Below are 144,179 nucleotides of genomic sequence, written 5' to 3' on the forward strand. Positions count from 1 at the left end.
CTTCAGATCCTGAGTCTCCCTTTCTCTCTGCCCCTTCCCCACTCAGGCTCTGTCTCTATCTTTCAAAAATAAATAAGCATCAAAATAAAATAAAAAATAAAATAAGCATAAAATTAAGTTTCTAATAGGGCACCTGCGTGGCTCAATTGGTTTTGGCTCTTGGTTTGGCTCAGGTAGTGATCTCATGGTTGGTGAGTTTGAGGCCTTCATTGCATTAGAGCCTGATTGGGAGACTCTGTCTCCCTCTCTCTCTGCCCCTCCCCCTCTGTCTCTCTGTCTGTCAAAATAAATAAACACTTAAAAAATTCAATTTCCAGATCATAGGAAAACAATACATCACAGTTATATGTAATCTTATTTCTTGGGATCCATACAATAATGCTACATCTTACCATTTATGGAATCTGAAATTTAATAAAATACATATATATAGAGTCACATACATATAATATAAAAAGAACAATAGTCTCAATCTTTTTGTAAGGTAAGGGAATTAGGACACTGAGAAGTTTCCTGAAGTCCCATAGATAGTGAATCAAAAAGCTGGGATTTGTTCCTAAGGAGTGGATATGACTGTTGTATCTGTAGCCTTTTTTTTTTTTTTAATAAGGATGTCTTCTTTCTTCTTCTTCTTTTTTTAATATTTATTTATTTATTTTGAGAGAAAGAGAACAGGAGCAGGGGCAGAGCAGAGAGAGAGAGAAGTAGAGAGAAATGGGGGGGAGAGAGAGAGAGAGAGAGAGAGTGAGAGAGAGAAAGGAGAATCCTAAGCAGGCTCTGCACTGCCAGCCCAGAGCCCAATGAAGGACTTGAATTCACAAACCATGAGATCATGACCTGAGCCAAAATCAAGAGTCAGATGCTTAGCAGACTGAGCCACCCAGTCAGTCTGTGTCTGTACTCTTAAAATACCACTTATACTCTCTCCTATTGTATCAGTTAAAATGAAAAATAAAATATTAATGCAGCAAATTGCAGAACTGTATGCATAATACAAACCCACAGACTGACATATATTTATTATACAAAAAGTAGTCATGAGGATATATAGCAGTGCTTGCTGTGAGGGAAAGTAGTGTAGAGATGTGTAGTTACAAGGTTTGTTTGACGTCCTTGGTGGGAGAACACAGTTGGAAACAGGTGATGAGTAAGGGGGGTTACTTATTTCAGTATTTCTTTCTTTCTCTCTCTCTACCCACGCCCTCCCTCTGTCTGTGTCCTCCCTCCCCTCTTCTCTCTCTCTCTCTCTCTCTCTCTCTCTCTCTCTCCCCCCAGGGAATGTAACCTCTTTCCTAGAATTTCAATGTTACCTCATCCCTCTTGTAATTTTCCAGACCTTAAAATTTTTTTATTCTCTCTGTATTCATACCTATGTAAGTTTGCTTTTAAGCATTTTCAATTTTATTTGGTGGAAACTACAAGGGTGATGAATTCCCTATTCAGTCTATATATAGAAAAGATTTAGAAAGAGACAGTATTGAGAGGAAACCTCACATTATCATTTCTGCTACTTTTCTTTTACTGATACGATTCTTGTTTCTTTTACCTATGAAGATAATTGCAAAGTTTAAAATAGCTTATGTAGGCATGCCTGGGTAACTCTGTTGGTTTAGCATCTGACTTTTGATTTCAGCTCAAGTCACGATCCCAGGGTCTTGGGGTCTAGCCCTGAGTTCAAACTCCACATCCCACTTGAAGCATACTTAAGATCCTCTTTCTCCCTCATTTGCATGTGCTCTCTTTCTCTCTCTCTTTCTCTCAAATAAAATTTAAAAAAAATCTTATCCGGATGATACGGTTAGCATTTATGATTAAAAGTGGCACTTGAGAGAATTTTATTTTTATTTATAATTTATTGTTTTTTACCACCACAACAATTGCTGTTTTTACATTTGTGTGATCAAATTTTCTCTTTTATTTATTTTTTAGTATTTTTGTATGGCTTTATTGAGTTATAGTTGACATGTAATAAACTGAAATTTTAGTACATACTCTATGGAATTTAGTTTAATTTTACAAATTAATGAACATAGAGTTTTGTCAAAAAAGAGAGAGGAAATTTTCATTTCTGCCAAGGCCAACTTTTTCTTTAATGTAAGTATAGTTAGATATAAAAGTAGCATTTGCAGTTTTGCATCCTATTTACATTGTTTAGACCATAGGCTTGGCTGGTATAACACAATAACAAATGCCTAAGGGCAGAAATTGGGGTGCATGGGTGGCTCAGTTGGTTGGGCGTTACTCTTTAGTTCAGGTCATCATCTCCTGGTCTGTGAGTTCAAGCCTCACATCAGCTCTGTGCTGACAGCTCAGAGCCTGGAACCAACCTGCTTCAGATTCGGTGTCTCCCTCTCTCTGTTCCCCTCCCCTGATTGTGCTTGTGCTCATTCTCTCTCTCTCTCTCTCTCTCTCTCTCTCTCTCTCTCTCTCNCCATAGGCTTGGCTGGTATAACACAATAACAAATGCCTAAGGGCAGAAATTGGGGTGCATGGGTGGCTCAGTTGGTTGGGCGTTACTCTTTAGTTCAGGTCATCATCTCCTGGTCTGTGAGTTCAAGCCTCACATCAGCTCTGTGCTGACAGCTCAGAGCCTGGAACCAACCTGCTTCAGATTCGGTGTCTCTCTCTCTCTGTTCCCCTCCCCTGATTGTGCTCGTGCTCATTCTCTCTCTCTCTCTCTCTCTCTCTCTCTCTCCCTCCCTCTCTCTCTCTCTCCCTCTCTCTCAAAAATAAACATTTAAAAATTTTAAAAAAGAAAGACCCAGAAATTAACTTTGCTTTACATAATAATTTGTAGTGATGTGGTTCTGGGTTTATATGATGGCCCTGCTCCATAAAGTCATCACAGCATGTAGTAGCTGCTGTCCTGAGGCCACCATCTCTAGAGTGTGGCCCTGGTCTCCTAGTTTAAGAGGATCTGGTATCATGATCATGTTTCTTACAACAGGATGGAGGAATTCCTTTAAGGATGCTATCTGGTATTTACTCCAGCAATGATGTTTATAACTCTCTTCCCTCATGTAGCTCTAAAGGGAAGCTGGGAAATGTGGCCTTTATTATAGATTATTATGCATCCAGCTAAAAACCAGGAAATCTACAGTTATGAGAGGAAAAGGCAAAATTGGCATTCAGGGACAATAGCAGTTTTTGACAAATTCTTATATTTTACTCATTTTTCGTACATGTACTGCTTTTGATAATCAGTGTTTCAGAGTATCATGTGTACCAGGAAGAGACACGGGCCCAAAATTTGTGGATCCACAGTAAATCGTTGTTGATTTAAATGGACCTAACACCAGTCCTGTGCCATAGAAGGTACTTGTGGCACTAACAGTTGTATACCCTCTCTTTCAATCATGAGTCTACCTAATCAGGACATTAGTGTCCCAGAAAATCATGTGAGTAACATGCTGGATACATTAGCAACCCAACATTTATCAGGTGCCCAAGGAAAGTTAAAGCTTAACAAGGTGTGGTTCACATCTCAGTTGTTCAAAGCTTGCTTCTGTTCCGTGACATGGTTTTCCCGGTTTTGTTCAACCTGTTCACTAATATGGTCCATTTTGTTCCGATATAATTACTTCTTTATGCCCTTAAAAAAGCATCCCTTGGATTGCGGCAAGGCTGTTTGTGGGTTTTGTTATTTAACTGGGTGTTCAAACAGACTCTTTGGGGTCACGCTCGGTCTTTCAGCTTACTTTTCAATTCTGAAAGGCACTGCTGGGCAAATTCCCTGTTTACCTGTAATGCCCCCATTACAGCAAATGCATCATTGATGGAAGATTTTGGTTGGTTGGTAGATCGGTTGGTTTACAGTATGTTCCATTCACACAAAGTTAAAAACAGGCAAAGCCATTAAAAAATTAGCAAGAGTGTGAATAATTAGCATGCGGCGTAATGGCCACCACTTGAAAGAGTAAGTGAGCTATGATAGAGAAAGGCACAAGGGAGGCTCTAAGGTAGTAGCAATGTGCTCTTCCAATTCTGGATTGTGGTCATTTATTTGAAGTGTTCATACATGTTTTATGGATCTCTGAAGATTTTGAAAATTTATCGTACATGGAGATTTCAGTGGTCCCCACTACCACAGCTGGGAATAGATGAACTCGTCACTGTTACGAAATCACATAGCTTCAACAACCCAGCAACTTAATGTGAAACATGTCTCTGTGGTAGTCTATTCTCACCTAGACCCTTCTTTTCTCCATGGAGAACAATACTAAACTGTTTCTCAAGTCTCATTAAAACACCTGCAATATTTTCAAATGCTCTGTGAAATAGTCTAGCCATCCTTGAAACTTTCAGTACTGGTACAACTCCCTCAAACTATCTCAAAGCTTACTGTATACTGTGTGCTGTTTTATGGACACCTTAGTATTCAGTCAGGAGTGAATACATGACTGCATCTTTTCAGGATCTCAGTGGATCATTGTGTAATTGATTTTACCGAGGCAAATCTTGTCAATCAGAGAATGCCTACAATGAACAAAAGAACTGATATGTCTTGTCATTTCCCTGTTGCAAATATTTATAACCTGAATTTGGTATAGAAAAATCATTTGACTGGGAATTTATGTCATGCAGGGAGCAACTTCAGGTAATTTATTCTGGAGCTCTCGCTGGAGGCTAATCTTTCTCTTATGTAAATGAATAATTAAGCTTCTTTGTTTTATTGTCCGGTTGTAAACTAACCATTCAATATGTATGGATTTCTTACAGCAACACTTTGGAGAATGAGGCTTTTTTCATTAGCAATATTTGCACGAGGATTACTGTCCAAAGCTAAGGTTGTGTATTGATAAGCTATCATTCACTGCAGCTCTGATAACCTGCTAATGTGCCATTGCTTTTTTTAAAGTTTATTTTATTTTGAGAAAGGGAGGGAGAAAGAGAGAGAGAGCATGTACTAGTGCATGATCGGGGTAGAGACAAAGAGAGAGAGAGAGAGAGAGAGAGGGAAAGAATTTTAAACAGGTTCCACGCTGTCTATACAGAGCCAGATGCAGGGGCTCAATCCCAACAACTGTGAGATCATGACCCGCGATGAAATCAAGAGTCAGAGGCTGAAATGACTGTGCCACCCAGATGCCCCATTGTGTGCCATTCTTTGAAATGAAGCAATGATTGTCACTATTGGCTGTTCAACCTTGCAGTGATTTCTGTTACTTTTTCTTGTGGGTAAATAGGGACATTTGCCTGAATTAAATCAGATCTAACTTAATGCATGGTCCTAAGACACTCAGTTTCATTTTCACATTTTAATGCTCTTCATTTGAGATCTATCTCACAGCAATTGCTGTCAACTTTAGAAGTCATGGTCAAAGTGTGTGAAACATCTTCTGGTGAGAGAAGCAGGAGCAAGCCACAAGCCATCCTAGAATATGTAAAATATAGTACTTACATTCTTCTTAAGTTCTTATTAATAAAGGCATATGGTTTAAAAATCAAACAGGATAAGAGACCATAATATGAAAAACATTATTTTTGGCTTTATACCTGTATCTTTAAAAATACATTTACCTTGCTGTTTCTTGATTTATGAACTTATTAAATTATCTATATACTCCCAGATGGAAGTGAGAGTTTGGTTGTTTGTGATGTCATCGTCTTTCCAGTTTAGTGCCCCACCTTTCCTCTGTACCTCAGCTTCTAGTTTCTTTCAATTCTACGTGAGCTTTTACATTGTGAGGGTTGAAATCATTTACATTCTTTCTGTTATATAACTTTAATGGAGGAACCAGATTCTTCACTCTAGATCAATTCTTCTCCCTACCAAAACCAAAAAACAAAACAAAACAAAACAAAACAAAACAAAAAAAAACCCAAAATCATCAAACATAAAACCTCTAAAAATATGTTGACCTAACGATGGTAAAGTGAATATTACTGGAGATCCTAAGTAGAACACTATCATGATATCTTATTTTCCTTTTTCACAAGTAAGATTTTTGTCCATTCAAAAAGCAATATTAATTTCAATTCCTTTTTTTTTCACTGTGATTTACTCCAAACTATGTACTTTACCATGTTACTCCAAACCATGTCAAATTATACTTTGCCTTTCATGCACAGTGTTAATTTGTTAGCAGATCTGATGGCTATTCTTTATTCTTCATGGGAGAATGCATCCTTCCCGACATCCCCAATAGCTTCTAGCTTCTTGCCCATTCAGAGTGTGCTCAGAATAGGGGCACCTGGGTGGCTAAGTCGGCTGAGTGTCCAACTTGGGCTCAGGTCATGATCTCATGGGTGGTTCTGAGTTCAAGTCCCGTGTTGGGGTCCGTGCCGACAGCTCTGAGCCTGGAGCCTGCTTTAGATTCTGTCTCCATCTCTCTGCCCCTCCCCTGCTCGTGCTCTCTCTTTCTCTCAAATATAAAAAAAATAAAAACATCAAAAAAATTTTTAAACAAACTATGCTCTAAATTCATTCCATTTGTCTTGAGTCATTATTTCAATTTGGCCCATTTGATCTCTATCCTGATTTTCTGTCTCAACATTTAAACATTTTTTTCTTGCAATTTTTGAAAGTCTTTATTATTCTTACTTTTAATTGCATTATGCATCTTTATTATAAGCACAGGTTTTTATAAACTAATAATAATTCACTTTTGTCTATAAAACTTCCCCTGTCCACATAGCCTCCCTTCCATTTTGTATGGACCTTTCTCTTTGAAATTCTCTGTTCCTTCTCCTTTTTGAATTAAATGTTTACTAATTCTTTTGCATACTTGTGGCTTACATTCACCTGTTTTCTGGAGTATATGTCTCCATTTATTGTCTTTGTTTTATTCAACGCATCTNACATTCTTCTTAAGTTCTTATTAATAAAGGCATATGGTTTAAAAATCAAACAGGATAAGAGACCATAATATGAAAAACATTATTTTTGGCTTTATACCTGTATCTTTAAAAATACATTTACCTTGCTGTTTCTTGATTTATGAACTTATTAAATTATCTATATACTCCCAGATGGAAGTGAGAGTTTGGTTGTTTGTGATGTCATCGTCTTTCCAGTTTAGTGCCCCACCTTTCCTCTGTACCTCAGCTTCTAGTTTCTTTCAATTCTACGTGAGCTTTTACATTGTGAGGGTTGAAATCATTTACATTCTTTCTGTTATATAACTTTAATGGAGGAACCAGATTCTTCACTCTAGATCAATTCTTCTCCCTACCAAAACCAAAAAAACAAAACAAAACAAAACAAAAAAACCCAAAATCATCAAACATAAAACCTCTAAAAATATGTTGACCTAACGATGGTAAAGTGAATATTACTGGAGATCCTAAGTAGAACACTATCATGATATCTTATTTTCCTTTTTCACAAGTAAGATTTTTGTCCATTCAAAAAGCAATATTAATTTCAATTCCTTTTTTTTTTACTGTGATTTACTCCAAACTATGTACTTTACCATGTTACTCCAAACCATGTCAAATTATACTTTGCCTTTCATGCACAGTGTTAATTTGTTAGCAGATCTGATGGCTATTCTTTATTCTTCATGGGAGAATGCATCCTTCCCGACATCCCCAATAGCTTCTAGCTTCTTGCCCATTCAGAGTGTGCTCAGAATAGGGGCACCTGGGTGGCTAAGTCGGCTGAGTGTCCAACTTGGGCTCAGGTCATGATCTCATGGGTGGTTCTGAGTTCAAGTCCCGTGTTGGGGTCCGTGCCGACAGCTCTGAGCCTGGAGCCTGCTTTAGATTCTGTCTCCATCTCTCTGCCCCTCCCCTGCTCGTGCTCTCTCTTTCTCTCAAATATAAAAAAAATAAAAACATCAAAAAAATTTTTAAACAAACTATGCTCTAAATTCATTCCATTTGTCTTGAGTCATTATTTCAATTTGGCCCATTTGATCTCTATCCTGATTTTCTGTCTCAACATTTAAACATTTTTTTCTTGCAATTTTTGAAAGTCTTTATTATTCTTACTTTTAATTGCATTATGCATCTTTATTATAAGCACAGGTTTTTATAAACTAATAATAATTCACTTTTGTCTATAAAACTTCCCCTGTCCACATAGCCTCCCTTCCATTTTGTATGGACCTTTCTCTTTGAAATTCTCTGTTCCTTCTCCTTTTTGAATTAAATGTTTACTAATTCATTTGCATACTTGTGGCTTACATTCACCTGTTTTCTGGAGTATATGTCTCCATTTATTGTCTTTGTTTTATTCAATGCATCTTCAAATAATTTGGCAAGAGAAGATGTGTTGGAAGTTAAACTTTCTGATTTCTTCATGTCCAAAAAAACCCCTAAATTTACCTTTCCTCAATGGCAAGGGTAAGTAAAGAACTTGAAGAATTTTTTCAAGGATCTTTGAATGTATTTCTTCATTGCCTTCTAGCAAATAACACTGCTACTGCGAAGTATATTGCTGGTTTGACTCTTTTTTGTATGTGACCATTTTTTCTCCTTCTCTGTAGATTTTATTACCTTGTTTTTTTCTTTATGTTCAGGGATTTCACACTGAGGTTTTTAAGTATGTTGATGTTCACTTTGCGTGTTAGTTACTGTGGGTAATTTTACGTAGAAGACGACTATTCTCCTTCAGCTTTGGGTCATAGTTCTTATTACTGTTATTATTTTTAAAAAGATTAATTTTTAAATTTTTAAATATTTATTTTAAAATATATATATTTTTTTAAATATATATTTTTAAATATATATTTTTGATAGACACACACACACACACACACACATACACACACACGAGTACGAGGGAGGAGAAGCAGAGAGAGAGAGGGAGACACAGAATCCAAAGCAGGTTCTAGGCTCTGAGCTGTCAGCATAGAGCCTGACACGGGGCTTGAACCCACATACCACGAGATCATGACCTGAGCTGAAGTTGGAAGCCTAACCTACTGGGCCATCCAGGTGACCCCCCAAAAGATTAATTCTTTATCTGTATTCTCTTTTTTTAGAATTTAAAATATCAGTTATGGGACCCATTGGGTTACATTAAAAAATAATTTTATCTATATTTTTATTCTGCATCCTGGGAGATTTTTATTTTCTGACTCGATCATTGAACAATTCCTATGAACATTATTTTTGTAACTATAGTTACTTAGAGTTCTTTCTCAATTTTTCTTTGCTGTCTTTCTGTTAAATTATGGGTGCATTAACTAATCAATTTTCTTAAAAATACTAATATTTTAAAGTTATTTTTACCCAAAAATTTTTACACATTTTCCTCCTTCTCATCTATGATCTCTCACTTTTTCTTCTAACTTTGAACGTGCCCTGCCATGCTCAAGATTTAATCAAATGCAGTTTTTTTTATTTTATTCACACTCAGAGATGAGTCAATAACCCTGAGATTTATGTATGTAAATCCTTGTTGACTAGCTGATTTGTTTGAGGTATGTGGGTACTTGGATGGCCCCCAAATAGTTTGGATACCAAACTCCCTGACCTAATTCTCCCCTAGATTTGTTTGGAGGAGAATATTTTATTTGGAGAAGAATCTTTTTTCTTTTTTTCTTTTTAAACCGCAGTGTAAACACCAAGCTGTAGTTTGTTTTTCTCTTGGTGGCAGAAAGTAAAGGGTCCACAGAAGACCATCAGTGAAGCCTCCTGTTTTCCTCACTACCTCTGCTGCCTATTTTCCATGTACATGGATTTTTAAGTTCCACATCTTTCCAAGATATGACTAGTGAAATCTGCACATGCCTGGCTATTTCTTCTCTGTGGGAGTCCTGGAAGTTGCTTTTCTACTCTGCTTTATTTGATCAATATTTTATTCATCTACTTTTTTTAATTTCTAGGGAAAAAATTGAGCTCTCTTGTCTCAACTGGCCTTCTTCCATTGTTCACATTATTCTGAGTAATGCCTTTCTATTCCTTTTTTATCATTGCCATAAGTCCTGAGAGGAAAAGAAGATAATACTATTTTAAGTAAGAATGCCAATTTGTTTTTAAATTTTAGATAGAGACAGGGTGCATGAGTGCAGGAGAGGGGCAGAGGGCCAGAGGGAGAAAGAAAGAATCTTAAGCAGGCTCCATGCTCAGTGTGGACCCAGCGTGGGGCTTGATCCCACGAACCTGGGATCATAACCTCAGCCAAAAATCAAGAATTGGATGCTCAACTGTCTGAGCCACTCAAGTGCCCCCAAGAAGACCAATCTTTTAATTTAAAATACCTAGATTAATGAGTGCCTGGATGGCTCCACTGGATAAGTGTCTGACTTTGGCTCAGGTCATGATCTGACAGTTTGTGGGTTTGAGCCCCTCATTGGGTTCTGTGCTGACAGCTCAGAGCCTAGAGACTGCTTTGGATTCTCTGTCTCTCTCTGTCTCTGCCCCTCTCTCATTCATGCTCTTTCTCTCTCAAAAGGTAATAAACATGTACCATATATTGTTAAATGGGTTTTATTTTCCTTAATACATACAATATCAATAAGAACAATAAATCAAAGGCAGCCTAGAGTGATGGGTAAGGGCATAACCTCTGTAAAGAAGACCTGGAGGTGAATCCAACTCAGCCACTTTAGTGATGTGTGGCCTGGAAATATATCTCACTTCCCCAAATTTTGTTTATTACCTGTCAATGACATACATAGTAAATTTACCTCATAAGGTTCTTATGAAATTCAAATGAATTATGAAAAATGTAAAGAACTTAGTGTGGGATTTTGTGCATGGTATGCATGAAGTAAATGGTAGCTTTTAGTAAAGAAAAAATGCTACTACTGTATCGAGTTTATCACTTTTATATTTGTTTGCAGTTTTAAAGAGCTTATCTATATACAACTTTTTTTCAGAGTCTGTTCTGTCCTCAAAGTGATAAAAAGAAAAAAATAGGATTAAGTATATAGTTAGGAGCTGTGTACCAATAAGAAAATAAACCCATAAACCTATCCTTACAGACCCGTGTGGTAAGTGCTGTAGTACCTACATAAGCAGAGTGTTCTCCATCTCTGGGCAGAAGAGAAGAAGGTTAAGTCTTCTGAGAGGAGAGACCAGGTGGAAAGGTTTCAGCTTAGAAAATAGACAGTAGCCAGGGTTGAGATACTCAAACAGGGAGAAAAGTATGTATAAAGGCTTCAAATATTAAAAAATCACTAATGAACTTATTCAAAGCATCTTACATTGAATGATATTAAATGGACAAGATTAAAGTGGATATAAGAGGGATACCTGGGTGGCTCAGTTGATTGGGTGACTGACTCTTGATTTCAGCTCAGGTCATGATTTCATGATGTGAGATCAAGCCCTGTGTGGGGCTCCATGCTGAGCCCAGAACCTGCTTGGGAGTCTGTCTGGCTGTCTCTCCCTCCCCCTCTCCCAACCCCCCTCTCTCATTCTGCCCCTCTGCTGCTCGTGTGTGCTTTCTCTGTCTTTCACAAAATAAATAAATAGACATTTAAAAATAAATAAAGTGGACAGAATAGAGTTGGGATGTTAAAGGTGGAATATGAAGATGACTATACTTTCAAATGAAATTTGAAAGAATTCAAGGGGAACACTGTATTCTATAGAGACATTAGCATCGATAGCATCACCATTTGCCAATATTTACATCTTCCTTTAGTACCTCTCACTTTCTAATCTTCCTCCTCCATGATCTCCTCTTTATTTCCCTTGTTATCCCTTGGCCATTACTGCATATTACTGCTCAGCCAGACCCTCAGGGGAAGTATGTTGCTAATCGATCCCTATGCTAGACCAGCTGCCTAGGAGTAAAGTCCATCATCTCATCCTGCTCACATTCTTCAAATGTATTCAGCAATTTTGCAGCCTGAGAGGCAAATGCTCTGGCAAAAAGTCAGATCCTGACACTAACCACGTTAGGTGACATGAGTATGCACAAAAAGTAAAATAATTCCATTCTCAACTGGAATTGGGCACCCACACACACAGCAACAAGTTGTTGTCATGTTGGCATTGTTAATATGTCTAAACCTGTCATAGCACTGAAGAATTGGCAGCCATGATCCTCTTTGAAGTCTTTGCTTCAAATAAAAAAAAATTAGAGTCAGTAATCCCTGTCTTAGGCTGGTCCAAAACAAAAACAAAGTTAAGTGGACTTCAAAGGAAAAAGCCAAATGTCCACCCATTGGAAAAAGAGATAGAAGAGAACAATCATGTGGCATATATAAGAGTGAGGATGAGAGTTAAAAAATGTTCAGATCAATTCAACTCACTTAATCAGTCATGGGTGAAAAAAATCATTAAATTTACTCAACTGGAATAATTTGGATCAAAGACTGAAAATGACCAAACAGATCTTCTTTTAGCATGCTCCCAGAGTCAACTGATCACTGATCTGAACAACAATAAAATCCATCAGACAGATATTGCCAAAAGATTCAAATATCTTAGAATATAAGGAAGAGAACTTTACCTGTAGAATTTTCTGTATCAGGGCTGTTGAAGAACTTGCGAAGTTGGGAGCTAGAGAGTCTACAACTCTATTTGTAAAGGCATCAAGACCAGCCATGTTCCTATACATAATATTCCTCTGTTCAGAGTATTTGCCTGCCTCTATTCTCCTCCTTCTAAAAAACTTTCCATTCAGTTGGCCAAGACATTGCATTTAAATGAACAAAATGGGGGTGGGGTGAACTTCCCAGCATGCAAGAGGACCAATGTGGGTGTTTCAGATGATATCAAAGGGATTCATGTCAAGCTTAACTGTTAAATATTTTGCTTACTGATCAGAGAGAGAGAGAGAGGGAGAGAAAGAGCAAAACAGTGTTATAAATTCCTCAGTGTTCCTAGATTGTAAGGTGTTAAACCACATAGGAAAGTAGAAGAATAATAAAAGTAAATATAGGCAAGTGGGGAAAAAAGAAAGAAATTTAATATTGAAGAAAAACTCACAAATTTTTGCTCAGTTGAAATACCGACCCCCAAATCCTGTGGCAGCCCTTGGTCATATAAAATGGTGGAGAGATGGTAGAAGTCAGTAATTAAGCAAGGTTCTGACTTTTGGTCGGAGGCTCTTTTGGTAATTTAAGTAGCTCTATACTCAAGTATCTGTTATTTGCACTTATGTTATTCTAAAATATGTTGCTTTAGATGGGCCTTTTATATATTTTTAGTATCCTAATGATGAACTAATCCCACTGTTTCAGGAATTTCCTAAAATGCTGTACAATTCTGAAAGAGCTCTTGTAGCTTTCCAAAATGTGGTACAAGTTCGAATGTGAATGAAGCATGGTAGATGGAATACATTATTGTGTATGTTAAAAAAAAATAACGCCATTTTGGCTTTGAAAACTTATTTGTTAAATACTTTTATTTTTATGTAAGGTGATCTGGAAACAGGAAGCTGTTGGCAAATTGGACATTTATTTTCATTGGATGATGTATGGTTGAATAAGTGGGAAGAGACCTACAAGCAAATTAGGTTCAGATACCAAGGTTCAAGGGAGGGGTGTTTTGAACTGTGGTTGATAGTACCCATATTCAAAACATTTTGATGTAGGAGAGTAAAAAATTTGCCTTTTCAATATGTTAGTACAAACTTGGAAACTTAAAAGGTCACTTGTGTTTGAGAGAAGCTCTGGGGGATGAGAAGAGTTCCTTGTGAAGCATAATCTACAAGAGCAAAGATGAAGACAGTGTGTTCTAAAGCATGAAATATAGGAAGGCTTTCATCAAGAATACAAGAAATGGGCAAAATATATAGCCAGTGTTCATTGTCCAATTTAGGGATGTCGGGCTATTGCTTATTTATGACAATGCTGATAGAATAAAGAATAAAAGTGTTTAAGCAACAAAATATGTGCAAATGGTTAATGAAGATATTGTGATATTAGTGAAGTAGAATGACACGATTTTTCTGTAAGGAAAAACAAGAACTGTACTGAAAAAGGTAGCTGAATTGGGAATATTATCAATCATAAAAGTAAATATTTTATAGTGATAAGTGAGAACAAATAGGATCCTCAGAAGTGAATGGCCAAGGCTCAAATACAAGTTTTGCCTGCTATTCAAACATAGGGTTCCTATAAAAACTTTCCTAAGCCAAAATGGCATAAGTGAAGAAGCAGTTGCCACTGATTTATGTGAAAAGTTTTTTGAGTGCTTCATACCACCCAAAACAACCTCCCTTAAGCTTTTCTGATACCTTAGGATACATCTTTCTAATACACAAAATACATGCACAGAATACATCCTGATAAAACATGAAGGAGATATATATATATGTGTATATATATATATCCTTTCTGCAGTTCTTTCAGTTATTGAAAACAGGTACTAATGTAGGTCTTTCCTAAAAGTGAATTGGCTTAATGCAAACTTTCAAAAAACATATAATACTTGTATACTTCTAAGAAAGACGCTTTAATACATGCATGTTTATAAAAGAGATAAGACCTTGTGTGAGAGCCAGGAGGACCTAGGACTTTCTCATGGCTGTGATGCTTCGGAACCAAATTCCAATGGTAAACACAGAAATGAATTGTGTCCCCTGGAAAGAGCTTACAGCATCACAGAAATCACACATTAGGGTGTGTTAGTTCACACCACTCTCAACTGCCTTCCAAGTCTTGTCACTCAGAGTTCAATGGTTACCGTTACTAAGGGATTAGTGCAAAATGAATAAATGGATTTCAGTAGAAAAATAGAAAGAATATTCAAACACATGTTAATATATTTGAATTCTTGGAAAACTTTATTTTATTTTCTTGTTTCACAGTGGAGTCAAACAGCTAAGAAAGATTTATTTCTGGTTCCTTTGGCAAGAACTCTAGAAAGTGAATTAATAGCAACTCTTCCACTTTAAAGAAAAAGTTCAATGTGTGTGTGTGTGTGTGTGTGTCTGTCTGTCTGTCTGTCTGTATTTAAGATGAGGGATTTGAAAGGCAATAGATGTAATAACACATGATGAATCAGAGGTGAAGTGGTCGCTCATTCTTATAAATCTGTTTAACCAATCAACATGTATATTTATGGAAGTTTTCAGAAATGGAAATACGGAAGTCAGAATGATACAAGGATAGTTTGTTTCAGAGTTTTTGGGAAGGAGAAGGTATACTCTTGATTAAAATATGCTTAAAAAGTCAGTTGTATTATCAATTTGATTATTTTTTTTATCAGAAACAAGCAGAAACTGTGCAACTGTTACCACATCTGTCCTTCTCCATTCCCTTAGTTATGGTGTGCATGGGATTAATTTTTTATACAAATTAATTTTCTCAACTGAATTGGATACAAAATTGAAACTCTCCTCTTGACTATTAAAAATTGAAGGCCTTACTCCCCTTCTGTACATCATCATCTTGAAACTGTCTTTTTAAAATTTACCTGTTTGAATTTAAATATATGCCCTTCATTCATTTGGTAAATATTTAATAAGCAACTACTCTTTACAAAGCACTCTTTCAAGTAAAATCAAGGAGTGGCAACTATGCATGTTCATGCATTATGTAGTTGAGATTTCTTTTTCTCCGTTTAAAAAAATGTTTTTAGAGAGCGCACCGGGGAGAGAGGTAGAAGGGGAGAGAGAGAGAGACAGAGAGAGAATCACAAGCAGACTCCGAGTTCTGTGTGGATCCTGACGTGGGGCTCTATCTCATGATCCTGGGATCATGACCTGAGCCAAACCCAACAGTCAGATACTCAAGTGACTCACCCAAGTGCCCCCAGATTTCTTTACTTATAACAGTCTTTCACAAGTCATTGAATAATTTTCTAGGGGCACCTTTATTCAAATTACATTTATTCAGTGCATTTATTTTCACTAAGAAAATATCAAAACATAATCTAATGGATTCATGACACTTTAAGCTTAGAATTATGTTGTGTTGTTTTGTTTTTTAAGACTTTCACTCGAGTGATTTTCTAAATAGTTGTGGATTCTGGCTACACAGACTTTAAAGTTATTCATATAGGAAAATATCTCTCCCTCATGAACAATCACCATGACTTTGTAAGGAACTCTTTTTGTGTTATTATTGCCTTTCCTAACAATCGTGTGGCCTTTGACTGTGACTAGGCAGTTTTTCTAGTTTTTACATGCGTGGAATTTTGGGACACTCTGTGGAAGTCTGCTGACTTCTTTAAGAAGGCTAAACAAAGAACATTCACATGATCAATGGAGGGAAAGTTTTCACTTGGAAAAAGTGGCTGGATCTCATTATCTCATCTCCTAAAGAATTCCTTCTTTTTGAAAATCCCTCATACACTTCATTGTTATCACCAGTTTAAAAAAATCTACTGGTTTTGTTACTACACAAAAGATCCCAGATATAAGATTAGCAGGGGTGAGGATGGGAGTAGGAAGCTGAGGTTAAAGTTTGCCTTCTGTTACTAATGTTTAAAAATCTGTGCTCAATTTTATTAATGAGCCAGTGAATTTCTGCACATAGTTTCTCTTTAATTGGAAGTCAAATACTGAGTTTCAGGCAGGACTTAGTCGAATGATCTAAATTGAGAAGCTAGAATAAGGAATCAAATAGAAGAGCCTCTGTCCTTTGGCATTGACAAGCTTCTTAATTTTAGTCACTCTAGTGAGTGTGAAGTGGTCTCTCTTCGTGGTTTTAATTTGCATTTCTCTGATGATTAATGAAGTTGAGCATCTACGCATATGGTTATAGGCTGTTTGTATGTCTTCTGTAGTCAAGTATCTGTTCAAGTCTTTTGCCAAGTTTAATTGGGTCTTTTGTCTTTTATTATTGGAATGTGGAATTTATATATTTTGGATAAAAGTCCTTTGTCTGATGTATGCATTGAGAGTTTATTCTCCAAATCTGTGATTTACCTTTCCATTATCTTAACAGTGCCTTATAAAAGGCAAAGTTTCCATTTTGGTGAAGACCAATTTGTGAGCCATAGTAGCATGTGGATTTTCTCCTACATTTCTTTGTGAAAGTTTTACTTTAGCTTTTACATTTTGAATTATGACCCTACTCTGAAAGCTTGGAAGGTGGAGAAAATGCTTCTACTATCAACAGGTTATCTCCTAGCCTTACTTTTCAATTATGCAGCTCATTAGTTTTTCTTTCATTGTTTCTATTTTTACAGTTATTTTTAAGCAAATTAGAAGAGATTATTTTATATCTTTGCTATTTGCCACTCTAAATGGAAAATCTGATACTGTTAATCAAGTTTATTTTTAGAATTAGAGCGTCTTAATTTTTATTGAATTTCGGTTAATTTAAATTTTTTTTATTTCTATAGAAATGATCCATTTCATTGCTTATGTCTGATTCATTAGTATATTCTTGCACAAAATACCTTATATTTTATTCTGTTAAGTATATATTAATATATGTACTTCATCTTTGCTAAATTTCTATGCTTGTAATTCTTTTCAGATTTGAGTACTTTTTCTCTTTTATATGTCTACAGGAGCACTCAATCCTGTACTCATTTACCACTTCAACTGTTCATCACTTACAACCAAAATAGAAAAATAGCGTAGTTTTTAGAGATCATTTAAAAAATTTTTTTAATGTTTATTTTTGAGAGAGAGAACACATGCAAGCAGGGGAGGGGCAGAGATGGGGCGGACAGATTATCTGAAGCAGGATCTGTGATGACAGCAGAGAGCCCATCTTCGGGCTTGAACTCATGAACATGAGATCATAACCTGAGCCAAAGTACAACACTTAACCAACTGAGCCACCCAGATGCCCCAGTCATTTTTTATTTGAATAAACTATGAATAAATTGTATGCCATCTTATGTATCTAAGACATATTGATATACATGCAAAAATACCTTGTTTTTCAATTTAAGCAACATTCATGTTGCAAATGAATACCACTATTTTCAGGGAATAGAATTTTATCATTCTATCAATTCAAGTGTTCTCATTCAACTATATCTCACCAAATAAATAGAGTGAAATTGGCATAATTAAACATAATGTAGGGTAAATAGAAGTTAAGAATCAATAAGTGGTTCAGTTTGAGATCTCATCACTAAGTGATTTGTGATACACTTCTCCTTCAGTTACATCAAACTCTATTAACAGGTAATGGAATTTTATAGATTCTTGAGAAAATAATAAGGATGTCCTAAGATATTTGAATGTATTTATTTTCAATACATTGAAAATAAAGTCAGGACATGACTTGATGGTTGGAGAATGATTGGCCATTTTTAATTTTGTAGATAGAACCTTACTAGTGAAAAAGAATAACACGTGTTTTTATGACGAGTATTAAGGCAAAATAACATGCCTACAAAAATTAGGTAATCCAAAGAGTTAGTTTATTTATTTATTAATTATTTGTACATAGGCTTCACCCTAGCATGGAGCCCAATGTGGGATTTGAACTCACAACCTGAGCAGAGCTCAAGTCAGGTGCTCAACCAACTGAACCACCCAGGCAACCCCCAAAAACTGATTGTTAATCCACAAAATTTATCTACTGCTTCAATGATAATTTCTCAGAATTGCTTTGAATATCTCTCCGTAAAATTATTTTTGACATATATTTCCCATCTTTACATGATTGTTATTTCTTGGTATTATTTTTTTTAATCTTTAATGTTTTATTTATTTCTGAGAGAGAGAGAGACAGCATGAGCAGAGGAGGGTCAGAGAGAGTGGGAGATACAGAATCTGAAACAGGCTCCAGGCTCTGAGCTGGCAGCACAGAGCACAATGCGGGGCTCGAACCCACGAACTGTGAGATCATGACCTGAGCCGAAGTTGGACACTTAACCGACTGAGCCACCCAGGCACCCCTCTTGATATTATTTTTAAGAATCCATTAAAATATAAAATATAGTAATTTTAAAATATGCAATATAGTAAAATTTGTTTTAAATTGTTGTAAAAAGGAGATATTTTCTTTTTCTGAGTTTTCATAGTCTGATAATATATTTAATTTAAATATAACTAGAAGAGCTTCCTATTAAGAAGGTGGAAGAATTAGTAAAATTTTTAAATGTCCCTGATTTCTCCCTTGAACCTCAAAAACATAGCATTCGAGTTCATAAAACAACATAGTCAAGATCAACAGTAATCAAAATACTAATTTGCATGGATAACATTCAAAGCAAAACTAGGTGACAAGATAAAGTACCAAATAATAGTGTTTAGGACTAAGCCACTAATATAGCAATGTTAGACCCAGTTATTGTATAACCACCTGGGCAGAAGGAAATGCAAAAAGGGAACTTCTATGACCTTCAGAGACAGACAATCTAAAAACAAGTTATAACAATTTATTTTCCCCCAAATGAGGCTTTCCTTGCTAATGTAAAAAGCATGACAGAATCCACATGACAATGGCGAACTCTGTGTAGACAGTGCAGGCTCCAATTCACAGGCGAGTTCAAAGACTAGGAAAAGATTGGACGAAGCCAGGTAGTATAGTTACAGTTGATTTTTTTTGAAACTAATGATGTAAGATTACTTCTAGGACAAAGCCACATATTTGCAGAGAAATTGCTGGGGATAGAATCTAAATTGAATAAAAAATAATATTATGGACAGACAAAAAGAAGCGCCAGATAAAAAGAAGGTATAAGAAAAAAATGAGAAAATTTCAAAAGGTAAAAACCCTATTGTTGAGTACTTTATGATAACAGCAGAAGAATAATCCAAGAGGTAAGAATGTAACAAAGATAACCTAAATCGCCCACTCTGATAGGAGCGCAAAAAAAATCTCATCTCAAATCAAGCAACATAAAAAGATTGTGGTTGAATTCAACAGAAGTACCTTATTAAAAACAGTAATAATAATGAGAAAAAGATGGGTTTATAGACAATGGAAGTATGAAAGAACAACATTCCTCACAAGAGATAAAAATTTTAACATGGTAATTTGAAAAATGATATACTATTTAAAATAATGATAAAAGAGCATAATTCCTGATTAGTCAAATTCTGAAATGATATGGTAGCATATAAAAAGACTTCTAAAGAGAGCTGATAGAGTTCTCAAGAGAATAAAAAAATCAAAGAAAAATAATTTTGGAAATAATAACTGCAGAAACAATAGAACAAGCATAATGTCAAAGATAATAGAAGATTATATGGAGGAAATGTGTTTTTATTTAATCAAAAAGAATTATATAAATAGATAAAATTATTTTAGAGAAAGTAGAAAAGATAGTATGTGTGTATGTAAACAACATATGTGTAATAGAAGTCTCTGAATAGGAAATCAAAACCCAGGAAACAAACAAAAAGTATTAAAATTATATTTCAATAAATAAACTTACATAAAGGAGACTAAAACTTACTTTTTGAAAAATCACATTGAATCGACATGTTCAGAACAGCCAACACCTGACAAACTGTCTTACAAAAAAAAAAAAAAGAAAAAATATATACACACAAAATGGACAAGTCACCTCTAAAGAAAAGGACAGATTTATATCAGATTTTTCAAGAGCAGAAATTTCACCAGAAGACAATGGAATAACATATGGGGATATCTACATATGGATGTATATGATATATTTGAAAGATCTTCAAATATAAAGACATGCAAGACATGCAATGCACAGGCAAGAAGTTAGGGAATATTTTCCTCATGAGCCCATATGGAGGGATTTACTTCTGGTAAATAGATTGGGACAACCAAAGACTGCAGAAGTATTAACCTAAGGATAGCTAGTAAATAGTCAGTATATACTTTTCCTTACAAATAAAATGATGGATATGAGAAGATAGTGTGCAATGATACCTACGCTGGAAATGTATATACTGTAGAGTTTATGTTGTATAATATATACTGTAGATATACTGCAATCAAAATTTCTCTGGTAATGTACATACAACATAAGCTTTTTATTTTTTATTTTTTTTATTTTTTAATGTTTGTTTTTGGAGAGAGAACATGAGCGCATCTGTGGGGGAGGGGCAGAGAGAAAGGGGGACACAGAATCTGAAACAGCCTCTAGGCTCTGATCTGTCAGCACAGAACCCAACACGAGGCTGGAAACCATGAACCTGAGGGATCATGACCTGAGCTGAAGTCAATGCTTAACTGACTGAGCCACCCAGGTGCCTCAGCAACATGACTTTTTTAAATGAGAGAAAATTGTAGAAACTATACGGAGAGTCGATTAAGCTCACTAACTGCATAAGATTAAGTGTTGAATGAGAGGGAAGGGAAAGGAAAGATGAGATAATGAGCTAATTTCAATATTGTTCATAGTAGGGGACCAAGACAGAACGGGCAAAAAGAACAAACTAATGACGTTATAATAAAGATATTACAGTAAATGTGACATTTTGTACAAAAATGTCGTATTTAAAAACATGTTTTTTAACATAATGTTTTTTAAATTTAAACATTTAAATATGTTTAAAAATGTTTAAATAACCCTTTATCTGATATGTCATTTGCAACTATCTTTTCCCATTCCGTTGGTTGCCTATTAATTTTCTGGGTTGTTTCCTTGGCTGTGCAGAAGCTTTTAATCTTGATGAGGTCCCAACAGTTTATTTTTGCTCTTGATTCCCTTGCTTTTGGGGATGTGTCAAGTAAGAAGTTGCTGCGGTGGAGGTCAAGGAGGTTGTTTCCTGCTTTCTCCTCTAGGGTGTTGATAGTTTCCTGTCTCACGTTCAGGTCCTTTATCCATTTTGAGTTTATTTTTGTGCATGGTGTGAGAAAATGATCTAGTTTCATTCTTCTGCATGTTGCTGTCCAATTCTCCCAACACCATCTGTTAAAAAGGCTGTCTTTTTTCCATTGGATATTCTTTCCTGCTTTGTCAAAGATCAGTTGGCTGTATACTTTTGGTTAATATCCAGAATCTATAAGGAACTCACCAAACTACACGCGTCTGTTTTTGTGCCAATACCATACTGTCTTGATGATGACAGCTTTGTAGTAGAGGCTAAAGTCTGGGATGGTGATACCTCCCGTTTTGGTTTTATTTTTCAGTATTACTTTGGCTNAAATAAAATAAAATTTTTAGCCAAGGGAAAAAAAAATGTTTAAATAACCTAGTAAAATAACAATAAATCTGCCAACATAAACAGAAAAATAGGGGCTCCTAGGTGGCTCAGTCAGTTAGGGGTCTGACTGTCTCAGGTCATGATCTCTCGGTTCGTGGGCTCCAGCCCCGCGTCAGGCTCTGTGCTGACAGCCAGCTCAGAGCCTGGAGCCTGTTTCCGATTCTGTGTCTCCCTCTCTCTCTGACCCTCCCCTGCTCACCCTGTCTCTCTCTCTCTCTCTCAGAAATAAGTAAAACATTAAAAAATTGTTTAAAAAAAGAAAAAGAGGGTGATACATAGAAAATAGAAAAAGGACAATATCTAGGTGTATTATGCAAATATGACAAAACTGAGATTAAATACATCAGTCATACCCATCCATTCAAGTAAGCTTAACACGGAGTTGCCGGGTAGCTCAGTTGGTTAAGCGTTGAGCCCCCTCATTGGTCTCTGTGTCTCTCAAAAATAAATAAACATTAAAAAATTTTAAAACAAATAAGCATAACATGACTATAAAATGAGACACACCTAAGGGTGCCTGGGGGCTAATATGGTTAAACAGCTGACTCTTGATTTCAGCTCAGGTCCTGATGTCACCGCTGATGAGTTTGAGCCCCAGAGCCTACGTTAGACTCTCTTATCTTTCATGTTCTCTGCCCCTCCCCAACTCATGCTTACTCTCCCTGACAGTGTGGAGCCTGCTTGGATTCTCTCTCTCTATCCTCCACCTACTCCTGCTCTCTGTCTCTCTGTCTCTCTCTTTCTCAAAATTATGATAAGTAAACTTAAAAAACTAACACATCATGACCTAGTAGGGTTGAGTCTAGTAATGCAAAGGTAGTTTAATACTAGGAAACCCATTAAGGTATTTTATTGTATTTATTATAGTAATAACATAAGGAGGAAATTTTTCAAGAAACTTTTTAGATGTAAGTAAATATGACAAATTTTCAAACCCCATTATTTTGAAAAATGTAAATTAATAGGTACTTTAATAATGTAATAAAATGCATAAACTGTGATCTTAAAGCCAACATCTTACTTACTGGAAGAACACTAGAGGCTTTGCTGAGCAAGTATGAATATAATACTGATGAAGAGTATTTTGTGTCTAATACTGTGAAGGGAGGATTACCAAATATTGTATTGGAAATATTATATTAGAAAATAGAAAACAATTAGAGTTATACGTTGGAAAGGAAGAAGAAAAGGCCTTTTTTTGCAACTGATATGATTATGTTTTAACAAAACCTAGAAGAGTCAATGGAAAACTGCTGCAACCAGGGAAGGAATTAGCAAAATTAGCAAGTTATAGACTTGACACATAAAGATCAATAACTTTCAAAAATAAAAGCAAAGGCCAACTAGAATTCATGTGAAAGTTAAGACCTCATGTAAGATAATAAAACAAAACAAATCAACAAGCCATTGAACAAACAAAACATGTAGCCTAAACTTAACAGGATATAATCTATATGAAATAACCATAAAAGACTCCAGAAAGACTCAAAAGTAGACTTGAACAAATGAAAAGACAAACCATGTTTTTGGATAGGAAGAATTGACCTTATAAAATGATAATTCCCCTGATTGGCAACTTCAATGCAAAAACAATAGAAATATCCTTAGATTATTTTCTTTTTCTGGAGCAAGACAAATTGATTGCAAGTATGTTTGTAAGAACAAGCAAATATCATTAAGCTGGAAAACCTTCCAGAAGAAAAGTAATGGAGGGAGTTAGCCTTGTTCTACTAGATGTTAAAATGTATATAGAACTTCTTTTTTTTTTAATTTTTAAAAATGTTTTATTTATTTCTGAGAGAGAGAGAGAGACAGCGTGAGCAGGGGGAGGGTCAGAGAGGGAGGAAGACACAGAATCTGAAACAAGCTCCAGACTCTGAGCTGGCTGTCAGCACAGAGCCCGACGCGGGGCTCGAACCCATGAACTGTGAGATCATGACATGAGCTGAAGTTGAATGCTTAACCAACTGAGTCACCCAGGCGCCCCAAGAACTTCTTTAAGTTAAAATATGTTACTGTCACATAAACAGACCTACACACAAAGGAAGTAGAATGGAAATTCTAGACATAGACCTATTTTCAAAGAGTCATTCATATACTCCAAAAGTGGCAACATAAATTATCAGGAGAAAATGAATTTTTATTCACAGATGTTGTAATAGATAAATGATGCAATGAACTGAATATTTATGCCCTACCTCCCAACCCCCATTCATACATTGAAATACTAATTCCGAAGGAGATAGTTTTAGAAGGTGGTTAGGTATTGAAGGTAGACCCCTCATGAATGAGATTAGTGCCCTTACCAAAGAGAACCAGTGAGATCCTCTCTCTTCCTCTATGTGAGGCTAAAGTAAGAAGGTGTCCCTTAACAAGGAAGTGGGCCCTCAGCAGACACAGAATTTGCCAGGACCATGATCTTGGACTTCCTCGCCCTTAGAACTATGGGAAATAAATGTTTAAATGCACTTAGTTCATGGTATTTTTTTTAATAGTAGACTGAATGAACTAAGACAGATGGGTACATATAGTTGCAAAACATAAAATATTTACTTTTTGGCCCTTTACAGAGAAAGTTTGCTTGCCAATTCCTGTTCTAGAAAAAGGGACAATATGCTTCATATATAAAGAGTTTTTAAAAATAAAGAATTAAAAAACTCTTAAAATGGAATAGAAAATTGGGAAAAGACTGACCCACTCAGATTCCTTATATGTTTTCACTCATATATTAAGAAACTTAACAGAAGACCATGGGGGAAGGGAAGGGAGAAAATAGTTATAAACAGAGAGGGAGAGAGGCAAACCACAAGAGACTCTTAAATACAGAAAACAAACTGAGGGTGGATGGAGATAGGGGAGAGGGAAAATAGGTGATGGGCACTGAGGATGCCACTTGTTGGGATGAGCACTGGGTGTTGTATATAAGCCAATTTGACAAATAATATTTTAAAAAAGAAAAAGAAAACTGGGAAAAGAGAATTCACAGAAAAATAAAAGCAAATGGCACTTAAAATATATAAAGATGCTCAAACCTCATTTATAATAAAAGAAGTGCAAGTTAAAATTAACCTGAGAAGACTATCCTGTTGGTAATAATCCAAAGGTTTAGTAATATACCCTGTTGGTGTAGTAGTAGGGAAGTAAGTACCTGGATACATTGCTTAAGTGTGTACAAAATGTTGCAATCCAATCCCTAAAAGAGAATTTGGCATCTGATGAAGGTGGGTAAATATGTGTGTGTTTTTGTATTAAAAAATAAAAATGAATAAAAAACAAATAAAGTATAAAGGAAAATAGAGAATATGGTACAGGGGAAAGCAATAGAAGCTGGGTTTCCTTGAAGGTAACTTCTTTTGTGGATTCTATTCTTGAAAATTGCACATATTTTACATTATTATTATTATAAAACAAAATTTGGGTATGATAATTCCTAAGAAATGTTAAAACTAACAGCTGACTCTAACTTGTATCAAGGAATTATTTTAAACTACTACATGACAGGCAGCAGTATACACTTGCAGACAAAAGAAACAAAACCATTAAAACGTCTTTTTCAATGATTTTGTTAGTATAATGTTGGCATCATGGTTATGAGACTGTTACATTTATAGCCTGCAATGAAGTGAGACAGTTAAGAATTTCAAAATAGAAGATTAAAAAATTAAGTTAAAATTCCAAACTCTCTGAGTTTAAATTAGAAATGCCAGTGTGAACTCAAGAAACATTTTTCAAAAACTATACATTTCGTTGTCTTTTTAACTGAAAAAGTCTAGAAACAATGACCAATCATTATGCTCGGATGTGGTCTCTAAATATTATATCTCACTAAAAGAAACCAGGACCCTTTGGAGAAATCACTAACTCCAGATCTAGGAATATCCCAAATGCAGTTGGAGAATTTTATTATTACCTGGAAAGAGGAAACAACTGTCAAAGAGTTCTGAATCTGGATCAAAGAAAGAACCTAGGAGCCTACTTATTAAGGATCCACTTACCAATTTCAGGTCAATTTCAATATGAATACAATGATAGAAATTTATTTATAACTTTTCAAATACATTTTATTCCAAACAAAAAACAAATATATTTTAATCCATGAGTTCATATTGACATTTTCAAATGTCTTTGAAAGCTCATTAAGACATTGGAAAGATGCCAGGAAACTAATTCATTGTCTTTGAAATTCTAGAAATAAAGAGAAAGCATCAAGCTTTGGATAACCAACATAGCTGATATGGGGAAGTTTATCTTTGCAGAAGCATTTCAGATAACTGGGCAGTTTGGATCAACCTGTTGCCCAACACCATGAAATGCATTCTGCAAAATCCAGCCTGTGTGAAATTCTACAGGGCAATGACCCACCTTCTTCAAAGAGCAAATTGCAAGGAAAAAGGGGAACAAAAATTTGGAAATTGCCATGGTGGCAGAAGGATGGTTTCTGAATATTCTTGTTCCACTCTATGCATTGCCAAGGAGTGCACATGAATGTTCTTGGCATACTGGGTTTGGAAGTAAATATTGAAGGTTTTTGATCCAAATTATAGAACATATTGGGAGGTAGCACTTCCTCAACTGTGCTCTGATGTAACTGGAGTAGTTACGTAAACTGACATCTGCTTTATGGATACCTTGGGAGTTCTGGCAACCAGTTTTCAGATGGACAGCACATCAAGAATGAAAAGTGTGGCATAGTCTCCCAAAGCAAAATATTTTAATTAGAAGTAGAAATCATGGAACAAAGATTTTTGATTTTTTAAAAAATTTTAGCTTCTTTGCTAGAGTATTTGGTTGAATAGCTGGCCCAATTTAAATACAATAAGATATTTATCAAGCAGTATGTACAAGCAGATATTACTTTGTAGGTATATAGCATACAACCTCTTTGCTTTTAAATTATATTTATTTTTAATGCAAATGTAGAACATTTTTATAGAACTTCAAAATCCATGGCTGTCTCATAACTTAAAACACCACATTATAAATGGCAAAGATGCTCTTCTGGAATGAGAGGGGTGATGCACAGTCCATTTCCTATGGCGGTCTGAATTTAACCTACTGTTGTTATACTACTCCAGCCTCATATCTAAGATGTTAATTTGGAACATATTGAGAAACTGATAACAATTGAAGTTCATTGATTACTGGAAGACAATTAAGGAAGCAAGACCTGGGGTGCCTGTAGGCCCAAATGATTAAGCATCTGAGTTCAGCTCAAGTCATGATCTCACAGTTGTGAGTTCAAGCCCTGTGTTGGGCTCTGTGTTGACAGCTCAGAGCCTGGAGCCTGCTTCATATTTTATGTTTCTGTCTCTCTTTCTCCCTCTGCCTCTCCCCTGTTCATGTTCTGTCTCTCTCTCAAAAATAAGTAAGTATTAAAACAAATATTTTAAAGGAGGCAAGACAATGGCAATTCCTGTATCTCTTTCTCCTAAAAATGTGGAACTGAAACGATAAAGAATTCAAAACATACACACAAGCAAGTATGCACACACACGCGCCCGCGCGCACACACACACACACACCAAAAAATGTAAACACAGAGCAACAGAAAAAAATTTCTCTTCTTATAATAACCTTTTTTATTTCTGGATGCTTCATCCAGTTTTCCCCATTATTAACATCTAATATTACTGCACTTCCCTTTTCATAATGAACAGTGATGTGGATATATTAGTGTTAGCTACATTCTAGACTTTATTGTGATTCACCAGTTTTCCTATTAGTGCCCTCTCCTAGTGTGCTCATTGTATCATTAGAAATTACTACATGACATTTGGTTATCACATCTCCCCAGTTACTTCAAGTCCTTGATCTTTTCTCAATATTTGCTTGTTTTCATGATCTTGACAGTCTTGAGGAGTACTGGCTAGGTGTCACGTAGAATGTCCCCATATCTTGGCTTTCCTATTATTTTTCTCATGATAAGATGGTGTTATAGGTATTTGGGAATAATGTAACATAGGTCAAAGGCCCTTCCTGTCATCTGATATGGGAGGTATCTGATATCCACACAACATTGCTGGTGATGTTAACTTTTATCACTCCATCACTAAGATAGGGCTTGTCAGGTTTCTGTTTTGTGAGGTTATTTATTTTTTCCATTCTCTCCTCTAGTCTTTGGAAGTGAATTACTAAGTCTAGCCAATCCTTAAGGCAGTAGGATGTGGAGATTAATTTTTACTGAGGCGATCTCTTTTACCTAATAGGTGTATTTTTACTTAATTCAATTACTATTGGATAGTTTTTCAATGAATATGCAATAATACATAGTTCTTCCTATGTCATCTCCTATTCCTCTTCCAGTAAAAAACAGGGGTAGCATGTTCACCCATGATTGTTACTTTCTCCCATTTTAACTTGCAGGTCTGTACTACACTGAACACTCTTCCTCGGCATACCCCTGTGCACCAGTATTTTAAAGCTGTAAACATTTATGGATATCATCATTATTTGCAAATTATTGTCTCATCCTTCTAATTTGGGGTACAGGAAAGAAACCTTGGTTTCTTTTGTGAAATTGATAAGGAATTGAATTTTAGTACCATTTGATCAAAGACTTTAACATTTGCAAGTTTGGAGAGCATGCAGGTTTCATGCTAAACCTTTGGGAGAATTTTCTAATGATGCACTTGGATAAAAAGTGTTCCTGCTATCACGCCTACTATTTAATATAGTATATGAGATCTAGTCAATGCAGTAAGAGGAAGAAAGTTGATAAGCTAAAATGACTGAAGCTAAAGTAGCATTATTTGCAGACAGTATTATAATCTTCATGAAAAAATTAAAAGAATCAATGTGTAGATTATTAAAGGACATAACAAGTTAACTGATTCCAGGACGAACATCTAAAAACATGTTGATTTTCTTTTATATCAGTATTAATAAATTAGAAAATGTAACAAGGAAAACATTGATCGCAAAAGTGAAAGAATATAAATGGAAAATACTAGAAATATGTTCAAATACTTTTTGAAATAAATCTCAAAGCTTTAATGGAGAGCATTTTAAAAGACTTGAATAGATGCAGACATAAAAAATAGTCATGAACAGATGATTCATCAGTATGAAGTCATTAGCTCTTTAAAATTTTAATAATCTATTAATGCAGTTACACTCAAAGTCAGATCCTTTGTTTTTTAAATTTTGAATGGTAGAGTATTGGCTGATTCCACAATCAAATAATGGACAATACACAAAAATTAAAATAACTTTAAAAATAAGGCCAAAATGAGGGGGTTCCATCCCATCAGATATTAAAAGATATTACAGAGCTTTGATGAATAAAATAGTGCTAGGCAAAATACTGACCTTGATTGATATTGCAACATAAATCAGTGGCTGAACAGGCTATTTGAAAAATGTCAACAATATGGAAAAAAAATAATGTGTTACATCATTAAAAAATGAATTCTAATTGTAGTAAACATCAAATGATGGGAAATTCAGATAATATTAGAAAAAAGAAAGTACGTTTAAAATTTTCTGATATTATACTATAAAAGCCTTTTACCAAAAATGAAAGACTAAAATCTTACAACCAAAGAACAAACTAGGAGATATCCTTAATGTCTATAAAAGATCATGTTTTTGAATTCAAAAAATATTAATATTTCTTACAAACTTAACAAGATAATATAAATAGTTCAGTAAAAAATTAACAAAGTGGGCACCTGGATGGCTCAGGTCATGATCTCACAGTCTGCGAGATGGAGCCCTCTACTGAGCTCCACGTCGGGCTCTGTGCTGACAGTATAGACTCGGCTCAGGATTCTCTTTCACCTCTCTCTCTACCCCTCTTGCACTCCCTCTCTCTCTTTCAAAAATAATTAAATAAACTTTACTTAATTAAACTTTAGTAAATAAAAAATTAACAAAGTAAAAGGATACATATTTCCTAAAATTAGAGTATACCTTAAAGAGCTTATAGTAGTATTTAGTAAATACTAAAATTGTTCTTTCATGGCCCAATAATTCCACTTCCATTTATATATCCAAGATACATTCCCATTCCCTAGACCAGGGGACTTGTATAAGAATGTTTAATGATGCATTATTTGTAAAACTGATATGCTGAAAATATTTAAACCCCCCTGAGTGAATAGTAAATTGTAGTATCTTCAGACCATAAAGTATTATAAAGAGTCACAGCTATGAACTATATCTATGTTAACACTGATTGAGCTAAATACCATATTGAAGTTAAAAATAGTTACAAAGAGAGATGTAATAACATTTATTTGTGCATGTATTTAAAAACACACAACACCGCACTCCATAGTCTTTATGAAGATATATATTTTTAAGTTATCTTTGAATGTTATGCGTGTAAATCAAGATAATGAAAACAGTGAATGCCTTAACAATTGGAGGACTTAAGAGCAAAACACAATTTTTTGTCTAGAATAATTTTACTGAGAAATAGATTTTATCCAAATAGTCTGGTTCAGTGCTTTGAGGTTCATCCCATTGAACAAAAAACATATTTTTCAGTGCTTTCTGGATAATGTGTACCATATGCCATGTTGTTTACCAATACTACTGAAGAAAGAATTTCATTTTACTTATCTATGTGTGCTCAGAATTTTATTACAGTGCTTGGCATATAAAATTCATAATTTGTGTGTGTTGAATGTAATGAAAGAATAACTAAAGAATCCGCAATCCCCCACTAATGCTTTTAAGAAGAATTCATATAATAGATTAGCTATCCAAGTACCCGTGGAGAATGAGACAAGAACAGGTAAGTTTTGCAGGTAGACAGATCTGAACACAGATGCAGTGAAAGACATTTTATAAAGAGCTTTTAAAATCCTTGGTATGGCAAGAGATATTCNGGAGACAAGAACAGGTAAGTTTTGATAGACTTCAGGTAGACAGATCTGAACACAGATGCAGTGAAAGACATTTTATAAAGAGCTTTTAAAATCCTTGGTATGGCAAGAGATATTCAGAACTGGATAGTGGTTAAGAGAGTCAAAAAATGGATAATATTTTGGAGCTATTTTAAAATTCTGAGGTCTTGTTTTTACTAGGAATTTGTAAGTCCAGAGGCTAAAATATTGAAATATTTCCCCTTAATTAAACTTCTTTTGGTAGTTCAGAAAATATCTACCAACAATAGACTCCAAAGAGAATAATCTGTATTGATAATTCCAGTTTCAGGCCATTAACAAAGTCAAAATAGGGCATAGGAAAAAAACAGAAATGGGAGATTTCCTTAAGTACAGTGTGAATTTGACTTTGATTTTCTTTCATTTCTTTTAGTCTTCTGTTTTGTTGTCATTGTTGGTTTACAAAAGGGGGCACATGATATGTCACCTCATCTTTCCAAATCACGAACCCAATTAAGAATTATTTGCATGTTGCATGATTATTTTAACAAAAAGTTATTTAAGACATTTGGATTCTTTTCCCTTGTCAGATGTTGGAAGTGTTGTTACTATGAATAATCGTTAATTATTTAACAGTGTGTATGCTTGATATATCATTAAAACAATTTGTTAATTAATGTGCTGAGTGAAAGGAGGTTCCTCTTAAGTCTGTGTGGGCTAACATACAAAATGAAAGAATCTCATTTCTCTAAAAATAATGTACTCTTATAAGTCTGTTTTGTTTATTTAAGTGTGGCAATGTCATTTCAGTGTCAGAGATTTGTACTTTTGATAATGATCCATTTACTTTCTCTAAAAATTAGTCTTAGGCAAGAAAATACATGTGTGTGCTTTTGAAATTCTTTGGAAAATTATTCTTTTGCAAGTGAGAATGGAATGTCTTTAGTCACCAGTTATAATTTTGACACTGAAAACTCAAAAAGTATACATTATTGTGTTGAAAAAAACTAATATTGATGTTTTAAAAATATCTTGGATGTTTCCCCTAACTAGTATCTCCACATTTTTGTTGTAAAAATAATGTGTATACTTTGAAGGGATACTTTTAAAAATTACAAAACAGAGAGTAAAGTTTTACAGCTTTAGGATATTCATCTCTGGCTGTATCCTATAGTGCTTAAAGACATGTAAATTGGGGTCAACTTGCTAGAAGATAATTTATCCTTTATTTTTGAAAGCTCTGTGCTTTTTGACCCAATTGTACGTATGGCTCTCTATGTAACGAGGAATCAAAAGAACTTTTTAATTCATTTGCTAGTAAGTTCAGAGTAGTTAAAAAATGTCAAGGGATCAATAACTCATCGTGTTACAAATACAGTCTCTTTTTCATTACCAACCTTTACAAGAGTGCTCAGTATTTTCTGCTTAGGCCCCTACTTGGTCCTAGCAATATACTGTCTTTACCCATTTTTTCACTGAAACTTCTCACCAAAGAATTCTTAATTATCTGAACTAGGGACCCATTCATTTTCTTTGTTGTACTTAATATCTTTGTGATTTGGGGACTTAGGATCCTTATGCCCTTCTGGAAAATATCTTCTCTCTTGGCCTTCAGGATAATATATGACATTGTTCTTCCATCTCCCTGAACTTCCATACTTGATTTTCCTTCTCTTGTAAGGCTCTCCTGTAGGACTTTAGATGCATTATGCCATTTAATTCTTCAAGTAACCCTCTCAGGAGTTCTGAAGCTCAAATGTTTGTTTCCTTGTTACAATGATACCGCTCAAAACTCTGCTAAGACTGTCATCTCTTAGAAACTCTTTTCCATGCTTTCTTGGCCTCTTCCCCAACACATGTGCAGTTAGAAATCAGCAAATGCTCTGAACAAGTAAAGTGGCAAATGTATGACTCACTTTATTGTGTTTCCTTTCTCTTCGGAATCTTTTAAGTTCTTAGTTGTACTCTGATGTATGCAATTGTTGTTGTCGTTGCTACAAAGCTTTTTTAAAACTAAGTTTTATTTAGTTTTATGGTAGTTTCTGAGCAGATTTTGTCTAAACCAAGCTGCCCATCATGCCTGGAAAGAAAAGTTCTCAGCAGTGTTGTTCAAATGGCAATATGATAACTCTATTTTACTGGTCCAAGATGAGATAAAAAGATTGCGCTGGAATATATACAAACACTGCTCCTTCATCTAAAATGTCTTATATACTTCTTACCCTCCGAATGCCAGCTAAGCCAAACAGTTGATTTATATTCCTTACATGCCTTAGTTGATTTACATTCTGGCACAACCTCCTTATCTCATCACAGATAGTGAAGAGCAGTTCACTGACCAGCTGTCTAAAGACTTCAAATTCACTAGTTTCAGGACCAAAGAATGAAGCACAGTACAGCCTAGAGTAAATTTAGCTGTGTGCTAGCAGCTTACAACATAATTTGAGGCTTCCCTTCTGTTGAATGCCTATACTGAGACAGGGATTTATTAATTCAGCAAAGCCCTGATGTCATAATCACTCTTAAAATTCTTGGTAATTTTGACATTATTTCAGATTGAAATTTTTGTAATGGAAGAGACCTTCCTTTCTCCTGTCACAGGCTAATTCTTGTTCCTCCACTCTGAACCTGATCTCCATCTTGAAGTGTTGATGTTACCCAGGACTTAACCTTCGTTCTCACTGTGCATCTTATGGTTCAAGTAGCCCATATTCTGATGGCACTACCTACCCCACTCTCTCCCTCTTTATCACTAGCCCCAACCTCTCTCCTGAACATTGACTACTTGTATCTCTCCTGCTGGCACCTTGCTCTCTATGTATCTATGTTAAAGTCTTTATTTCCCTAATTCTTCAAACTTATTTTCTTGCTGAAAATAACATCATTATCCTCCTTGTTAGCCAAGTCAGAACAGGGATAATAGGGCCATCATAATGACAGTCCCTCAAATCCTGCTACATCTAATGCATTCCAAATTCCATGTGAATCTACTTCCTAAATACTTTATTATTTTACTTTAGTAAACATACATCACCCTGAGCTTGTGAGGACAAGTGCATTTCTTAATCCCCATCACCTATTTAACCCATCCTTCCACCCATGTCCCCTCTGGTAACCATCAATTTGTTCTCTATAATTAACAGTCTTTCTTGGTTTGCCTCCCTCTCTCTCTTTTTTCCCTTTTATCATTTGTTTTGTTTCTTAAGATGCATATATGAATGAAATTATATGGTATTTTTTTTTCTCTGTCCTATTTCACTTAGCATACTCTCTAACTCCCTCCATGTTGTTGCAAATGGCAAAATTTCATTCTTTTTTATGGCTAAATAACATTTCTCTCTCTCTCTGAATATAGATATAGATACAGATATAGATCACATCTTGATCCATTCATCTATTGGGCTGCTTCCATATTTGACTATTATAGATAATGCTCCTATAAACATAGGTGTACATGTATCCCTTTGAATTAGTGCTTTTGTATTTTTTGGGATAAATGCCCAGTAATGTGATTACTGGAACATAGGGTACTTCTATTTTTAACTTTTTGAGTAACCTCTGTACTATTTTCTAGAGTGGTTGCACCAGTTTGCATTCCCACCAAGAGGATTGGTAGAAGGGTGTTTGTTTTTCTCTGCATCCTTGCCAACACTTGTTTCTAGTGTTGCTGATTTTAGCCAATCTGATAGGTGTGATCTACTTCCTAAATATTTATTGATTTATTTAACTAATCTTAGTCCTGGTTGCCACTAGAGCAATTCAGACTGTATTCTCTTGCTTATATTGCTAAAAGAGTCTTAAAATTGGTATCCTTTTTAAGGATACATATCCTTAAAAATGTATAAAAATTACATTTTTCTATACACTTTCATCAATAGTATGGTAAGAGTGATATTTTAAATATTTAAATATTATTATATTAATTGCTCAAAGTTCTTCAATGCATTCTCATTGAGTGTAAAATCAAGTCATTGTCACATGTCTTCCACAGTGTCCCATGGCCCTCAATTACCTCATGACCTCACTACTTCCCATTCTCTTTACATTTTTTCTTCTCATCACACTGATTTTCAGTACATTTGAAGATCAAATTCTATTGCATCCAAGCCTTTCATTTCCCCCCCTCTTTTTTCTAGGGCTTCTTATAAAGCCTACACTTTAGTGGATGAGACAGAAAATGAACAGGAAATGAGAATTATTATCCTGGCTTCAGATGTTTTTGTCCTCCCTCATTCTTGCCTCTTTTTGCAATTCTAGGCACTAAAAATTGGAGAGAAGAGTGGCATGGGTCATTTTTTTCTCGTTTATATCATATAGTCTGAGGAAAATGAGTATTTTTGCAACAGCATGTAAGACATTATATGCTTTAAGTCCTCCATGCTTTTAAAAAATCTCCCCTCCCCCCACTTCACTCTCTCTCTCCCCCCACCCCCCGTCACACACAACTGTGCATACAAGTGGCAGAATATATATATGAATGGTCTCTTTATATTCCTGCTCTAACAATCCTAATCTCACCTTCTATCTCCCCTAGACTTAACTGGCAGACAGGTGTCTAAGTCTGGTTAGTGAGAAAGGAATGTAATATTAACATATATTACTCCACTTTGTCAATGAAAACACTGTGTGCAAGAACAACTTCAAGATAATTGTTCTAGTTTTCATCCAGATTTTCACTTTAAATTTCCTTGCATATGGAATTCCTGGAGCTGCTTTTTTATAATTAAAATTGTGATAAATGTCATGAAGGAAAATGTCAGAGTGCATGACATATTAAAAGGGCAATGTATTTAGATGGAAGAAATGGTCAGGAAAGACTTTTTGAGATAAGTAATGAAAGTGAACCTAAAAGATGAATGGGATCTGGGTGAACGGGATGTGCATACATGTGTGGAGAGGCCAGTTAACGGTGTGTAAGATATTATTGACATGCAAGTAGTCAATAATAGTATAAAAATTGAACCGAATATCATGTAGCTTGATTATGGTAAACCAGAAGGAAAGTGATATAACATAAACCTGGACAGTTAAGCAGGAGGCAGAACAAATAAGGATTTTAGAACCTATAAAAATCTGGAGAGTGCTTGCTGAAAAAGAAAAAGATAAGAAAAGAGAGAGACAAAAAAAAAAAGAGAGAGAGAGAGCCATAGAGTGGTTTCATTACTCCATGTCATCTTTCCTGACTTTAGGTTATTTAAATATTCTTTAGTATTCCATTTCAACGTATCTATTATCTTTTGATGATCTTTTGCCTCATATTTTTAGTGGTTGCTCTAGGGATATATAATATCTAATATAGTGTATTATATATAATATACTTTCACAGACTCCTTAGTTAATATTTTACCACTTCATGTAAAATGAGGAAGACTTCTAACCATATAGATCCCTTTACTTTCTCAACTTTATATTATTTTTGCCATATGTATTACATTTACATATATTGAAATCACATCAATTATACATACAACTATAATATCTTTTATTATATATTATATTATAAATAATGTATTAATTTTTATTATTTAATATATAATATGTTATTATAATATATATCTATTAAATAACTTGGAGAAGAAAAGTTTATTGTATTTAACCAGATACTTACTATCTTCTTTTATTCCTGAAGTTCCAAGATACCTTTTTAAATGCTTCCCTCTAAACCTGAAGAATTTTCTTTAGCAGTTCTTTTAATGCAGGTCATCTCACAACAAATTCTCTTAGTCTTTTTCACCTGACATTCTCCTTATTATATTATTATTCCTGAAGTATGTATTTGTTGAGTCTAGAATTGTGGGTTGGCAATTCTTTTCCTTTAGCAATTTAACAATATTGTTCTGTTTTCTGGACTCTGTGGATTATGATGAGAAATTGACAGACATTAGATATTTTTTCCCAATATATAATTACGTAATATGTCTTCTTCCTCAGGATGTCATAATATAAATGACATAAATATACATACAGCCTTTAACAGTTTGATATGATTATGCCTAGGCCTGGTTTTATGAGTATATCCTGTTGTTTGGGAGTTTGCTGAGCTTCTTGAATGTAAAATTTATATCCTTCACCAAATTTGGAAAGTTCAGCCATTATTTTTATTTGTCTGTTTTTGCACCAATCTATCTTCTCATTTGAAACTCTCATTACATGGATGTTAGATATTATAGTGTCCAACAGGTTTCTGATATCCTGTTTACTTGAACTTTCATTATTTTTTCCTTTCTACTTTTCAGGTTGGATCATTTCTGTTGCTCTTTTTTCAAGGTTACAAAGTCCCTTCTCTGTCCTCTACATTCTGCTATTTAGTCTATTCATTAAAAATTTAATGTTAGTCACTGTATTTTTTAATTCTTATATTGCTACTTTTAACTTTTTATATTTTCTCTTTTTTTCTGCTGATAGCTTCCATTAATTTCAAGAGTGTTTACCTTTGCCTCATGGAGCACAGTTAGTTTAGCTGCTTTAAAGAATGATAATTCCAATGTGTTTTTCCATGAAAATTAGATTTTCTTGGTTATTTGTATGTTGACATCATGATTTATTTCTTGGAAACTTTTAGCATTAAGTGGCTCAGGGTCCTATTAAAGTCATTAACTTGAGGTATATATTTTTTAAGTAGGCAATTCAACCAAATTGTAAGTTCTATGTCACTTGCTATCCCAGTGTCCATTCCACTTTCACATTGGAAAATGTTTAAGCCTGTCCTATGCATGTGACACTCAGAAGTTGTCTGAGATTTTTTCCAGTTGTTTATATATTAGACAATTCTCAAGCCCTTTACTCTGCTTCTTTGTATTTATTCCACACATTTCCAGCTAGTGAGTCAGCCAGGGCCTTTGTGAGGCCTTTCACAGACAGAACATTCTCCTTCTCCAGTTCTCCCCTCCTTGAGATTTCTGCCATCCTCTCTGGTAACCAGCAGCCCTTTTACCCAGTTCTAGACAGAAACATGTTTTATCCCAAGAATTTCAGCTCTCTATATGTAATGTTGTTCTTGTAATTAGGGTCACCCTCGAGGTAATCAGGAAATAAAAAGATATTTTAAAAATGGTGGGAATTTTCTCCACATTCTCTGGACTTTCGTGACTGATTTTCCAGGTTCTTCTCTCCAGCAAGATGGGTTTTATCTTGGAATTTTAGATTTTGCTCCTACAGCAGTGTACCCTGTGACTGAGACTGAAGTTAGGGCAGGATTAGAATAGAGAAAAGAGAATTTTATTCACACTCTTCAGCTCACAGAGTCCCCTTTTACTGATCATTTAGAGAAACAGGGAGTTTCTCTCAGAGTTAGTTCTCTCTGCACTCTGCAACTGACTGACTTTGGGTCAAAGCCAAGATGTAAAAGAGGGAAAATATACTCTTACTACAGAACAGGACATTCTCCAAGTTGACCCTCTTCCTCAATGCAGTGTGTTTGTGTTTGCTTTGCAGGGACCCTGTTTTTTTGTATTCTGGTTAAAGTTTTAATTATACTGAGTGGATAAGATAGGCATTAGTAGTTTTACAGCAGCATAAAATCATCTGATTTCTCTTTTAGAGAGGATACTAGTTAGAGACACAAAGTAAGCAATGAGATGTGTATTTCTGAAGCCCAGGGTTGAAGAATGAATTGGAGATAATAGCCGCTGGTCATCAGACTTCCAACTCTTACTTCCTTTCACAAGAGAAAGCAAACATAATCTTGTCCATATAGTTTTTGGGCAATGTATACATAGAGGAATATCTTAGAAATAAGTAATTAAAGAAAACTTTGAAGGAAATTTATACTAACCTAAATTTCCTTCACCCAGTTAAATATTTCATTAAGATTTCTATGTATAGCACGGGAAACTGGAGAAAACTAGGGAGAAGTGCCTTTAAAGTTGGATAATTTCATGTAATTGTTGAGTTCTGCCAGTAAAGCAATAAAAACAAAAGCTATTTACGACTACTTTACAAACAGCTCCCCAAACAGCATTATATCACACAGATGTAAATAAAATGTTGTCTTTTATACTTTGCCTTAAGGAAAGCAATATGAGTGGTTAAATCAAATAGCTCTCTGTAATTTTGTCTGTCCTGCCATATTACAATGCTGGTGGGTTTACTGGTACTGACCACACTAATTTTTCTTTACTAGTCTTTGCCCAGTAGATTCCTCCATTGAAGCATGTGTTTGATTTCTTGAATGCCATACACTCAAGAACACTTTTAAAAAATGAGATTTTAAGATTCAAGTTATGTGTGCATGTTTTCAGTAATACATTCCTAGTCTTCTTCTGCATTGAATGAGAAAGAAGATGTAAAAACTCATTGAGTAAACACTACTAGAAATCAAAATAATCTTGGGTAAGATAAAGAAAAATATGACATTATCATACAGATAGTTTATCACCTTCAACATTAGTTTGTATGGGTTTTCTTTATTTCCATTAAGTATATTCCGAAGAGGAGAAGACATTACATATAGATTTGAAAAAGCTCCATGCGAAGACAGCTGCCAATTATTCTGAATTCTCATTCTTATTATGTAGCTTTCTATTCAAAGAACATTAGTTGCTTCTAATATCTTAATTTAGCCAAAAATATATTTTACCATGTTCCAACAACCTCCTATGGGGATTTAAAAAGTGACTACAAGTTCCTTATTCACTTATTCCAGCAAGGGCAATACTTGTATTTAATTCACCTAACATAGTAGACAATGAATACTGTGCTTTTCTGCCTTTTCTCCATCTTAGAAAACCTTTCAGGTCAAGTTCAAATATGATATACATCAAGATAGTTTCATCTCATTCTTACTATTTGTGTATTCACCTTAAGATGTCGTTTATTCTCATATTTTCTCTAATTTATGTGCAGTTTACCTTGTATCATTGGGAAAATTGCAAACATCTTCTTGATGAGAACTCCATCATTTGCTTTCTGTACCTCTCTGAATGTAGAGTCTAGTGCAGTGTATCTAGTAAGTATTAAGCAAACACTTGGCAACTTTAAATTGAACAAAAAGTAAATATTTCCTTTATAGTCAGCAGACCTAGAAATATAACCATTTCAGTTGCATGATTAAATGCAACTCAGTATCTTAACTCTGCTATTCTCTCTAATTAGATGTATTCTCTTTGAAGAGACTAAGTAACTCTAAATGGATTTTGAGATCTATTCAAAATTGCCATTCCTAAGGTAGAATTTGGTAGTAATCAGAATACCAGATAATAATCTTATCCTTACTATGTGACAGGGTTGTTGAAGTTGAAATTAAATGGCATGAATGGAGGGGCACCTGGGTGGCTCAGTTGGTTGAGCATCTGACTCTTGATTTCAGCTCAAGTCATGATCTCACAGCTCATGAGATTGAGCCCTGTGTTGGGGTCCATGCTGACAGTGTGGAGCCTACTTGGAATTCTCTCTCCCTGCTCTCTCTGCTCTTTCCCTGCTCTCTCTTTCTCAAAATAAATAAATAAAATAAAAAAAAATCAATGACGCGACTGGTTTAACGGACTGAACCCAGGCACCCTATTCAATGATGCAACTGGAAATGAATCCTAAACTCTAAAGTGACATTTAAATATCCAGTATTATGAATGGTATAACCAACCTCCTCCTTTCACAGTGGCCTATCAATCATTGACCTGCCCTCAAACTGGAGCCACATAAGGAGTGAAATAAGGTGTCACAGCCCTTGTGAATGTGGGCAGGATGTTATTTCTTATTTCCTACCATGCAGTGTTGATCAGTAACAAACTAATAAGCAGAAGCAGAAAAATGAGATTATTTTTCTCAATTACCATTCACTGCCCTTTAAAACAAAGAAATATAATTGATTTTGTCTGGTTTCTCAGCAGTAGCTGGCAGAAAGAGAAGTGATATTCCTGACCTTCATGATGTTCTACAATCGGGGAGATTAAATCAGGATGATGGAAAAGGGGAAGAAAACAAAGTGCTTGCATTATTCTATAGAAATCAAGTAAATTAGGTAAATATTTGTCAGTGTGGTGACATGGCAGAATAAAGAATATATTAGGTTATACCATATTCTAGTCAAATACTGGCTATGAATCACTGAATTAAAAAAGAATCTAGACAAATGGGTTAAAATAAACAGGAATATCTTTCCCATTGATAAGAATATGTTTAAAATCACCAACTAGATGAAAATATTTTCAATAGCAGCAGACACCTGTTTGCCTAAAACTCCATCTGTCATTTGGGGATGGGGTCAATTATGCACTGATGAATATTGAGTCAATATTAATGCAACTTTATGATCTTGAAACCCATTAAGTGTACACATTTACCTTAGTGCTTCTTGTTAATATTGAAGAATAATTAGAGGTAACAGTCATCTGAAAAGATGACTCAAAAGTGGTAACTGCAAAGCTGATACTCTAAAAAAGCAGCCACCCCACATATCCATCCTAATGAAAACTTGCACACACACATACAAAATACCACGTAGTTCATGGGTTCTCATGAAGGATTTGTAGTTGATTAAGCCTGTGTGAACAATGTTCTGCTTTTTAAATCAATTCCAAATTTCTCTTCTTATACACCTTATCTGTTTTTGTTTAATTTATTTTTTTTCAGGCTGTGGGTGTGTCATGCCCTCTTCTTCAGAGCAGCTTCATTTCCAGTTTCACTTAATGATTGATCACTTAATGATCTTTGACCCAGTGTTTATTTCAAAGTATATTCTTTCATTTTAAAAAAAAATTCAGAGTTTTTCTGGTCATTTGACTCACTGACTGTTATTTGAATTCCATTTTGATCCGAAAGTACAATCTGTTTGCATTCAACATTTTAAGATTTATTAAAGCTTGTTTTACCATGAAGAATTGTCTATCCTGCTGACTATTTCATGTCCACTTGAAAAGAATATGTATGTTGTCTTTCTTGGGTATAGGGTTCTGTAAATATCAGTTAATTCAATGTGGTGTGATTGTATAATTGTTGCCCCCTTTAATTCTGTCACTTTTTACATTATGTACATCAAAACTCTATTATTTAGATGTACACAGTTTTTATGTTTCTCTGATGAATAGGAACTTTTATTATTATCAACTGTCCATCAATGGCCCTGAAATTTTGAAAGCTATCCTAATATTCAAATAATCACCGCAGTCCCCTTATACTTGCTGCTTGCATGTCATTTGTTTTTATGTCCACTTATTTATGGTTAGCCGACTAGTATGTTTATGGTTTAAGGGTGTCTTTTGTTGTCAGCAAAATATTTAATCTTTTTTTGTTGCTGTTGTTCTTTTGCTTTTTACAAAATATCTTCTGTTAATCCATATCTTTATCTTATATTGATTAGTTTATTAACTTTTAACAAAATTATTAATGTGATTTTTAGGGTCTACCTTGTTATTTCTTCCACTCTATTTCTGTTTCTGTTCTTTTTTTCCAAACCTTTTGAGAATTATTAAAATATTCTTTAGAATCTCATGTTCATTTTCCTTTTGCTATGGTTCTTTGCCTTTTCTTACAGTTGCCTTAAAAATTTCATATGCAGGGGTGCCTGGGTGGCTCAGTCTGTGGACCATCGGACTCTTGATTTTGACTCAGATCATGAATCCAGGGTTGTAGAATCAAGCTTTGGGTCACTGGGCTCTGTAATGACTGTGGAGTCTGCTTAAGATCCTCTCTTTTTCTCCCTCTGCCCCTCTCCCCTACTTGTGTGCGCACTTTCTCTCTAAAAAAAAATTAAAAACAAAAGATTTCATATTTATACTTTTCAGAGACTATGCAAATTTCATAATGTACTGCTCCATATCAAATAGGAATATTGCAGACCTATAGGTTCACATATTCCCTTTATTTATATCATAGTTGTTACATGTAATAAAACAATGTTAATTATCAACCCAGTAAAACAATGTTATGATTTCTGTTTTGAACACCTGTAATTTATAATGAAATTAACAGGGATGAATGGTAAATAGAAAAATACATAGTCTTTTTGCATTAACACAGTTATTTACTATTTCCAATGTTCTTCATTCTTTTCTAAGAATCTGTGTTTTTACCTATTATTATTTCCTTTTAGATTAAAGAGATTTCTTTTCTACTTCTTAAATAGTAGGTCTGTTAGTGATGGATTCTTCTAGTTTTCTTTTATCTGGGTATGTCTTTTATTTGCCTTCATTTCAAAATGATATTTTTATTGGATACAGTTTTTTTTCCTCAGCACATTAAAGAAGCTATTCTACTCCCTCTGTCTTCCATGATTTCTGATAAGAAGCCAACCATTAATCGATTTGTTGTTTCTCTGTAGGTAATATATTGTTCTTGTCTTGCTGCTTTCAGCATTTGTTCTTTATCACGGGCTCTCAGCAATTTAATTGTAATTTGCCTCATCGTGGACGTGTGTGTGTGTGTGTTTGTGTGCGTGAATCTTTTCTGATGCTCATTTAGCTGATTACATTTGTAAATCTCTGATTTAGTCAAATTTGGTAAATTCCTCACAATGATTTCTTCAGTATTTATTTTTCTGCCTGACTCTCACTCTTTCCTCTTTCTTGTATTGCAATAACACATATGTTTTATAGTTTGGTCATATGTACCAGGTATCTGAAGCTCTCTTCTTTTTATTTTTTTATTTTTGTTATTTTTTTTTTTTTTTTTTTGCTTTTCTTCAGCTGGATAATTTCTAAAGCTCTATCTTCAACTTAATTTCCTTCTTTGTCTATTGTATCCTTAGCTATCAAGTCTGCGCAGTGAATTGTATTTCAGAATTATATTTGGTAATTCTAGAATTTCCATTTTTTTCATTGTTTACTTCTCCTTCTCTGATGAAACTTCCCATTCCTCTGCTGAAAAATTTGCTCATTTAAAACATGTTTTGGTACCTGGGTGGCTCAGTCGGTTAAGCTTCTGATTTTGGCTCAGGTCATGATCTCAGTTTTATGAATTCGAGTCCCAAATTTGACTCTCTGCTGACAGCTCAGAGAGCTTAGGATTCTTTCTCTCCCTCTTTCTCTGCTCTTCCTCTGCTCAAGCTATATCTGTCACTCTCAAAAATAAATAACTAAATAAATTGTAAAAATAAAGTAAAATAAAACATGTTTTGTTTTTGTTCATTGAAGATAGTTATAGTAGCTGCTTTAAAATCCTTTTTAGTTTAGTTAAAATATCTGGTCTTTTTGGGGTCAGACTCAATTGATTTTATTTTATCTTGTGACGCTTTTCTGGTTCCTTGTATTTCATGTAAATTTCAAATCTATTGAGGACACTTAGTGTTAGGTAGATTCTTAACTTTGTTTTCTGTAATAAGTATTTGTTCCTTTGTTTTAGTGGGTGATTTTGTTGGCTGGGCTTGAGCTATAAATTTTATCTTTTGTGTAAGTGACTGAGTTCCATTTTTTTTTCTTTTAGCTAGGTTGCTTTGAGTCTTTTCAACATGTGTATTTCAGGGGTCAGCTAGAGTTGTAGATAGCCAGACTTGAGGAATTTTCTTCCAAGGTTTTGCCTTTCCAGGATTACTCCATTTTCTCTTGCGTTCCTGGTTTCCTGGTTTCTGTTTTCCAATTCTTGTAGGATAAAGACCTGTGGAGATTTCTTCCGGAGTCCTGCTGCTGATGTGCACACAGTGTGGACTGTAGTTACCCCAGTGCTAAAATAGTAAGGCCCTTATACAGATTTCTGTTCCTCCATGCTTCAAGTATTTCTGCACAACTCGTGTTGTTGCAGGATTCTCGCACAGAGAGTCATGACACCGAGGCTTTTCTTTCGAGGAAGCAATTTTATTTGTGCTGGCACTGCTCAGTTGGGTTCGTACCCAAAGAACTGAGCGGCCCACATCACATAGCATAGTTTTTTAATGCATTTTCTATTTCTTTGCCTCCTATATATGGTAACACCCGTAAATATGCAGTCTGATTAAGTTGTCTCAGTTTACAAGGCCATAGGGAATGTAGACACCTAGGCGCATATCTAGGTGACCTTGAAGTCTTCTCTCCTCTTTTTCTCTCTCCTTAGGGAGGGGTCCCTACCAGAATGTCTTGTGCAGCATTATGTGAAGATTCTTAGTTGTCTTCTGAAAGGAATTTGTATAACTGAGTCTACTCAGGTCTTCTACTATACTCATAAATAGAAACCAATTTTATTTATTCTCTTTTCTTGGACTGCAGGCTGTTTCAGGAGGTCTCCCTGGACCTTCATCAATATGATAGCTCTTACCCCATAAGCCAAAGAATAATATGACATTTCTGACAACCATCAAGTATGTCTACTACATTAAATATTTGAGAATGGAGAAAGGACTACCAGTTGGCTCTAAGGACTTAGTGGATCCACTGTGAGCTAAATAAGAACCAAATCTCCATTTATAACCTAAACTTATATGTCTCACTTAAGAGAGGGGGCATATAAAATACCTGGTTCTCAAATCTTCAAACGTGTCTCATAGCCTAGAATACCTGAGTATTTCCCTATATCGAATGTATTGTAGCACAAGTAAATGGTGATGAGTCTCACTGGGGAAGAAATGGAATAATCATTACCATATATATATGCTACGGTGTGGCAGGATCACTTTCATTAGTCTTTACATATGTTCCACATCTTAAAACTGGCTCAGGTCTGGGGCAAGATTTCTAGAGTATATCCCCTCAAACTTTTGATGTTCTATCTTTGATTTATTTTTTGTATTGACCATGTTTTCTCAATCTTAGCACTATTGCTATTGCAAGCCAAATAATTGGCTATTATGGAGAATTGTCCTGAACATTTCAGGATGTTTAGCAGCTTCTTTGCCCTCTATCTACTGTATATGAGAGCACCTCCTAAGCTGTGACAGCCAAAAATGTTTCCAGACATTTCCAAATGTCCCCTGGGTGAAGATGGAGATGTCAACATTGTTCTTGATTGAGAAATATTGGTACAAATGAATCAACAATACCCTTGCTAACTGTGCATCTATCTTGCTCTCAGGAAGTTCAATTTCTTTGTTTTTTCCCTTGTTTTTTTTTTTTTAAAGAGAGCACATGAGCAGGGGAGAGGGACAGAGGGAAAGAGAAAGAGAACAGAACAGAAAGAGACGGAGAGAATCGTAAGAAGGCCTCACACTCAGTGCAGAGGCCAACATGGGGCTCAATCCCATGACCCTGGGATCATGACCTGAGCCAAAATGAGAAGAAAGATGTTCAACCAACTGAACTACCCAGGCATCATAGAAGTTCAATTTCTCTCAAGCATTTTCATAATTACCTTCAAGTCAGATAACCTAGTTGACACTTTTCCTTTGTCCACTTAATAAAATAATTTTACTTCTCTTGCTTTTGACTATAAAATGCCATAATTCTCCCCTCAATTACATTTGAGATACTATCATCACTATTTCAATTAGAAAGCCCCCGCTAACATCATGCTTTCTCCCAGAGTCCTTGCCATCATGTAAAATGTTTTGTTCAGTTGGCAAACTCATCTTTGTTGGCAAACTTCTACTCTCTTTTCTCCATTACCATAGGGATGAATCCCCTAGTCCCATAGCTCCTGCTATGCAGGAACTGGTCCCAGTTCCTGCAACTCTGTTGACATATAGTCCTTTTTCTCCCTTAGCCAGCCCAGAATTTCTACCTTTTGGTTATGCTGAGATTTTACTTTAATCATGGGTCTAGGGGCCAGAAGGAGAAAAAGAGGTAGATTCTGAGTGGGTGCACAGGTTGGTTTATGAGGCAAAATCCCCTATGTAACCATGAGATGAGAATTAGTCTTTAAAAAGGAGAAATGGGCCATTTGTACAGACTCTGATGAATCAGGTGAATTTCCCCTTTTGCTATTGAAGAAATGAGTCTCTTTATTCAAGATGGTTTTCTGTTAGACATTGCCTTATATTCTTGATCACCTATTCTGAACTTTATATTGTCTATCTTCATTGTATAGGTAACTCTCAGTGGCCAACATCAATTCCATAATTGTATAGTATAATTAACATTTTCTCCATATTTCTCAAACTTCTGAGATATCACAACAGCCAGCATTCTCCCTTCTAATGACTTCCTGTCTCAGTTCACCACAAAGGAGTTTTAACAACTGTATCACTACAGCTTGCTAGATTTATCAATATTGCACATTATTACCAAGATTGGAGTCCCTACCACCAGTCAGTTCATGATCCAAATCTAAAAATCCCACGTTAGAATTGCTTCCTAGTACCAAATTGTCTCATGAGGGGTCTAGGAAATAGACTCTCAGATGGACATTTCTGTAAGGATGGTTTATCACTGGGTGCTTTGGTTAACAATGCCAGTAAGGAAATGAGGGATGCAGAAGTGGGAAGCAGTAGTTATCCTGCAATACCATTTTAGCACAGGTGTCAAATGGTCCTGTGGGAGATTCTGGGCCTAGAATGCACCATCAGGATTGTCCCTCATATTGAAGGAAGGGTACTGAATCTTCATATGAATACCCTCCTCTCATCAACTGATCATTGTATATGCTCTGCCCAGGACACTCTATAACTTTGGGTGATTTAGATTTATATGAGTATAGTCATATACTCATCCCAGTTCTAAAGGAGGGTCAAGACTGCACACAACATCATCCACTATAGCCTACTTCTAGAATCTCTGTTTACTATGGGTACCAACTTCAATACTTCTATATCACTTCCACCCAAGTTTTGGTCTTCTGATTGCACTTAGTGCTGATGATATTAACATTTTCTTCAAAGATACTTAAAAAAAAAAAAAAAGACTTGCTTAATGTTTAGTGCTTTAGCACCTAGTTCTTTTTTAAAATAGTTTATTGTGAAGTTGATTTCCATATAATACCCAATGCTCATCCCCACAAGTGCCCTCCTCCATGCCCATCACCTCCCTTCCCCTCCCCCCCACTCACATCAGCCCTCAGTTTGTTCTCAGCACTCAAGAGTCTCTCATGGTTTGCCTCCCTCCCTCCCTCTCCCCCACTATTTTCCCCTTCTTCAGCACCTAGTTCTAAGCTCAAATTTAAATTCTCTTTTATAAATGGAAACAATCTTCTTAAAGATTACCCTTACTTTTTCTGAACACAGGAGAATATGATTTATTCAGCAAACTGCACAGTTGTAAGTACATGTCCACTAAGGATTAGGAAAAAAAATATTAAATGTGGCGAGAACTACCCAGATCTCCCTTCATGAAAGTAAGATCTTTTTTGCTCCAGTTGTTTTGAGTGCTGTTGACAAATAGCCTTCAGCATTCAGTCTCTCCAGGACTGCCTTTGCTACAGAGAGCTGCCTTTGCCTGGGTCGTGCTCTTCCCAGGACAAGGCGCATCTGATCAGTGTAGGAGTATAAAGACCCCACCATGTTAGCTCTGATGAGACAGCTCTGATGTCTATTATAGTTGCAGAACTCTGTACACTTACTCGAAGTTGCCTTTGAGTCTCTATCACACGTTGGCTTCTTCTTCTGTTCAATTTTGCTTCTTTCTCTCCTCTTCCACAAGAGTTGATGCCAAGAGCACTTCTAAATAAACATCCAACACACTAAGCACTTTCTCTGGTCTGCTTCTTGATGTACTTGAAGTGCTAAAGTATGACATGAGGTGAACTTATTTGTATATATTTAAAACATTGAAATCACTGCTTATATCTCTTCTGTATACGAGTAGAGTATTAATTTGGAACTCCTACTATAACATTCCAGGTAATTACAGGATAATTGGATAACCATTGTCTAAGTTGGTTACTTTATAAATTTCTGTAGAAGTGGTAACTCTCTCTTTTTCATTCTCATTGTCATATATACTGGAGGGTATATGAAAAAGAGCAAGACAAAATAAGACAACTTTGTGCAATGCTATTTTACTAGATTAATAAAACTGAATCTTCAATAATGTACAAATTTGAGCATTTTACTAAACTACGACATGCTTACTACTAAATCGTTTTGCAGTTCCTTTATATATACTACCTTCATAATACACTGGTTAAGCAAATTCATGTTTTTTAATCTTTTTCAAATACTGTTTTGAACACTTAGCTGAATTTAGACAATTAGGAAAAAAACTAAGCTTTGGAGGTTGATGATTAGGCAAAACTGAGCTAATGACTAATGACTGAATTTCATTCCCCAGGACCCAGAGTAGCTTNCTCCGCCATCTTGCCCCCTCCGATCTGAGATTGCCTTTTGTAAATAAAAAATGAAGAGTAACCTAATCCTGTATCACCTTTTTTTATGAAAATGTCTTTTCCTTAGACATGATCCTTTTGATACAGGGCAGCCTCTCAGAAAGGTATACTTTGGGAAAATGAGAATGCTCATTTGTATAGACAGTCCTCAACTTATGATTTTTCAACTTTACAGTGGTATCAAAGTGATACATTCTCCGCAGAAACTATACTTAGAATTTTGAATTTGGATCTTTTGCCTGGCTGGTGATATGCAGCCTGAAATTTTCTTATGACGTGGGGCAGGGGTGGTGAGCCGCAGCTTGCTGTCAGCCATGCCATCAAGAGAGTCAATGACTGATTTGGTTACAACTACCTGTACCCATACAGCCATTCTGGCTTCACTTTCAGTCCAATATTCATTAAATTACCTGAGATATTCAAATCTCTATTATAAAATACATTTTGTGTTAGATAATTTTGCCCAACCATAGACTGTTGTATTTTGAGCTTGTTTAAAGTAGACTGGGCTAACCTATGATGTTTTGTGTATTAGATATCTTGAAGACATTTTTGGCTTACAGTATTTTCAACTTAGGATGGTTTTAGCATGACAGAAGCCTACTATAAGTTTTTGGAAGATGTGTAGTTATGAATGAAAACTGGGGCACCTGGGTGGCTCAGTTGGTTAAGTGTCCATCTTTGGCTCAGGTCATGATCTTGCAGTTCATGAATTTGAGCCCCACATCTGGCTCTGTGCTGATAGCTCAGAATATGAAGCCTGATTCATATTCTGCCCCTCGCTCTCTCTCGCTCTCTCGCTCTCTCTCTCTTTCTCTCTCTCTCTCTCTGTCCCTCCCGGGCTCACACTCTGTTTCTCTCTTTCAAAAATAAATAAACATTAAAAATATGTGAATAAAAACCAACATGTAACCCTCTGAATCCCAAAATGTAGCTCCAATGGCTGCATTCTAACTATAAATTAAATTTTTTTTTCTAATAGAGTACTCAGTAGATATACTAGCTTCAGGGGAATACTGTGTACCAATGTGACCTCTTGTCTCCTTACCTGGACATTTTCAAACTAGGATATTTTCTTTAAGGAGAAAATATGAGAAATATGGCTTTTGGAAATTTAGCATTCGCATTATTGAACAAGCCCTTACTTTGAATTACCCATAATGGCTACCATGGACTTATTATTACATAGTAAGTATTATTCACCCCATTTAATAGTCTTACCTTGATGAGAATCATCAAAGGTAAGCATTATACATTTCCTCACACACGTTTAATAGGGAAGCCCAAGGTCACACTGTTAGTAAATGAAACTATCGAATTTCAACCTAAGACTGTCGGCATCTGTCTAACATTTATTCAGTGTGTATGCTGCATCTGAATTATTCTTCTATGTTTATGTTTTTTAAGTCATTCATTATGGTAGTTAATTCATGCAACATCTCTTTACTGAATAACTGCTATGACCAGGCAAGTTTTGGGCACTGAAGCTTCAGTAGTGAACAAACAAAAAATGTCCTTGAGTTCAGAAGCTCCTATGAATTTGAAGATATAGAAAACAAAATAAATATTTACTGTGACAAATGATGATAACTATTATGAGAAAAAATGAAGCAAGGCATTAAAGAGTTCTCAAAACTATCCAACATGGCAGAAGTTACCTTTATTTCTTATATTTGAGACACTGAATAGTTAAGTACCTTACCCAGTATTAGTGAGAGCTTATAAATGACCAGTAAGATCAGATTCTTTGACTGCCTAGTGGCAGAATCTGCGGACTTTCCAGGATCAGGCTCATTCTCTATTTCTCATCTTGTGTCTCTCTTATTCCTTATTATTATCAGTGATGGCGTCTGATTTTAGACTCATTCTTTGAAGCAATGAATTATGTTTTAATTGACATCATTATTAACCATGTGCAAATCAAAATGTTATACATTTCTGAAGTGTGTTGGAATTTCTCTGTATTGATCACTGACACTCCTTTTATTGATTATAAGAGCAATCAGAGTTTGATACTAAGTGATTTTGCAAAATCTTTCCTTTCTGTTGATGAAACAATAAAAATCATAAACCCATTTATTGATTCTTTGACTAATTCCTGCTGTGGCAAACTGATACTTACCAAATGTAGGCATACAGTTTTTTTAGATTTCTCATGCTGTTTCAATATGTTCGCAGGCAAGTTGACAATGGGGTATTTTGATTTTCTACGACTTATGCGAGGCTTGTGAGTGGGATGCCCCTAAAATAGTGATACTGCTCTTTTTAAATATTGATGATTTAATGTTAGTACAGAAGTAGGAACTCAAATGAGTATTTTAGGGTGGGTAATAATCATGTTCTGATTTAACTTTCCCTCAGATCTGGGACTCTTCGGCATTACACCAGTGTAACCGGAAGCCCCTTTCCAAGTCAAAACACCTTTACCATGGCTTCCAGTTCTGCGGGTACTAACTGTATAAACTTGGGCTAACCTCTTACCACCTCTTCAAATTTTAGTTTCATCATCTGTAAAAGTGGCCGTGATGCCATTTATCTTGGAGGCCCTGTAAAAGTTAAACATAATAATTCATGTTAAAGTATTTTCTAAAATATAAAGAGGAATATAAGGAGAGAATGGAAAACTTACACCCTCTTTATTAGCTGAAATTAAACACATTATGATTGATCTCCATCCAGTGTAAGGGGACATGATACACAGCCTAGCTGAGCTATGTTCTTATTTTTTCTTACACTCTCCTAGAGCTAATCATGTTATATTCATACAGATATTCAAGATGTGGTTGACAGATTTTAAACTAAATGTAGTTGTTAAGATTCTTTTTCCTGTTTAAAATTCTACTTTTATCACTTCAGAAATGTCATCCTAAGAACACATGCTGACAGATGATTGAGGGTTCTACTCTGAAGCAATGTAGAAAGCAAATGCATTCTTGAGGGAAAAGTAAATTAGAAATATTGGATTCATTAGAAGGCGCATAAGCTTTTGTGATCTGTCTGTTAGCAACACCTGTCTTACCTAGAGAGATTTGATTTATCAGAACCATCACATCAATGAATTCAGAAGCAGGAAATATTAAAATGCACATTGAAGTTTTTAAAAAAATCCACTCTGGTATAGAGGAAATGAGGTTACTAACATGATCTCGATGGACAAAAAAGAATGGAAAGGATTTGGAAAACAGTGGGTAGTGATACCAGAGTTCCTTTGGCATAACACTTTTAAAGTCAAAAGCATCTATTTTAAAATAAATCTGAAGCAGCATGCATTTCTTATCTAACTTTACTGAGGTCAAAGCAAAGCATCGTATCTAAAATAGGTCAGCACACACACACACGCACACACACACACACACACCTGCAAAACAAATATAGAACAATCTATGACATTCTAGCTTCTGCTCTCTTATTAAGTGTACTTAAATAAAGATGAGCCATGAAATCTATAGCAGGAAACTAAAGCTAGCTCCATTAAGTCATTTTTGCTTGGGTGCCCACCAAAACTGGGAATTCCTCTAAGAGAGTAGTCCTTTAAATGTTCTCAGTTAAACAACTGAATTCACAAGTTTTGTTTAACAATAAAACAAAACTGGAAAATCTACAAAGTAAATATTAAAATTTTAATATGTCAATATTAAAAAACAGTACTGCACAAATGGCCAAATAAGGAATCAAGTGGCAAATCAAAATAAGTCTCAAAACAAAACAAAATCCCAAAATGTATGGGATGAAGCAAAAGCAGATGTTTGAATGGAATCTATGTTATAAATGCTTGTATTAAGAAAACAGTTCAAAAGACAACGTTGCACTGCAAGGAGCTAGAAAAAAGAAGCTTATCACAAATTTAGTAGAGGAAGAAAATAACAAAGAGAAATTATAAATAAATAAAATTGAGACCAGAATAAACAATAACAATATTGAGAGCAATGACCAGTTAAAAAAAAAAAGTTGACAATGCTTTAACTACATTAACTAAGAAAAATAAAAAAGAAGACTCAAAAGCCAAAAAAATCAGAAAACTTAGAAAAAATGTATAATTCCTAAAATCGCACGTTACTGTGATTGAATTATGAATCCTGAGTTTATGAAATAAGAAATCTTCTTAGACCAATAACAAGAAGGAAAGTTGAATTAGAAATAAAAAATCTAACACAGTAAAGTCCGAGACCACGTGGTTTCCTTGGTGAATTCTACCAAACATTAAAAAAAAAATTAACAACGATCTTTATCAAAATCTTACAAGTAAGTTTGGAAATACTCTTGGTAAAAGGGCTGGGTGGCTCAGTCGGTTGAGCGTCTGACTTTGACTCAGGTCATGATCTCGCACTCTGTGAGTTCAAGCCCCATGTTGTGCTCTGCGCTGACAGCTCAGAGCCTGGAGCCTACTTGGGATTCTGTATCTTTCTGTCTCTGCCCCTCCCCCACTCACAGTCTCTTTCTCTCAAAAATAAACACTAGAACATTTTTTTAAAAAAGGAAATATTCTTGGTATGATTTCAGTCTTCTTACATTTGGAATATTTGTTATGTCTCTTTTTACGCGATTTAACTAGGGGATTCTTCTGTGGGTACTTGAAGAAATATTTTTCTTGAATGGAATGTCTTATAGAACTGTATATTCTGAAGTATGCTTCAAGTGAAAAATGTTCCTGTTGGAAAAAGTAACTTTAAGTGAGGGTACTCATTTAAAATAAAGCATATAAGAGAGGAGGTGGGAGGGGGGAATGGGTGAAATAGGTGAAGAGGATTAAGGTTACACTTATCATGATGAGCACTGAGTAGGTATAGAATTGCTGAGTCACTATATTTACACCTGAGATTAATATAACACTGTGTGTTAACTAGACTGGAATTAAAATTAAAAACATAATAAAAACTACAGTTTTGTCATCAGTTCAGAAGACTTAAAGAACTGGATAGAGCCATGTGGTGAGCTTTTTGGATTTTTTTTTTGTTTTTTTCTTCCGAGTTTTTATTTAAATTCAAGTTAGTTAATGTATAGTGTAATATGGGTTAAGGGAGTAGAATTTAGTGATTAATCAATGACATACAACACTAAGTGCTCAACACAACAAATGCCCTCCTTAATACCCATCATCCATTTAGCTCATCCCCCCCACCCAATTCCCCTCCACCAACCCTCAGTTTGTTCTCTATAGTTGAGTCTCTCCTTCCAGAATTTGTCCCTACATAGTGGGATCCTTTAAGGCATCAGGTTTTGAATTCCAGCCAAAGCACCTGGTAGGTGCTGGAGACTGTGGAGCAAGGCAAGCTGGCCTCATGGCCTACTCTGTGAGGGATGCCTGAATAGCATGGTTTGGAACACCCATCTGGGGAGGAGAAACAGGGGTGTTGCCATTTTCCTCCCCGTAAACACCAGGGAACAGGACAGTGGCCCGCAGTGGTGGTGAGATGCACTTACACCAAACACCTCCCTCTGTGCCTAGTAACTGCTTATCTACCAGAGTGAGATTCACACTGACCTAACCAGACCACTTCTCCAGACCAGCACAGCTGCCTGTCCCAAGGCACCAACACACAACTGTCCTGTGGTTTTGTATGTTAGTCTGCTTTGTTGGTTTATTTAATTATTAATTTTTTCTTTTCTTCCCTTCTCTTTTCCCTTCTTTATCTTTCTACTCACCTCTTTTTCCTTCCCGCTTTGGAATCAGCCTCAGAGTTTCTGATTTGAGTTTTGGTTGATTCTTACTGTATATCTATACTATTTTTTTCTTTTTCGCACTGTTCTGGTTGTTTGTTTCATCAGGAATTTTTACTCAATTCTTTTTACATCTTTTATGTATCTCCTTTTTTTATTTTCCTCTCTTTATTTCTGGGTAAAGCCCTATAGTTTCCTTCATTCCCTGTCTGGTCTTTTTTCCCACCCCTGTAATTTCTCTCTTTGTTTGAGATAAGGTGTCTTCTTCCCCAACCCAACCCCCCTATTATTATTTAGAATAATAGTCATAAGACTAATAGCTGGTCTTGAAAAAAAGCATAGAAGACAGAAAACTATCACAGCAGATAACTGGAACCTAAGAAATAGTCTTGATGAATTAAGAAATGCTGTCATGGGGGCACCTAGGTGACTCTGTTGGTTGAGCATCTGACTTCAGTTTAGGTCATGATCTCATGGTTTATGAGTTTGGACCTCACATTAGGCTCTGTGCTGACAGCTCGGAGCCTGGAGCCTGCTTCAGATTCTGTGTCTCCCTCTCTCTCTGCACCTCCCCTACTCGCTCGCTCTCTCTATCACTCTCTCTCTCAAAAATAAATAAACATTAAAACATTTTTTAAAAAGAAGAAATGCTGTCATGAGTTTCAAAATAAAATAGATGCAGTGATGGCAAGGATGGGAGAAGCAGAGGAGAGACTAGGGAAAATAAAAGATAAAATTATGGGAAATGAATAAGATGACAAAAGGAGAGAAATTACTAGACCATGAGGGGAGAATTAGAGACCTAAGTGATTCAATGAAAGAAAATAATATCCCTATCACTTGAGTTACAGAAGAGGAAGAGAGAGAGAAAGGGGTAGAAGGTTTATTTGAACAAATTATAGCTGAGAACTTCCCTAATCTGCAAGAGGAAATAGGCAACCAAGTCTAGAAGACACAGAAAACTCCCTTCAAAATCAACAAAGACAGGTCCATTCCACATATATCATAGTAAAATTGTCAAAATACAAAGATAAAGAATTCTGAAAGCAGCTAGGAACAAACCAGCCTTAAGCTACAATGGTAAACACATAAAGGTAGTAGCAGACCTGTCCACTGAAACTTGGCAGGCCAGAAGAGAGTGGAAGGAAATATTCAATGTACTGCAAAATATGCAGCCAAGAATCCTTTATCCATCAAGGCTGTCATTCAACATTGACAGATAAAGACTTTCCCAGACAAACAGACTAAAAGAGTTCATGACCACTAAACCAGTCCTGTAGGAGATCCTAAGGGGGGCTCTGTGAGTGGAAAGCAGCATTGATTACAAAGGACCAGAGACACCACCATAGCATGAAACTTATAGATAACATAATGACACTAAATCCATATCTGTCAGTAATCACTCTGAATGTAAATGGACTAAATGCCCCAATCAAAAGACATAGGGTATCACAATGGATAAAAAAAACAAAACCCAAGATCCATCTATTTATTGTCTATGAGAGACCTATTTTTATTTTTTATTTTATTTTTTAAATGTTTTTTATTTCTGAGAGAGAGAGAGATAGCGTGAGCAGGGGAGGGTCAGAGACAGAGAGGGAGACACAGAATCTGAAACAGGCTCCAGGCTCTGAGCTGGCAGTCAGCACAGAACCTGACGCGGGGCTCGAACCCACGAACTGTGAGATCATGACCTGAGCCAAAGCCGGACGATTAACCGGCTGAGCCGCCAGGCGCCCCGGGAGACCTATTTTAGACCTGAGGACACTGCAGATCGAAAATGAAGGGATGGAGAACCATATATCATGCTACTGGATGTCAAACAGAAGCCAGAGTAGCTGTATTTATATCATACAAACTAGATTTCAAATTAAAGGCTGTAACAAGAGATGAAGAAGGGCATTATATCATAATTAAGGAGTCTATTCATCAAGAAGAGCTAACAATTACTTATGCTAAACATTTGCTTATGCCCCCAATGGCCCAAATATATCAATCAATTAATCACAAAATGTAAATAAATGTATAGATAACATACTGTGATTGTAGGGGACTTTAATACTCCACTTACAGCAATGGACCAATCTCTAGGCAGAACATCAGTAAGGAAAAAATGGCTCTGAATGACACATTGGGCCAGATGGATTTAACAGATACATTTAGAGCTTTTCATCCCAAATCAGCAGAATACACATTCTTCCTGAGTGCACATGGAATATTCTCCAAAATAGATTACATACTGGGTCACAAAAGAGCCCCAAACAATATAAAAGGATTGAGATCATACCATGCATATTTTCAGATCACAACACTATGACTTGAAATCAACCACAAGAAAAAAATTGGAAATCCTCCAAGTATATGGAGATTAAAGAACATCCTACTAAAGAATGATGTGTCAACCAGGAAATTAAGGAAGAAATTTAAAAATATACAGAAACAAATGAAAATGAAAACACAGCAGTCCAAATCCTTTGGGATGTAGCAAAGGCAGGCCTAAGAGGAAAATAAACTTCAATCCAAGCCTGTCTCAAGAAGCAAGAAAGATCCCAATATAGACCCTAACCTCACGCTTAAACGTACTAGAAGCAGAGCAGTAACGAAAACCCTAAGCCATCAGCAGAAGAAAAATAATAAAGATTAGAGCAGGAATAAATTACATAGGATCTAAAACAAACAAAAAACAAAACAAAAACAAAAAACAAACAGTAGAACAGATCAGTGAATCTGAGAGTATTTTTTGAAAGAATAAACAAAATTGATAACCCTGTAGCCAGATTTCTCAAGAAGAAAAGATAGAGGACCCAAATAGACAACATCATGAATGAAAGAGGAGAAATCACAATCAACACCACAGAAATACAATTATTAGAAAATACTATCAAAATTATATGCCAACAAACTGAACAATCTGGAAGAAATGTACAAATTCCTAGACACCCACACACTACCAAAACTCAAATGGGAAGAAATAGAAAATTTGAACAAACCCAACTGAAGTAATTGAATCTGTTATCAAAAATGTCACAATAAATAAGAGTTCTGGGCCAGATGGCTTCCCTGGGGAATTCTATTAGACATTTAAAACAGAGTTAATACCTATTCTTCTCAAGCTTTACCAAAAAATAGAAATGGAAGGAAAACTTCCAGGCTCAGTCTTTGAAGCCAGCATTATCTTGATTCTCAAACCAAAGGAGAATTCTCCTTTACACACCAATATCTCTGTTACTCATGGATGCAAAAATTCGTAACAGCATACTAGTAAATCAAATTCAAAAGTATATTGAAAGAATTATTCACCATGATTAAGTGGGATTTATTCCTGGGTTATAGGGCGGGTTCAATATTCAAAAATCAATCAATGTGATACATCACATTAATAGAAGAAAGGATAAGAACCATATGACCCTGTCAGTAGATGGAGAGAAAGTATTTGACGAAATACAACATCCTTTCTTAATAAAAACCCTCAAGAAAATCAGGATAGAAGGAACATACCTTAACATCATAAAAGCCATAAATGAAAGGTCCACAGCTAATATCATCCTCAAAGGGGAAAACCTGAGAGCTTCCCCCTTGAGATCAGGAACACAACACGGATGTCCACACTTACCACTGGTGTTTAACATAGTGTTGAAAATCCTAGCCTCAGCAATCAGAGAACAAAAGGAAATAAAAGGCATCCAAATTGACAAAGAAGTCAAACTTTCACTTTTTACAGATGACATGATACTCTACATGGAAAACCCAAAGACTCCACCAAAAAAACTGCTAGAACTGATACATGAATTCAACACAGTCACGGAATATAAAATCAATGCACAAAAATTGGTTGCGTTTCTATACAGCAATAATGAAACAACAGAAAAAGATATCAAGGAATTGATCCCATTAACGATTGTACCAAGAACCACGAAATACCTAGAAATAAACATAACCAAAGAGGTATAAGATCTGTACACTGGAATCTATAGAAAGCTTATGAAAGACACTGAAGAAGATGCAAAGTGGAAAAATATTCCATGCTCATGGATTGGAAGAACAAATATTGTTATAATGTTGATACTACCCAAAGCAATCTATGCATACAAGGCAATACCAATCAAAATAGCACATTCTTCATAGAGCTAGAATAATCATAAAATTTGTGTGGAACCACAAAAGACCTTGAATAATCAAAATAATGAGGAAAAAGAAAGCTAAAGCTGGAGGCATTACGATCCCAGACTTTAAGCCTGTACAACAAAGCTGTCATCATCAAGACAGTATGGTATTGGCATAAAAACCAGACACATAGACCAATTTAATAGAATAGAGAACCCAGAAATGGACCCACAAACCTATGGCCAACTAGTATTTGACATAGCAGGAAAGAGTATCCAGTGGAAAAAAGACAGTCATTTAACAGATGATGGTGGGAGAACTGGACAGCAACACACATAAGAACGAAACTGGACCAGTTTCTTACACCATACACAAAAATAAATTTAAAAGTGGATGGAAGACCTACATATCAGATGGGAAACTATCATAATCCTAGAGGAGAAAACAGGCAACAACCTCCTCAGTCGCAGCAACTTCTTACTTGACATGCCTCCAAAGTCAAGGAAAATAAAAGCAAAAATGATCTACTTGGACCTCATTAAGATAAAAAACTTATGCACAGCAAAGGAAGCATTCAACAAAATTAAAAGGCAACCAACAGAATAGGAGAAGATATTTTCAAATGACATATCGAATAAAGGGTTAGTATCAAAAAATCTATAAAGAACTTAAATTCAATACCCCCCCCAAAAAAACCCAAATTACCCAGTTAAGAAATGGGAAAAGGACATGAATAGACACCTTTCCAAAGAAGACATCCAGATGGCTAACAAACACATAAAAAGATGCTCAACATCACTCATCATCAGGGTGATTGTATTTACAAGTTAAACTTGTATTTACAAGTTAAAACCACATTAAGATACCACCTTGCACCACTCAGAGTGACTAAAATTAACAACTCAGGAAGCAACAGATGTTGGCAAGGATGTGGAGAAAGGGGAACACTCTTGCACTGATATGCAAACTGATACAGCCTCTTTGGAAAACAGTGTGGAGTTTCCTCAAAAATTAAAAATAGAATTAACCTATGACTCAGCAATAGCACTATTAGGAAACAGGAATGTTGATTCATAGGGGCAAATATACTCCAATGTTTATAGCAGCACTGTCAACAATAGCCAAATTATGGAAAAAGCCCAAATGTCTATCAACTGATGAATGGATAAAGAAGAGGTGGTATGTGTGTATGTATGTATATACACACAATGGAGTACTACTCAGTGATGAAAAAGAATGAAATCTTGCCATTTGCAACAACATGGATGGAACTGGAGGGTATTATGCTAAGCGAAATAATCAGAGGAAGACATATATCCCATGTTTACACTCATATGTGAAATTTGAGAAGCCTAACAGAAGACCATGGTGTGGGAGCCCGACAGTGACCACAAGAAAGTGTGGTTAGGGATGTGGGGATGTGCCTGCACACGGGGCTCCCTGCCTGGGCAAAGCATGCCTGCAAACAGGGTGCTCTGNTCTGTGTTGTACCTACTGGCCATGCTCAGCCTTCTTTTACAAAAAACTTTACAAGGACCCAATGAACCCTATACTGATTTTCTTGGTAGATTGCTGGTGGCTGTTGAGCGGGATGTTGGACGTGATGAAATCTCGGAGATACTTTTGCAGACACTTGCTTTTGAAAATGCAAACCCAGAATGTAAACATGTTTTGGGCCCTTTAAAAGGGCAGGGAGCTTCTATAGCTGAATATATTAGAGCTTGTTCAGGAGTGGGAGGAACTGAACATAATGCTGCTGTTTTTGCTACTGCTTTGGCTCAGGCTATGAAGCCCTCTAAGGGCGGACATCGTTACCATTGTGGGAAGCCTGGACATACGAAAAAGGATTGCAGAAAATTGAGGGCAAAACAAGGAGATACAAAACGAAATAAGCCCCCTGGGCTTTGCCGCCGATGCGGCAAGGGGCTTCATTGGACCAATGAATGTCGTTCTAAAACTGATAAATACGGCAATCCTATTGGCAGCCCACATTCAGGAAACTACTTAGCGGGCCTCAGTCCCCGGGGCCCAAGAACAATGCCGGGGACTCAATTGGCTGCGCCTCCCACTCCTCAAGTAACCCCTTTGTTTTCCAACAACCCTTAGAGATGACTGCAACACCATGGGGGAAGGAAAGGGAAAAAAAGTTAACAAACAGAGAGGGAGACAAACCATAAGAAACTCTTAAATACAGAGAACTAACTGAGGGTTGATGAGGGTGATGGGCAGGGGGACGGGTAAAATGGTTGATGGGCATTGGGGAGGGCACTTGGTGGGATGAGCACTGGGTGTTTTATATAAATGATGAATCATGGGAATCTATTCCCAAAGCCAAGAGTATACTGTATACACTGTATTTGCTAACCTGACAATAAAAGAGTCTCTTATGGTTAGCCTCTCTGTCTTTTATCTTATTTTATTTTTTCTTCCCTTCCCCTCTGTCCATCTGTATTTTTTCTTAAAATCCACATATGAGTGAAGTCATATGGTATTTGTCTTTCTCTGACTTATTTTTACTTAATATAATATACTTTAGTTCCATCTACATCATTACAAATGGCAAGATTTCACTCTTTTTGATGGCTGAGTAATATTACATTGTATATACATATTCTTTACCCAGTCATCAGTGGATGGATATCTGGGCTCTCTACATAATTTGGCTATTGTTAACAGTGCCTCTATAGACATTGGGGTGCATATGTCCCTTTGAATCAGCATTTTTGTACTTTTGATAAATATCTAGTAATGCAATTGCTGAATCATAGAGTCATTTTATTTTTAGTTTCTTGAGGAACTTCCACATTGTTCTCCAGAGTGGCTGCACCAGTTTGTATTCCCACTAACAGTGCAAGGGGGTTCCCCTTTCTCTGCATCCTTGCCAACACCTGTTGTTTCTTGTGTTGTTAATTTTTGCCGTTTTGTCAGGTGTGAGTTGGTATCTCATCGTGGTTTTGATTTGTATTTCCCTAATGATGGGCAATATTAAGTGTCTTTTCATGTGTCTTAGCTGGATGTCTTCTTTGGAAAAGTGTCTATTCATGTCGTTTGCCCATTTCTTAAGTGAGTTATTTGTTTTTTGGGTGTTAAGTTTATAAGTTCTTTATAGACTTTGGATACTAAACCATTATCAGATATGTCTCCTATTATTAGCTATATTCTCCCATTCTATATGCTGCCTTTTAGTTTTGTTGAATGTTTCTTTTGCCAAGCAGAGTTTTTATCTTGATGAAGTCCCAATATTTCATGTTTGTCCTTGTTTCCCTTGCCTTTGGCAATGTGTCTAGTAAGAAGTTGCTGTGGCCAAGGTCAAAGAAGTTTCTGCCTGTGTTCTAAGACTTTGGTAGTTTCCTGTCTCAAATTTTTAATATATTTTTGTGTATGGTATAAGAAAGTGGTCCAGTTTCATTCTTCTCATGTAGCTTTCCAGTTTTCCCAACAGCATGTGATGAAAAGACTTTGTTCCATTGGATATTCTTTCCTGCTTTGTCAAAGATGACCTGACTATATAGTTGTGCCCATTTCTGGGTTCTCTATTCTGCTTTTCTGCCAGGCCCATACTGTCTTGATAATTACATCTTTGTAATACAGCTTGAGGTCTGGAATTGTGATGCCTCCCATTTGTTCTTTTTTAACATTGCTTTGATTATTCAGGGTGTTCTCTTGTTCCATACAAAATTTGGAAGCTCTTTGCTCTAGCTCTCTGAAAAATACTGGTGTTGTTTTGATAAGGATTGCTTCAGGAGAATTCTACCAAACATTTAAAGAAGTGTTAATGCCTATTCTTCTGAAATAGTTCCAAAAATAGAAATGGAAGGAAAACTTACAAACTCATTCTATGAGGGCAGCATTACCTTGATTCCAAAACCAAAGACCTCACTAAAATGGAAAATTAAAGACCAATATCCCTGATGAACATGGATGCAAACGTTCTCAATAAGATACTAGCAAATCAAATTCAACAGTACATTAAGAGAATTATTCACCATGATCAAGGGGGATATATTCCTGGGCTGTAGGGCTGGTTCAGTATCTGCAAATCAACCAACATGAAATACCACATTAATGAAAGAAAGGATAAGAACAATATGATCATATGCAAAAAGTGACAAAATACATCCTTTCTTAATAAACCCTTAAGAATATGGAGATAGAAAGAAATACCTCAGCATCATAAAGACCATATACAAAATACACACAGCTAATATCACCATTAATAGGGAAAAATAGAGCTTTTCTCCTAAAGTCATAAACACAAAAGAGATGTCCATCCGCTTTCACCACTGTTCGGGAAGTGTTAGCCTCAGCAATCAGATATCAAAAGCAAATAAAAGGCATCCACATTGGCAAGAAGTCAAACTTTCCCTAGTTGAAGATGACATGATACCCTATGTAGCAACCCCAAAAGACTCCACCAAAATACTTCTAGAACTAATACATGAACTCAACAAAGTTGCAGGATACAAAATCAATGTATATAAATCTGTTGCATTTCTATACACCAATAATGAAGCAGCAGAAAGAGAAATCAAGGAATCAATCCCATCAACAACTACACCAAAAACTGTATCATAACTAGGAATAAACCTAACCAAAAAAGTAAAAGATAATGTACTCTGAAAACTCTGGAATACTTATGAAAGAAATTAAAGAAGACACAAAGAGGGGCGCCTGGGTGGCTCAGTCGGTTGAGTGGCCGACTTCGGCTCAGGTCATGATCTCACGGTTCGTGGGTTCGAGCCCCACATCTGGCTCTGTGCTGACAGCTAGCTCAGGGCCTGGAGTCTGCTTCGGATTCTGTGTCTCCCTCTCTCTATGACCCTCCCCTGCTCATGCTGTCTCTATCTCTCTCTCAAAAATAAATAAAATATTAAAAAAAAAAAAGAAGACACAAAGAAATGGGAAAACATTCCATTCTCATGGAATGGAAGAGCAGATATTGTTAAAATGTCTATACTAGTATTTCTTGTCTTGAAATATACATGGCAATATAACTTAAATAAATAAGGATATTTAATGTGTAAAGTTGATTAATGATTGCTTCTAGTCATGGGCAACTTTAACCTGAACACCTGGAGTCCATCTTATTCAACTTTATTGTGGGGAGAAAAAAAAAAAACTGATGAGGTAAAATTCACAAAATATGTTGTCAGGTTAAAGTTTGAATTACAGTTTATAAATAAGTTTTGACAGTGCCTGCACCAAAAAGCAATTTGGAAAGTCCAAAATCAGTTTAAAAATATTATAAAAATTTAATGTCCTGGGATCTATAAAAAAGCACCCTATCATTTGGATAGTGTTGACCTTAAGGTGTAATATGCTATGCCCACACCTGTCAAATACATCAAGGAAGCATTATCTCGAATTCACTAGGTTTTGAGGTCACCAGGTCTCTTTCACAGTAAGACATGGAATTATAAGAGGGGCATTCCATACTTTAATTGAGCACAGAAGGGTCTACCTAAAGGGTCAATCTCCTCTTGAGGACTACCAACTAGAACACTGAAAAAAAAAAAGAAAAAATAATAGGAAAAAAGTTAGTGGTTTGTAAGTGGATACGTGACTGAAAAAATATATTTTGTTACTATAAATATGCTAAATTTGAAAATTTCTGAAGTTCTACAAACCCATTGCATCTCATCCTTATTCTGATAAATTCAGATAAGTTAATAAATCATTTCTTGATATATCTACATTGCTTTATGGATTTTGCTCAGCTGTTGAAATTATTGTATTGAATAAAGTGTGGTCTGAGCAAGTTGAATGTGATTCCCAAAAGTAGTGAGGTGATCCAAAAGGGGGAATGAACCTTGAAACAACACTTTATATCCTGTTTTCTAAATGTAATGTCCAGAAGAGAATTGGTTTTCAGTAAAATTTTGTTGTAATAGAGTGCAGAACAAATGAAGCTTTCATTTTAATATATAATAGAAAAAAATGGATGTGGGTTTGATAATGCAGATATGGAGTGTGGACAATAACTTATGCAGACTTTACTATAAAGTATTATTACTAATTTATTATTACTGAGTTTCCTTAGTAATAATAGTGATCAATGAATATCTGATATACACAGCTTCTCTAAGAAACCTTTCTGATCCCCCATCTCACTGAGAAAGGACACTTGCAATGCAGATTTTGGTACCCTCTTACTGACTTGCTAAATCAGAATTCCTGTTGCTGGGAATCTGAACTAATTACATTTTCTTCAAGCAAATATTACATAAATATTATAAAAGTAGTGAAATCCAGGGGCACATGGGTGGCTCAGTCAGTTAAGCGACCGACTTCAGTTTAGGTCATGATTTCCCAGTTTACCAGTTCAAGCTCCACTTCCAGCTCTGTGCTGACAGCTTGGAGCCCAGAGCCTACTTCAGATTCTGTGTCTCCCTCCCTCCNACAAAAAAAGAAAGAGTAAAAAAGGGAAAAAAAAAGAAAAAGAAAGAAAAAAAAGGAAAAAAAAAACCAAAAAAAAAAAGGGAAGAAAAAAAAAGGGNGTGGATTCTGCGTTTTTTTTTCTCCCCATCTCTCAGGTTTTGTAAGGTTTCCAATGGCTTCAGATCTTTTCTGTGTGATGTATGGGCGCGAGTGCAAGTACGGAGCTCCTTACTTCTCCGCCATCTTGCCCTCTCCCCGTTTTTTAATTTTTTAAATTTTATTTTTGAGAAAGAGGGAGACACAGAATCTGAAGCAGCTCCAGGCTCTGGGCTGTCAGGGCAGAGCCTGACGTAGGGCTCAAACTCACAGACCATGAGATCATGACCTGAGCTGAAGTCAGACGCTTAATCGACTGAGTCACCCAGTTGCCCCTCTGTTTTCTTTTAGGAACATTGTATCTGTTTTAATTTGTTTTTAAGATGTGCTTAGAATTTCTTTCCTTTGGAAACCAAAGAATTGTAATTAACATTTTGAGAATATTTTTATTCTCAATAGTACCCATCTTTTAAAAATATTTGCTTAGTGTTTGCCTTTTCACAGAACTCAATTCACTTATTTCTGAGAGCACATATTCTGAGGACTAGTCTCATTATTTGCTGAAGTAATACTAACTACCAGTTAGAGTGCTATGTGCTAAACTGTCGTGGCCTCCACAATTTAGGTTATTTACTTGACATTGTAAAAATTTTCCCGTTTTGCACGGTGATAATTATGCAACTCTAATTTTCTCAGTAGTATTATAGCATAACTAATGTCATCATCATTAAATATTTATTGAGTTTCTTCTTTGTGCCAGGTTTTAAGAATTCAAGGAGGTATTAATCAGATTATACATCTATATCTAAAACACACAGAAAAGTGGTCATAAAATATTTTGATTGAAATTTACAGATTAAATGTCATTGCAAATGCTTTGAAGAATAATATAATTTCCTTGGCTTCTTGAAATATTAAAATGAAGAGTAGTCAAATTTCTACGATCTCATTAATTCTTATCATGTGTTAAGGTTTTTGCCAAGTAATTCATATATTTTATCCTGAGGAACCTTTATAAAATACCTAAAGTGTCATTAGTTTATTATTTATTTATTTATTGAATTTATTTATTGTTTAATTTACATCCAAGATAGCATAATATTTCAGCAGTAGATCACTTAATGACCATTACCCATTGAGACCATCCCCCCACTCTCATGACCCCTCCTGCAACCCTCTTTTTGTTCTCTATATTTGAGTCTTCTATATTTTGTCCCCCTCCCTTTTTTTATATTATTTTTGCTTCCTTTCCTTAAGTTCATCTGTTTTTTATCTTAAATTCCTCATATGAGTAAAGTCATATAATATTTGTCTTTCTCTTACTAATTTCACTTAGTATAATACCTTCCGGTTCCATCCATATAATTGCAAATGGCAAGATTTCATTCTTTTTGATTGCTGAGTAATACTCCATTGTGTGTGTGTGTGTGTGTGTGTGTGTGTTTGTGCGCGTGCGCGCACGCACGCATACCACCTCTTCTTTATCCACTCATGCATCAATGGACATTTGGGCTCTTTCCATACTTTGGCTATTGTCAATAGCACTGCTATAAAGGTTGGGGTGCATGTGCCCCTTCAAAACAGCACACCTGTATCCCTTGGATAAATACCTAGTAGTACAATTGCTTGGTCGTAGGGTAGTTATATTTTTATTTTTGTGGAACCTCCATATTGTTTTCCAAAGTGGCTGCACAAGTTTGCAGTCCCACCAGCAGTGCAAAAGAGATCCTCTTTCTCTGAATCCTCACCAATGTCTGTTGTTGCCTGAGTTGTTAATGTTATCCATTCTGACTGGTGAGAGTTGGTATCTCATTGTGGTTTTGATTTGATATAATGCCTTTCTTCATCTCTTGTTACAGTCTTTATTGTAAAGTCTAGATTGTTTAAGATAAGTATGGCTATTCTGGCTTTCTTTTGATGCCCATTAGCACAATAGATGGTTCTCCATCCCCTTGTTTTCAATCTGAAGATGGCTTTAGATCTAAAATAGGTCTTTTATAAACAGCGTATAGATGGATCTTGTTTTCTTATCCATTCGGTTATCCTTTGTCTTTTGATTGGAGCATTTAGTCCATTGACGTTTACAGTGAGTACTAAAAGATATGAATTTATTTCCATATGTCACCTCTAGGGTGGGAGTTTCTGGTAGAGTTCTCTGGTCCTTTATTGTCTTTGTTGCTTTTGGTCTTTTTTCCATCTTTTCTCCCCTCCGAGAGTCTCCCTTAAACTTTCTTGTAGGGCTGGTTTAGTGGTCATGGAATCCTTTAATTTTTTTGGTGTGGAAAACTTATCTCTCTTTCTATTTTGAATGACAGCCTTTATGGGTAAAGAATTCTTGGCTGCATATTTTTCATATTCAGCACATTGAATACATCCTGCCGCTCCTTTCTGGCCTGCCAAGTTTCTATAGATAGGTCTGGTGCAAACCTGATCTGTCTTCCTTTGCAGGTTAGGACTCTATTTCCCTTGCTGCTTTCATGAGTCTTTCTTTGCCTGAGTATTTTTATGATTTGACTATGATATGGCTTGTTGATGGTTAGTTTTGTTGAATCTAATGGGAATCCTCTGTGCTTCCTGGATTTTGATGGCTGTTCCCAGGTTAGGAACATTTTCTGTTATGATTCACTCGCATAAACTTTCTACCCATTTTTCTCTCTCTTCATCTTCTGGGACCCCTATGATTCTGATGTTATTCCTTTTTAATGAGTCACTGAGTTCTCTAATTTTTATTTCATGCACTCTTGCCTTCATCTCCCTCTTTTCTCCTTCTTCATTATTCTCCATAAGTTTGTCCTCTATATCGCTGATGCATTGCTCTGCCTCATCCATCCTTGCCACTGTGGCATGCATTCAAGATTGCAGCTCCGTTATAGCATTTTTTATTTCATTCTGACTAGCATTAATTCTTTTATCTCCACAGAAAGGGATTCTAATCTATTTTCAACCCCAGCTTGTATTCTTATGATCATGATTCTAAATTTCAGTTCGGACATCTTGCTTGTATCTGTGTTGATTAGGTCCCTGGCTGTCACTTTTTCCTGTTCTTTCTTCTGGGTGTGAATTCCTTCATCATTTTGGAGGAAGAAAGGAATGACTAAAGTAAAAAAAAAAATTAAAATTAAAAACAACACAAAGAAATCAAGGAAAGGATGCTAGATCGTAAATATGTTTTGGTCTGGTTGTTGAGTGAAGCTCGATAGATTAGAGAAAAAAGGAAAAGATAAGAAAAGAAAATAAGAAAAGAGAAAAAAAGGAAATGAAATAAAGGGAAAACACTTGAAAATTTGAAAAAATGAATACGATAAAATAGAATAAAGTGAAAGGATGAAAGTAAAATAGAATTTAAAAATTTACAAAAAAAATTATAGTAGAAAAAATTAAAGAAAATCTTTTTAATAAAAATGGAAAATAAAAATAGATTTTTTCACTTTCTGTATTCAAGAATAAGAAAAGAAAAGAAAAAGAAAAAATGACCGAATAAAAGGACCAGCGAACAGAATGAAATACAATTGACGTTACATCTGGTTTCCCATCAAAGTCAAGCTATGAAGCACTTTATAGTCCATAAACTAAGCAGGCAGAGAGACCTGCGTTTGTCAAGGGCTCTGCTGGCCCTGTTGGGTGGGGGTTAGTGTAATGGGTCTGTTCTCTACTAGATGCTGCTGCTTAGCTTACTGGGGTGAATTGCTGTAATGCATGTAAGCCTGTATATGCATGTGCAGAAGGGGGTTAAAATGGAGTCACCTAGCTATTCAGGCTCTAGTATCAGAACTCTGTGCTCTCCATGACTTACAATCAAGTGCCTCTCCTTTGTTTCCATCTTCCATCTTCTGTCTTCTCTCTGCTTCTACACTGTCTGTGCAGACACTGCTTCTACACTGTCATGCTGTCAGGCTGCCAGGAGGCACCTCCCTCCTGAGTTTTATCTCAAATGGGGCTGTTTTTCCCACCTCTCAGATCTGAGGCACTGTAGCTTTGACTCGCCCAGACCTTCTCAAGGAGGGTCTTGGTGAGCCATGGCCAGGTGCCAGCCCACCCCCAGGAAAGTTAGCGAGACCGTGCTGCCCCCAATGCCCAGAGACTGTAGCCCGGTGCCAGTCCACCCCAGAAAAATTTCACATTATCTTGTAGCAGCAACATTTCAGGGTTTATGAAAAATCACAGCACATATCTGGTGCCAGGCTTGTCCCTTAACATCCTTGTTCCAGCACCAGGGAATGTGGCTGTTCTCCAGAGTCCACTGGGACCTTTGCCTGTGGGGAAGGTGCACAGCCTCTACCTAATGTCCTCCCAGCAAGGGAACTGCCTCTCCCTGTGTGGTCCCAGGACCCCTTGGAACTCGCTCTCTGCTCCTAAGGATTTACCCTTCTCACTAGAATGCCACCAGATATCGAGCTGTGGAATTTCTGATTTTGAGCTCCCCCTGTTTATAGGGTCTTAATCGAAGTTAAACCCTCTCCTTTCTTCTTCCCCCCTTTTTGTTCAGTCCTTGTGGCTGTTTCCACTTTCTCTCCAGCTGCTTTTTTTTTTTTTTTTTTTTTGCGGGAGGTTGGGGGGGTGCTTTTCCTATACTCTCTTCCCATCTCTATCCTCTCTCCACAAGCAGAAACAGCTCCCTGCCCTCCATGCCTTCTCTCTCCCCCAGTTCACCTCTCTGCACCAAGTACCTGCAGAGTTCTGTGGTTCATGTAGTACAGATTGTTGTGTTAATCCTCAAATCAGTTTTCTAGGTGTGCAAGATGGTTTAGTGTTGATTTGGCTGCATTTCAGGGATGAGAGGTATAAATAAAACTTCCATACTGTTCCGCCATTTTCGCCCTTCCAAGTGTGGCTAGTTTAAAACATTTGTCCAAAAGTTATACATCCACTGAATGGTAGAGATGATGTGATTTGAATAAAGCCTATTCTCTTTCCACTATGCACTTTAAAAAAAATAGACACATTGGTGAGAATAAAATTCCTTTTATTGTGTAGGGAAAAGATATTCTTGAGGTCTAATGAAAATGAAAATCTGAATACATATTATTTTGTAAATCTTTTATTTCAATTTTCTCCTTTGTTTTCTAATTATAACATGCGTGTCTCTTTACATATTTTAACGTCTCTAAAAATCTAGACATATTAACATTAACAGTGTCTTAAAATCACAGCTGGCTAGTCAGTGAATGTGATGTAGTTGTCACTGTGAATTTGTCATAGCTCTTTATATTGTCATCAGTCAAAAAAAAGTCACTGCTAAGAAAATAGTAATGTATTTATAAATGAGAAATACATATTGAAAAATCTTTGTTGGGAAATTAAGTTTGCCCTGTAATTAATATAGGGTTACCTAGAGATATGTTATAAACAAGATAATTAAGATGATGGTCTGACTGTACCCTTATTATTTATTTATTTTTTTATAATTCTCAGTCTTCTACTTGTATTCCATTTTTATTCCCTGGCCAAAATGTTTAAATTTATATTTTCCAATAATTTTTATCATGTATGCCTATGAACATACTCCAATCCTTTTAAAAACAACTTAAATGTCTATACATCACTACTAAGTTTTTATGCAAGTAATTATCAAGGAAAAAACAAACTAGATTTAATGTACTCATATGGAATGATTTTTTTTTTTTTACAAATAGTTTATTGTCAAGTTGGTTTCCATATAACACCCAGTGCTCATCCCCACAAGTGCCCTCCTCCATGCCCATCTCCCCCCTCCCCCCCACACCCATCAGTCCTCAGTTTATTGTCAGCATTCAAAAGTCTCTCATGGTTTGCCTCTCTCCCTCTCCCCCACTATTTTCTCCCTTTTTCTCCCCCGGTCCTCCGTTAAGTTCCTCCTAATCCTCCTATACGTGAAAACATATGATATTTGTCCTTCTCTGCCTGACTTATTTCACTCAATATAACACCCTCAGGGTCCATCCATGTTGCTATACATGGCCAGATTTCATTGTTTCTCATTGCCATGTAGTATTCCATGGTATAGATAAACCACATCTTCTTGATCCATTCATCTGTTGATGGACACTTAGGCTCTTTCCATGTTTTGGCTATTGTTGAGAGTGCTGCTATGAACATTGGGGTATACGTGCTCCTATGCATCAGCATTCCTATAATACATAACGTGAAGTGGGAAAATTAAAAAAAAAAAAAAAACCAAAAGGTATGTCAGACATAATCCTATTTATATGGGGAAAGATAACAAAGATGGTATGTAACCAATTCTGAGCTCTCTTTTGTTCCCCATCCTGAAGCTACAGAAACAAAATGCTCAAATCACAAGTTATAGATTTGTGGACCCTAAGGAACGGGTCAAGAAGAATCCACTCACTATGTACAGGACACATAGATGATCCTAACTGATGATTCTACTTGAAACGAGGTAAGAGTAAAGCAAAGCATAGAAATTGTAAACATACCACCATAGGAGGTAGAAGAGAAACATAATATGCAAACAAGACAGGTGAAGAATCTAATCTGGAAAAAAGTCCAAGAAACAGAAGAAAATTCCCCAAAAGAGCTCCTCATTGGAGGAGAATTTAGTAAATATGTTAAATCAGAATATAAGAGCTCCAACAAACTAGTAGATACAAAATTGAAATGAATTAAATTTTTTGTTTATTTATTTATTTTGAGAGAGAGGAAGCGTAAACAGGGAAGGTTCAGAGACAGAGGGAGAAAGAGAATCAGAAGCAGGATCCATGTGGAGCCTGATATGGGCTTGATCTCACAAACTACAAGATCACGACCTAAGCTGAAATCAAGAATCACTAACTCTGAGTTAACTGACTGAGACACTCAAGCATCCCAAGGAAACCAATGAAATTTTTGTATGCAAAAGAAAACAAAACCCAGGACCAAAAGAGCAACACTGAAAAGTTAATGATAAATGTAAAAGGTTGAAGAACAGGCCAGACAACACAACTAAGAAAAACATTAATGATGTAGAAGGAAAGCTTGTTTATAGAAGGTAAACACAAAGGAAAAGGACACAAAACCTATATATAATATAATAGGTATATGAAACAGTAATAAGCTATCATAACTGTACCAGAATTTGAAACCAAACAAATGGAACAGAGAAGAATACAGAGACATTATAGAAGAAAACTTCCCAAATGGAATCTGATGGAAAAATAAAAATAGCGTTCTGTTCATAACAGATACAGAACAATAAACACAAAGATGTATACTATATAAATCACCAGACTTCAAGAGAAGAAAATGAACTCTGGGAAGAAAATCATTTTTCAATAAAGAGAAAAAAAAAATCAAGCCAGTCTCAGACTTCTCCACAGCAGTGCTAAAAGGCAATTAACTAATACATGCACAATTCTGAAAAAAGAAAGTGTAGTGTTAGAAGGTAACTTACACAGTATGCTAGACAAGCATAAAAGCTACAGATAGATACTCTCAAATATAAAAGTCATTTCAGGAATAAAAATGTTCAGGAGTACTTACTGAAAGACAAAAAAAGCAAAACCATTGAATAGCTATATCCAAACAATTAAGAACAGGAAGCAAAGTAGAACACTCAGGAATAAGAAGACATCATTTATGTATAAACAAAAGTCTAACCATCCAAGGTCACAAATCATGATTAGAAAAAGAAAGGTAGATGGCTCCAAATCAGTCCTCATAGTACTTGGTTGGGACACGTTCTGACACCACAGGACTACATTAACCCTTTCCTGTTATGAATGTCAGACAGGCAGTGCTATGTTCTGGTATCATGCTGATAATTGTGCTCTGTGTTTCTATTCCTAAGCCCAATGGTTTTCTAACATTAAAAAAAAATAAATTGGTAATACTAAGATGGATTGAGGAATAATTTTTTTATGAGTCCTTAATGGTGGAGTGTAATTAGTATTTAAGTGGAGACATTTTACATTAAATAATGTATATTTTTAGCTCTTTAAATCCATTTCATGGCTTAATCTATTGGCAGCAATATGACCTGTGGATTTCTTTTTGAATTACTCATTATCTTCCATTATAAAAAAAGATAAGAATTTAATGTTCTCTTAAAAATCATAGCCAAAAATACATTCAATTCAGGCATTGTCCTGATTGAGAAGAACAAAAAAAAGTATAATTCAGATAACCAAAAGAAAAAAAAGTATCAAGAGTAAGACCAGTGGTAAATAGATGAGATTAAATAATGAAATAAAATCTAAATATGGAACAACAAATTTATAGTAGATTTATAGGAGAAAATTGGTGATTTTTGGCTGGTTTAGTTTTATTTTTCTGTGAAATGGTTTTCTTAAGCAGAAGTAGACTGACTGAAAATTCACTCCCTTAAATGAATCAAAGACTGAATAGGGAAAAGTCGACAGACAACTCCTAAAGATGGAGGTTTTGGGATTTTCATCCAAGAATATACAAACTTTAAGTATTACAATGCTGTTGAATGTTAACCTGGTCACTAGCTAACTTCTGACTCTGAAGGTCATGGTGATGTTTAATGACTCATTAGTGATGGTGAAATGTCCCTTTATAACATTTTCTCTCTGAGAAGATAAAAATTCATAATGGAATGTTTTGATTTAAAAGTTTTTTGATAAATCTTATCCTCTTTCTGCTATTGAATAGGATTACATAAATGGAGAATAATATGACTTGTTCTATTCTTTGAGATCTAGCTCTTTACACTAGTTTTCTCATACAGTGTTAGGATTGGGGTGTGTGTGTGTGGCAGTAAATAACAGCAATTTCTGACTCTCCAGAGGATTTATCATCTCTCTCCCATTTCAGTCTAACCAGCTAACTGCCGCTATGGTTTGGTTCCATTTCTGTCACTATGGCATGCTATGGTTTCTCAGTCTTACATTCACTCATCACACATTTATTAAGTATCTACCATGTGTCATGTATTGTTCTATGTGCTGGTCGTAACGCAATGTACATTGCAGACAAATTTCCTGCCTCCAGGAAGTTTTCTTTCTGGTAGAGTAGACAGACAAAATAGAAATGTTAACAAGCATTCTTTTCTCATTGTGATAGTATTCCCTTTTGGCTAGAATGGGCTTTCTCAACCTCAGCACGAATCACATTTTGGGCTACATAATTCTTTGTTGTGAGAGGCTATCTGGTGCACTGTACCATGCTGAGTAGCATCTCTGGCCTCTACTTACTAGATCCCAGACTTGTCACAACCAGTAATGTTTCCAGACATTGTCAAATGTCCGCTGTGGCTCAAAATCACCCCGACTTCAGAATCACTGGTCTGCATAACTTACTGGGGCTTCCCATTCAAAATTTTCCCATTGTTATGCTACTTCAATGCTGTCTCAGCATCTGCTCTTAGCTGATGCTCTGTTTGTTCTAGACCAATGCAATCTCTTTCCGGGTCTACAATTTTGCTGGCCCAAAGTACTTCACACCTGGGAGCAGATGCTGACCTAGCAGAAAATAATGTGAGAATTTTCTGCCAAAGTAGCTGTTTTGTTTCAATGTTACATACATTTCACTTGCATTTTGAGCATGGCTGCTGCATATTGGTAAGCCATTGCTTCCTTTAATTGATCTAGGGCATGGTTGCTGATATTTTTTTGTGCATGTTCCCCAGTGGTCTTACTAAACACATGACTTTCCACAGGTCTACTTCTTGGTAGTAGTAGTACTACTAAGTTAAGTTACTTAACCCCACTCCAAACTACAAATTGTTTCCCATATGTAAACTTACCGGTCTTTACTTTGTTAGAACACTTTCTTCTCCCTGTTAACTTAAAAAGGATGAAATCAATGAGAAAATTAACTGTAACATTCTTCAGAAACTAGAATCCAATCTCTTTGTTGAGGATTGTAGTGCTGGGCAGGGATGCCATTGAGCTGCCCTGTGATAGAAAATGTTATAATCAGATTTTTCTCGAATTCTGTGGCAAATTTTGGAAACCTGTACGCATTTTGGCTCTGTACGCATATTTAAACCAAATCCTGTGTTTTTGGTGCAGCCTTTTGTATCCCCTTTCTGTTGTCCTTGGGAGAATAGTTATTGGCGATGCTTAAATTTCCATTACCAAAAGGATAAAAGCGGTGCAAGTGTATTCTTCTACTATAAGCAATATCCAAGGATATATTTATAGTCTGTCAAAAACAATTTGAGCCCCTCTGCAATGCTGCTTAATCTAAACCCAGCACTAAATGATATTTACACAGGCATCACTGCTGGTTGTCTCTCCCCGGCTTCGTGCCATTAATTGTGCTTGCTTTTCACTTGGCACATTGTGGCCCAGTTTCCAATGGCTCCATGCCTGTATCAAGCACATTCAGGGTTCCCTTGTACTTCTTTTCTGATTGAAGACAATTGCTGAATGAGAGACCTACTCTTGGTGAGCCAAACTGGATGAAACCATTTTTTTTTTTTAAAGAAAGTCATTTATTCTGACAATTACTGCTATTGAAATATTTGTTTCTATACTTATATGGTAGCAGTATACTTTAAATTCACACACAGACAAGCTGCAAGTACAAAGTTACACAAAAATACAAATCATTTTGTGAACGATAGTAGGATTCTTTTTTTTCCTTTTTTTGGTGATCATTTTAGAATTCGTATGTTTATTACAATAGCATGAAAAAGACACAATACAGGTGCTCAAGTGAATTATGCAGCAAGCTGCCATGGACAGGATTTCTGCCTACAACAAATATGGAATATATATATATATATTTATAGTTTATTTATTTTTGAGACAGAGCATGAGTGGGGGAGGTGCAGAGAGAGAGGAAGACACAGAATCTGAAACAGGCACCAGGCTCTGAGCTGTCAGCACAGAGCCCGATGTGGGGCTCAAACCCATGAACCATGAGATCTGAACTGAGCCGAAGTCAGATGCTTAACCAACTGAGCCACCCAGGTGCCCCGGGAATATATATTTTTAAATATAAATTTCAAATGTACATTACAATTTCACATGTTACATTTAAAGTGAGCACCCCTACATGTCTAGTTACCATCCATTACCCTAGATGGATAGTAATGGTGTTGATCAACACCCTTCACATCTTTCACCTACACTCTAACTCCCTTCCCCTCTGGTAACTACCAATCCATTCTCTGTATCTATGAGTTTCTTTTTGTTTTGTTTGTCTGTTTTGTTTTGTCATTTTTTGGATTCCACATACAAGTGAAATCATATGATATTTCTCCTTCTGACTTACACCCATATACAAGCGACATCATATGATATTTAGCTTTCTCCTCCTGACTCACTTCACTTACGGTAATATCCATTTGTTGTTGTAAATGGCAAGATTTCATTCTTTTTTATGACTGAGTAGTATTCCATTGTGAATAACTATCCTAACTTTTTTTTATTCGTTTATCCACTGATGGACATTTAGATTGTTTCCACATCTTGCCTATTATAAATGATACTGACGTTAACGCAGGGTGCAAATACCAATTTGAATTAGTGTTTTCATATTCTTTGACTATATATCCAAGAGTGGAATAGCTGGAACATATGACAGTATTTTTGTTATTTTTTTGAGGAATCTTCATACTGTTTGCAATAGTGGCTGCACCAATTTACAAACCCACCAATAGTGTTCGAGGGCTTACTTTTCTCCATATCCTTTCAAACACTCATTATTTTTTGTCATTTTGACAACAGCCTTTCTAAGAGGTATGAGGTGATACCTCATTGTGGTTTTGATTTGTGTCTTTCTAGTAATCAGTGATGATGAGCTTTTTTTTTTATGTGCCTGTTGGCCACCTGCATGTCTTTTTTTGGGAAAATGTCTATTTAGATCTTCTGCCCATTTTTTAATCAGATTGTTTTGTGGGAGGATTTTGTTGTTATTACTGAGTCATAGGAGTTCATTTTATATTTTGGGTATTAACCCATAATTGGATATATAACATCTCCCATTCACTAGGCTGCTTTTTCATTTTGATTATGATATCCTTCACTGTGCACATGATGTTTAGTTTGATGTAGTCCCAATAGTTTAATTTTACTTTTTTTCTTCCCTGTCTTTGGAGCCTAACCCACCAAAACATTGCTGAGACCCATGTCAAGGAGCTTATCATCTATATTTTCTTCTAGGAATTTTATACTTTCAGGTTTTGCATTCAAGTCTTTAATCTATTTTGAGTTTCTTTTTGTGTATGGTATAAGATAGTGGTCTCCTTTTATTCTTTTGCATGGAGCTGTCTAGTATTTTCAAATATTATGTATTAAGGAGACTACATTCTCCATTTTATGCTTTTGGCTCCTGTGTGATAAATTTATTGTCCATATAGGTATGGGTTTATTTCTGGGCTGTCAATTCTGTTCCGTGTGGGTCTGTTTTTGTTCCAGTACCATATGTTTTAATTAATATAGCTTTGTAGTAAAGTTTAAAACTTCCATCTTTGTTCTTTCTCAAGATTGCTTTGACTAATCAAGATCTTTTGTGGTTCCATACAAATTTTAGAGTTGTTTAAGTTCTATGAAATATACCATTGGAATTTTGATAGGGATTTAATTGAATCTGTTGATTGCTGTGGGTAGTATCAACATTATAACGATATATTCATTTTTTTAATTAAAAATTGTTTAACATTTATTTATTGTAGAGAGACAGAAAGAGGCAGAGCACAAGTTGGGGCAGAGAGAGAATGAGACACAGAATCCAAAGCAGGCTCTAGGCTCTAAGCTGTCAAGCCCCAGCATGGGGCTCAAACTCATGAACCATGAGATCATGACCTGAGCAGAAGTCGAACACTTAACCAACTGAGACACCTAGGCTCCCCATAGCAATGTTTATTCCCATCTCCATGAACATGGAGTATATTTTCATTTCTTTTGTCTTCAATTTTTTATGAGTGTCTTATATAGTCTTAAGCGTATAGGTTTTTTACCTCCGTGGTTGAATTTATTCTTACATATTTGATTATTTTTGATGCAATTATAAATGAGATTTTTTTCTTAATATATCTTCCTAGTATTTTGTTCTTAGTGTATAGAAATGAAACAGATTTTTGTATACCAGTATTTTTGCATCCTGTATTGTTAGTGAATTGTTTTATTCTCACAGTTTTTAGAAGGTTATTTAGAGTTTTCTTTACTATACTATGATACTATTATCATGTCATCTATAAATATTAACAGTTTACTTCTTCCTTTCTGATTTGAATGGCTTTTATTTCATTTTTGTGACTAATATTCATGACTACAACCTCTAATAAGTATATTCAGTAAAAGTGGTGAGAGTGGGCATCCTTGTCCTGTTCCTGGTCTTAGAGGAAAAACTTTTAGCTTTTCCCAATTAAGATCGATATTAGCCACAACTTTGTCATATATACCTTTTACTCTGTTGAGGTGTGTTCCCTCTATATTAACATTGTTGAGGGTTTTTATTATACATGGATGTTGAATTTTATTGTATGCTTTTCTGTTTCTCAGAGACGATCATGATGGTTATCCTTCATTTTGTTTATGTAGTGTGTCATATTGATTGACTTGTAGATGTTGAACCATCTTTGCATTCCTGGCTTAAATCTTCCTTGATCATGCTGTATGATCTTCTTAATATATTGCTGAATTCAATTTGCTAATATTGTGTTGGTGATTTAGGTATCTATGTTTATTAAGGATATTGGCCTGTACTCTACTTCTTTTTCTTCTCCTTTCCCTTCCCCTTCTTCTCCTTCCTCTTTCTCTTCCCTTTCACCTTCTTTTTCTTCTTCCTCTCATTCTTCTTCTCCTCTTCCTCTTCCTCCTCCCCCACTTCCTTCTCCTTCTCCTTCTTCTTCATATGTATGTGTATGTGTGCATGTATGTGTGTGGTGTCCTTATCTGGTTTGGTATCAAGGTAATCCTGAACACATAAAATGTGTTTGGAAACATTCCTCCTCTTTAATTTTTTGGAAGAGTATGAGAAGCATAGGTAAATCTTCTTTGATGTATGGAATACTTTACCAGTGAAGCTATCTGGTCTTTTGTTTGTTGGGAGATTTTTTAAAGTTTACTTATATATTTTGAGAGAGGGAGAAGGGTGAGGAGCAGAAAGAGAGGGACAGACATAATTCTAAGCAATTCCATTTAGTGGGATACCCAACATGGGGACTGATCCCATGACCGCGAGATCAAAATCTGAGCATGCACCAAAAGTCAGACACTTAACTGACTGAGCTACCCAGAAACCGTGTTGGGAGATTTTTGATTACTGATTCAAACTCCTTTCTAGTAATCATCCTATTTAGGTTTTCTTTTTCTTCCTGATTTTGTCTGAGAGTGTATGTTTCTAGGAATTTATTCATTTCTTCTAGGTTGTCCAGTTGTTGGCATAAATTATTTGTAGTGTTTTTTATAATCGTTTATATTTCTATGGTATCAGTTGTAACTTCTCTTTTATTTCTGATTTCATTTATTTGAATGTTCTCTCTCTTTTTTTGGTGAATCTAACTAAAGGTTTGTCAATTTTGTTAATGTTTTCAAAGATCTAGCTCTTTTTTTATTGATGTTTTCTATTATCATTTTAGTCTACTTCATTGATCTCTGTTCTGATTTTTATTATTTCCTTTTCTACTAACTTTGGCTTCTTTGGTTCTTCTTTTCTAGTTTCTTTAGGTATAAATGTAGATTGTTTATTTGAGATTTTTAATGTTTCTTGATGTTGATCTTTAATGTGAATTTTCCTCTTAGAATTGCTTTTGTTGTGTCCTATAGATTTTGGCACATCATATTCTTCTCATTTGTGTCAGGGTATTTTTTTTAAATTTCTCCTTTGATTTCTCTTTAGATCCATTGCTTCTTCAGTGGCATGTTGTTTGTTCTTCATGTTTTTGTGATTCTTAATTTTCTTATTGTAATAGATTTCTAGTTTCATACCATAATGGTCAGAGAAGAAGCTTGATACTGATCTCAGTCTTCTTGAATTAATTGAGACTTGTTTATAACCCAACATTTGGTCTTTCCTGAAGAATATTCCATGTATACTTGAGAAGAATGTGTATCCTACTTTGGATGGAATGCTCTGTATATGCCTATTAAGTCCATTTGGTATAATGTATCATTTAAAACTGATATTTCCTAATTGACTTTCTGTCTGCATTATCTATCCTTTGCTGAAAGTGGGTGTTAAAGTCCCCCATTATTATATTGTTTTCAGTTTCTCCCTTAAGTTCTGTTAATATTTGCAATATATATTTAGGTCCTTCTATACTTGGTGCATGAATATTTACAAATGATATATATTTTTGTTGCTTTGAATTTTTTTTTTTGAGAGAGAGCGAGCAAGCAGGGGATGGGCATAGAAGAAACAAGGGAGAATCTTAAACAGGCCCCACACCCAGGATGAAGCCTGTTGTAGGGCTCTGTCTCACAAACCTGAGATCATGACCTGAGCCAAGATCAAGAGTCAGACACTTAACGGACTGAGCAACCCAGGTGTCCCTGACTTCTTTATCATTGTATAATGACCATCTTTTTCTCTTATTACCATCTGTTTTAAAGTCTATTTTGTCTAGGGGCACTTGGGTGGCTCAGTTGGTTGAACATTCAATTCTTGATTTCAGCTCAGGTTATGATCCCACAGTCGTGGGACCAAGCCCTGAGTCAAGCTCCATGCTCAGCATAGATTCTCTCTCTTTCTCTCTCTATGTCTGTCTCACCTTCCTCCCCTCTCCACTGCTAGCACTCTCTTTAAAATAAAAAAATGTCTAGGGGTGCCAGGGTGGCTCAGTTGGTTAAGTGGCTGACTTCAGCTTACATCATGATCTCACTGTTTGTGAGTTCATGCCCTGCACTGGGCTCTGTGCGACAGCTCAAAGCCTGGAGCCTCCTTCAGCTTCTGTGTCTCCCCCTCTTTCTGCCCCTCGCATGCTCATGCTCTGCCTCTCTGTCTCTCAATAATAAGTAAAAACATTAATTTTTTAAAATAAAAAAGTCTGTTTTGTCTGAATTGAGTATATTTATACCAGCTTTCTTTTCTTTTGTTTTAGGTGCCACCAAAATAGTGGTAAAAGCAAAGTGATGTAAGAGTGTCCCGTACTCAAACATGTACACACACACTTCCATCTGCCACATGCTTGATTTAAGAGCTGTGGGACTCTGCTTATTTATTGTATTGTAAACCCCTTATTGGATCAGTTATTTGATTTATATCCTCCCTTGGCATACATGATTAGAGGTTCATACATATTAGAAATGTCTTTCTTTTTAGAATTGTGTCATCATTTTACAAATTAAATGCATGATAATTTATTTTTTAATAGAGGAATTTTCAAAGAACGTGTTAAGGCCATACAGCCTAGGATGGGTTAAAACACTCATCCTAGTAGGATCTGAGTGAAATATAGTTTAAACTAAACTGAATGTTCTCATCTAAAGGCTCCAGAACATGTTGTGACAAAAGTTCAAATCAAAGATTTGAAACTGGTGGCATTCCCAGCTATACTCTGATCAGTAGTTTCTGACTAATGATCATGAAGTTTTCTTCCTGTTTCTCCTCTCATTTGCAGTATGTAACTTCTAACAGCTCTTGCTTTTAGCTGTAGCAATAACAGGCTTCTTGCCTAAAGGAAAGAGACTACTAAGCAACAGCAGATTTTAATGGCTGTCTAGTCCAAAATATGGGTTACTCTAAAATATTAAAATTGCAACCATGAATTCCTTTTGAATTCCTGAAGGTTCTTCTGCACTTTGCCAGCCTTTATCCTGAAATACATATGATAACAAAAGAATGACAAATATAAACTGCAGATGGTTTTTTCCCCCTTTCTCTCATTTCATTCATTTTTAATGCAGATGATGGTATATTTGGGACTTAGAGACATATTTGACAGCTTTTTCATGTTTATTTGGACTGTGAGTTATGCTACAATTTGGATTTGAGGCACTATTTCCAAGAATAAGTCATTCGTAATCCATGTATTTTTTAGCAGCTACGATGTGAATAAATAGGCTTTATTGTTTCTTTTGATTTACAACCTTCTACATGTATATCTTCTTTTAAACAAAGACTCAGTTTTCTTCTGATTTGAGTTAAAAAAATATCTGACTGTATTTTTGGTTTTAGTGTAGCATTGCTGAGGAGTGTTATGACAAACCAAGAAACTATCAAAATGAAATCCCATTGTTTAGTTTAAGAAATAAAAATCCCTCAAGTACATAAATAACATTCTTTGTGTGTTTATGACACTAGCTCCTTCATTAGCATTTGTCTCAAAACTAGTCCTCAATATTCTTTACTGTCTAGAGGCACAATAAAGGCCTAGGTCTCCCTAAAGGAAGCAATAAATTTCATCAGCTCCTCTTGAAGGGTAAGACAAGCCTTGCTATCAAGGAAAGCTGTTCTGAATTATTATAGACACTTATAGGTTATACAGAATATAGAATATATAAATATAGGCTATTTCTTCTCTTGCAAAATGAATTTTATTGTAGACATTTTGCGTGTAAAACAACCGAACAAGTCTAGATGGCATTCAGTTTTCTTCAGAGTGTCAGAGTTTAAAAAAAAAAAAAGAATAAATCTGTATCCCTCATTCCTGCAATACTACTACCACACTCTTATTGCTCGAATAATTTATCTTCTTATTCTGTGGTGAGATTTGATGTGGGAATGGATATTGAGAGACCAAAATGGTCAGAAATGATTGACATACTCTCTTCTTTTTCCCTTTGTGGCAAAGAACATGGAGTGTTGTATCCCCTCTAAAATAGATACTATATTTTTTAAGAAAAAATTAATGCTTATTTATTTTTGAGAGGCGAGTTAGGGGCAGAGAGAGAGGGAGACACAGAATCTGAAGCAGGCTCCAGACTTTGAGCTATTAGCACAGAACCCAACGCGGGGCTGAAACCCGTGAACCTCGAGATCATGACTTGAGCCAAAGTCAGATGCTCAACTGACTGAGCCACCCAGGTGCCCCTAAGATAGGTACCATCTTGAAAGTTTGTTTATAAATCATCAGAAAACATTTTTCAAGTCTAGAGAACTCAGAAAGTATTTATTTTTCTTATCCTCTTTGTGATTACTTTTATGCAATAGACCCAGTACTTAGTACTAAGGTAATGAGTATATCTTACTGATATTTGAAATGTATTTACTTTGTCCTGACATGTTTCAGTTTTGCAGAATTTAAAAAACCTGTTACTTTGCTGGGAAATCTAGTCCAAATTCGCCAATTTCTTTGAGACCTCATAAACCCTCACATTTCTTTTGGTCAAACCATTCTTTTGGCACTTAATATACTAAATGGAAATATCTCCAAGAGCAAGGACCAGACTTAACACCATCATCACATTTCTGGTATTCATGATCATATCCAAACATGCAAGAAAAATTCTATTCCCAGATCTAGCTATGTGACTTTAAATTTATCCTGATGTCACTTTCTCCATAAATAAATATATAAACAAGTGAATAAATGCAATATGCAGATTCCTGCCTTAATATAGCAAAAAATTTCATCAAATATTTTCTACGCTGGGTTGTAAGAATTGGCCAGATATCATGTATTAATTATGTCAAGCAAAGAAAATTCTGCTGTCTAGAAAAGCATAGACAAGTAGAATTTTCTCACTTGAAAAATTTTCTTTTTTTATTTGGACTTTAAAATGAAGGTATCTGCTACCATTTATCCTATAGTGAGTGGTAGGGGATTACCATGTGATGAAAAACTAGCAAATTAATATTAACAAAATTGGAAATAGCCAACAATTAATGTTTATGCTTCTTGAGTGTTTTGGTAATCACGAATGTTTATGAGTTTATTGTACTATTAAGACTTGGTGCCAGATAGAATGGATTTTCTTTACTGTAAATTCTGCCACTTACTATGTAAGAGATGCAACTCAGAATATCTGAAACTCTTCCATTTTGTATTAGCACATAGTAATTTATGTGTGCATAGAAATGCATTAGAATAAATAGAACAGGCTAGAGTATTTGGATCAAATTGCTGGCTAAAAACAATTTAGATAGCTCTAAAAACAACAAATATTTTTTAAGAATATGGAAGAAGTTATGATCGAATAGGGTAAAGCAGACCAAAGTTGCCACTAGAAACAACGGGAAAGGCTAGGTAAAACATACTTTAAGATCTGTTTGAAGTCATCCAAAGCTATTGAAGTAACAACATTAAGAGACCAAGATTCTGGAGAAGTGAAAGTCATAGAAAGAAGAGCCCAACTATCTGTCATAGTTTATCCCATAAAGAATTTGCCAAATCTTCACGCTGGGTGAGAAGCTGAAAAACCAGGCTGAGTATACCTTGCTGCCAAGAATCAGAGAAGAAAGCAGAGCTTAAGCAATCAGACAGTTTTAAGGTACAAACTTTTCAGGGCAAGCAGGATTTGAGGCGCCAACAGTGAGAAGAGGAGGGAGGTGCTGAGAAGTGAGCCAAATCCTCTTTTCTTCCCCTTATAGCATTTAGTGAATTCTTAAGGTGGTTGGAGAAAGAGACTAAGAATCTAAAAGAATACTTGAAAATTTATACAGTTATCATGAGTCTCCTGGTGAAAAGAAGACAAAAATGGGAGTTCTTGACCATCAAACAAGGTGGGTCTTTACTAAACACTCACAGGTCCTTGGCTAAGATCTCTAAGAGCAAAAGTGGGAAACTGTGGCCAAATAGAAATACACAAATCTTCTCCCAAACTGCACCACATCTTTGAATCAGTTCACTCCCTCAGTGAATAAAGGATCTGTTCCATCATAGACTCTCTAAGAAAGGACAGGCTGAATGCTATCTGAGAGAGGAGAATATTATTCAATAGCTCAAAATGTTTCATGCATAATATTCAGCACTTAATTTTAAAAAAAGACAAAACTAAGCATACCGAAAAAAAAAAAGCAACAGGAAAACCAACAAGGGCAACAAAGCACAGATGATCCAAGTGTTGTAGTCGTAAGACTAGACTTACAACTTAATATGTCCATGAGCATAGATAACAACAGGAAGAATTTCATCAGATAGCTGTCATCTAGTGGAAGAGAAACAAGTGGAAATTTTTGAGCTAAAATGCAAAAATGGGAACCAATGATTCAACATATGGACTTACCTACATTGGAACAGATGATTAAAATGATAGGTGAGTAAAATTAATCTGAGCTGAAGAAGGAGAAAAATGTATGTGAAAATTGTAGAAGAACGTGCTAACGCCATACAGGATGTTGTTAAAACAGCTAATACACAAGTAATTGTTGTCACAGAAGAGAAGATAGAGGGAGAAGCAGTACTTTAAGAGATAATGGTTGAGAATTCCCCTACCTTATGAAAACTCAGAGAAGCATTATGAATCCAAAGCAAATTAAATATGAAGAAATTCATACCTTAGACTATCCCAGTGAAACTTGGAAACCGAGACAAAGGGCAAAGTCTTAGAAGCAGAGAGGTACAGGAATATTGAAACTGATACCTCGCTCTTAAGGAGAAACAAAAGAAGTATGGTAATTCAGTGGAATGACCTCTTAAAAAAAAATGAAAGAAAATAACAGACTCAATAGAATTCATCGTAACTGAAAATATCCTCAAAATATAAAGATGACATAAAATTATTTTCCTTCTAACAAAAACTACAGAAATTATTACCAGCAAATCCACACTTAAAAACAAAAAAACAACCCAGTAGAGAAAAGGAATTCCGTAGACAGGTGATTGATCACATTTGGTAGCTAAGAAACACATGAGGGAATGAAAGCCTCAGAAAAACTAAGTATGTGGGTAGATGCCTATTGTACAAAAACAATGGTATTAATGTATTAAGATGCATAAAATATATGTGGAGTTAAAATACATGACAAAATTAACAATAAGAAGAATGGGGGAACTAGATTAAATGTGTTTTAAAGTCAATGCATTTTCAGCCAAGACGTAAAGAAATAATTTATTTCTGACTTTAATAAGTGAGTTATATATTGTAATCATGAAATTCATTGTAAAGAATGTATAACTAATAAGCTAATTAAAAGAAAATGAATCAATAATGAAATAATTAATTCCCAAGAAGCAGAGACAAAAGAACATAAAACAGGTGGGACAAAAGGAAAGAAATAGTAAAAGCTAAATAGAAAATCAACTATGTCAAACAATACATTTAGTATAAGTGGACACAATGCTCCAATTAAAATAGAACTATAAGACTAGATTTTTTAAAAGGCTCAAATTTACTGACAAAAACACTTTAAGAAAAGAAAGGTTAAAAGTAAGAGGCTGGGAAAAGATCTATTAGGCAAAAAGAAAGCCAATATATCAGTAAGAGAAACAAAGTATGGCAAGAAATATAATGAGATAATTAGGAAATCTTCTTAATGATGCAAGGGTCAATGTACTAGAAAGATATAACAGTGTTCCATTTATATGAACTTCACAGTAGGGATTCAAAAATATAAGAAAAATATAGACAAAGTTAAATTAAAAATGACAAATCTAAAGTCAAAGAGAGACTTTAATAGACCACAGCCAATAACTGGTAGTACAGGCAGAATTTTAAAAACCTGCACATACATGAGGAATACAAATATTGTGGTAATCATAATTGCCATAGTTGACATGAATAGATCACTGCCTCCAACAACAACTATACAACATTTTCAAGTGCATGCAGAACATGTGTGTACTCAATTTTGGAAAACGTTTCATGTGCATGTGTAATATTTATGTATTCAGTTATGACTTAGAGACTAGGAAGTATAATTCAAAGAAATCCATAAGCCAATAAAGATAGACTAGTGGAAGTTAGAAAATATTTTTAAATAATAATAGAAATATCACATATCAAAAAACTGTTAGATGTAACTAAATCTATGCTTCAAGGAAATTTCATATTGTAAAATTCATACATTCCAGAATGCTTATAAGTATACACTATATTTAAATATTCACTCTAGCAAGTGAAAATAAAAGAGTAAGTTAAATACAAAGAAAATACGAGTAAGAAAATATAAATAAGTGCAGAAATGTAAAATTGAAAATGTATAATAAAAATCAACTAAAAGAAAAAGTTATTTGAAAAAATGTAAAATTGACATACCCATGGTAAGACTGACCAAGAGAAAGAGACACACAAATTAGCATTATTAACAGTGAAAAAAGATTATCAATAAAGATCTTACAGATACTGAAAATAAAGTATGAGTATATGATAAATGATATTTTGCCAGTCAGTTTGAACCTCTGCATGGAATAGATAACATCCTAAATAAATAAAATTTACCAAAACAAACAATTTAAAATGATATAGCGTTATATTAAAATCATGGAAGTTATAGTCCATATATCTTTATGGTGAACTTTCCCAAACACTAATTTTATGCAAAAATTTCCAGAGCAAAGCAAATAGAAACATTTACAATGATTTTTTTGTTTATTTATTTATTTAATGCTTATTTATTTATTCATTTAATGCTTATTTATTTATTTATTTTTGAGAGAGAGAGAGAGAGAGAGAGAGAGAGAGAGAGAGAGGAAGCATGAGCAGGGAGAGAGGGAGACAGAGAGCCCCAAGCAGGCTCTGCACTGCCAGGACAGAGCCCAATGCAGGGCTCAGACTCACAAGCTGTGAGATCATGACCTGAATCAATATCAAGAGTCAGAGCCTTAAGGGAATAAGCTACCCTCGCACCACCACCACCACCCCCTTTTTAAAAAATTAAATCACAGTTAGTTAACATACAGTTTAATAATGGTTTTAGTAGTAAAACTTAGTGATTCATCACTTACATATATTGCTCAGTGCTCATCCAAACAAGTACCCTTCTTACTGTCCATCACCCATTTAGCCCATCACCCTACCCAATACCCCTCCAGCACCTCTCAGTTTGTTTCCTGTATTTAAGAGACTCTTAGGTTTCCCTTCTCTCTGTTTTAGTCTTATTTTTCCTTCCCTTCCCCTACATTCATCTGTTTTGTTTCTTAAATTCCACATATGAGTGAATCATATGGTATTTGCCTTTCTCTGACTGACTTATTTCACTTAGCATAATACTCTCTAGTTCCAACAAATGGAAGATGTTGTTACAATGGCAAGATGTCATTGTTTTTGACAGCTGAGTAATATTCCATTGTATAAATATATACCACCTCTTCTTTATCCATTCATCAGTCGATGGACATTTGGGCTCTTTCCTTACTCTGACTATTATTGATAGTGATACTATAAACATTGGGGTGCATGTGCCCCTTAGAATCAGCCTGGCTTTATCCTTTGAATAAATACCTAATGGTGCGTTTTCTGGATTGTAGGGTAATTCTGTTTTTAATTATTTGGGGGAACTTCCATACTGTTGTCCAGAGTGTCCGCACCAGTTTTCATTCCCACAAACAGTGCAAAAGTCTCCCCCTTTCTCTGTATCCTCACCAACATCTGTTGTTCCCTGAGTTGTTAGCTATTCTAACCAGTGTGAGGTAGTATCTCATTGTCATTTTGATTTGTATTTCCCTGAATCAAAAGGCATAAGGTATCAGAATGGATTGAAAAAACAAGATCCATCTATATGCTGTCTATAAGAGACTAATTTTAGACCTAAAGCCACCTGCAGATTGAAAGACAGGGGATGGAGAACCATCTACCATGTGAGTGGACATCAAAAGAAAGGCAGAGTAGCCATACTTCTATCAGACAAACGAGATTGTAAAACAAAGACTGTAACAAAAGATGAAGAGGGGCATTATATCATAATTAAGGGATTTATCCACCAAGAAGACCTAATAATTGTAAATATCTATGCCCCCAACTTGGTATAAGCCAAATATATAAATCAATTAATCACAAACATAAAGAAACTTCTTGAGAATAATACAGTAATAGTAGGGGACTTCACCCCACTTACCACAATGGACAGATCATCTAAGCAGAAGATCAACAAGGAAACAATGTCTCTGAATGACACATTGGACTGGATGGACTTAACACATACATTGAGATCTTTTCATCTAAAGTTGCAGAATACACATTCTTCTCAAGTACACATGGAACATTCTATAGAATAGATCACATACTGGGTCACAAATCAGCCCTCAATAAGTTCAAAAAGATTGATTTTATACCATGTATATTTTCAGACCACAACTCTATGAAACTTGAAATCAACCACAAAAAAAAAAAACAAAAACCTTTGGAAAGATCACAAATACTTGGAGATTAAAGAATGAATGGGATAACCAACACATTAAAGAGGAAATTAAAAAAACAAACAAACATGGAAGCCAATGAAAATGAAAACATGACAGTCCAAAAACTTTGGTCTGCAGCAAAGGTGGTTGTAAGAATGAAGTATATAGCAATCCAGGCCTTTCTAAAGAAGAAGGACATATCTCAAATTCACAACCTAACCTCACACATAAAGTAGTTGAAAAAAGAACAGCATATAAAGCCCTAAAACAGAAGAAGGGAAATAACAAATATTAGAGCAGAAATCAAGATATTGAAATAAAAAATAGTAGAACAGATCAACAAAACTAGGAGCTGGTTCTTTGAAAGAATTAACAAAATTAATTAACCCCTAGCCACATTTTTCAAAAAGAAAAAGGAAAGAACCCAAATAAATAAAATCATGAATGAAAGAGGAGAGATTATAATCATTTTAAAGGGCTATCATAACCTTTTTACCAAAATATGACAGATTTTAGAAGAAAGGAAATATAAAAATTATAAGGCAATTCCTCTCAGGAAAATAGATATTAAAATAGAAAAATTCTAATCAAGTGGTAGCAAATCAGATTTAACAGTATTCAAAAATAATAAATATACCATAATCAGATAGATTTATCCAGGAGAGATAGGTTGGCATAAAGTTTAAAATTTATTTAGTATTAACACACAGAATAAAGAAAGAAAATATATATTTATTTCTATAGATTCAGGAAGGGTATGTGATAACATAAAACTTTAGTACTCATTCATGATAAAACTCAGCAAACCAGGAATTTAAAAATCTTCTTTATTCTAATAAAGATTATCTATAAGAATCTGCATTAAGCATTATAGTTGGTAAAATATTGAGTATTTATTCCAAAATTGGGAGAACATAAAGTTGCCTGCAATAATCACTTCTCTTCAGCATTTTACTAGATGTCTCAGCCTATGCAATAAAGTAAGGAAAAAAGCAGTTGCAAGTATTAAAGACAAAAAATAAATTTTTATTACGTATGAATGGCTTCATTTTATAAATGAAAAATCTAAAAGTGGCTATGAAGAACCTGCTAGACTTAATAAGTAAATTTTAAAGAGTCACTGGCTATGACTCAATATAATAATACAGGTCTGTTTCTATGTAGTAGCAACAATCAGAAAACTACAAAAAAACTGTGGAAAAATCAAGAAAATTTACACAAATGGAGCACCACATGCTCATGGATTGAAAGACTCATTATAGTATGAATATCAATTTTACCCAAATATGTCTATAGACTCTAGTATACAGGTGCAATTCCAATCAAAATGAGAATATATTTTATTGTGGAAATTAACATATTTATTCAAATTAATTCTAAAATTCGTAAAGAAATATAAAGAACTAAATATAGCTAAGACAATATTGAAAAAAAACCCACAACTTTTAAAGAGGATACAAATTGGCAGGCTTGCACTACCGCATATCAAGTTTTATTGTAGGGAACAAATAATTAAGAAAGTGTCTTATTAGTATAAACATAGACAAAAAGACCAATAACACAAAGAGTTCAGAAACAAATTAGAACTTTTGTAGTCAAGTGGCTTATGTCAAATGACACAGTGACCCAGTGGTGAAAAGATATTGTGTTTAATAAGTGTTGCTAAATTGATTGGCTATCTATTTGGGGGGAGAAATGAACCTTTACGATTCTTCACATGGTACAGAAAAATCAATTCCAGTGGATCACAGAACTAAACATGAAAGGTAAAATAATAGGAGTAGGTAAGGTAAAAAAAAATAAAGCAAACCATAAGAGACCATATTTATGACCTTAGAGTAGGCTACAATTTCTCATGAAGGACACTAAATCATTAAGCATAAAAGTAAAACTTGATAAGTTTTACTAAAATTAAGACATAGGTTCACCAAAGTCACCCTTAGCACATCAACTAAGTGTTTTAGTCCATTCAGGCTTCTGTTACAAAATACCACAGGCTAAACAGCATATAAATAATATACATCTATTTCTCACAATTCTGGCTGCCAGCATGGTTCTGGTTCTCCCAGTTTTCAGACTGCTGACTTTATGGTTCATCTTCACATGATAGAAGGGAGCAAGGGACATCACAGTCCTCTTTTTTATAAGGGCTTTAATGTAGTTCATCAATGCTCCACCTTCATCATCTTATCACCTCCCAATGGTCTCATTTCCTAATATCACCAACTTGGACATTACACTTTCCACATATGAATTTTTTTTTTTTTGGGGGGGGGAGGGAAGGACAGAAACATTTATACCATAGCACCTAGTCTAATCATGAGAAAAACATTGGGCAGATCTCAGTTGATGGGCATTCTACAAAATATCTGCCCAGTACTCATCAAAACTTGTCAAGATTATTAAAAACAAAGTCTGGGAAACTGTCATGGCCAAGAAGTGCCTAAGGAAACATGATGAATAAGTGTAATGTGGATGCTGAATGGGATCTTGGAATGGGGGAGGGGGGAAGCATTATATAAAAAATAAGGAAATTTGAATAAAATATGGACTTCAGTTAATAATAATAATGTAATGGTATAAAGGTTTTGAACACTATCATTAATGAAGTCTACCTGACATATATGTATAGAGTATATTTTTCCAGTATATATAAAATATTTCCAAAAACCAATCATATACCATCTACAAAGAAAATCTTAAGAAATTTCAAAAGATAGAAATAATACAAATTACTTGTGTGACCATAGTATAATCAAGCTACAAATTCATAGTTAAGAGATAATTAGAAAAAAACACTACATGCTAAGAAATAACTTCAGTACTCAAAACAGGTAAGCCAAAGATAGATTCATAATAGAAATTAAAATCTTTGATCTAAATGATAAAAGTGCCACATTTTAAAAGTTTTGGAATACAGTTAAAATAATGGGTAGATAAAAAGAAATGACTGTTAATGAGTAGACCAGAAAAAAGAAGAAAGGTTAAAAAGTAATCAGTACATCTATTAAAGAAAAATGTATTACATTTTGCATAGTACATAGTGCATACACACAAAGACAAACCCCAGGAAAAGATACAGAAGGGAATAAAAAAGATAGAAGCATGCATTTATAAGCTAGAAATCAAATAAACAATTGAAAGAAAGCTTAATCCTTTGAAAAGAAATGAAAATTGAGTGACTTTCTGTGATACCAATCAAGAAAAAGATAAATCTCAAATTACAATGTTAGGACTAAAACAAGGGAACACCAAAATAGGCATTATGTATTAAAAAGATAGTAAGAGTTTTTAAGAATAATTCTATACATAAGAAATAGAGACATACATAAAATACAACATGAAATCCTATTCAGAAAGAAGTATGAATAAATAGTATTAAAAAAGCCTAATCAGTGGACAAAAATATTCCCACAAATTTGAGGCACCTGGATGGCTCAGTCAGTTAAGCGTCTGACTCTTCATCGCGGCTCATGTCATGATCTCACAGTGCCTGGGATTGAGCCCAACGTCTGGCTCTGTGCTGACTGCACGGCGGAGCCTACTTAGAATTCTGTCTCTCCCTCTCTCTGCCCCTTCACCACTTACACTATCTCTCAAAATAAATAAAAACCTCCAAAAAATATATATTCCCACAAATTTACTCCAGGATCAGACAGCTTCACTAATGAACGGTATCGGTAATTTATGAAACTTAAATTCTATTATAGGACAAAAGGAAGGACAAAAAGATTATTCCAATTAAATTGATAACAACTACAAATTATGTACAAAAAAGGGAAACTACAAGTTGATTCTATTCAGGCATAACAACATAACACAAAATATTTGCAAATAAAAATCTAAGGCACTGTATTTAATGGGCTATATAATGACAAAGTTGGGTTCACTTTAGAGATGAAAGGAGGCTCTAACTTAAAATAAAACCACTAATACTATCCACCAGATTAACAAACTAAAGAAGAAAAGTCTTATAATAATTTCAATAGCTGCACAAAATATTTTGAAAAATTTAACATTCATATTAAAGCTCTTAGCAAACTCGAAAAAATAACAGTGGTTTTTAAAAACATCACACCATTTCTTAACGTAAAATTTATTAATGTCCCATATGTTTTCTCAAAAAACATAACATCCAGGCATTTTGCTACCTAAACAAGTTTAAAAATTAGCAATTTAATATCATACTATTTTATAGAAAACATTGTTCTTTCAAGAAACTCCACCTAATTCTTGCTTTATATGTCAGGTTCTTGCTTCTATTTCCTAAGGATAAATGGTATAAATACTAAAGAAAAAACTGTTCATTTATTTTTCAAGCACTTGGTCACAGATCTTTTTCCTTTTTTTTTTTGTTTGTTTCTGCTTTTACATCACATAAATCATCTCTATTTTCTTAGGGAAAAGATGAACATTTGGCTATCATCTCATTATTAGTATAAATCCTTAGTTTATTCTCACTTGATTTTAACCCCTTTTAGTGCAGGTATATGGTTGGAGACGGCCACGTCTCAATTTCCACACTCATATCTTAGTGTCTAGAATCATTCCAACCTGAAAGAGGGTACCTTTGGAAATAAATTATTGCCCTTCTAAATTGTTCCCATAAAGCTGCCTATTTGATGAAATAGAGGACCTATGTGTCTCTGAACCAGAATATGTGAAGATAAAAAGGGAATGTATGGATAGTAGATATCACAGCAGAGAAGAAGTGCAAGTCTGTGAGTCTGCGCTAGGAAGTATCATATTTAGAAGAAAGTCTGTTTGCACAGAAAAATCTTGAAATTGCTCAGAAATCAAGTCAGTCTGTATCATGAGAAGGAGAGGGCTAAAAACAGAACGGACATTTGGAACTACACATATGGTATGGAGCAGAACCCCGGGTCTCCACCTCCACCCTGCGTAATCAGATGACTATCCATCCTCTACACTTGCAGGAGATGAGAAGTCTGTTCTCAGGGACAAAAATGAACTGAAGAGATTTCTGACTCTAAGACACCCTCGCCAAAAAGATGGGAAAGAGATATCAGTATAAACATTTTTATGCTGGAGAGTGAGTTTCCAGTCTATTCCTCAGGTTACCTTCTGAGCAAGGCAGAGGCTTGTGCCCCTAACACTGCTAGCTTTCTCTAAAGAAAAGACTGTCCATCTTTTCTGATAAACTGAAAGTCCCAGAGCCAAGATCCACAATCCTTCTATGTGAATGGGTTGGGAAGGAAGGTCTTGCTAGCACACCCCTGTCACTAGAATGAAACTCCATGGTTTACATAGCCTCATGTATCAGGCAGTTTTCAGTGCCTTACTTATTCTCAAATGTGTATGAACAAATATCATCAAATATTTGGAGTAAACCCACACCATGGATAGCAGCAAATAAGTAAAAAGGGATACAAAGGAAATGGAGATAATGCATGGATAGAGTCCAAAATAAATAAGATTATTGTGCCAAAAGTTGTAATAGAAATACAGGATTTGTGAAAGGAGAGAAATGGGAAAAATGAGAGGAAATTAACTAATATATAATATATTAGTTAATTTCCTCTCATTTTTAATATATATATATTTAAATTATTGATACTGACATTTATGACTCTCCAGAAAAAAAAAAAAATAAAATGTCCATCTAAAAAGTCCAGCAAAATGCATGGAAACAATGTATCCACATTAAGGCACATCACAGATTTTAGAACACCAGGGTTAAAGAGAAACTCTTAAAAGCTTCCAGAGCAAAAAAGTACATTGATGTGTTGACTTTGAAAATCATGTATAAAAATTTATGAGATAAAAATGCCAGTGTATTCTCCATAGCAGAATTGGAAGCAATGTCAAAATTCTGAGCGAGTGTGAATGTCAACCCAGATTTGAGAGCTAAGTCTCTAACATTTTATCCCTTTTCATTATTTTTTCAGGGGTCATAGTGTAAGGTCTCTGTACTAAAATGAGGCAGTAAATCAAGAAGAAGCAGGAAATTAGGGAATCGACCCAGAGGCAGGGTAAGGAAGCCTCCTCTATGATGAGAAAGGGAAATCCCATAATGATACCTGTACAAAGCCAAGAGAGTGATCAATGCAAATGTGAGAAGCAGAGCTGGAGGGTGTGATATAGCAACTTCTAAGAAACATGTTGTTAAACCACAGAAATTCAGCTGAGTACATTTGAAGATCTAATGGCTTAATTAAGCAATTCATGAACAGGATAGTATCCCATCTAGCAAGTAGAGACTTTGCTCTGAGGAGTTGTACAAAATGGAAGGATTTTATAGGAGGAGGGTGGGGCAAGGAGTTATTAGCAAAAGAAAAGTAAGGATTGTTTCAAGGAAGGTCACCTTCCCTTAGGAGGAAGGGCAGGGAGTCTTTTCATTCAGATTACCTCACATTCCTTTGGGGGACAAAGAGGGCCCAGGTGACAGATTATGTCACTGGTACTTAGAAAATTTCCAAATGACTACATTTAAGTTAAGACTACATTTCTGGGGAAGACTGAAACCATTAGGTTGGTATGAAGCCCCAGTTTGGTGACTCGGTCTAAGTGGCACTGTTTTAGGCCTGTGGTTTTCTTTTTAACAATAGATGTTTTTGGTTATTCACATGACCAAAATATATTTGTCAGGTATATTTGGTCTTCGTCCACAGTTCCTGGCTTACACCTCCTAAAACCCTTGGAATTTCCTTGGCAATAAGAGGAATGGGAGCATCTTTTGTTATCATTGGTTTCTTGTCCTCAGTTCCTGAAAATGGTTCAAAACCATCAAGGTGAAAAAGGTGTCTTGTTACTCATTATAAGTCCCTTTCCAACACAACTGGGTTTATGTTAAAGAGATGACTTTTGGAATACATCTAAGGGTGGAAGCAAGTTGCTGGGAGAATCAACCATGAATAGAAGGTTGGAATTTTCAGTTCTACCGCCTGATTTCTAGGGCAGTAAGAGGGGCTGTAGGTTAAATCAATCAACAATGGCCAATGAGTCGATCAATCATGCCTATGTAATAGAATGTCCATAAAACCCCCAGAGGATGGGAGTTGGGAGCTTCCAGGTTAGGGAACCAGAACACTTCTGCATGTCAGAGTGCCAGCCCCAAGCTCCAGAAGGACAGGAGCTCCTTTGTTTGGGAACTTGCCCTATCTGTCTTTTCCTCTGGGTGTTGATTCATATCCTTTGATATCCTTTCTAATAAATCAGTCATCTAGTGAGTAAATAAATGGGTTTCCTGAGTTCTGTAAGCCTATCTAGCAAATTAACCAAACCCAAGGGTAGGATCATGGAAATCTCTGATTTATAGCCAGTTGATCAGAAGCTCAGATGATGGGGTGCCTGGGTGGCTCAGTTGTTTAAGTGTATGACTTCAGCTCTGGTCATGATCTCATGGCTCATGAGCTTGAGCCCCACATTGGGTCTGTTGTTGTCAATGCAGAGCCTCTTCGGAGCCTCTGTCCTTCCCTCTCTTTCTGCCCCTTGCCCACTTCTGCGCTCTCTCTCTCTCAAAAATAAATAAAACATTAAAAATAAATGAAGAAGTGCAGGTGACAATCTGGACATGCTATTGGTTTCTGAAGTGGATTTGGGAATCATCCTGTGGCACTGAGTTCTCTACCTGTGGAATTTGATGCTATCTTCAGGTAGTTACTATCAAAATTAAGTTGAATTGAATTCTCAGATATCTTACTGGTATTTGAAACAAGAATTGCTTGTTAGTGTGAAGAAGCCTACACACACATACATACATGTGGGAATTATATCTAAGAACTTAAAAGGAGGGCACTGAAAAGTGTATCTGTAAGAAAAAGAAGAAATATAAAATTGATGCATTTTTGATAGACTCATGGAACATTAGGAACTATTAGAGGCTGGAAAATTGTTGAGGGTATGCAAAGAGAGGCAAACAAATGAATAAATAAATAAATAAAATGAAACTCTACTTCTAGGGGAGGAATTAACTGCGGGACAAAAAGTAGTCTACAAGACATTCAGCAATGAACAATATTTACAGAGACATAATAATAGACACTGAATACTGATAGGCCTCAAGTATCTCACATTCAAATAACTTGATAAGAATTTATATAGCTGAGAGAAAAAAATCTATAATTTTTTGAGCCTGGAATTTAGCTCTGTATCATATGTAAACAAAAAGTGTTGTTTGCTTGGTTTTAATAAACTCTGAATTTCCTGGGAATGAAACTACCATGTAAATCAAGAGATGACAGTACTGTTTGCAGCCTGTTGCTTACCAATACAGGACGTACAGATCAATTTATATTTTTAGCTCCAACAATACCTTCTGTATTATGTTACTGGAGTATTGGCCAATTATAAAATCTCTAACTGATTTTATTGTTAATTACTTTCCTTTATTTCCTGTTTATATTTAGGTTAAAGTCTTTCACTGATAGCTTTTGGGGAGCTATCATGTATCTCCCCACATGTAATCACTGATACATGTGGGGAGATTATATTTCCTTGAATTTAATGAAGGATAGTGAGGCAGGATTTGCAAAGCATCTGCTGTAAACAGTGCTGTGGTTGTTAGGATTAAGAACTACTGTACTTACAAAGCAGTAAGACCACTCCTTAGTCTCTTTTCTACACCAACCTCTCATGCTTTGGTATCCCTTTCTTCCTGATTTACCAGAATGTTCCTTGACTGACAATACTGATCAATTATGGTACTCCTTTCTATTGATTACTGAACCTGTCTTAGACCAGCAATCCAAGTATCTACTCCCGATTTATCTGAATTTATATGTATTTGCCACTTTCTAGTAGAGATGTATCATACGATGTGTTCATTATCCTCTCCTCACCAACATCCTCTGAAGCTATAGGATTTTCTAAAGTAGTTCCAAGACTTAACCTTAAGAAGAGACCAAATTGTGGGGCACTTGGGTGGCTCAGTCATTTAAGCATCCAACTCTGGATTTTAGCTCTCATATTTGGTGAGTTTGAGCCCTACATTGGGCTCTGTGCTTACGGCTTCGAGCCTGCTTGAGATTCTCTCTCTTCCTCTCTCACTGCTCCTCACCCACTCATGCACCCTCTTTCCCTTGCTCTTGTGCTCACTCATCAAAAATAAATAAAGAGGGGCACCTGGGTGGTTCAGTCAGTTAAGTGTCCAACTTCAGCTCAGGTCATGATCTCACGGTTCATGGGTTTGAGCCCTGCATTGGGCTCTGTGCTGACAGTTTAGAACCTGGAGCCTGCTTCAGATTCTGTTTCTCCCTCTCTCTCTCTGTCCCTTGCCTGCTTGCACTCTGTCTCTCTCTCAAAAATAAGTAAACATTAAAAAATTAAAAATAATAATGAATGAATATACTTAAAAAAGAAGAGATAAAATTTCATTTTGAATTCTAATATAATCTCATTGTTTATAGATAATATTTCTGATAAATTTCCACAATTTTCTCTTTTTCTACATAAGTAACCTTTCAAAACTTAGTGGCATGAAACAACTACTATCTTATTTGCTTATGATTCTGTTCTGTTGGTCAACTGTGTCTTACTTGTGGTCTGTCATTTCTTCTGGTCTAAGCCTGCTTGTGATCAGTTAGTAGTTCACCTCAAGCTAGATAGTCTAGGATGGCCTTCTTAACATATCTGGCAGTTGGCAAGGTTGTTTTAGTGGGTCTCAGTTGGGGCAGCTTGATTTTGCTATTTGTCTCTCCTCCTCCCCTAGGCTGACCTTCCATATATGAAGGTCTTGAGTTTCCAAGAAGTAGAGGAGGGAAAGGCCCAGCGTCCAGCAATTTTCAAACTTTTGCTGGCTTTACATTTACTAATGTTCTGTCGGCCAAATAAAGTCACAGGGCCAAGGCCACTGTAAAGGACTGGAAAAATAGACTTCATTTCTTGGTGAGAGGAGCTGCAAAATATTGTAACCCAAGTTTCATTCAGTATACCACCTTCCCCTGAATTTCTAAGGATTTTATAATCTAATTATCCAATTGTCATAAGAACCTATTTTGTAAACATAACCTAAGTTCTGTTCATATTTAATCTAATGACCCCTGTTTAAATCTTAAATGTAGGACTTTTCCCCTTTTGTCAAATAAACACACACACACACACACACACACACACACACACACACACAGACACTCACACACATATTACCAACCCCCCAAGGGACCAGAATCGTATTCTCTAGAGGGTTTGCATTATAATTTATTTCTGCTCCTTTATTAGTTCACATTTGCTAAGTCAGACCTTGCTTCCTTTAGGCCAGAGTAGAAAGCTTCAATACAGAAACAATGTAAAACTTAATTCTGTATGTGAGTTTTTGTCACCAGATGTATGCCTGGCTTAATCCTTTGAGTTCACTGAAGGAAGTTTGTAATTTACCATATCAATACCTTGAAATAAAATACCATGCAGGGTGGACAGCACAGGTTTAGACAGCCCAAAGTCTTTCCTGTGGTAGCAGTGTTTCTTTATGTAGCTACAAATACGTCATTTACATATCTAGAATTCTCAATAAATTAAAGGGACGGACTTAGTTGGGGCTTCTAGTCTTTCAAAGAACAAATTAATTTTGCTATTTCTGACTTTTATTTCACTATAGATGCAATGTAAGAGAGTATGCATATTTAATAGGATTTAAAGCAAGAAAACAAGTCACTTAAATCAACTTCACTATATTTTCTGCGTTTTAAAAGCATACTTTTCATTCTGCCTTGACAGAAAGGAGAACCTATTCTCTCCAAAAAGATGACCAAGTATCATTCAAAAACCAAATACAATCCCTAGAATTAATCTGAAGTTGTACCTATTCACAAGCTTGTTTTACAAGTCAATTCAATTCAATTCAGTTCTTATAAACTGCTATAGTTAAAGGAGCCACATCACATTCCCTGAATTGCCACTGTTTAATACTGAAATTTAAATGAACTAAAGATTTAAAACATATTTCAAATAGTCTCATCACAAATTCAAATAAACCCAACCATTTTAAAATCATACACTATCATATTCTAGCATATATACCAGTGCAATGTATAATAAATGGTGAAATTTAATTTTTTAAATTTATATTGCTATTTCAAATGTATGTATTGAAAATGAAAATTAAGATCATTGTCTTTAAAACATAGTCATTGGTGTTACAAGATATACAAGGACATCCCAACATTTATTTTTTATTTATTTAATATTGTTCTTAATAGGAAACTTATAATATTACATAGTGTGACTTTCATATCATCAAAGGAATAATGATTATTATAAATTTTGGTATTTCTATCATATTAGAAAAAGTTTTCTCAGTTTTTTAATTTATAGATGAGGAAAAGTAAGCTATAAGATGTTTATTAAAGTTTCAGAGCAAATTAGAATGTGCTTTAAGCTTGACAACTTAATTCAAGACTGCCTTCACTTATTTTCAGATGTAGAACTTTTATTGTGCATTTAAATTTTTGACAAATTGCCAAACACAATAGACAAGCCTTCTTAATGAGGTGTGGATTCCCGGTTGAAACTTCAGGGTTACAAATGGAGCACAGAGACCCCAATTAGAATCTTTAGATAAATGAGTTCCAATCCTGAAAGTGGTTTGTGGGAGGAATCCCAAACTCATCTCTATGAAAAATCCTGAACCAAGCAGAATTGAAAGAGAGTCCATCAGAAATGCATTTGCTTTGGTGATAGTTCAAAATTTTATGCAAAGATTTGCTGGTGTCCACTTGAGCTAAGGGAGAGAGAAAATACAGTACTAATGAATTTTTTAGTGCTGAAAACATGAAATTTACCTTCAAGATGAGAGAGCAAACACATTTACCATTTAGATTATTTGCACCTACAACTTTTTTGCCCTTAAAATGCCTCTTCCAGAACAATTTCTTTTAGTAGCTGTGCATGAAATTTCCATGGAAAATGAACTCAATTTTACCTTGATTACTCTTTTACAATGCATATGTATTGCTACAGTCAGTCTTGTAAAATTGGTTCCTCACGTACCTAATTTCATAATAACATAATACCCTAAAGTATCAATCTAGGAAATAAAGGACTGCATGTTTTATATTGGTAACAGTCAGGCTGACTTCACATAATCAGGAACAAGTATGGACAGAAAAGAATAAAACTAGAAGAGGTTTTGTAGCCGATAAAAAGAAACAGGGATAAATACCAATTAGTCACACTCGGGCTGTCCTATCATTCAGTTAATTTCTCCTTTTTCCTGTATAAAAAACAGTGAGTACAGTACTTGCTCTCAAGAACTTCAGTCTAGTGTGGAAAAGGAATGGAAACTAATAGTTCCATTAAGGATATACTAATAAAAAAACATCTCCCTTGGGGAGCCTTGGTTAAGCATCCAACTCTTGACTTCAGCTCAGGTCATGATCTCCTGGTTTGTGTGTCCAGACCCCACATTGGTCTCTCTGCTGATAGCATGGAGCCTGCTTGGGTCTCTCTCTCTCTCTCTGCCCCTCTCCCATTTGTTCTCTATTTGTCTCTAAATAAATAAATGAAGCACTTTTTTTTTTTATTATTTCTAGGAGAGAGAGAGAGAGACAGCGTGAGCAGGGGAGTGTCAGAGAGAGAGGGAGTCACAGACTGAAACAGGCTCCAGGCTCTGAGCTGGCAGTCAGCACAGAGCCCGATGCGGGGCTCGAACCCACGAACCGCAAGATCATGACCTAAGCGAAAGTCAGACGCTTAACCGACTAAGCCACCCAGGCGCCCCAATGAAGCACTCTTTAGAAACCAACCAACCAACCAACCAACCAACAAACAACTTCAATCTTTGAGGGCCTTAAATGCAGTCTGCTGAAAGTCTAGACAATATACTCTGGGAAAACTTTTTTCCATAAGATGGCTCATTATTGCATTTCCTTATCAAAATGTGCTTTTACTATTGCCTCCACAGAGAAGAGAGAAATAGAGAGGAAGACATTGGGAATGAAATGCTTCATCTAGGTCACTTCCTCACATAGGTCATTGTCTGTAGTTAAACTTGCTATAGTTATAGCAAGTCATGTGCCATGCTTACTTTCAAATGTATGATGGGGGGCGGGGAATAATGCATCCCAGAAGGAAAGTGTCTGTGATACAGATGTTCGCTAATAATGTCTGTCATATTAACAATTACAGATAAAGTGCCAAAAGTGTTGGAAATAGAATTTTTTTAATATTGTAAGAACAGAGGAGGTATTATTTTAGAGGATAGTCTAAAAGATATCTTAAAGAATGGTTAGGCATTTGTCCAGTGAAAATGGGTGTCCAGGCATGAGGGATGATTATTGAAATGACATCACATGAAAGGGAAAGAAGAGGCAGGATTTAATGCTTTCAAGAGTTGACTTGAGGAGCTTTTAATTCCATTCTGAGGAACATGGAATTTTTCTTGTAGGAAAAGGGGAGCTCCCTAGGGTTTTAAGTGGAGGATTGAAGTGATAATATTTGTCTTTGAAAAATGACTCTTGTTGGAGAAGTGAGAATGGATTTGAGAAGAATGAGACCATAGGCTATCATAGTCTAGGCAAGAGACAATGTGACTCTGAAGTACAGCATCAAAGCATTGACATTGGAGATGGATTTGAGAGGTACTAGGAGAGAGAAACCAGCAAGGTCATTGATGAGCTGCTCTCTGTTGGGAACTGTACTGTGAAGAAAACCATAAAGATGCTAGATCTCCACCTGTTAGTAGTTTATAACCTAGCAGGAAATCAGACATATAAAGAAACAATAACTGTAAAAGTTTAATTTTCTGATAGGCAATGCTCCTAAGAGAATGGCGTAAAAAACCATTGTAACCTTAGGTTCTGGAGATATGCCAAATGCTGACTTTTTAATTGATATACCCCAGGGTTATTTCTTGGCTTTGTTTTCTTTCATTTCTATATATTGGCATTAACCTATTTCATGCACGTCTGGCAAAGAATATGTTCTTACCTGCAGTGACCTGCACAACAGTTCCTTCTGAACCACCCATCCGCACACAGTCATCCGGAATATTATTGTCATCCAGAATTACCACACTTGTGAAATAATGAATTTAATAAATTTCATTCCCTGACCATATCCGTGGGAGGTGATATTTGAAATCTGGACACTTGATGGTGGAAGGTCAGTTAGGGTGCAGTTAAAATAGACAGAAATATTCCCCAAGTCTTTACGCCTTTTATTCTGAAAGATGAGCTTAATTTGCACCATATATTATATGTGTTCTTATCAGACAGGGAGACAAACATAATACAAAGGGCCTCGTGGTATTCTTCTGGGTCTTCATGCTTCTACTGTCTCATTTCTTTGCAGTCATCTCTGATTATTTTCTGTGTCCTCCTGCAGATAACTTCGTATTATCATGCCCTTTTCCTGCAGCAATGTCTGAGAAGAGTCTGATATCTCCATGCTGTTGTCTTCCCTGCCCAGCCTGCCATACAACAGTCCCGCCACTGTTGTCTTCTGCCACATAGGTAGGGGCCTTAGAAACTGTGGTAATTAGCTTTTGCACACAAACAACCCCTCCTTTCTTAAGCAAATGAAACTGTATTATTAAATACTAGTTGAAGTAAATAAGCTATTATTTATGACATAGAAATTATTCATGCAGGGATCTTTATAGTCATGCTATGTAGAGCAATGGGAATTGACCTAATTATGCCCTGCTTTCTTTATGCCATTTACTTATGGTCGTGTCAATTTTTATATGACCACTTTGAATTTTAAGCCCTCAAAGGACAAGAATTGCATCTATATTACTCTATAGCCTTTAGCAGAGCCTCATTCATTAGCTCAGACTGCTTTATTTAACATTTGCAGTTTTGCTGATAAAATTGAAATTATCTGAAATTTTGGAGCAAGAGGGCTAATTCATCACTTAAAAGGGGGTTTTGTTGGCAACAATTTTATTTACTTTATTAGATACCTATATTCATTGACAAGCATGAATAGTCCTAAAATATTCATTCTAGGTTCTCTATCACCAAAAGAATGTGATTACATTTATTTTTATCTTAAACTTTTTTTTTTGCAAAATATTTGAAATAAATATGCAAATAATTCCAAAGGATTTAAAAACACAGTCCATTCATTCACAGACTCAATCTCTATATATTTGGAGGTAAACAAGAACTGTGCTATTGATACCATAATAAATCACAAAATCTGATTCAAGAGAGATCTTAGAAGCAATTTCTACTATAAAGATGAAAAACAAAGGCCCCAAGAAGGCAAGTGTCTTTGACAAGGAGAAGCATGATTTAGTGGCAAGAGTATTGGCTTGAGAATTAGAAAGATCTAGTTTTGTTTCTAGCTATGACAAATGGTTTTTATACATATGGTTCCTAATCTCTTGAAAAAAAGAGATAGGGTGTGCAGTCATTAAGTTCCCTTTCAGCCTAAAAGTCCAAAATTTGAAGTTAAAGTCACACTAGGATTAAAAAGGGTAGTCAATGACTGCATTCCTGAGGGCTTAGGAGATCAATGCCAAATGGAGAGAAGCATCAGAATTCCATTCAGTAACAGCAGCACTAGTCCAGCCAAGAACAGACAGCATTGGGAAACAATTAGATGAGATGAGTACAATTGTTACCAAGAAGAATGCATGTGAGAGAAAGATCAAGTCAAGACCTGGCAGCCCAGGTGGGTCAGAACATACAAGGTCCAGTTGCTAAGAAGTTCAGGAGCTGGTAAAACAAGAGAGCATGAAACAAGAATTATAACACAAAACCTTGCAAGCTCTTGGGCTATAGAGACTCTAGGTCTCAAGAGGTCTGCATAACCAGAATGGTTATATTTCAGTAAGTAAACATGGGGTGGAGGCTAAGCGTAGGGCTTTGAGTCCAAGGTCAAGAGTCATCTCAGAGCTGGAAATTACAGAGGACATTCCTCATTGGAGACCAGAAGGAGATGGGTTGGGAAACAAAGAAGATTCTGACATGGAGCCACCCTTCTCAAAAAAATTAATGTTTCTATTTTACTGCCATATTTAATAGTTTAGTACATTATATATGTTAAAATGTCCCTCACCTTTTTTTATATACTTTTTTTTTTAATGTTTTATTTATTTCTAGGAGACAGAGAGAGAGAGACAGCGTGAGCAGGGGAGGGTCAGAGAGAGAGGGAGTCACAAACTGAAACAGGCTCCAGGCTCTGAGCTGACAGTCAGCACAGAACTCGACGCGGGGCTCGAACCCACGAACCGTGAGATCATGACCTAAGCGAAAGTCGGACGCTTAACCGACTAAGCCATCCAGGCGCCCCATAATGTCCCTCACCTTTAAATCTCATTAGAAAAGATTTGAGTCACTGAATAATAAGTGGGGGTTGAAATGAATGAAAGAGAGAGATAACTAAATTGCTCTGAATGTAAAGGTGATATCAAGATGGAGTTAATAGAGCTCTATAGCCTGTGTGGCTCAGTCGGTTAAGCGTCTGACTTCGGCTCAGGTCATGATCTCACTGTCTGTGGGTTCGAGCTCTGCGTTGGACTCTGTGCTGACAGCTCAGAGCCTGGAGCAGCTTCAGATTCTGTGTCTCCCTCTCTCTCTGCCCCTCCCCTGCTCACTCTCTGTCTCTCTCTCAAAATAAAATAAAGACCTAAAAAATTAAAAAAAACAGAGCTCTATAGAGTGGAGGTTCTGAAGACTCACAGGAGATTTAAAAAATAGGCCAAAAGGAGCTGGTATTCCCAGAAAAGATGTTTTGAGGAGAGTTTGTTTTTCAGAGGGACTTTACACAATTTGTAAAATATAGCCTTTCTAGAAAGACTTAATAAAACGTCCATTTCTTATGAACGCAATATGGACACTTATGGCATGGGAGAAAGATACATACTGTTCTTATTCTACTTGGACATTGAAAATATTCCCTACTACTAAGAGAGTGCTGTTAGAGTAATGTTTATTAACAATAGGCTCTTTTAGGAAGTTTACTGTCAAATTACAAATGTTGTCTACCAATACTTCACACACCCACACACTCACATTATACAGACACACCCTGTCTACTAAGGGAGGTATAATGGCATAACATAATGACTCTGGTATCCCTTTGATAATGGAAAACACTACTCAAAGAGAGAATTGTGTATTTGTCTCTGCTTCATAGTGATAGACATATGTTAATGTGCTCATCATAGATGGGGTTTTTTTTTTACTCTTTATATAAAGAACTATTATTTAAGCTACAATTTGCTGTACCTCACTCCAGATAAGGGAATTAAGTTCAATTCTGGTTACAGGTGAAAGGATGCTGGCAATTAAACCTTTCAGGTATGGAAAGGAGGACAGGTTCCATCCATGTCCTTCCTGCATGGACTTAGATCTGTGTGCACCTGAGAATTCTCTGGCTCTTGCTCATAGCTATGTTTCCAGCTGGGAGAGCTACAGCTCCCCTTAGCAAAAGGAAAATATTTTCCACATTTCAAAAGGTATTATCTGTTCTGCTAAAGATAAGGCAGGATGTAAACCTGACCCATTGGCAGCCCATCAGGAGAAATTTATCTGGAAACTTTCCCTGAGGAGGCACAACACTGCTGAAAACAACAGCTGAAACCAACACCTGAAAAGAAAGGGAAAAACTGGCTAAGCTAGTTGGGGCATTGAAATATTATCATCAAATACCATCCTCTTCATCCAAACCTTTTTACTCTTCCTTCTGGGTCCTCATCACTGAAGAAGGGATTTTCATCATTATCTTGGGATTTTCTTTCAATATTCTATTTCTACTTAGCACCCCTTCCTCATCTGTAGGTATAATTTCGTTCTCTGCTCTCTCCTGTCCATATAGGTCTATTCCATTGTTTCCCAGTGTATAATCTTCTTCCATTCTGGCAGCTTACACCATTTCCAAGTCACACCGCCTTATCCCTTCCTTACCTTGAACCCTCACTACCACTCCAACAAATCACAACTTCCCTTTCCTCTTGATGCATTTCTCTAAAAACTTCTCTCAAATGGGAGAACATCCTTTCTGTTATTCCCTTCATATCTTGGTAAAAAAATGGAGAGCACTTTCTACTTGTCCAATGCTGCTTTTAGATTTTAGTATTACCAGTATTACCCTCCAGCCCCTTTTCCTTGAAAAAGGAAGTGTATAAGAGTACACAAGTTTACTTTTTTTCCAGTTGAGGGATTACAGTGTGCAAGATGTTGTAGTAGTGTAGCTAAACTGCACACATGCTTACATTACTGTAAGACAGAGGTAGAGATAAAGTACTATGGAATATCAGAGGGGGGAGGTATTCCTTCTTGTCAGGATAATGAAAGTTTCTGGGAAGAAAGGGAGATACTGCGATGGAAGTAAGCATGTAAAATGTAAGGAAAGAGAGGAATACAGAGAGCAGGAGAATGGAAGTTAAAAGGTTTAGCATATGTCTCAGGAGAAATAGTCTAGTTTGACATCAGTAAATGCTAAGTTTTGGGAGATGTATGTGGAATGATAGTTAAAGTATGTAGTCTGGGAGGCATCTCAGGGCAAAAGGTAAAAGGAAGGAGCTCTCTGAAAATAGAATGCACTTGCTCAGAAGGTGAGAGAATAGAGAGGAGCCAGACAGGTCATGATAAGAGAGTCAGAGGACAATTGGAGGTCAAAATTGCATGGAGGAGAAAAGTTTTATCAAGAAATTTGCTATCCAGAGAATCAAAAACAGAATTGTAGATTAAGAAGATTATAGTCTGAAAAGAAGTTGTTGGTTTGATCCTTAAGAGGTCATTAGTAACACTTAAATCATGTCACATAGTTATAATTTCTTTTTTCATGTTTTCATGGTAAGAACAGGAAAGGCCCAGTTTCTTAGCAATTTTGAAGTATGTAATACATATTGTTAGCTAAGCTTCAGGAGTAACCATATTGGAATACATGGATGTATCAAATTGACACATTGTTTACCTTAAACCAACACAATGTTAAAGGTCAATAATGTCTCAGTAAAAAAAAATAACAAAAATAAATAAATAAAGAATCATTAGTGAATTTCAAAAAAAAAAAGATCCCACTGGAGTCAAGGGGACATAAGTGCAATGGGTTAAGTTCTGAACTGGTATGAATAGATTAAAAGACTCAATATATTTTGTGCTTTTAGAAATTAGAGAGTAAAAAAAATAGAGGAGCCTGGGTTAGAGTTTTAGGAGGTTACTGATTCAAAGAAAGATTATTTAAGAGGTATTTAAGAGTTAGGATGTGCACAACAAGACTAAGCTATACATTTTGTAATTTCTCCCCCTACCTTGATGTTTCTAGTGTGAAAGGATCCTGGATTGTTCTTCAACCTCCTAATTTCTCTTAGTCCTCTAGAACCTGAATAATAAGGAAGTAGAGAAGTAAAATTTTTTTAAAAATATTTTTATTTATTTCTAGGAGAGAGAGAGAGACAGCGTGAGCAGGGGAGGGTCAGAGAGAGATGGAGACAGACTCTGAAATAGTCTCCAGGCTCTGAGCTGGCAGTCAGCACAGAGCCCGATGCGGGGCTCGAACCCACAAACCGCGAGATCATGACCTAAGCGAAAGTCGGGCACCTAACCGACTAAGCCACCCAGGCGCCCCGAGAAGTAAAATTTTTTAAAAAGGCTAAAATAATATATACATTGAGATGTAAGCCAGATAGAGCACTGAAAGGAGCAAAAGCCTACATGTGAGTGATTGGAGATAGCTACAGTTTGTCAGGCATTCAGATTCAAATCAGTGGGAAAAGAGACCTTTCAAGAAGAACTCACACATCTTATGAAGTTGTTCCTTCTTTGCAATTTCACAAAAAGTATTCAATAAAAATTTAAAAATTAGCAATTACTTTGAATGCTAAATTATTCCATAATCCCATATCCTATTCTGAATGTTAAAAATTAGCAGTTACTCTGAATGATGAATTAATTATTTTATATTACCACATCCTAGTGAGAATGCAGAAGGAGGTGGCTGTTATATAGTTTTTGCATAAATGTGTATGCTGTATGAAGACATATAGTTCTGTATGGATTTAAGTATGCCTATGTAATTTAGTAGAAAGAGAAAAATTGTAAGAAGAATGGGAAGCTGATAAGGTAAGCAGGGAGCATGAAGTCAGAGATAAGAGGTTAAGCCCACAAGAAGAAAGTGAGCTCCATTCTTTGAGATGTGAGAAGAAAGCTATATAATTTCAGAAAAATACACACACACACACACACACACTTTCTGACTATATATAGTCAGAAAAGAGTTCTGACTATAGAGAAGAGAAGGTGAAGATTTTCATGTAGAGAATTGAGTAAAATGTACTCTACAGAGAATAAGAGATTTGGAGGCTTTGGTAAATGGGCAAGATTTGGAATAGGCATATTGAATAATATTGACAAGGAATAAAAATCTGTTCAGAACCATGGCCAAGAAGCAACTGAGACCTGATGAAGAAAGAGTAAGATTTATTTCTAAAGAGTCTAATCAATTTGTCTTATGAATATCTCTCATATGTGTGATCATGCAGAAGTAGAAGTGAAAGAATATGATAGCGTAAACTTTACAGTGAATTGTAACCAAGACAATACTGATAGTAGTTGGCAATCTGCCATCAACTACTATAACTGCTTGATTCTAAGTTTCTTTAACTTTATATACAACACCCACATTTTTTTCTCTGCGGGGTTCTGAAAGTGGGTATAAAGCAAGCAGTAAGAAAATCAAGCTTGTGTAGTGAGAAATGGGAAGGAGGGGTTGATCCCTGATCTTAGAATTTTAGGTCTACAGCTAAATCTCCAGATGCACTAAGAAGGAATGGAAAAGGAAAGACAAAAATCGATCTGCAGGCAAACAGATTAAGGTATATACAGGTTTATTGTGGACAGAGATGCATTGCATCGACATATCTAAATATAAATTATTCAAACTATGGAAATTCCTGGAAACAGAATTTTCTCAATTCATTGTTTTCCAAAGATATATAATTCACCAATTGACCCATTGTTTATCTTTTAAGTTTTATAATAGTTGATATTTCAAGGATTACTAGGTGACGCAGTGGTGGTAAAAGTCTCCTTGTAGAATGACCACATCTTCAGACTCATCTTTATGTCTTCTTCAGAGTCTAGCAGCATATATTGGTGACTCAAAACATCAATAAACAATAATCACATTGAATTGAACACTGTCATTTTCTTATGTTTTATATGCTTTGAAGTTCAGAGTTTTACAATTTTACTTACATTCTTTATCTTCACATAATTTTTAAGTTTCAGATTTTAAAAATTAATTTATTTTTGGAAGAGTGAGAGAAAATGAGAGAGAGAGAGAGAGAGAGAATGAAAGTTGGGGAGGAGCAGAGGGATAGGGAGAGAAATAGAGAATCCTAAGTACTGGACTTGAACCCCCAATCCTGGCATCATGACTTGAGCCAAGTTCAAGAATCAGATGCTCAGCCCATTGAATCACCAAAGCATCCCTCAAATGCTTTTTAATCAGATAATTGTATGTCTTCTACTCAAACACCTCTACCTCAGACTTTTAAGAGACATCTAACCTTGTTCAGAAGATGTTCATTCTGGTATCATCAGCTAATGAACAATGACTCTAATATTATGTTTCTACAAAAAGCTTACTTCAGATTTTGTAGCAAATGCCAGTTTTTGAAAGATTGTGGAAAAGTGGTACCACTACTACTACTATTAGTAGTAACAATTTTGAGCTCATTCTGTATAAATCAAACGTAATTTTTAGTGTTTTTCTTAATGTTTTTTATTTATTTTTGAGAAAGGGAGAGACAGCATGAGTGGGGGCAGGGCAGAGAGAGAGGATGAAAGATTCCAAATCAGGCCCCAGCCTCTGAGCAGTCAACAAGGAACCCGATGTGAGGTTTGAACCCATGAACCTCCAGATCATGACGTCACCCAAAGTCTGACCCTTAACCAACTGAGCCACCCAGGTGCCCCTAATTTTTAGTGTTTTAACCATACTAACACACTTAAGTTTTACAGCCCTAAGGTACTATTTTTGTCCCCATTTTACAAAAGCACCCAAGGAATAATTGTTTTGTACACAAATCCCTTAACAGTTCTGATTATTTCTTTTACTTCTTGCCTTTACTACCTGTCACGTGACGGTGAAAGATAGACAACCATATTCTCATTTTTAAAAACAGATTTTTAATTTTAGAATGATTTTAGATTTACAGAAAAGTTGGATGAAGATAATAGAAAATTCCCATATATCCCACAATCAGTTTCCTTTACTATTAATATCTCATGTTAGTATAGGACAACTGTCATATTTAGTGAATCCATATGGATACATTACTTCATATATTATTCAGACTTCTTTAATTTTTACCTAATATTCTGTTTCCATTTTAAGATCCCATTCAAGATTCCACATTTCATTTAGTTAACATATCTCCTTAGACTCTTCAAAACTGTGATGGTTTCTCAGCCTTTATTTCTTATGACCTTAACAAGTGTTGAGGTAATACTTGTCAGGTGTTTTGTGGGATTTAGAATGTCTTTTGGGCTTTGTTGATTTTTTCCCCCTCAGATTATACTGGAGTTATGGACTTTTGGAAAGATTATAAAAGAGATAAACTGCCATTCTCACCACATTATATCAAGGGTACATACTACCAACATGATTTATCACTGTTGATGTCCACTTCGATCACTTGGTTAAGGTAATGTTTGTCATGCTTCTCTTCTCTGAAGTTACTCTTTTTCCCCCTTTCTCTATTGCACACTTTGGAATGAAGTCACCATATGCACTCCATGGTTAAGGAATTGAAGTTATGCTCTACTCCTTTCAGAGAGTAAATACACAAAGAAATATTTGCCTACATTTCTTTCCTTCCTTCCTTCCTTCCTTCCTCCCTTTCTTCCTTCCTTCTTTCCTTCCTTCCTCCCTCCCTTCCTTCCTTCCTTTCTTCCTTCCTTCCTCCTTCCCTCCCTCCCTTCCTTTTCCTTCCCTCCTTTAATCATTTACTTATATCAGTGTGGACTCATGCAATTTATTGTATACTTTAGTTTACAAGCCCATATTATATTATTTCATTGCTGAAATCATTCCAACTTTGGCTATTTAGTAACTGTTTCAGTTNTCCTTCCTCCCTTCCTTTTCCTTCCCTCCTTTAATCATTTACTTATATCAGTGTGGACTCATGCAATTTATTGTATACTTTAGTTTACAAGCCCATATTATATTATTTCATTGCTGAAATCATTCCAACTTTGGCTATTTAGTAACTGTTTCAGTTGATGCCTATATCCATCTGACATATTTTTTTTTAAATTTTTTTTTATGTTTTATTTATTTCTAAGAGAGAGAGAGAGAGACAGCTTGAGCAGGGGAGGGTTAGAGAGAGAGGGAGTCACAGACTGAAACAGGCTCCAGGCTCCGAGCTGGCAGTCAACACAGAGCCCGATGCGGGGCTCGAACCCACGAACCGTGAGATCATGACCTAAGTGAAAGTCGGACGCTTAACCGACTAAGCCACCCAGGCGCCCCTGACATATTTTTCTTGTGTGGTTTTTACATCCACTTTTTGGAGACAGAGGGTGCTTTATGTACTCTTGTAATTCTTAAATCCCTATTTAGGGGACAGTTTTAGATTTTCTGTGTTTTTCTGTGTCAATAAACATAATGAACAAAGTAGCACAACAGCTGAATATTTGCCTTTGTTTGATGCCTACTATAAGCATTTGAACGCTACATTATGTTATTTTTTCACTTAGACCTCACAGTGTGTGTGTTTTATAAGCACATAAATACTTAATGCTTGAACCTGCGAGTCTTGCCTGCTATATTAAAAAAAAGTTGTGAATCTAATAGAAAATGAACCTTAATTACATTACCTTACATAGCACAGAAATTTGGCATTGTCTAGTACTTGGTTAAATTATTTACATAATAATCTTTACAATGCATCATTTAGAAAAGAATTTTGAACTATGCATAATTTAAGTATAAACTATTTTATTATAATAGATCTGCCCTTTGATACCACAGAATCTTGTTCCAAACTATATATCTTGTGATTTGTTTGTTATACTTTGCCATCAGAAATCAAGTTATTTTTGTATCCACTTTCTTTTTTTTTAAATTTTTTAACATTTATTTATTTTTGAGAGAGAGAGAGAGAGAGCATGAGCAGGGGAGGGACAGAGAGAGAGGGAGACACAGAATCTGAAGCAGGCTTCAGGCTCTGAGCAGTCAGCACAGAGCCTGATGTGGGGCTTGAACCCATGAACTGTGAGATCATGACCTGAGCCGAAGTCAGATGCTTAACCGACTGAGCCACCCAGGTGCCCCTCTAACCATTTTCAATGTACCAAGTAAGTTCTAGTTTTTAGGTTTTGGATGTGTTTTCAGTTAAGTCTCAGAAGTCAGTCTATTTCTTATTTGTTAATATAAGCATAATTTAACTGTTGGATAAAATATTCCTTGTTAAAATAATCACAGAAATACAACTTATTCTAACCATACTTTGCCAATCACAGAGATGGTTTTGGCCATAGTATTTTGACATTGAGGAAGTTTGTGTATATAAAAATTTGAAGCAAACAAACAAGCACCTTTTTATTGTGAAGTATTTTCTGTAATAGTGCCTATTAGATTAACTTAATTCTTTACCAGTGTTCTCTGTAGTGCATGTAAAATCTTTGCAAGGTCAAAGAGTGGTGGCGGTAGGGGGTGCAAAACGTTCTAACTTTTGTCATTGATTCAACAACTGTTTAGTGCATCAAATGTAACAGATGCAGTTGTGTTTGGCTGGAACATGGCAATGAACAACCAAGAAAGCTGCCTTATCCTGTGATGTTTACATGTTCTTTATGCTGGTACCCTCTAATAGAGAAATAACACAAACCATAAATATGAGCTACATGTGTGCTTTTGTATTTTCTGGCAGCCACGTTAAAAAAATAAAATTCATTTTAATAATATATATTATTTAGCACAATATATCCAAAATATTATTTCAACATATAATCATATAGAGGCTTATTAAAGATAATTTTCTTTTTTAATTTTTTTAATGTTTTATTTATTTCTGAGACAGAGAGAGAGGGAGACAGTGTGAGCAGTGGAGAGTCAGAGAGAGAGGGAGATAAAGAATATGAAACAGGCTCCGGGCTCTGAGCTAGCTGTCAGCACAGAACCTGACACGGGGCTTGAACCCATGAACCATGAGATCATGACCTGAGCTGAAGTCGGATGCTCAACCAACTGAGCTACTGACGTGCTCCCATAAACTTCTTTTTCATACTGAGTTTTTGAGATGTGTGAATTTTACACTTGTAATATGTCTCAGTTTAGATTGGCCACTACTACAATGCTTGCTAGCCACATAGCGTTGGTCAACTCTGTTGGCACCACAATCACAGATGATTTAGGGAAACAGTTTGTTCTTGAAAGATTTGAAACTGGATCTTTTATTTCAAACCATAATAGAATTTGAAGTGCAAATGTAAAATTTTGATATTCTAACATAAAGTTTTGTAAAATTTTTAGTCATTAAGTATTTAATATTTGTGTAGTATTACAGAGGCTACAGAAATGATTTAGTTCTGAAGGTTCAAATATTCAAAAGATTCAAATCTTTGAATTCAAAGATTCAAAATTTTACTGCTGATTGATTAGGTTGGTCTACAAAACTATGAACAAGTTATTTATCCTAATAGCCCTCCCTTCCCATTCAATTCACTGTATCTAGGGGTGTTATTTGTTATTCCTCCTCTGTTACCTTCTGACTCACTCAAATACCCTTGCCTCCTGGGATTGTGCCCTTTATTTATTTCTTAGACAAGGCCAGTGGTTTAATACTTACTAAAACTCTTTCAAATCTTTAAATGTTTTGCACAATTAATTTTTTTGTCCTGCAAATTCTACTCTTTTATCGGGTGGAAGGATTAGTGGAGGTTAGTGGATGGGTGATAAATTCAGGGCAAGTGAGAAAGATAGGGAGAGGACCCATAAATGGAAACTACGCCAAAGTGTTTGGATCATAATTCTTATTTCCAGAGTAAGTTATTTTCATTGATTTACTTCATTTATAGCAGGAATACTTTTGGTTTGCTCCTGAATTCCCACATATTGTTAGAGGTCACTAGTTAGCACAGATTTCCCCACAGTGCTCTGCAAATTTTTATATGACTTAATAAATCATTAGAAGATGGAATAAGATAAAACTTTGCTGCCCCGTAAATTCTGAATTAGTAGAGAATATTGAGAATTCATTTTTTTCAAAAGTAATATTACATGTAATGAGTGTAACAAAAATTGTTTTGCCATCAACATACCCAACACTTGTCACACCCAAATCTGCTACCCACTGTGTACAAACTTTCTTCTCTTCACATTAACTACCTGATCATAAAGTCAAGTGGTGGTGGGTGAGGTCCTTGACTGTCCCTATCTCCGTTTCTTAGTTAATATAGTCCTCCCAGCTTCCTTTGTGATTTTCCCCTTTCTTGTACTATTAGAAAAGTGGCCCAAGATTTTCTTTCTCTAATTACATTGAAATAAAATTGTTGTATTTTATCTCTAGGCCATGAATTTGTTGTCTTAAGGGGAGAACACTGATTTCCAGAATGATTTCCCTTTCTGCTCTAAGCAAGTCAAGTTTGTTTGCATTTCATGACAGAGGATAATTATTTTTATTGTGATCTCTCTCTACCTTAAAATATGACTAAGTTTGTATTGCTTACTCCTAATTTTACTTTTTAAAAAATTTTTAAATGTTTTTATTTATTTCTGAGAGAGAGAGAGAGCGAGCGAGCAGGGGAGCGTCAGAGAGAGCGGGAGACACAGAATCTGAAGCAGATTCCAGGCTCTGAGCTAGCTGTCAGCACAGAGCCCAACACGGGGTTCGAACCCACGAATGGTGAAATCATGACTTGAGTTGAAGTCAGGCACTTAACCAACTGAGCCACCCAGGCGCTTCTCCTAATTTTACTTTTTTTGAGAGAGAGAGACAGACAGACAGACAGAGAAAGAGAAGAGCTCAACCAGGGAAGGGGCAAAGGGAGAGAGAATCTTAAGCAATCTCCATGCACAGCACTGAGCCCAATGAGGTGCTCAGTCCCACAATCCTAGGATAATGACCTGAGCAGCAATTAAGAGTCAGACACTTAACTGATTGAGCCACCCAGGCACCCCCAGTTTTGCTTCTTGATTGAACATAAATGTTTGATTTATTAAGTAAGAATATACTCAGTACCTAAAATTGGTTCAAAGTAGGAAAAAGAAGACTGAAAAAGTCAAGTAGTACATATATGATAATGAAAGATGTAAAAAAAAAAACACAAAGAAAAGAATATGTCATTCTCATACCATTCTTTTGTGTGCCCTTAGATTTTATGGAAATCAATACCAGAACATGGCTTCCAGTTCTAGCTTTCTAAATAGATTCCTGTATTCTAAACCTGGTCATTGGGGGAGCAGTGAAGGGAGTTTGAGATGTCCATCAGCCAAATCTGACATTGATTAGTATTAGTAAATAAATACAGATTAGGTGGGATGAATGGTATTTTGTCAGATCAGATGACTAAAACATATCTGCAGGCATGATATAGTTTACATGTAGGAGTCCTATATGGACTTCACTTTAAAGGAAAGAGTAGCTGAAATAACATTTTTAATCGTATATATATTCTTAAACTTGCACCTTGGTTCTGATAACTAAAATATAAGAAAAGTAATTATGTGTATGGTTACCTGCTCTACCTCAATATTCTGAGCTACATCTTATGTATATTACATTTTCAGTCATTTACCGCACCACGCACCCAAGTATTTGTACACATATTCATGAAATTTTTGTTTACTTTGCTGTAATATCTGACTCATGACTAAAGATGCTATAAAATCTACATAAAATTCCTTAACTGATGCAATTCATTGTAATAAAATCTGCTTGTCCATTAAATTCTTCAGCTAGAGTGTGAGATCTTACTGTTGTTCTATGAAAGAAATCTGAAAGGAAATAAATGTTAGATCATTAGTCTAATTTTGAAGTGCCTCCTTGGTTCACTGGGAATGGGGCTCTAGAATCTCTTTTTATACTTGATCCATTTTCCCCTCATGTATCATATGTAAATATTTTCTCTGCTATGAAATAAAATGTATTTACCTCCTCAAGCTCTAAAACTTTCTCTTCCTCCCTATGTAAGTGGTTTCTGAGGATTTTATCTTAGAATCTGTGAATAAAAATATTCCTCCATCATGGTCTTCTAAAACATCCCTGGTGGGGCGCCTGGGTGGCTTAGTCGGTTAAGCGTCCGACTTTCGCTTAGGTCATGATCTCGCGGTTCNTGTGTCAAAACTTTCTCCAATTAAGAAAATATATTATTAAAATTTTCAAAGACATTACATAAGTAAAAGAATCATTGACTGGATGTCAATGTATTTACCCCTAGCTTAAGACATAAAACACCACAGGAAAAGATTAACTTCCCTGTGAATCCTTTCTTGATACCATTCCTCTCTATCCTCTCCCAGAGGCAACCATTAGGTTAAAATTTGTGCACTTATTTATATGTATTTTAATATATCTATTACCAATCCATGTAATCCTACTCTNATTTACTTTGAACTTTATATAAATATTATATGCATTATTTTACCATTGCATTTTTTTGGCTAAAAATAATTATGACATTCATCCCTACTGCCATGAATAGCTCTAGTTAATTTGTCCCTGATGCTCTAGAGTCTTCCACTGTATGAGAATACAATAAATTATTTATCTATTTTTCTACTGACAAACATTTATATTGTTACCAATTTTTTTTGCTATGACAATGTTTTATGTACTTTCTTGTACATGTCTTTAAAAAAACCTTTGTAAGGGACATCTGGGTGGCTCACTCAGTTTAGTATCTGACTTCAGCTCAGGTCATGATATCACGATTCAGGAGTTCAAACCCCACATCAGACTCTGTGCTGACAGCTTAGAGTCTGAAACCTACTTCAGATTCTATGTCTCCCTCTCTCTCTGCCCTTCCCCCACTCATGCTCTGTCTCACTCTCTCAAAAATAAATAAACATTACAAAAATTAGAAAAAATGTAAAATTTTCTCTGAGATTTAAGCCATCAATGGGATGTATACGTCTTTGTTTTTACTATATGTTTTTAGTTGGTCTTCAAATTGGCTATGCAAGTATATGCATCCACCTGCAGGAAAGAAGAGTTTCCCTGGTGTATATTGCTGACAATACTTTTTGACCAAAGAAACAGGCCCATGGGTCTATTGCCTGCCGACGTCACACAGTCTCCTCTTGTTCTCAGTCAGCCGCTCCTCTGGAAACCAAGTGAATGACATTGCATTTCTCTCCCTCCACTCTTGGAGATTAGTAGTCCTTTTATCTACATGGGGTAAGCATGTTTGGTAAAAGCAAACCATTCGCTACAGATTTACCTTATAGAAAGGAAACAGTAGTCTCCAGCAATGCTCTCTATTCTCCAGCAGTGCTCTCAAGTCTTGCTTATGAACGCAAATGGTAGTAGCTGGGCACCTGTTCATAGTCTCTAAATGATAAATGACTCAATGTCTTGGGCTAAATAGTGGTATTCTATTTCCTAAATGAATAACCAGACTTCTGATACTAATATAAGAGCCAACAGACAGGAAATAATATCCTATCTTCCCAAGAGGTGAATGTGTGCACGTTGTGAAGATAAGTATGCAACTGTGTACAATTATTGCTTCTCAGCTTCAACTCTGTCCTTTATTGCCCTGTTTATGAGACTTAAGCTAGACCTTGTAAACATTTCTCCTTAGTTGAATCCTGTTAATCTTTGTCAGTATGAGACACTGAGGCACACCGTAGGAGAAAGGGGTTTCTCTTCCTTGTCCTGGTGTGTATTTGTTTTTTCTTACTGTTGCAGCATTTGTTTGGCATGTGGGACACAAAGAGGCAGACGCTTAGTGGTACTCACTCCTAGAGTGTTGCAGCATTTCCCCATGAACAGCTTCTTGGGGAGTTCCATGGACACCCCAGCTAATATCCCAGCTGAGGGTCTTTTTGCAGGTGGCTTCCTGATGAATACTGCTGGTGTCTTAGTGCACTAGTAAGTTCAACAGCACCTTCCCAGGCAGCTGCTGGGCAAAGATTTTTGGCACTATGGTGGGTAGTTTCCTGTGTGCAAATCTTAGCCTGTGGCAGGTCAGTGAACTGCATTATGGGCTCGTAGGCTACAGCCAGACCCTCTACTATGGGGTCCGAATGTCACCTTTGGAGGTAAGAGTCCTTCTCCCAAGGTGCTCCTTCTTTGGTACTCTGCCTCACCCCTGTATCTTCTGCTCCAGCATTCTTTAGATTTCTCTTTATCCCCTTAGTAGCTACTCCCCTATTTCAAGTTAATAAGCCTTTATATTAAGCATTCATTGTTCAAATTACTCTGTGGTTTCTGTCTCCTGATTTGACCCTGAACACCATGGTGTTTAAGCAAATTTCCACTCCATAACATCTCCCACAGTTTAATTATCTTAAGTAGAAGATACAATTAATAGTGAGGGCTCTACAAATATATGTTTTAAATTTACTTTTTATTATAGAATGACTCTATAGTACCCCTAAGGAACAAAGGAGATCAAATTCAATTAACACTGATTTAAAGGTTCCTACTTTCTTGTCATGGTATTAAGCATTTTATATTATCTAACACATTAGACAATAAAAATACATAGATAATATGCTCCTGTGATTACTGATGTAGAGCGTATTACTGTAAGTTGCTCAAAGTTTTGCATGCAGCAGTGAAGTAGCTGGAAATCAGACTGAGTTTTTCTGGATACAAATCTTATATTCCTGCCCATTCAGTGCTTGCACACATTCCCCACACTTGTCACACTTCCATTTGGTGAGGCTGGACACCAAAATGGAACAGTAACCAGTTTTACTAATAATCTTACAATCTTGTTTTCTTTCTACTTCATGCTTTCTTTATGCCTTTACTTAGTCATGTATTTCTTTTTCTTAGAACAATAGACATGAAGCTGATGTTCTCTCCAAACATATGATCCGGCTTAAGTGCCATTTTAAAGCAATACATTGAATGACTGATTTTGGTTCCTTGATTGCATTATTGTTTATTGTAAACGTCTGTATGCAATTCCCCCAAATTTTGTCTCTGCCCCTGGTCACTACTGTTAGTCCTTTTCCATTAGTTCATAAATATAAAATTTGTGAAGAGAATTCATTATATTTAACCCCAGTTAATGAATGGTCTTTCATGTTGACTGTGTGCATTTGTATAATTTTTTCTGGTTTAAGTGGTTTAAGTGATGCTAGCTATGCTGTTGGGCCTGCATGAGGGATGTTTTAATAAATTGTAGTATTGAATAACATGGAGATCAAGGCTGGAAGGCTGCACAGATGCTAACATGTGGACATATATGTAGGGAATGATGCTTTCAGGTGAAATGGCAAAGGTAGGAGTGGAAAGTTCCTGGTGATTTCGGAGAAATGTGAAGAGCTACAGGCAGATTTGTCTGAAAATGAAATTTTTATTTTAGTGCTTGAATTGATGAGGATTAGTGTTTGGCTTTAGGGTTAGGGTTTTGGTTTGGTTTGGGGTTAGGGTTTTGGCCTAATTTATTATAATCTGATGTTTCATACTGAGTGGTCTAGGAAGATCCTGGTGCTTTTAGTGACAGACAGCAGAATGTAAGTGTTCAAAGCACTTATTCTAGAACTCACACTGCCTGGATTCAAATTTGGCCTTCACTCATTTCCAACTGAGTGACCATGGTAAGTTCCTTGGGCTTGCTGTGTTGATGTGCCTCATGAATAAATTGGGCATAGTAATACTTCATACATTACAGGATTATGATTTTTGAGGATTATTCAAAACTGCTAAGCATGGGGACTAATTTTAACAGTGCACATAATGAAAAATATACCTCCATTATTTGTATCATCATTATTAATGATGAGAATGTATTAGAGATCAATACTTCTAGATATCTTCTGATAAACAATTTCAGTTTTATTTTAATCTGGTTTGGGGTATATAGTATTATCAAACTGATAGGAGGAAAAAAGAATTTGGTCTCTGAATGAAAAGAATTTAGAAATATCCTATCAATAGGAAAAGACTTTATTCTCTGCATTGGTAGATATTCAGCATCAGAAAACACATTGCAGATGGAACATGAGGGAGAGAAATAAGGGCAGAGTGATAATCTGGCTTATTTTGTAGAAGAGCAGGATCAGTATAGGCTAGGCAAGTCTAGATTTTGCTGTAGAATTCTAGTCTGCTTTTCTATGTTGGGTTCTTCTCTCCTGGAATTTTGTAACAGACTCAAAGAGCCTATCTCGACCATGTTAAGATCGTTTAACCTAAGACTGTTCTAAATTCTAGCAGTCAATTTTGGTGAATACTCTGTTCAGTGATTCTACATCCCTGGAATGACATAAAACTCGGGGTTCTTTGCATTGTGGCTTGTCTCTGGTTCATAATGGTAGCTGGTACAACAATGGACCTTGTGGCAGAATATCTTACTGTTTTCTTAAAATCTTCTTGCTATGACAGATGTATTTTATATCATATATGTCATATATATATATAATCTGTATATCTATGTAATAATAGATATACACTTGAGAAATATTACCTGTATTTCAAATTGAAAGGACAGAAAATGAAGACTTGCTGAAGTTATGTACTAGTTGACTTTGAAGCAGACTTTGAGATGGAGACTTGCCTGAAGAAACTTTACGGGGAGTGCTTTCAGAATTAACACTTGTGGGGAGAGAGAAGGAAAAAGGATTCTGCAGAGGATGAAACTGAAATACAACCTAGTCATAGCAAAGGTTACGATTCAGCTAATCATTTGAGGATCCCTGAAACTAGGAAGACCATTCAGGCCAAGGAAACTGTAAGGGTATTTTGCCAAACTTAACTATCCTGAAACTCATTAGATAACAAGTGACTGTGACAGCATTCAAACTATTTCAGGGGCACCTGGGTGACTCAGTTGGTTAAGCATCTGACTCTTGGTTTTGGCTCAGGGCATGATCTCAGCTTGTTTTCCACCCCAGTGTTGGACTCTATGCTAAAAGTGTGGAGCCTGCTTGGGATTTCTCTCTTCCTCTCTCTGCCCCTCCCTGGCTTGCTCTCTCTCTCAGTAAATAAATAAATAAGTAAATAAACAAACAAACATTAAAAAACAACAACAGTATTTTGGCCTGGCATCGTTGATCCAGGTCCCTGGAATATTGTAAATTGCTCTGAATTTGGAATTTCCTTGTGTTGTGATTCTAGAAATTGCATGAAATTTGACTGTCCACTTATGGCAGTGGTTTAATAACATTGTCTTTCTTTCATACAGGAACTTTTGTTACAAAGGCTATAATATTATATTTGAGCATATTTCTCTACTGCTCAAGACAGAACCCTGGAAATCATTGTGGATACTTGTTTCTTCCTTACATCACACTCCAGATCTTTTTACGTTTCCAAGGTTTTCAATTTTAACTGTTAAATCTAATTTTCCCTTTTCTTCATCCCTTATTACTATTTCCTTTATTCAAGTCATTATTTTTTCTTGCCTGGGTTACTGATAATTTCCCCACTGGTTTTCCAGATGTGATTCTATTCTGGGTGTACTCAGTGGTAGATGGTCCAGTTGGAGGTAATGTTTGTTTTAAAAACTCCTTTTATACAGGTTTTGCAAGAAACAAAAAACTTCCTTCTAATATGCCACTACACATGCTTCTTTCGTATAGCTCTTAGGTGGCAAAGAAGATTATACACACACATAGCTACTTATATTCTGATATCTAAAAAAATTAGACTTTAGAGATTTAGTTGAGAATGCTGATCTTTCCTTAGAAGTTAATAATGGCCCTGTAAAATTGGTATTAGAGATTAACACACTTTTCAATAGTTAATTCCTTTATAATTGTGGTATTTAACTGTTGAATCTTGTAATTGGCCTTTGGGCAATTTTCATAATACTGTAATCTTATTGGTGAAGTTGAATATGATTTAAAAACAGGAATAACTGTATCAAGATCTTCAGACATGTTTTCAGTTATGGTAATAATTATATCAAAAGTCATCTTGTCTAGTTATGGTGCTATCTGTGAATCAACAACTACTTCTGTAAATTAAGTCTCTCCTGATATTAAACAATCTTAAAAAAAAGACTACTGATGGTAATACAATAATGGAAGAAAGGCTAATTATAGGTGACAGATTTCTTTTAAGAATCCTAGGTCAGACCAATAGGGTATCTGTTCTTTTTCCCTAAGAGGTAACCAGGAATGTCCAACTGTGTATTTATATTTTAAGTCAGGAAAACTGTTGGGAACTGGCAAGAGGAAAACTATATCCAAAAAGAAGGGACATCCATGTTTCACAGTGCTGTGCATGGATGAAAGCAGGATTTGAGAAAATTAACAGTATACATATTTAGTGTTTTATTTTGCACTGTTGGGCTTAAGATGCAAATGCTTTATGATGAAAAAATGAAATGGAGGGGTGTTAATATGAATGGATGTGGTGATATGGAAGAGGGCTTTGATTTATTAAACTTTCAGGGTGAAACACAGACTAGTCTAGTGGAGATGTGATACTGGCTGCTATGTTAGAATCCACTATTCTCTAGCACTGCTGTGAGCAGGGTAGATTTTGTTTTGTGTGTTCTGCAGAATGTCTATTATATTGACATGAACAGATGTGCACTAGATGATTATAATTTGATGAGTGGAATTGAATCTGTGCAATCAGGCTCCCAGGGATCTCTTTAAAAGGTCCAAAAGGTCAAAAGGTGTTAGATTAGTATATGTACATTGTATGTGTTTATGTGTGTTTGGGGGTGGTGGTGGTGATGAGGGCAGGTGGTTGTAGGGCTCCCAGTTTAAGACACAAAGCCTCCTGAAAAAATCTATAGGAAAGATTAAACATATAGTTTAGAATCCTCATTAAAAGTAAAATAGCTTTCAGTGGGTGCCTGGAAACTCCTGTTTTGTTCTGAAATATTGTAATAGTTGTTCCATATACATGATATACTACATGCTTTCAAAAACCTTCCTCAAAATTGGGACAGAAAACAAAAAATAATCCATCCAGTACAAAACTTCCAAATGTATATTTTGTGAAAAGCCAAACAAAAACATTAAACACAATGAAACCAAACAAAACATGAAAGAAATACCCAGAACATCATCCAAGCACGCACATGTTTCAGATGTATAGGACATGAACTAGCATTTGACATTGGATGGAAGCAAAATACTGAGGAAATTGTTTCCTTTCCAGGACAGCTGAAATTGAGGAACAGCCCTGCCTGTCCAAGATTAACTTTTACACTGAGCCATAAAGCTGACAAAAACTCCTGGTGTATATAAATTCATTTTCAGATCTAAAACAGAAATCTAAAACATTTCATGATTTTATGATAAACTCTAAGCACTTTTTAAAAAAAACATAGCTTTTAGATGGTTTAAAATTCTCACATTATTCTTTTCCAATATTTACAATTATTTTAATGATTATTAATTGTTTTTCATTTTCCTTTTGGAGTTTTAATTATTGTTATGTTCTTGGGTTAAATTCCTGTAAAACACGTTATCATTTTAAGAGATAAAAACACTGAGTCTCACACATATTAAATGGTTTCCCTAAGGGATGACAGCAAGTCTCCTGCAGACCAAAAATGAATGTTTGCAGCCTTTATCATCATCACCTGCTGAGTTTATCCTTTTTCTATCTGCATGAAAAACACTTGATGGCATTACCATGTAATTTATGATTTTGAGAAAGTTTGTTTCTCATTTGTCTTTTCAAATGTTTTGTCTCTTTTATTCTTAGCACATGGTATTCTTCATCAATTTAGATTCCTTAGGAAGCATCAAACAGGGAGTGGAGGATGTAGAAAAAGAAAACCAAAGACAAGCAATTCATGTATTCTGGGAAATCTGGGAGGGGTAGTTGCCTTAATAATGACTTAATACCCATTGTTTCACATAGACTCCAAAACAACAGATTGATTTTTAGAGCACAATGGGATTACCATCTTCATCTCCCAAACCCATGATTAAGTAAATGAAAAAGTGCAGCTGATATCTAAGTCAGTCAGTGTTTTCTTGCTTTACATACATATTAATTCATTCATTCCTTTATTTAGTCAAGATGTCTTGAGCATCTATTATCAGCAACGGTTCTTACCTTCATTTTTTAATAGTTTATTATCAGGTTGGCTTCCATATAACACCCAGTCCTCATCCCTACAAGTGCCCTCCTCCATGCCTATCACCCCCCTTCCCCTCTCCCCCACCAACCCTCAGTTTGTTCTCAGCATTCAAGAGTCTCTCATGGTTTGCCTCCCTCCCTCTCCCCAACTATTTTTCCCCTTCTTCTTCCCCATGGTCCTCTGTTATTTTGGTTCTTACCTTTGAAAATCTCGCACTCTATGGGAGAGACTGACCCTACAGAAAAATCATAAAACAAGTACATTCTTAATGCATAATATTCTTTAGGAGATTAGGAAAAGGCAATGTAACCTGGACTCAGACTTTAAGAAAGAGAAGGAATAAGCCAGGTAAAGAAACCAAAACAGAATGACTTCCACAAATGTCAAGACCAAATGCCTCCTGGGGCGCCTGGGTGGCTTAGTCGGTTAAGCAACCGACTTTCACTTAGGTCATGATCTCGCGGTTCGTGGGTTCGAGCCCCACGTCAGGCTCTGTGCTGACTGCCCGTTCAGAGCCTGGAGCCTATTTCAGAGTCTGTGACTCCCTCTCTCTCTGACCCTCCCCTGCTCACGCTCTCTCTCTCTCTCCTAGAAATAAATAAAATATTAAAAAAAAAAAAGACCAAATGCCTCCATGAAGCATTTGAAATTTGAAACAGCTGAGAAAAATGAATTAAGGTCTAGAAAGTAATCTTACTTATACAATAGGTGCAAAAACATACAAAGTATGATACTCATCACTCAATTCCAAAAATATATTAAAATATCAATATATAATTACCAGAGAGCTTTCATTCTAAAATGAATGACAAACCAACATAAATAATACATCAATAAAAGTTATATAGTAGACCAAATGAGAAATGAATATGATCTTTTAAGTTATTAACAATAACATTAGTGGGTTTTTTTTTTTTTTTCAACTTAAGAGCTAGTACGGGGGAGCCCGAGTGGTTCAGTTGGTTAAGTGTCTTTTTTCAGCTTAGGTCATAATCTCAGGGATTGTGAGTTCAAGCCCCACATCAGGCTTTCTGGGGTCAGAGAAGAGCACACTTTGGATCCTCCCTCCTCCCATCCCACTCATATGTATGCTCTCTCTCTCAAAAATAAATAAACATTTTATAAAGGAGAGAGATAGTACTATATCCCCCATTTTCCAGATGAGGACATTGTAGTTTATAATGCTTAGTTGACCTATCCTGGAATTATAGTTAATTTTTGAGCTGTGGTAATAGTAATGCGATTACGTTTAAAACAATCCTGATCTTTACTGAAATATTGGCACATATAAAATAACATGATTTCTGGAATTTGCTTCAAAATTAAATGGGTGATTTGGACTCAGATGAGGGCAAAAATGAAGCAAAAATATCCATTAGTTGATGAATGTTGACTATGGATAATAGATAAATGTAATAGTAGATAGTAAAATAGATTTTACTATTCTCTCTACTTTTGGTTACATCTGCAGTTTTTCTGAATAAAAAAGTTTCAAAAAATGAGATTACTTGTCTTAGGAATAAACTTTTATAGGATCCGTGGGAAGAGAAGTTTGAAATTTCAATAGTGGACACTAACAAGTTGAATACACTGAGAAAAAATTACTTGAATGGAAATTTTAATAATAAAAAAATCACAAAATTAATGTAAAATATTTAACAATTATAATCTTAGCACATAGTTTTCATCCAATGATATTTAAAGTATTAAAAGTTTAAAATTAAAAACAGGAAATAGTAATTACATGAGAAAAATTCACAAGTAAAGCAAAAAAGAATTATTCATACTAATACATATCATTCTTTGCTATAAACCTTGTTTAATTAAACCACTATAACAATGAAACCTACTAGATTATTGGAATAGTGGAATCAGAAAAACGTTCAAGAAATCAAGGTAATTTACTCTAGGATAAAAGAAGCATTTTAAGTAAGCAGAAAAAGAATAGATTATACATTAATGACTTCAGGAAAATAGGATAATCATTGAAGTAAAAATTAAATGAGATTCCTACACAGTCTTTCCTGTTCAATCAAGTTTAGATAAATGGAAGGCAAAAATTACTAGAAAACCATAAATATATTAGAAAAAATATTGATAATTATTTATGAAATCTTTATTGAAGTGGATATTTGTAAATAATGAAACAAAGCCAGAAAACGTGAAGTGACAGTGAGTAGCTTTGGCAACCTAAACATTTAAATCTTTTATGAAACAAATAAAAAGCCCAACTAAAAAAGAAATCAAAAGATTTCTGCACAAACATATAGACATTCATTAATTTAGTATAGGATTTTTAGGTAGTAAAAAAATAATAGAAGGAAAGTGCTTTTAAAAATACAAATAAAGGAGTTTTACTTCTGAAAAGGTATCTGGTACTGAAGGAAACTCCTGCCCTGAAACAAGTAGGTACTGAATAAAGCATGCTTTTCATACAGTACCACTGGGTTTGCTGAAGTAAGGGACATTTCAAACACACAACACCCCATTTCCTTTACCAATAAATCTCAAAAGGTAAAATGAAAAACGGACTGAAACTAATGTTGGATGCTTTGAATTGAAGCAAAAAGAGCCAATAGTGTAGTTCCGTAGGAAAATGCATGTAGCAGCTCCAAAATCCTAAATCACCCATCACAGTGTTAATATTTGATCTCCTCTCTCCCAATTATTAGTACATCGGGCAGACAAAATATTTATAAATATATGTGATATGAACAATGTAATCAGTAAGCTTTATTACATCGACATATGTAGATCTCAGCATCTAACAATTGGAAAATGAACATTCTTTCAAGCACAGATGTCACTGGAGTGCTTTGTGAGAAGGGAGGTAGTAGAAGACTCTTTCCTAGTACTGCTTTATATATTTTTAGTTAAAAGAAGGGCCAAGGAGCATCTAGGTAATTATGTATTCAATGACACTTCCTGATCAAAGAAATGGGAAAACTCTACAGCTACATTATCCTATACAGTAGCCACTAGTCACATAGGGCTATTGAGCACTTAAAATGAGTTTAGTCCTAACTGAGTTGTGTTTTAGATATAAAGTATACACTATATTTTTGGGGTACCTATGTGGCTTAGTCGGTTAAGCCTCTGACTTTGACTCATCTCATGATCTTACAGTTTTTGATTTCAAGCCCTGTGTCAGGCTCTGTGCTGACAGCTCAGAGCCTGGAGTCTGCTTCAGATTCTGTGTATCCCTCTCTCTCTCTCTGCCCCTTCCCTGCTCATGCTCTGTCTCTCTCTCTCTTTCAAAATAAAAAAGAAAGAGAGAAACATTGAAAAAAAATACACACTAGATTATGAAGCCAGGGAGAAAAAGTGTAACGTATCTGATTACCAGCTTTTATATTGCTTTCATGTCAAAATGATAATATTTTAGATATATACTAAAATTAACTTCATCTGTGCCATTTTACTTTTTTCTTACTGTAGCTACTAGAAAATGTTAGGTTGCATGTGTAGCTTGCATTTCATATCTATTGGAGAGTTTAGTGCTGATCTGGAACTTCATCAAATTCAGACCAGCTGAGCCAGCATTTTGCTGAGCTACAAAATTGAGAGAGAAGATGAACCTCCACATCCAATCAACTTTTTCTGAAAAAGTTAAATAAATGGAGACCTATATTTTTTCTTACAGATATGGAAGTTCAAAATTATGTATAAATACCAATCTTCCTCCAATTTATCTGAATTCAGTGCAATTTCAACCAAAATCCCAGTGAGTTTTTTCATGAATTTGACAAACTAATTCTAAAAAATATGTGAAGGTAGGGGGACGAATAGGTAAAACATTTCTGAGAAAGAAGAGTAAGAGATGTGCCCTGTCAGATATCGAGGCATATTATAAGGTTGTAATGATAAAGTCAATGTGAAACTGGCACAGGAATTGAAAAATATTGACTGATGGAACAAAATGAAGATCTAGGAAATAGGCTGTGCTTCACAACTTGATATATTACAAAGGTGGAATTGAAGATCATTGTGGAATGGAGGGACTATCAATAAAGGTGATTGAACAATTAATTGCCCACAAAAAATGGATCCTTAAATTGGATTCTTGCTTTCCCCATACACAAAAGTCAATTCCAGATGGGCTGAGGACTCAAAAATTCAAGGAGAATCTCTGATGTCTTAGAATAATATAAGAAATAGTATTTATTTTTATTTAAACTTTGTGCTAAGGAAAGATACCTTACATTAAAATTCATACTAAACACTAAGAGATGGGTAAATTCCACTGCTTGTTAATTAAAAACATCAACAAGACAGTCTAAGACAATGAAAAGACAAGACACAAACTGAGAAATATTTACAATACATGTAATTTACAAGGGATTAGTAGCCCTCTCACAAATCAATTAGAAAAGGACAAAACTCAATAGAAAATTAGATAAAAGATACATACAAACAGGCATCTCATAGAAGAGGAAACATGATGAGAGAATAAACACATAAAAAGATGTTTAACCTCATTAACAATGAGGGAAATACAAATTACTATTTTAATCCTGTTGGCATGATTTTATTCTCGCAGATAATAATTCTCACAATTAAGAAGTGGGACAAGTCAGGGTATTAGAGAGGAGATGAATCAACCAATTTCTGGTGGAAGTATAAATATGAGGAGACATACATTAACATTATTTCAGGAGATTGGACATTTCCATGAACTATGATCAAACAATCTCACTTCCGTGTAAACATATTAGATGCTTTCTTTGTGTCAAGTGCCAAGAGAGAGCTATGGAAATGTGATTGAGGGGTGTGGGGAGAGAAGAATTGTCAGGGCAAAGAGGATTTTTCAGTCAGTGAAAATACATTGCATGATACAATAATGTTAGGGACGTGTCATTATACATTTGTCCAAATTCATAGAATGCACATCAAGAGTGAACCCTAATGTAATCTATGGACTCTGGGTGATTGTGATGTGTCAGTGTAGGCTCATCGGTGGGAACAAATGTACCCTCTGGTGAGGTATATTGATAACAGGGGAGGTTGTGCCTGTGTGGAAAAAGGGCATATTTGGGATATCTCTGTACCTTCCCCTCAATTTTACTATAAAAAATTGCTCTAAAATAAAATTCTTAAAAATTTTGTGGCAAAAGTACTGTAATAGAAAATAAGAGAATGAAAGGAAACAAGGAAGAAAGAAGAGGGAGAAGGAAGAAAGGAAGGACAGGAGAAAATAAAGAAGAGACGGGGTAGTAGGAATTAAAGGACTGAGGTGGCAAGACAGATAGAAAAGAAAGATGGACATAAAAGATGAAGGGAAAGAGGAAGAGGGAAAGACTTCGAATATACAGAAAAATGGACAAATAGAATGATTTATTCACCCACTCAGAAATTTTGCACATACAAATGGACGAAATAAACTCGTATGCCACAATATGCATGAATAAGCAATCCAAGAAATCCACCTACAGTATGATGCTGTGTTTCAAAGGCCAAAAAGAAGGGAAACTGACAACTGAATGTTTCTGAATGAATATAGTAGTAAAATATGTAAAGATATACAAAGAAGGACATAAAAATAACCTTTAGAGATGCCTGGTTATCTCAGTCAGTTAAGCATCTGACTCTTGCTTTTGGCTCAGGTCATGATCTCATGGTTTTGTGGGTTCAAGCCCCACATCGGGCTCTGAGCTGACAGTGTGGAGCCTGCTTGGGGATTCCCTTTCTCCCTCTCTCTCTTCTGTCCCCTCCTGTCTCCGTCTCTCCCAAAATAAATACATAAACTTAAAAATTTTTAAATAACATTCATAGTACAATCACTTTTGTGGGGGAGCCACTGGATTAGGAGGAGCACAGACCATGAGATTATACTTTTTTTACTTCTTAAATTGGATAGTGAGTTCATGGAGACACATTTTATGATTGTGATTTAGTTTATACATATATGCTACGTTTATTCTTTTTCATATATTGAATACTGTTACATGAAAAGCAAGTAAATATACAAATAAGAATACAAAGAAATGGTGAATTGAGGAGAAAGATGATGGTTGTTTTTTCTTTGGAAAATTCCCCTTACTCCTTTACCATCCTTTTTCCTTCCTCTTCCACATCTGCATTCTAGAGCCATATTTGCTTCAGATTTCTCTTTGGCTCACTGAGCCATTTAGTACAAAACAATTCATGAGATTATTCAAATCTGTGCTCAGTGTGGTGCCTGTCTCCTCATTACTGGATGTACATCAGATTAAAAACAATCAATGAGTTCCTGTTCCAGACTGTGGAAATATTGCAAATGATAATTCTAGGAAAATTTCTCAAGCTGAACACCAACCTATTTGGTTCCAAATTGCATAAGTCATCTGGAAAGCAGAATTTGTTCCAGCTTTCAAGAAACAGCACAGTCCAACATATCTGCAGGGAAATTGGATTTTTCATAATATGTTCTTAAGAGAATGCAGTAAAAAGAGCTTCATAAAACAGAAGAAGCAAAATGCATATGTGCCTTTCTGAAAACGTTGTAACAGCTGACGATGATATTTCTCTTTTGGGCATTAGATCAATCTCATACATAAACACTGAAATAGAAAGAGACTTACTAAAGAAATAGATCATTGAATGTCTAAAAGCATTTGTGTTATGGGACTAGTAGAAAAATAGAGAATATTTTCTGTCTCTGCAATACAGCAGACGCATTTTAGATGGGAAATATATATTGCTTATAGGCAAAGTCCGTTGGGAAATATAAACTCAGATATATAAGAACAAAAAAATTAAACAGTAACAGAAGCCTCCAACCTTATTATCATAAGAATAAGAAATGACAACCCTAGTTAGTGTTCTCAGGGGGAACACTTTTGGCTCCGTGGTTCTTCTTGTAGGTGCTTTGTTCCAAATTCAGAAGAGCTCAGGGTTCATTAAGTAAGATGGTATGTATCTCTTCCACATTGGTATATTGTTTAGGGAATGACACCACACATGTGGGTGAGATCACAGAAATATGTCTATGATACAGATTTGGTGATTGGATCAAAAAAAGACCTATATTTCCTAAATTCCTACTTCTAGCTATCTTCTGTTTCTGCCTCTTTTAAAGATCATTTGATTTTCTTGTTCTTTGCCATATCCTCATAAATGTGACCTTCCTTACATTCTTTTGGAAGAACAAGAACAAAGATAGAAACAGGCTAAATGAAACGACAGCCATCTTTCAGTGTTGGAGGTTACCATTTATGGCATGCTTGGTTAACTAATTTTTTTAATTGAATGCAATTTGACTTTTTTGTGTTTTATTGCAGATCTTATAGGAAACGAGAATTTATCTTGCGTAGTTACTTCTCATTGCGAGGGAGTTTAGCATATTGGTTAAAAGTACAGGCTGAATCACATAGCAATTATTTATAGTGGAAATATTTTTATTAGAATGTTATCCATAAAACTATAACCCTAATTAAATGTATCTCTCTATTCACACACCTGAAGGTGATTGGAGATAAACACATGCCCACCTTGACTAGTCTCACTTTCACTTTGTGACTTTAAACTTCCACGGGCCCTAAATTGCTGCCTGACAATCATGCTACATTTTCCTGGTACATTCATTCTATAGTGATTCATAGCTTCTAGTCTCTTCTCAAAATCCCAATATTTATTGAGGTTTCCAGATTTAGCAAATGAAATAAATTGCCCAGGTAAACTTGTAAAATTTCCAAGCACTATGCCTAGGTACTTTGAGATAAAAGAATCATTGGGCATATTTTTACTAGATAATTACTCACCTGAAATATATCTCTGTTTAAAAAATAATGTTTTCCCTGATGATTTGGCTCTTCTGAACAGTTCTCTGTTTCATAAAATTTTCTTATAAAATGCCTTGCAGTCCGTATTCCATTTACATTGTAACATAGCTTCTGCAGTGGTCACATCCAACTTATTTTGTCCTTTTGTTAACTGAAAACTTATTATGAGTAAACACTCAACATTAGCACCATAAGCCGGCATATGATCATGTTCTGGCATAAAGTTAACAAATCTGAGAATTGCCCTTCAAATTTGATTTGTTGGAGCACATAACACCATCTTTCCTGGCATAACTTGCTTAACTATTCTTCAGGAGTAAGTAGTATCTCTTAATCTATGACTTTTCAGATATGGTGCCCTGAATAGAAAGAGTATTTCTTCATTTTTCATTCCCTTGTTCTTCAACACTGCATGTTTCTACTTCTTCTCCATGAAATATTCACATACAGAAATCAAATTCTTCAAATACATTTCAAAAGGTACTCATAGCAAGTGCCTTAATAATTATACATCTAAAGATGCAATTCCTGTTCCATTCATAGTAATATTGTTCTTTTTAAAAACAGCCTTGACTCTTACATAGGGGTAAAGTTTTCATCAGTTCCTTATTTAACAGATTCCACAGGTTTCTTTAATTAATGAAATACTTCAATTATTAGAGTAATGCTATCCATATTAGATAACATATAAATTATTAGAATAACGTTTGCTTTTCTTTCAATTTTTATAATTCTATTGCTAAAGAGATATTGAAAAGTATGAACAAGAAATAAGTAGAAACCACTCACTGGATTGTTTAAAAAGTCAACAAGAATTTGTGGGCCTCTTCTGCATAATTAAAATTTAATTTCAGTGCTTCAGATAAACTGGAAGTCCTGTCAACTATTTTTTAAATTAAGTCAATGGACTTTTGAATGTAAGAGAACTGAAGAATACTGAATTTCCAACAAAATAAAAAAATCCTTTACTCATTCAGTTTGACAGAGAAAATGCTAAAATTAGAGAACAATTTCATGGAACCACTTCATGTCAACAGAAAGGACATGGGGTGCTCTTTGAGTAACATGTAGAACATGAGCAGAAGGGCTAACACCTTCCATAGAATTATTCATGCTTGGCTTCAACTTTGAATCAATCTTGTTTGCAATGTACCCAGACATTTAGCAAAATTTGTATTTCTATTCTATCAAAAGGAGTAAAATTTTTCTCATTACCCCCAACTCAAAAAGAGAGTCTCTACAAATTTTGTTATTGCTTTTGAAGTCGCAAATGAATTTTATTCGCCACAGTGAAAGATATTTTTATAAGAAAAGTATTGCATAAGCAAAAGCAAATATTTTTCTGCATGGTAATTATTTGCACCATGGTTATTGTGTAAGTAAAGACATTAGGTCTTTGATAATCTGTAATAGTGAATGTAGCTATTTTAAAATTATTGTTGTAGGTTTAATTCCAGATCTTGAAAATTCGCTTGCCATTTTAGAATCACAAAATACTTTTGGTAGCTGTACATTCAAAATGGCATTTGAGCTGACCAACGTTGATATTCAGTGTGAAAGGCTATTATACTTCTACTGCAATTTTTCTTCATACGATTTTTACTTAAATTTTTTGTTATTTTATCACTATTTTGGTACGAGTTTAAGAAATCACACATCTCAGGTCAATATGGCGTTTCATATCCTACTTTCCACTATTTTCAATATTGAATTAATAACTGCATTGTGCAAAAAGACCCCCCGCAAAGGACTATTTACTTATTTAGTGAATGTCCACTATTCAGAAAATTTATCAAAATAATTAGATCTGTGTTTTGACATTTGGGGTTAAATGTAAAAAGTACATACTAGAAATCACAAGAAGAAATGAAAAAATTCAATTTGATAATCTCATGGTAGCCTCATTGCCTCCATCATTCACAGGTCTCCACTCAAAAGTAGCCATAAACAGGGTTTGAGCTGTTGAAAGGGTTGTAAACTTGTAAACAATAAATTTGAACTATCTGATGCAAAAAACTGAGAACTTCAGTTTTTCTGCAAATAGGGGGGTAATTGTAGGGCATTATCTCTGTGAGTAAAGCCAGAGATGATATTATATAAGATGTTAAGGAGCCTTACTTTTAGATTGTCAGACTTTCAGAAGAAAGAATGTTAAGAGGATAATAGGACTTTCAGTAGTGTCAGTGTTATCAGTGTAATGAAGTTGATATTGATCCATTGCCTTTCAGAAACACAGAAAGTGACTGACGCACTTGCTGATTGGCTAATGTGTGGAAGCGTGGGGTTGTCATTGATTGGCTGACTTTCAAGACTGGAGTTTTCTTATTGATTGGCTGACTTTCAGAAGTCATACTTAGTTGAGTAGGACTGTTCTTAATTGGCTGATTTTCAAAACATCTCTACTAATCTGAAGTTACCTCTAAAGGTGATTACTTATTCACAACTTGGAACTTTGGCCACAGAACATTTTTGCCCTTTCCTGAATATGAAAAATAAGTACTATTAATTCTCAGTATCTCTTGGCCTTCTCTCAGTCAAACCTGCAGGAAGAACCATAAAGATTGTCCAGATATTTATTTGTGTAGGTATGACTTACTGTTAGCATTACCATGTAAGTAATATAAACTACCAATTAGTGTGGAAAAAAAATAGATCTAACAGTCAAATTTTTGTTTTTTTTTAATTGAAAAAAGCTCATTTAGGATACCCTAACAAAGTCATTAGAGAACACAGGGTAAGATTATTTTAGATGCAGTCCCTTAATTGGTCTAGCTGCTTCTCTCTTTGGCTTCCTTCAGTATTTTTTTTTTAATAACAGCCAGAGTGACTTTATTTAAATGAAGTCAAAGTATTACATGACTGTTCTCAGTACCTTTCTATTACTTAATACTTCACTGAAAGAAAAAGCAAAGGCATTACTATGACCATCAAGGCTCTACAGGATACCTGTCTCTTATTAATTCTCATATTAGTTCTCCTGCTGTTCACTCAATAAGAGCCACACTGTCCTCCTTGCTGTTTCTCAAACAGGAGACACAGTTCATTTCAGGACATTGCTGGTCCCTCTGCCTAATTATTCCCATGGCTCCCTTCCTTACCTAGGGTACATCTCTAGTCAAATATTACCATCTCACCTGATTATGCTATAGACGATTGCAACATCCCAATGCTCCATATTCCCTTTTCCTGCTTCACTTTTCTCTAGAGCAATTATCATCACCTTACACGACGCATTTGATTATTTATTGTTTGTCTCTCCTGACTAGAATATAAACTCAGTGAAGTTAGAAGTTCTTGTATGTGTGCTTTTAAAAAATGTTTATCTATTTATTTTGAGAGAGAGAGAGAGAAAAAGAGAGAGAATAAGCAGGGGAGGGAAAGAGAGAATGGAGAGAGAGAATCCAAAGCAGTCTCCATGGTGTCAGATGTCAGGCGTGGACCGATGAACTGTGAGACCATGACCTAAGCCAAAATCAAGAGTCAGATGTTTAACCAACTGAGCCATCCAGGTGCCCCTTGAATGTTTTATTTCTATATTCCTGGCCCTTAGTGTTGCTCAGGTATTTAATGAATGTTTATTATCACTGTGTTTATTTTTGTTGTTGTTGCTGTCACTGTTTTGAACTACATAATCTATAACAAATTTAAACCGCTTTCAAAATCTATTTCATGTCCTGCTAGGATAGCTTTACCCTTCCTCACCTCCCAAAATGTAACACCTAAGTACAGATATTTAGTTTAACATAATAAGTACCCTTTGAATATTTATTCATCTTCATATTTACCTACTTCTTTGATTGGGGAAATAAATAATATAAATATTATGTATTCTTAAAGAGCTTAAATATTTTCAGGGAGCCAGAATATACATATAATGAAATGAAAGAAAATGCATGAATAATAAAATAGATATTCAGTCACTCTTTCAAATGTTGAACAAATATTGACTGGACAGTTACTCTAACCCTCTGTCCAATCTAGATGTCATGAATATAACTATATAAAGAGGAGACTGACCTTTAGGAACTTGTATTTTATTTTATTTTACTTTATTTATTTTTGTATTCTTTTTTTTAAGTTTTTATTGAAATTCTAAGTTGTTAATATACAGTGTAATATTAATTTGAGGTATAAAATATAGTGATTAAGCCTTTCCGTGCAACACCTGGTGTTCATCACAGCCAAGTACACTCCTTAATTCCTATCCCCTATTTCACCCATCCCCCCGCCCACCTCCCCTCTGGTAACTATCAGTTTGTTCTCTAAAATTAAGAGTCTGTTTCTTTGTTTGCTTCTCTCTATGAGCTCATATTTTAATTACATGCCCCAAATGCATTGAACAGAAAATGAGTGGTCAGCACTACTGAGGAAGAGATACTAAAGATGAAATCCAAGGAAGAAGTGGCATAGGACTTTATTTCTCTGGACAGTAAAGACAATCTCCCATAAAAACTGAAAATACAGTGTGTCAGTTCATGAACCCTAAATACCTCCCATCCCTTAAGTCATGCATGATTCAGGGTTCTGTCTACTCATGCCCTGGGTATAAGGTATTCTTACACATAAATCTGTCTATAAGGCGCTTGTGAGAAAAAAATATTACTCAGAAATAAAGTTAGACCACATTCATATCTGCTTTGGCAATGTACTATGGATATGGACCAATAAGGTTCTTTGATTATTTTCTCAATTTTTTTGGCTCTGGATATGTGTACAATGAGAATTTCTATATACCTACAAGGCCCGGTTTCACAGCTTGTTTTATTCTCTGACTAGGCTGCAGACCTGGTCTGCTTTAGCCTCTGACTGGAAATGTAGTGCTGTTAGTCCCTCAGAGTTGCCCCGTCTAACCGCTCCAGTGCACTTAGTTTGCCCTGTTTCCTAGCAACTGGTTCCATCTAATTTGTTTCCCTGTAGCATCGCTCCTGCATCAGGCTTTCTTATGTCTCTTCCTCTTGTTAAATGGATTTATCAGTATCTAATAGCCTTTACGCCATATGTCTATCAAACTCACTTTCTCCCAGAAGAGAGGGGGACTGAGGAATACCATGTACCTTCACTGGAGTAATTTTTAATTTGGGACCTGAGCATAAATTTCAGAGAGCTTTGGCCATATACATTGTTAACATTGTTTCATTTTGTGGTATAAAAAAAATCACTGTGGTGAGAAACCACTTTCTTCCCCAAGGGCTCTTTATTAAAAGCTGCAAAGATAATTTTTACTTTTTTAAATGCAGTTTGTGACTCATTCAAATTGTATGAATTTGCTCTAGTGTGAGAAAATGATTCATTTGTTTATTGTTCCCATTACCAGTACTCTTCATATCTTATAATGACTGTTAAGGAGGAAGAATTGGAAATACTTCAATGAGGAATTGATAATGTGCATCCTATTGACAGGATAGTAGCCACCTTTAAAAAGGTATGAGAGAGAAGTGGCAACTTATTTTGCCTATAGTCAGTATATACATGGCCCATTCAAACAACAATGCACTAATACATATAAGTGATAACATTATTAGCTCTAGTATTACATGCCAGGTTATATATATATATACACATACATATATAATTTATGTACATAAATTTTATATATATATACATACATATATATACACACATACGTATATATGTATATATACACACATACGTATGTATGTGTGTATATGTATATATATACATACATATATATACACACATACGTATATGTGTATATATATACACATATGTTATATATATATACACATACGTATGTATGTGTATATATGTATATATACACATACATACGTATGTGTGTATATATATATATATATATGTATATATATATATATAAAATTTGGTATAATGGTCTTGCCTTGGCAAGACTTAATCCATGAAGTGCCCTCTTTAGGACACATCTTGCCAAGTTAAGGAAGAATAGGTCAGTATCAAACATGTCCAGATAGGCTTTCCAAGTCACTCTACTTCTGACTAGCAAATGAATAAAGTGAAAAGAAGTCAGTGTCATTCTTAGGGAAAATCCATCTTCATGGAAACCNCACACACGTTATATATATATACACACATACGTATGTATGTGTGTATATGTATATATATACATACATACGTATGTGTGTATATATATATATGGTATGTATATATATATATAAAATTTGGTATAATGGTCTTGCCTTGGCAAGACTTAATCCATGAAGTGCCCTCTTTAGGACACATCTTGCCAAGTTAAGGAAGAATAGGTCAGTATCAAACATGTCCAGATAGGCTTTCCAAGTCACTCTAGCAAATGAATAAAGTGAAAAGAAGTCAGTGTCATTCTTAGGGAAAATCCATCTTCATGGAAACCTATGCTGGTAAAATGTCATGCCACATTAACTGTAAGTGCTATTGTTGCTATTTTGTGGATGAAAAATCAAGTAGATTGGATGGAGAAATAAAAAAAGAAAGGATTTGTAGTGTGAATGAAATGTGGTTAGACTCTGAAGGCAATAACTGGAAGGCTCCTTCTACAACAATGGCTCTCAACTGGAAAGAGACATCCAAATGACTTAGAGACCATATCAAAATACACTTTGCTAAAGACCCACCCACAGAAAAATCTTTCCAAAAGAAAGTGGGGCTTCTGAGACACATGCTGAAAAACTATAATGAAAAGATTTTGCAGTAGTAAAGACATATGTATCTAGTACCCCCAAATAGTGCTACTCTGTCATTAGAAGTATGCATTTAATTTAATGCATAATTAAGAGACATTCTTTACATTGGTAAATGGTTCAAGTGACTAACACAAATACTGGCTACTCACTGTAAACTGGGTAGCTTTCAGCTATGAGGAAAGGGTGCTTTTATTATCAAATTTTAAAAGAATTATTGTGCCAGGATTGCCTGGCAAATTGGTTTTCTTCCCCCTCTTCTTTTCTTCCAGGCTTGCTCAACATTAGTGTCTTCAGTACTCAGAAATTATTCACAGTGATTCTAATTGAAGCAGTTCTTGTTACCTTTCAGAAAGCCAGTCGCACTGCTAGTTCTTACTGTAAGCATTTTAGTGACAACTCAAGTCCATAGGTGTCTGTCATTCTGATTTTTTTAAAACAATTCTTGCCTCTATGCATTGTGCTATGGTTATAGGTATCTGGAAAACTAGGATCATATCCAACACATATAGATATGTATTTTGCCCTGCCTACTCACTTCTCACACAGCTGGCAGCTAATTTTGCACACAGAAGATACTTTAATGTGTGAGTATACTCAATGTGTGAGAATGAATGAATGAATGAATGAATAAAAAGACTTCTATGATGTTTGTAGGAGTTTGGAAATGACCAAGTTTGATGCTGACTTTATTAAAAGTTTGGGATTTCTTACAGAGAGTTAAGAAACCCTATTTTATATACACAGTGAAGAGTGTCTTGGCCAGCGCTTGGCAACACTTGGCTACTAACATAATGTTACCTCTGTACCATCTACTGGCCTCCACCATCCCCTCACCTCTATCTCTTCACATCATCCTCTTCTGCTGTTTAGGGGTTTCGTTCCTTCTCAGTACCCTGACACCATTTCCTGTTGTTTTTAAAGAAGGAAAAAAAGAAGGTAAAGAGAGAGAAGGGAAGAAAGGAAACCCTACTTGCTTCCCCACCCCCACCCAGCATTAAGCCACATTATCACATTGTACCCTGCTCTTCCTTCTCATGCTTCTTTTGCCCTCATGTGACAACTAGAAAGCTTTCTGTTATATGATAAAAGGCAAATCCAGAGCAACTAGAAATTTCTTGCTGTGTGGGAAAATAAATATGAAGCCTTTTGAAATGTATCAATACTTTGGCTTACCAATAAGGTTTTATTAAGGTAAAAAAATCTCAGCTTTCCCTCATAAAAGATTTCCCTTCTCGAAATGCAATCTCTAAGTATCCCTGTTGGCTTGATATGCTGCAATTCACTTAATCCACTTGACTTCATTCTGATTTGTGTGGATCAGGCCGATTAACTGTATTTCATTCTTTAAATTTCTGTCTGATTAACCTGATTTAGTTGGGCTGCAGGCAGCCAAAAATGATATGCTTAACTCTCTCGGAAACTATCAACATATACACCCTAGATTTAATTACTAGTGTTTAGTTAGAGCCTCAGCACAGAGTTGAAGATTAACCAACTGCTCACTGAGCACTATTATCCTACACATGCTATCCTTGTGAATAGTAGCTAGATAGCTCTTTTCAAAGGATATATTATTACTGACCCTCTCGTCCCAATGCATGTACTCCATCCTCTTGAAACATTAATTTGTGGTATGAGTGAACTGCTCCAGTTCTCAATTAACAAATTCTCTCTTCTCACTTAAAAAAACAACAAAACAAAACACACCTGCTCTACCATCAATTTCAAATATAACAATTTTATATTTTCTGAATGAAGGTAACTCGTTTTTTCTTGTGGCCTTTAAAATATTTAAATATATGATATAATTTCTTATAAATTTAAAAATATGATATAATGTTTTAGGTCAATATAAATATAATATATTTAAGTCAATTCATATTTTTGAAGCGAAGAGAGAGAGGGGAGCCTGGGTCACTCAGTCAGTTAAGCGTCTTACTTAAGCTCAGGTCATGATCTCACAGCTCTTGAATTGGAGCCCTGCATCGCATTCTATGCAGATAGCTCAGAGCCTGGAGCCTGCTTCAGATTCTATGTCACCATTTCTCCTTGCCCTTCCCCTGCTCTCGCTCTCTCTCTCTCAAAAATAAGCAAACATTTTTTAAAAGTTTTGACAAGAGAGGAGGATTAAAAACCCCCCTTCCTTCCAATGGACAGTGTGAATTTCCTTTTTTGATAAATGGAAATTCATTATCAGTGTAGCAAATGTAACATTGTTGTTTACATGATTCTAGTGTTAATTAATCAAGCTAAACTTTGTAAACTGTAATTGGAGTAGCAAAAATGCAAAAAGCCTCCTGAATTACATTTCACATGGACAGGCTAAATAATCATGGGGGGAAAAATAGCAGTTTCCTGTAAATGTTAATCACTTGATCCATGTGATTCCTTCTTCTAGTAATTGAATATGAGAATTACAATAGATTTGTGATTGTACTACATTTAGGGCAAGGAAAGAAAACATGTTTGAAATTAGGTACATTGACCAGATAATCTCTGTGATGTAAACTAATGACCTAGCTCACAGTGAAACCATCCTAACAAACTACAGACACTATTGCTCCACATGGCACACAAAACCAGACAGGAAGGTTACTTCCCAATGAGATCCCTTCTCAGGATTTGCAGATTTGTCCTGTATTTGACTTAGATTGAATTACTAGGATCAGATCCTGAGTTGAAAATTCTTGTGTAAGTCATTTATTAAAGAGTACTTCCAGTGAGAACCAAGAGTGGGAAGTGCAAATTAGTGAAAGAGAGAAACCAAGTGACAGTGAGATCCCAGACAATGAATGGTCCCATAGAACATTGAGTTCCATCTGTCTGAACCAAGTGGATCTAAATAGCTGAAGGGAAGTCCTTCAAGACAGATCACTGGGACTGGTTATTGAAAACCCATGAGACGGGAAGGGTGGGGGGCGGCTGGGTGGCTCAGTTAGTTAAGTGTTTGACTTGGGCTTGGCTCATGATCTCACAGTTTGTGGTTTCAAGCCCTGCATTGGGATCTGTGCTGGCAGCTCAGAGCCTGGAGCCTGCTTCTAATTCTGTGTCTCCCTTTCTCTCTGCACCTCCCCTGCTCATGCTCTGTCTCTCAAAAATAAATAAATGTAAAAAAAATTTTTTTAAAACCCCATGAATTGGGCTGGAGTATTAGGCCCAGGAATGGAAGCAGTAAGCCTCTGTCATCTCTAGCACTTCTTGTATGATAATGTTGGTACCTCTTATCCCATTTAGCAAGGTATAGGATTCTCTGAAGTCAGTATTCATGTTTAATTTGCCTCTGCATCTTCTGAAATAACTTGGAAATAGTATATTAAGTCATTAAGTATCCACCACACTGCAAAAACAAAATGGTGAAAACGAATTGGTTGATTTTGGAAATTGCAGAACAACCTCAAGTAGAAAGATGCCCTCTGTGGATTGTGCTCTTAGCTCCAGAAACAGGATAGGTATCTGGAGGAGTCTTTTCATCTTTACTCCAACTAGACTGTAAGTTATCTGAGGAAATCTGAACATTTCTTTGGAAGTTTTTCAGTTATGAATATAATGCTCTGTTCAGTGTATGAGAACAGTACACTTTGGCTGAAAAACAGGATAAGATTATGATTATAAATTTATTTTAAATCTTTCTTCATTTTTGAGAGAGGAAGAAAGAGAGTGTGAGTAGGGGAGAAGCAGAGAGAGAGAGAGAGGCAGACAGACAGACAGACTCCAAAGCAGGTTCGTGGCTCTGAGCTGTCAATACAGAGCTGTACGTGGGGCTCAAACCCACAAACCACAAGATCATGACCTGAGCCAAAGTCAGATGCTCAACCACCTGAGCTGCCCAGATGCCTGATTATGATTACAAAACTAAGTTAGAGAGAAATTCAGTTTCTGTAGCCACTGGACCCTTTGTGGTCTCTGTACCTCTGTGAATATGATCAAATAAATGCATAGAAGTTCACAGTAAGCCAAGAAATTCATTTCTACTTAGCTATATGCTTCCATAAGGTTTGTCAGACATGAAGTTATGTGTACAATATAGGAAATCTAGGAATTTCTATTTACCTCTGTAAAAGAACTTGGAAGTTTGGAAGAACTTTTCCAAACATCTAAATTTTTAGTTATTACACAAACACAAACACATGCACGTGCACACGCACATACACACACACACACACACACACACTCACTCACTCACTCTATTTAATGTGTATGTAAACCAACCGTACAAATTATTTTAAAAATATTGTCAATTTGGGGAAGAAGGCACTTGCATACTTCCCAGTATCGTCACACTGCCTCATTCCAGAAGTAATTATTGTCTTGTATTTTGAATTTATCATTCACATACTTTTTAAATATTGAGTTTACTTAATCTTTTCAGTTTATATCTAAGCAACATATAGTTGAGCTTTCATTGTTTTTTGAATTTAATAAATATGGTTTCAAATTAAGATAGTCTTCAAGGGCTTCTTTTACTTGTGCATTTGATTATGTATTTGTTTGTCTATTAAATTCAAGACTGTACCTCAAATTCAAGCATAGCTTTCTTATGGAGGTATTTCTTTTCTTTTATTACTGTGCATAA

The sequence above is a fragment of the Crocuta crocuta genome, unplaced genomic scaffold, assembly GCF_008692635.1.
Source record: "Crocuta crocuta isolate KB4526 unplaced genomic scaffold, BGI_CrCroc_1.0 scaffold164, whole genome shotgun sequence".
NCBI classification, from domain to species: Eukaryota; Metazoa; Chordata; class Mammalia; order Carnivora; family Hyaenidae; genus Crocuta; species Crocuta crocuta.